Source organism: Rhineura floridana, chromosome 3, assembly GCF_030035675.1.
Source record: "Rhineura floridana isolate rRhiFlo1 chromosome 3, rRhiFlo1.hap2, whole genome shotgun sequence".
Classification (NCBI taxonomy): domain Eukaryota; kingdom Metazoa; phylum Chordata; class Lepidosauria; order Squamata; family Rhineuridae; genus Rhineura; species Rhineura floridana.
The window spans coordinates 45,656,597-45,800,775 of record NC_084482.1 but is presented as its reverse complement, the minus strand read 5'-3'; the positions used below and the strand labels follow the sequence as shown (position 1 = coordinate 45,800,775).

At 42.9% G+C, this 144,179-nt stretch overlaps 1 protein-coding gene and 1 pseudogene across 4 annotated transcripts; one reads left to right on the top strand and one right to left on the bottom strand.

Moving 5' to 3' along the window:
* Positions 1-26,934: 26,934 nt before the first annotated feature.
* LOC133382109 (kinetochore protein Nuf2-like) lies at positions 26,935-27,826 on the top strand (annotated as a pseudogene).
* A 1,658-nt stretch (positions 27,827-29,484) lies between these two features.
* On the bottom strand, positions 29,485-139,127 carry MAP2K6 (mitogen-activated protein kinase kinase 6). Of its 4 annotated transcripts, XR_009761257.1 has the most exons (13): positions 138,802-139,127; positions 78,143-78,209; positions 72,098-72,146; positions 66,104-66,217; positions 62,032-62,151; positions 60,541-60,657; positions 59,455-59,506; positions 56,108-56,235; positions 53,507-53,584; positions 50,667-50,806; positions 45,768-45,813; positions 44,772-44,855; positions 37,903-37,986 (listed from the first exon to the last, which is right to left on the bottom strand). XR_009761257.1 is itself a non-coding variant. In XM_061615661.1 (12 exons), exons 1-12 carry the CDS (start codon positions 138,815-138,817, stop codon positions 37,909-37,911), a joined length of 1,005 nt encoding a protein of 334 aa, XP_061471645.1. In that variant the 5' UTR covers positions 138,818-139,126; the 3' UTR covers positions 29,485-37,908. The 4 variants fall into 4 exon arrangements, 3 of the variants coding, with proteins under 3 accessions (XP_061471645.1, XP_061471647.1, XP_061471646.1); XM_061615661.1 differs by lacking the exon at positions 44,772-44,855 and having other exon boundaries at positions 29,485-37,986; positions 138,802-139,126; XM_061615663.1 differs by lacking the exons at positions 44,772-44,855; positions 138,802-139,127 and adding an exon at positions 83,642-83,776 and having other exon boundaries at positions 29,485-37,986.
* Positions 139,128-144,179: the final 5,052 nt, after the last annotated feature.

Genomic DNA, 144,179 nt, shown 5'->3' with positions numbered 1-144,179 from the left:
GAAAGACCTATCACAATACCATCACAATCAGGAAAGGCTATGAAGGTGTTGGACTGGTATCTTGAAGCAGCAGTGGACTGGATGGGGGCCAATAAACTGAGGCTGAATCCTGATAAGATGTAGGGTGGGTAGTTCCCAGGTCCAGGAATTAGGTGTACAACCTTTTCTTGGATGGGTTTACTCCCTCTGAAGGAACAGGTACAAAGTCTAGGAGTACTCTTAGATTCCAGCTTGTCACTGAGTCTCAAGTGGCTTCACTGCAGCTATGATTGTTCTTAAATCAGGATAACCTGGCCTCAGTTGTCCACTAGCTCCCACTTAGACTTCTGTAATACACTCTGCACGGGGCTGTGCTTGAATACAGTCCAGAGGCTGTAACTAGTAAGGGGGGCAGCCTGATAGGACCAGGGGTCACTGGACTGAGAGCACTGCACTGGCTACCAGTGAGCTACTGGGACCAACTCAAGGTACTAGTACTAGCATACAAAGCCCTAAATGGCTTTTGACTCGAACCTAAAAGAGCACCTTCCCCAGTAACAACCATCCCGGGCCCTACAATCAGCAGGAGAGGAACTTTTGGTCCTGCCATCACCGGGGGCTGCCTGCTTGGTTGTGGCCTGTAACAAGGCCTTCTCAGTGGTGGTCCCCCATTTGCAGAATCCCCTTCCTAGTAAGGTGCACTATTGCATCTTGCTATTAACTTTTAGAAAAAATTTAAAAACATTCCTTTTAATTCAGGCATTTGATGGCTGTCTTTCCCCTAGCAACCATTAAATTATTAGTTTGAGAATAGGTGATTGCTTTTAGTTTTTATTGTTTTATTTTATTTATTTATTTATTTATTGTACTTATATACCGCCCCATAGCCGAAGCTCTCTGGGCATTTTACAGTAACTAAAAACATTAAAACAAATATACAAATTTAAAAACACAATTTAAAAATTTAAAACAATTTAAAACACATGCTAAAATGCCTGGGAGAAGAAGAAAGTCTTGACCGGGCACTGAAAAGATAAGTGTTGGCACCAGGCGCACCTTGTCAGGGAGATTATTCCATAATTTGGGGGCCACCACTGAGAAGGCCCTCACCCTTGTTGCCAGACTCCCAGCTTCCCTCGGAGTAGGCACCCGGAGGAGGGCCTTCGATCTTGAATGTTGTGCATGGGTGGGTTTGTATCAGGAGAGGCGTTCCATCAGTTATTGTGGTCCCAAGCCGTGTAAGGCTTTATAGGTCAAAACCAGCACCTTGAATCGAGCTCGGAAACATACAGGCAGCCAATGCAAGCAGGCCAGAATCGGTTTTATATGTTCGCACCGTCTGGCCCCTGTTACCAATCTGGCCGCTGCATTTTGCACAAGCTGCAGTTTCCAAACCATCTTCAAAGGCAGCCCCACGTAGAGTGCATTGCAGTAATCTAATTTGGAGGTTACCAGAGCATGGACAACTGAAGCCAGGTTACCCCTGTCCAAATAGGGATGTAGTTGGGCCACCAACAGAAGTTGGTAGAAGGCACTCCATGCCACCGAGGCTACCTGAGCAGTAATCTAACTTGGAGGTTACCAGAGCATGGACAACTGAAGCCAGGTTATCCCTGTCCAGATAGGGGGTTAGCTGGGCCACCAACCGAAGTTGGTAGAAGGCACTCCGTGCCACCGAGGCTACCTGAGCCTCAAGTGAGAGATGGTTCTAGGAGAACCCCCAAACTACGAACCTGCTCCTTCAGGGGGAGTGCAACCCCATCCAGGGCAGGTTGGACATCCACCATCTGGTCAGAAGAACCACCCACCAGCAGCATCTCAGTCTTGTCTGGATTGAGCCTCAGTTTATTACCCCTCATCCAGTCCATTGTCGCAGCCAGGCACCAGTTCAGCACATTGACAGCCTCACCTGAAGAAGATGAAAAGGAGAAATAGAGCTGTGTGTCATCAGCATACTGATGGCAACACACTCCAAAGCTCTGGATGACCGCACCCAACAGTTTCATGTAGATGTTGAACAGCATGGGGGACAGAACTGACCCCTGTGGAACCCCATACTGGAGAGTCCAGGGTGCCGAGCAATGTTCCCCAAGCACCACCTTCTGGAGGGTTTTTAGTATTTATATGCTTGCTGCCCTGGACTCCTTTGCAGGAAGGTGGGGATATGAATGTGAGCCAGAATATGAACCTATATCACATTGATCCATTTTCACCATACTTATGAGTGGACCACACTGGTTGTCTCTTTCAATTGGCAAACAGGAACGAAGAATACTGCCATCTGCAAGTTAAAGGTAGCCAATGATATGCAAGGTGCTTCTCTCCCTGAGACTCAGGACAGTCACTTCCAGTCAGAGTAGACAGTTCAGAACTGGGCAAGAGGGACAAAGGGTCTGATGTGATATAAGGCAGCATCCTGCATAAAACAAATAGGACTACAGCCTCTCCACAGGTGAGCCTTTGGAGTCTTTTTGCTCTCCCAGAAGCTCGGATCAGCAAGTCTTCATGTTCAAAGGCTTCGACCAACCTTTTTTTCCAGCTCGTTGAGATGTTATTCTGTTGCTCCAGAATAAGGGGAATGTTTGGGTTGGGATGGTGCATCATCCTTTCATCCACTGTATGATATTATCTCTCTCTCATATATTCTGGTGGTGGTTTAACAAAAAATAAGAAGTGTGGGAGGGCAGTTATGAATGATGGAAAAAGAGAACACTTGGTGTAATTGCAGTTTCTCAACTGTCTAGCAAAGAAATCACAGGTGTGTATCCCCACTCACAAACTTTTCCATGTGCAGGTTGGTTCATGTTATTCAACTAACCTGGGGAAAATACTGGAAGGATATATCAGTCTCCCCAACAGGTCAATTTTTTCCAGACCTCCCCCATCTTTAACAGCAGCACAAGCGTTTGACTTGAAGCCAATAACTAGCCAGTTCCAAAAGATTTTACTTTCCTCTGCTAGTAAAAGACTGCTTGAATCAGACTCTGAAGTAATCCCTCTTGCCTGATTACCTCTCCATAAAATGTGGAAATGTGTGTTTTGCTGCCTCCATGCGGTTGGTTTTGGAAATGGGCTGATTATTGGAAACCTGGTTCCTCTTTTTCCTATTACCTTTAGTAACACTTGGGAAACTTTTGTGGGCAGCCATCTTCTTAACATTCTGGATCAGTCATGTCTACTGAACTCTTCTTTCACTGTACTCAAATCAGTGCCAGTAATTTCAGCTATAATGCAGCTATATGATCTAAAGCTGGTTGGTTCAAAGCAATGTGAAAATCAACCACCCTCACCTCCACTTTTTCCTCAGGGCATCCTTACCTCCATGACTCACCCTAAGCCAGAATAGCTCCATCCACGTCATTAAAATGTTCATGAACATTCTATGGCATCACAACAGCTTTGCCAATGGCAAAAAGCAAAAGGGTTCAGAAGGGACAAATTGATGAGGGGACAAGTTGATGATCTGCACTGCAAGTGGCACACTGCATAATTCTATCCAGTTTGCACTTATGCACTTGGTGATGCAATGGCAGCTTTTTTCAAGCACTCATAGGACTTGGCTGTAAATTTGAGAAGGCTATGTTCCTGCACAATAAACATGTGGTGTTATGATGTGACAAACAGAGAGGTCCGACACTCAGTGTAGTTAACACACAAAGTGTTAATATATACACAGACTAATTATGCAGAAAAATAGCAGCTGAAAACCTGTGATAGGTGACACCATATGTAAGGGGTAGCTTATTTTAGGGCCATTTGCCCTACAGATGGGCAATGGCAAAACAAAGTAGCATCACTGTTTCACCAGCACTAGTTCAACTCTTAAGAATAAATACGTTTCTGGTGAGCTGACTAGCACATTGGGTGACCTTGGGCCAGTCATTGCCTCTCAGACTAACCTACCTCACAGAGTAGTTGTGGGGATTAAATTAGGAGGGGGAGAACCATGTATGCCACCTTGAGCTCATTGGAGGACAAGTGGGATATAAATGCAATAAGATAAATAAATAAATGACAAACATGCAAAAATAGTATGAATTGATGGGGAGCAGGAGAGACTTGGGGGAGAAAAGAGAGGTCCACGGGATATCTGGAGCTGTCCATTCAGCACCAGAATAACAACTGTGAAAAAAGATGACTGAATGGAGTAACGGGAGGAGCAGTAACATTATCTATTATTCTTATTTATTTGAAACATTTGCATCCTGTTTTTCCACTCATACAGGTCTCCATGATGGTTTACAGGAAATGGTTAAACACCCAACAATATGAGTGACCCTTCCATCTCATGGAAACGCAGCTGCCTCCACCAGGCTTTCTTAGCACTCCTGCTGAAGTGGCCACCAGGAAAACCTGTTGACAGATGACAGTTACAGAGTCACCTTAGCACCAGCTATTGGCAGAAAAGGGTAGCAAGCCAAGCTTAAGAGCTGCTGGGTTTTACGGGGGCAGTCCCACTGTAAATAGCCCCATCACTGGAAAAGGTCACCTGGCAGCAATGACAGTTACAGGGAACAGGGATTCTCCATTGCCAGGCCAGAAATCAATGTACAGTCCCCAAACCCTATCTTCTCTGTAGAAGCTCCAAGCAAAGGCCACGGAGACAATATTCCAGTGGATAAGGCAGTCTGTAGTGATACAAATGTTCGCTTTTCTTGGGTGTAGTTCTAGCGCATGGAACTTATTATAGTGGGCCAGCTAATATGTAGCATGTGTATCAGTGCCATAGTGGGCAGTGAGATGTTGTTAGAGAGGATCACAGATGTCTGGCTTTTTTATTGCACCACATGCCTTTGACCACAAACGGAGTATTGGTACAGATGGTGATAGGCTGAGTAGTGTCTGCTGCTAACTCTGCATGTGTCCCTAAGCATGTGTTACAGTAACCATTACACTAATGTGTCTACACATGTAACCTGAAAACAGACGCCAATGTATTGAGGCATAGGGATGTATATTTGTATCAGCCCAGTTACATATCACAATATGTGTGCATAGATCACATATGGGAATCATGTCCTGCATGTCCACTTGTGGGCACTTGGGGGAGGATGGCTCACCCAACAACCTCCTATGGCAGCAAAGACTGGTGTGAAAATGGATGGGCTAAAGTGAATGGGCAAAAAGTGAAAGGGCTTGGCTAAATAGCAGAAGATGAGTTTGGTAGAAATAGTGGGTTGTATCCAATGTTAGTCATACTCAGAGTAGAACCATTGAAATTAATGGAGAAGGCTGACTTGGGCTAACCTGAATAAAACTTAGTTGAATAAAACACAGGATTTCCACTTGACAGCTTCAGTAACTAGCAGCACTTCATTCCATTCCTCAAGACTAGCAGAGCCATCACAAATTATGCAAAACCAAAATAGACATATTGATTCGCTTGTCACAGAACTCAGCTGTCCTTGGTGAAGGGTTTGGGTTACTGTGGCACAGCATTTTGATAATAATCATTTTCAAACAGGGTTCACATAGCCCTGTGCGTAGTCAAGCATAGGCCTTGACTTTCTTGATGAATGGTAAAAAACACAACAAATGACTCAGCCTCAGAGGAAGGCACTGGTAAACCCCCTCTGAATACTGCTTACCATGAAAACCCTATTCATAGTGTTGCCATAAGTCGGGATTGACTTGAAGGCAGTCCATTTCATTTTCATTGTTTCAAACTGATCTTTATAAATTAATAGAGACTGTGGTCTTTGTCTTGTTCCCCAGCTATGAGCAAACACTTGCACAGTTTAGCCTTGCTTTAGAAGTAGATCAGTTTGACAGACAGATGACATCAGGTAACCAAATGGGAGGCATCTACAGGAAACTGTGGTGTGTCATTTCCCCAAGTATCTAACCATTTTTAAAAGCCATAAAGGCAGTATAAAATCAGTCTTCTCTTCTGCTAGGAAAATGAAGTAGCTGTTGCAAACTCATACAACTCAAAATATTAACATCTGCTTCTGAAATTTCCATTGGGGCTGCCAAAAACTTTGCCTAACAGTAATGTGTGAGGCTCAGCTTACAACACATTTGGATGATTCTCTTCTTGGCCCCAAACAAAAACTTCAATAATGTTTAATATCAAATTGTCATCTTGATTAATCAAAGGTTTAACACTTAATCCTTGCATCAGGTGTCTAGTGCAAGATGGAATAAATGGGGAACCATTCCATATTGCCATATTAGGAAATGAAGTTATTGCTACATGCACAATTCCTATACAGTCTTTATCATGCTTACATCCACTACAACTGGTAGAAAACTAAGCCTCTTTTTTGTACATAATGATGGGCATGAGAGAGACGCAAGGACACATATACGCACCTTGTCAAGACATCTATTCCTAATCTAAGATGTCCCATTTCCACATTCATCATTCCTAACACTAAAATCAGCACTACATACTCTATTAGTTCAATACTGCACGGTTCAGCCTTACCTTATGAACATATATCCAGCTGCCTCCTGTTGAGGCAAACTGTTCATTTAGCCCAGTACTGTTTTCTCCAACTAACAATGACTCCCCACTGGTCTGAAGCAAAGATTTTCCCCAGCTCATATGCCCAAGATCCTTTTAACAAGAGATGCAATGAATCAAATGTGGAAACTTCTACATGCATGTGTTCTTCCATTTATCTACATCAGGAGTTCTCAAACTGCGGTCTATTGACTACCACTGGTCCACAAGCTTCATTCAGGTGGTCCATGACATGTTTGCATTATTCATATTTATTTTCAGTTGTATTTTTAATGTTTCTTTTATTTTTACATTCTATTTTATTGTATTATAATTGTATTACAATTCCATAGAATACAAATTGTAATACTTATTATAAGTATTATTAAATTATTAAAATTGTAATACTTATAAAAAATAAAAGCAGCAATAAAAACACAATTAAAAACATACAGCATCTAGCATGGCACATTGCAATTGCTACAACAGGCAGAAAAATCATTAAGCAGTCCACCAAGATCATCAGCAATTTTGCTACATCACTTCTCACTATTAAAGCAACCCCTTTTCTTCTTACTTTCTCATTTCCTGCATAAAATGTTTTGTTGTTGCCTGACTGAAAATGTCCCATTCCTGTCCGTTTTAATTCACTCAGGTCAAGTATTGTAATGTTGATGCGTTCCATTTCTTGCTTGACAATTTCTAACTTTCCCTGGTTCGTGCTTCTCACATTCCATGTTCCTATTGTGTACATCGTACAACTCCGGACTCTCTTTTCACATCTGTGTGCATCAGCCTCCAGGCTTCCTTTCGGCTTTGACCTGGTTGCGTCATTAGTCACAATGCTACTCGTGTTTGTCTGTTGTTCTTCCCCAGTAGCTCATTGAGTGCCTTCTGACCTGGGGGTCTCATCTTCCAGCACTATCTCGTGTTGCATTTTGTATACTCTGTTCATAGGGTTTTCGTGGTAAGAGATATTCAGAGGTGGTTTACCATTGCCTTCCTCTGAGTTTGGATGCATCTTAGTCTGGTGTCTCAGCTTTGACCATTCCACCTTGGGTGCCCCTGCTAGGAGTCCAGCCTCTTGGTCAGCTGTCAGCTTCGACACTCTCAAACCCCCTTACCACATTAAAGTGTGCATCCTAGAGGAGGATTTGGGATTATAGGGTTTGCTATTTTTGTTTTTAATATGGGGAAGCTTTTTTTTACTTATAGTATAATGGCAAAGGTGGGTTACTTATTTATTTTATAAGAGGTATTATTGCATTTGTGTATTTTAAATGGTATTTTTTTTTGTATGTTATAAATCGCCTAGCTTTGGTGTTCACACACCAATATAATAATAACTGATAAATGCTGCAAACTCAGATCTCTATCATCATATACAAATGTCTAGGGGAAAACAAAACCCAGAGGGTATTGCCAATTGATGATGAAATAAGTATGTTTGTGTGTGTGTGCGTGCATGTAAGATCTACAGAATTCCATACTCTTGGACTTGATCCCTCCAATTGAAGCCATCCACATTTTCCATCTGAATTTCATCGGGGTATCTTGGCCTCCTCAGCAGACAATCAGAGTGATAAAACCTGAAGTAATCATTATTTGAAACGCTTTAAGTAATGAATCTTCTGAGGTGTTTTGTCATTTAATGTGCACTTAATATTTTGGGACAAAATGTTTTATGGAAGTGTTGGTTTTTAATACAAACTAGACATATTTCAAGAGCTGGCAATTCAAGAGCTGGCAAAAAATATTTTCCAGAAACAAATATCATTTCTCTATTAATGATGTTATTTTACATTAAATGACTTTGTGTGCATTGAAATGTCCTCTTTATAAAATAATTTATGACAGATTATGGATCCCTCACCCACACACTTTTATATAGTAACTGAGAGCTCTGCACCATCTTCAAACAATGAGGATACCATGATCATGAAATTAAGAAGTCATTCCACCTATGTGAAACACATTTCTACCTTGGATACAAGTGAGCACTACCATGTCTTTTCTGTGTTTTACGCTGCAGTCAGCCGGGAGCTTCCCCTGAATTTCATTTAATGCTATGATACTATCCTGGAAGCAGTGATGATGGATTATCAATAAATAGCTAGCAGTTACAGTAGGAATGATGTATAATAATACCTGATTGGATGCTACCACCCACTAGGGATGTGTGAATCCCTACTTTGCCATCCCACATATAGCCAACAACATGGCTAATGTAGCGTTAACAACTATGCTGTCTTGGCCTATACATACAGAATTTTATACAACTGGGAAGCATTTGAACAGGCCATCCTCAAGTGGACAATGCACAGTGTAGGGTGGATCAGACCTTCAGATATCATCTGAAACTGCTCAATATGGACCTTGCTCAAGGAATCTCACACTGTGGAAACAGGTTAGGTTTTCCTATGCAGTTCAGAATCTGACACAGAAATGCCTTTTTTGGCAACAGTCATTTTTTTATTATAATGTACAGTTTTGCTCTTTATTTTTTATTTCATTCAAAATAGGTTCCAAGATGGCACCACCTCATCAGACAGACCCAAGACAGTGGGCCCCAGCTTTCTCTTCCCCTCTCACCATGCTTCTACAGTATAATAACACCTTTCTTTTTAGCCTTTAAAAATAGTATGCTAAGTAGAAATTTCTGCATCCAGTTTTACTTCAGCCAAATATGGTGCACAGCCATAGCATTTTCTGAATTTTATTAATAAGGTCCATTTGAGTTGCACTAGTATTTGGCTTGTCATGCTGGATATATGTGCTTTGTAAATCCTACAGGAGGAGGCTATACAAGTGATTGACAAGACTCTGAATAAAAGGGAAGTATTGCCCCCATCACTTTTAAGTTCTAATTAGAATAATTTTTTTCAGGATGAAGAGAGGATTAGCAAAGCTATGGCATAGCTCTGGGCCGCAGATTTGCATACTGGCATACAGTTCTTTCCCACCATTGTCATATGGGAATCAAGGGGGAACAGAAGTGTGCATGTGCAGAAAGGGAGGGGGAGTAGTGACATGTCCATTGACACTCATGGTTGTGTCACACCACAACCACTGGTGTGAATGAAATTTAGCATGACATGGCACTATATGGGTCAAAAAGCCACAGTTCCATAATGCAACAGGTACTACAGTATGAGTTTCAAGTTTCAAGTTTATTAATTACAAGGCCGGAGGCCTATAACATTACAAAGACCGGTACAAACAAGACAATAATTATAAAAAAACACTGAAATATAATATGAGATTAATTATAAGCAGACTCAGTTATTATTTGGGGATAAAGCATTGAGCATTTGTAATTTTTTAAAAATTAACCCTTAAGTTACGAGCAGCTATAGTAAACAACGATACGTTATAAGTTACCTCAGGGTTAGAATCAGACATTAAAATTTTTATTTTTTCCTCAGTTGTACTCATCCAATGATTATTAATCCAATTCCTGAGGAATCTATATCGAGGATTATTATAAATTGGGCAAGAAAGCAGTATATGAGAGAGGTCTTCCGGCACAAGAGATCCACAAATACATAGCCTTTGGTCTTTAGGAACTTCTGAGAACCTGCCCTCTCTGTCAGCATTAGGCAGGGAGAAAAAGCGTAACGCTGTAAAAGCGTGTCGCAAGGCCAATGGAAGAGGAGATATAAGATAAAGTGAACATTGAGAGTCTAACTTAAATCTCCAATACCAGGGGGCTAGCTTTGAGTTGATAAGGGATAATCTATCAACTTTTAGGGAATGAAGAACAATAGTTTCTCGGAGACGATTATTATTATTAGAGTTAGAAAGCAAGTTGAATCCCCTAAGTTGCTTTTCCACAATTTAGAGGCCAAAGGATGGTCAGAACATAATTTTAAGTGTTTTCTATCCTGAAGTACCTCTAAAGATTTCAGAAACTTCATAAGTACTAAGTGTATACGAGCAGAGAGCGGGGGAAGTCCAGTCTCTGAACGTAACATAGCAGCAGATGTTCCTTTTGGCAAGAACAAAATACGCCTGAGAAAATCATTTTGTGTAGATTCTAATAGCTTTATATTATTATTGTCCCAACCCCATACTGAAGCCCCAAATAAAATCTGTGGTACCACTTTAGCCTTAAAATTTTTTAGGGCAGGTAGGATCTGATTACCTCCAGAGGTACGGTAAAATTTTAAAATGGCTCCAATTGTTTTAGTGGCTAAGGATTTAATGTATTGTAAGTGAGTCTTCCAAGACAGTGTCCAAGAATAATATTCCCAGATATTTGTAAGCTCAGATCTGGGCTAGCTGTTTACCTGCCATCTGCCAACGGTGTCCGTTATATCTCTTGCCGAAAACTAAAATGTTTGTTTTATCATAATTTATTTTTAAATTTTCTTTAGTACAATAAGATTGTAAATTGCTTAATAGCCTCTGAAGGCCAAGAGGGACTAGGGAAAGAAGGACCATGTCGTCTGCATAAAGTAAAATTGATACTTTCCTGGAGCCAATTGACGGAGAATAAAATTGCGGGCCAGAGAGGGTAGGAATAACATTATTCAAAAACAAATTGAAAAGAAGGGGGGCTAATAGACAGTCTTGTTTAACTCCCTTCTCCACCTTTATTGGTTCTGATAGGACTCCAGAGCGGCCGTCTTTTACATAAGCAAAAGTGTTGGTATGGAGAGCTCTAATAAGATGAAGCAAACGCGGGTCAATGTTCAGATCATACAGCTTAGACCACAGAAGGGTCCGGTCAACCAAATCAAATGCAGCAGCAAGATCTACAAAAGGCCGCATATAAATGTTTTGTAGGACCGGCAATACTCTGTCTCGCTAGAAAATAGAGAGTCAGACAGTGGTCCATGGGTGAGGACCCTTTTCGAAAGCCAATTTGTTCAGGGTAAATTATTTGATGAAAATCAGTCCAGTCATTTAATTTATTAAGGAAAAATTTACTGTATAGTTTAGAAACTACATTTAATAAACTAATTGGGCGGTGGGTTGTGGGAGCCGATGGATCACCCTTCTTGTAAATAGGGATAATAATATTATTCCTCCAACCTTCTGGGATAACCCCCGAATCATTGATTTTAGTAAATAGGCGCACTAGGAGTGGGACCCACCAATCTGAGAAGTGTTTAAAAATTTCTGGCGGGAGGAAATCTTCACCAGGGGCTTTTCCATGTTTCAACGAGTCTATCAGAATTTTGATTTCTGTCACAGTTACAGGTAACCAAGATGACAGGTTCGAATTGTTCAGATTATTATAAATTCTGAATATGTGGATAAAGAATAAAGTTTTGTAAAGTGAGTGTGCCAAACAGCTAACGGAATCTGCACAACATGGGAATGGTTGGAAGAAGAGAACCCGGATTTAACTAACTGCCATGTTAGAAATTGGGACAGAAGCACTGCCATTATAATCAGTAAAACTGAAGCAATAAACCCCATGCCTGAATGCAGCCTTTATACTTATACACTTATACACAGTAGGACCCTGCTTTACGGCGCTTTGCTTTACGGCACTTCGCTAATGCGGCGGTCTCAATTAGACACAATTAGACTAAAGCCCCACTCATACGGCACTTGTTTGACTTTTACAGCAGGTTTCGGGCATTGCACGCCATTCTATTCAATGAGTCCCACTTTTCAGTGGGGTCCGGAACGTAACCCGCCGTATGAGTCGGGTCCTATTGTACTTTGCACCTTATATGCTTATATTTTAACAATATTTGACATATGGTTACTTCTTGTCTTTTTTTTTTTAGTTTATCAAAAATGTTTTTACATACCAGTATCTTCTGGATAGTTAAGTTGTTTTATGTGATATTTACTAAGCCATTTCTGGACCAAAACTGGTGAGCAAAAGATGCTTTTGAGATATTGAAGCATCTTTGGTGTTTTAGTGCTTTGACATGTTTTTCCAAAATTATTTCTAATTGTGTCAGATGAATTCATGCTCAACAGATACTATAATTAAACAAGCCACTAAGAAGTCAAAACCTGTCTGGCATTATCCATCTAGAAAATCCACTGAAGAATAACCTATGTAGTCACATCAGCTGTGCAAATAACATCAACCATTTATTTGGCCATATGCACAAATATTAGAACTTTTTTGGTGCTACATCCTGACCGAAGAGGAAAAGCAGCTGAGGAACTGTCACTATCCAGCTGCCATAGTGTCCCCTCCCTCCCTCCGTCACCACAGGGGCAACTGCAGAACCATCCTGACCCGAGGGGTGAGGAGAAGCAGCAGTAACAGATTCTTTTTAAACAAGCTGTCTTTTCCATTTTATTGTAACTTTAAAAAGTCATTACTTATTTTTGTAATAATCTTATGCAAACTGCTTTGTGAGATCCACCTGAAAAGTGGTATATAAATGCTTTAAATAAATAATAAATAAATAATATGTCTTTTCCACATTTGATCTATGCACAATTCTGGCCTAGGTATCAGTTTGTCATGTTTTAATTTTTTTCTGCTCAGCTTTGTATTACATTGTATTGCATGTTTATGTTCATGTTTTGTCATTTGTGGATTTTTGTATTATATGCTTTTAACTGTTAGGTTTTACTTCTTTTTTCTATAATAAATATTCACATCTTTGTATTTTGGCCATTTTTGTTGATTTTACATAGTATAAGTTTGAATACATTTTAGCACACTTGATTTTTTTTCTTTTGTATGGGAATTGTAGTGCAACATCATCTGGAGGGAAGGCACCATGTTGGCTAAACCTGTCATAGCACATGCCAAGGTCAGTTTCATACACACTTTGACTGCAGCAACCTGTTCTAATGTCAGGTATTTCTAAAGACCTAACCGCAATTAAACTACTGCTTTTAGATAAGTGTGGTCTGCTTTCTGTCTGACAATAGACCAAAATATGATCATGTTCAAAAGGCAGATTCTAGCACTCAAGGATCTTTGACTGGTCTGTAACCGCTCGTTGCATTTCACACCATGAACAACACTTTCTCAGATAAAGATTTCAGTTGTGCTTCACATGAATTTGAAGGCTAGGGCTCTCTAAAGTCACACATAAGCCCAAAGAATTTTAAATTAATCATAAATCAAATACTTCATTTTTAAAGTGAAACTACAGGTTTTACAAAAAAGTTTCCCAAACATCTTTTCTAATAATCAGCTGCACATCTGGTGATTAAGTGGCAATTCAAGATATTGTAGAATATTGTAGATATTGTAGAATTTCATTCAAACCTCAACAATCAATGTGTCCTTTCTTATAACAATTACTTATAACTTAACTGTAACTTACCCTCATGCCAAGGCTGTAGTATATGTCATTATTCAGGTTTAAGAACAGAATTCCGCATCCTTTCATTTTTCCTGCGGCAGGGAGGGAAAGGATGGGAATGAACACACCAAAAGGATAAAGCAGGCCACAAACGTCATTATTACAGCTTCCAAGCAAATTGGGCCCAGCAGATTCAGGGGCCTCAATAATACTGGCAGACTGTCCGCTGTCAGAAGTACCCCTTAGTATGTAAAGAAAACACTTGCCCGAGTCCAGGTTGGGCCCTGATTTTTACATTTAGAGCAGGAAGGAGTTCCTCAGTCTGGTCTTCCCTGAGGCCCCATCCCTCAAATGGTGCAGAAGCAGGTGGGGGTTAAGAGCAGCGTCGAAGCAGGCACTCTGTCAGCCATGTCCAGCATTCTCATCTTCCTGCTTGTTGTTCCTTCCTGTGACAGGTGCAAATGGGAGGCCTCCAGGTAGAGCAGAGATGAAGGCTATTCCAAAGACTAGGTTATAGGTATAATAGCAGCAATAGAGACTTTGAAGTGTGTGGACAATGCCTAATGGATTCTCAGAAGCCAAAGTGAGACTGAATATACATTTCCAAAAGTAGTGACTCCAGGGCTCTGCAGAACTTCTTGACCCTAACGATACCAACAGTAGGAAAAGATATGCACATGAGTTTAACTTGCTCTAATTTTTACAGATTGAACAATGCAGCTGTTTTCTACACATAAGTTGGATGACTCAGGTGCAAGAATGTGCTTCAGCGTACATTGTTACTTGATTGGATAACTGACCATATCTTCAAAACAAGGAAACAGGTTGTATTCCATCCATGTGTAAATCCTACCATTTAAAGTAAACAATCCACCACATGTAATATCTGTAAAGTTGAAGTAAACAAAATTAACCTGGAAATTTCTTGAATGCAAAACTGGTTTAGTGATTACTTTTTCAGCTAGTTATCTTGCTTAATATATTGCTTAATATATGGGGGGAGTGTGATAAATAAAAAGATAGTAGTCCAACTGCTTGGCCAAATTGAGGATCATGAGTCACCTTTGGCTCCCCAAAACATCAAGTTTCTCCCTTAGGTAATCCAAGATAATACGAAGACATCGTTTCCTAAAATCTCAGCCACAAATTGAGATGAAGGACATTGAAGAGGAGAAAGAAGCAAAACATGGTAAGTGGTAGTTCAACCTAACGCCCCTGCCTGTGATGGAGGGGGTGAAGTGCTATTAGATAGAGCTGCTGTGGGGAACCTCCAAATGTTGCTTGGCTCTTAACTCCCATTCCTGGCCATTGGCCATGCTGGCTGCTGTTGATGGGAGTTGGGAGTCCAACAGCATCTGGAGGGCACCACGTTGGCTATCCCAGAGCTGCAGACTGTGCATCTACAGCAGCAGCAAAAGGATGGTGGCTTGCAGCCATAGGAAAGCTTTTCTGCATAGTTCTTAAGCGAGGAAATGAAAACCAGAGCCATAAATCAAGTGATCAGTTCAGCCAGTGCAGACTAGTGTACTGCAGGCCTCCCCACCCCAGTGTTGTGTGAGTGTTGGATGAATCCAACTATCAGACATTATCAGCTGCATTTAAATGGCTTGGAATGGGGTCTCAGCAAGTGAAACAGCTACTGTGAAACAATAGGCAGCATCACACCCTACACTGTTTAAAACAAAGCATTTCATTTTTCATGAAGTGGCCGTGTTCCTAGGCTTCTATACTGAGCACCACCACATTTGCAATCATTGTTTTAGAATGCAAACCCCAGTTATCCTTAGCCAGAAAGGGGAATCCATGTGTGATCCCTTTATGTACAGAAAGAGCTGAAAGAGAAATACTGAAATGCTCAACAACCTGGTATATTGGTGCTTTTAGTGACAGGGGTGGGGTGGGGAAAAATCCAGGCATGCTCCTGTCCCTGTAACACCTGATCATTTTTTCAGCAGGAGATTCTTTCCTTTCATAAGAGTAGGTGCACATCTCACTTCTAAGAAATAAGATAACTGGAAAAGGGCCTTAATCTTTAAACAAACTGGGTTTTAAAACAATAGTTATGCACAGAAAAAAAAAACCACTTGGTTTTCTGTTCATAATAAGGTAGGTGGAAAAAAGTGAGGATGTCTATAGTTTTTCAAATTATCAAATAAAAGAATAAGAGTCGGATAGGAGCACATCCACTAGATATTCAGTACGAAATGAGGAATTAGTTAAATGCTGGGCAAGCACAAACAGTTCAAAATCACAGCATCTCCTTTCGGTGGAGTTCCACCTTCATCAGTAACAGCAGTGATAGGAGTTTCCAATAGATCCTGGGAGCCAAAGTGATCCTTTTCAGAACACTGAGGATGGAAACAATGGAAGAGAGAAAATGACAGCCATATGAAAGGTTCAGGACTGCAAGAAAGGTTTAAGATAATTTTTTATCATTTTCAAATTCTATTTATATTTAAGAGAAGACCATGAGGTGGGAAGAGTGTTCAGTCTTAAGGGCAAATGCACCACTTATTACAATATATACTGTTTCAAAGGTCTGGTTGAGTCTTAAAATAAATTGGAATTAGTCACTACAGTATGTTGATTTTGAGAATATTCTGTAAACAAGAGTCCTTCCCATAGATTCCCGCCTCCCCAACCAAAAGAAAAAATAAAGATAAAACTATGTTGAAAGGTACTTTCACCTAAAGTCTATTTCTCAATGGGAATTACATCCAATGTTTCCTGTGAAGACTTCTGAGGTCCTATGAACTATGTAAAGATGGCTTCTGCCATTACTTCAGCTTCAGGTCTGTAATCTCTTTTTTCCAGATCTCAGTGCACTTTTATTATTATTATTATTAGAAATTTTACAAGTATTTAAGTGGATTTATTTAAGAGGATTTACATTGCCTTGCAAAAGTAAGCAGACCTTACTGAATTACAAATGATACACTGGGCCTACAGTGGCCCAGTCAAAGTCCTGATGTCAATCCCATTGAGAATCTGAGGCTCTCTTTGAAATTTGTGGTCCACAAGCGACGTCTAACCAACTTGAACGACCTGGAGCGAATCTCCCAAGAAGAATGGGCCAAAATCCCTCCGACACTGTGTGCAAAGCTGGTACATACCTACCCCAAAAGACTTAAAGCTGTTACTGCAGCGAAAGGTGGCTCTACCAAATATTAATGTGGGGGGGGGGCTGAATACTTATGCAAGCAACATGTTTCAGTTTTTTATGTTTCTTACAAACATTTCCCGATATAAAACCAATGGCACCTTACTATAACTGATTCTGAGTTTCAGCGTTTCAAAATAAAACATCATACAGAATGAAATTACAATGTACTATTTGTAATTCAGTAATATGAGAGCCCCCCTCTAGGATGCACACCTTAACGGACGTGAAAGTTGGACAGTGAAAAAAGCAGGTAAGAGAAAAATCAACTCATTTGAAATGTGGTGTTGGAAGAGCGCTTTGCACATAGCATGGACTGCAAAAAAGAAAAAATAATTGGGTGTTAGAACAAATTAAACCAGAACTATCACCAGGAGCTAAAATGATGAAACTGAGGTTATCATACTTTGGTCACATAATGATTCACTAGAAAAGACAATAATGCAGGGAAAAACAAGGGGGTACAAAAAGAGGAAGGCCAAAGAAGAGATGGATTGATTCCATAAAGGAAGCCACAGCCCTGAACTTACAAGATCTGAACAGGGTGGTTTATAACAGACGCTCTGGAAGTCGCTGATTCATAGGGTTGCCGTAAGTCGTAATCAACTTGAAGGCATATAAAAACAACAATATGAGAGCATTGGTCAGGGGTCTGAGTACTTTTGCAAGGCACTGTATATTCTGCTCTTTGACTGTAGGCATGAACTCAGTGCAGCTTACAACATTTGGATAAGACACAGCATCTGCCCTAAGGGTCCATGCTGCTTCTGTGCAACCTGCAGTGGTGACTGAAGAAGGGCTGACCATCTTCTCTGGATCCAAGACAGGCCAGTACCTCCATGAAGAGCTACATCACACAGGAGCTGCAGAAAAAAACATGTCAAGCACCAATGTTTTTGGCTGTTCAAATTAGATTCTCTCCAATCCCCCCCCCAATCCTTTCGCAAAAAATCAAGAGTGAAGCAACAGCAATGGAAATTGGAAAGAACTCAGGGCTCCTGTAGTTGCTAACCATAATGAAACATTTAGCCAAGTTCCAAAAAGAACTTGGTTAATATTACATATATTTAAAAGTGCAGCTTCCCCTTGACCCAGAAACATAAGCAAATGTAACCAAAAATACCATGGGGGGGACATAATTAATGGTATCCATGGCCCAGCCAAGGCCACAGGAATACTGGAAATCTCCAATCAGTGCCTGATGGCATGCAATATTTCCATGCCTACATCCAGAGACTCTGTAAAGTTGAGAGATGCATCCGAATACTTGTGGAACTTTGTGAGCCCTCATGTTTGGTCTTGCTGAATCTCAAAAATAAACCTAGTATCTTTCTAGGAAGTAGATCTTGGTGGTGCCTGCTCAAACCGAGGTGAGTTCAGAACCTTGCTGTGATAGTGGGTATCTATGTTTAGATAGGGTTGTCTTGACTTGAACTCCAAAATCAAGACACAATACCAAAATGCTGATGTTTCCCTTCTTTTATGGAAAGTCTTCACACACACTGCGATAAGTGGCTATACTCCCATACTGGGCACTGTTTGAAACACGTTGCCCCCACTGCTGATTAGGAATTAACCAATTAATGCCAACTGTAATTCCTGGTTAAACAGTACACCAGAGAACACAATGGGATAGGGCTTTCAAATCAGCACTAGCCACTGAACCATGAATTCACTACATCTACACTGGGGGAGGGGAAACTGTGGCCCTCCAGATGTTGCTGAACTACAGCTTCCATCACCCTGCCCATTGGACATTCTGTGGCTGATAAAAGCTAGGAGTTCCACAACATCTGGAAGACCACAGGGTCACCAACACACCTATACTAGTATGCATATCTCCTATTCTGCACTCCTCCACCCCTATATATAACGGTAGAAGGATTGTAAAAATAAGACAAGTGAGAGTGTTATTAGTGTCACCTGTTACCTCATATATATGTGTGTGTACATGGTGTGGTTTAATGCATCCACCTTTTGGTCATCATTTGAACAGGATTTCTGGTTGTCTAGCTGTGCAAACCACATCCTAGTAAGTATTTCCTGAGGCTCAAGTCAAGCTACACATTATGCTTTATTTGTAGCATGAAACTACACTACTTGTTTTTAATTAATGAAAGCCATGATGCGGAGCATTTGTTATTGGGATCACAAACTGTGTGCAGGGAAGCTTCTCCTGTGAGAAAGCTGCAGCTAGGGAGAGAAGGGATAAACCAAATTGGTTATAAGGCTTAGCAAAAAAATTCCAATTAACACCAGTGGGATAACAAATCGACACCCCCTGACAACTGTAATTAATTTAAGAAAAACAAGCACTATAACAATATGCTGTGCATTAAGCATAATGCATCATTTGACCCTTGGAAAGGCCAGCAGAACAGCAAATTCCAATCTTCCTTTCAAGACTGCCAGATTCAGTCAGACTTACTCTTGTGTATGATCTTACACTACCAGCACCAAATTGTACAATGTTGTTATCAAATTACATAAAAGTCCCAGAAGCCTTTTTTTCTCTCAGACGAACACAACACAATGGCAACTCCACAAAAGGTGGATGTTCAGCGCTCTGTGATGATCAGTCACAAGCAAGAATCCCAACATGCTTCAAATCAATATGGCTGAAGTACAACAATTAAATCAGAGATTAACCAAAGGACCAACCTAACATCTTAAATAAGGTACTAGGCTCTCTCTCTACACTTGTAAAAAAGGCGTCCAAGATTAGACTGGATTTGTTAGGCCTTCCAACAGTGAAACAGTGATCTGGTTTTAAGAACAAAAGGGAAATGCAGGTGTCCTAACCCCTCCCCATGCCCTGAAGTCTACTTCCCAATTTCAGTTTATTCCCCCTCCCCACCCCACCACAATATTAGGAGGAAGCAATCTGGGAGGAAAGGAGCTGTGGGGAGAAACACAGGGGCAACAGAAAGGTTCTGCACTCTTACCTGCCTCTTAAAACCACCCCCCTTCCCACGTTATGGAATGATTTGCATGCCATGATAAGCCAAACTATGGCTTAGCGAGATGGTGTGAATGTACAGGCAGGGCTGGCTCCAGGAATGCGGGGGCCCTTGGGCACTAGCCTGCCCCGGGCCCCTCTGCTTCCCTTCCACGATCCCGCGGATCGCAAGACGAGCTTCCGAACCGCCTGCCATCCCCCACCATCCCCAGCGCTTCACCTACCTTTCTCTGCTGTTCGCGCAGGTTGCCATCAATAAAGATGGAGGCCCAGGTTTCCATAAGGGACTGAAGTCTTTGCCGCCATCTTGGTTGATGGCATGCAGCGCGCACATTGCTGCCATCAACCAAGATGGCGGCAGAGGCTTCAGTCCCTTACGGAAACCTCGGCCTCCATCTTGAAGCGCGGGGGATGGCAGGCGGCTCGGAAGCTCGTCTTGCGATCCACAGGATTGCAGAAGGGGAGCGGAGGGCCCCTCAGGGGTCCCCCAGGGGCTCCTAGAGCTGCGGGGCCCTCGGGCCGGTGCCCAACCTGGCCGCCCTTTGGAACCGGCCCTGTGTACAGGCTCCTGGAATGGAACTCACAGCTGCTTCACTCCTCCTGGTCCTTACTACTGTTGCACCATGCCAAACGATGCCAAGGTCTGGCTTAGCTTATCATCCAAACCAAGACTCGTCGTTAACCTCACTAGCCTCCTCTCTGGTAACTCGCGCAGTATTGTTAAACCATACTTTAGCTAATTATGTTGTGCAACCCAGGTCACTATGTGAATAGGGCAGACCTGGCTTAAGCACATGGGCCTGCGGCCACCCATACATAGGTTGAAGCTGAGCTCTATGGAAAGGAGCAGCATACAGGTGAATAATTAAGTATTGTTTAATTGTATAATGACACTTATGCACTCAGTAGACCAATGTTTATGATCACTAACTCTCCAAGTGAAATACTGTTTACATTGTTTAATGAGCTGGGGGTGGGGAAAGAGAAAATGATACTCCATTGACTCTTGATGCAAAACCTTTATACAGGAAGATCAGCATAAAACTTTAGGAGCAGTGGCAAAAGTTCTCAGGAAACAATTATAAAGTGTTACTTCCAGGGCTGTGGAGTCGGTCCACCAAACCTTCGACTCTGACTCCTCTATTTTTCTACTGTCCAACTCCGACTCCAACGCCACCCAAAATTGCTTCCAACTCCACAGCCCTGGAAAGGGCTGTAAATGTCTTTTTAAATTGGAAGCTCTCATAGAAGCATTTTTATTGCTGCCTGAATATGCGCTGATCTTGGCATCACAGCACTTGTCTTCATCTGGGTCCTGTGTCATACACTGACACACAAAATGTTTTCCATCTTGAGTTATGGTGAAATGCTCAACTACAGCTGACTTCATGGGAAGCTTCTTTGACATTTTGATATTATATTTTAAAAAAATTGTCAATCAAAATTTATTTTGAAGCAGGAGTCGGTACATTTCTACCAACTTCGACTCCACCCAAAATTGCTTCCGACTCCACGACTCCGACTCCACAGCCCTGGTTACTTCCCACATATTCCAGTTTGGTCTTGGCAGAAATTGGATGCAATAAAAGGTTCTGGCTGGAAAGTGTCTAGGATCACTTCAGTATATAAAGTCATTTTAACATCAGTTATATCAATCTAATTCATAATGTGGATTATTAGTGGAGTTCCACTAATAATACAAAATATGTCACCTACATGAGGTAATAGGGAGGACTTGCTAATATTTGAATTGATGGTTAAATATAGAGTAAGAAATATACTTTTGTGATTGTGTGTGAGAGAGGGGGGGGGAGGCTCAGAACGCAAGCACAGCAATTAAACCAGGGTTGCATATCTTTCTTTCAGGTATCTTCAGTTATTGCGATTATATATCTGTTAAACATGGTATTGTAAGTCTTTTTAAAAAGGTATTCCAGAATAGGCTATTCATGAAGGTTTAGTTGAACTTGAAATATCTAAGGCAGTTACATAGTATGTGTTTTAGCAGAAGTTATGTCTCTCTTGGAAGGATACTGACACTTGTGAGCCATATATTCTTCCATTATATGACAGCAAATCTACCCTAGAAAATTATATTTCTCTCATTATCATCCTAGAAATTTGTCAAATTTATTTTTATTCATTTCAAAGCCTTTTTATTGGTCAACGTCATATGATGGTGAAGACAGCCATTTGGGTTTCAAACTGGAGGTTATGCTCTATGCTCTATTTTGAGCGCATTAGCAGTTGAATCTGAAACTGCAGTTTGATGTAAAATCAGACTGATTACAATATGTTGCTACTTAAGCAATGACTCTAGCTGTTGGAAAAATAAACTTGGCCTGCCCAAGATGCAGGTTTTCAGCCTGCTATGCTTAAGATACTCCCCTTAAGGAAATGTGGTCATGGTCAATTAAAAACATAGAGCACACCTACAATTTTGCTAGAATATATTTCACCTTCCACTGTTTTATCTTATGTAAACTGAGACACTCCTCATGTTCATTGGAAACTATTCTGCAGAACAATCAGTACCATTATTTTAAGTTGTTTAATATATATTTTAATTGTATATTGGATGTTTATGTTGTGAACCGCCCAGAGAGCTTCGGCTATGGGGCGGTATATAAATCTAACAAATAAATAAATAAATAAATAAATAAAAATTATCCCACAATTGTTTTCGGAGTTTTTTTTCTGTGTTGCAAAATGTTGCTGTACTTCACATTTTCACAGAAACAGAAGCAAAAGAAAATAATTAACTACAGGAAACTTCACTAAAATTGCAAATAAATTAAACATATTTAAAGTGACTATCTGAACTATATCAACTGTCTTAATATTATTGCTTCCCTCCTGCTAAAACCAGATCAGCACAACACATGTCTTGTTTCCGTTATTTGGGCTGATTGCAGGTGTTGTCACCACTCACCATATGCTCAGAGGCATGTTACCAAATTCTTCCAAGCTACACAGGAAGTGGATTGGACTGTGAAAGACCAACCCAAATCGTGTTTGCATTTTTACACATTTGTAGCACAGTACAGTATCTCAGAGAGGTCAGGTCTCCTGCTCCCCTGGTGCATTCACTGTAGCTGCCCAATTTCCCTGCTTTTTAAAGTTTGATAGAAGTATCTGTTGGCTATAGGTACATTCTTAAACCGCAAGGTGTTTTTTTTTTTACCTATTAGTGAATTTCTCTGCTTTTTAATCCAGGAGGCAAGAATTGGGATCCTGTGCAAGTTTGCTGAGCACGGATTGATCATTTGCATGCTTATTGATTTTCGTGGGATTTACTCCCCTGCAATCATGCTTAGGATAGGTGAAACTGACTACAGAGGATGGGGAGGGGAGGAGGGGAGAGCAGGCAGGAGAGGGAGGGCAGGTTTGATCATTTGTACGTTTGAGTTCAGTGGGATTTACTCCTGTGCAATCATGCTTAGGATAGGTAAAATTGACCATGGGGAGTAGTCAGGGGAGGAGGAGGAAGTACCAGGAGAGGAGAGGAAGGGAGAGGGGAAGGAGAGGAAAGGCAGGTCTAATCATTTGCATGCTCATTGAGTTCAATGGGATTTACTCCCATGCAATCATGCTTCGCATATGTAAAACTGACTGGGGGGAGGAGGAGAAGAGGGAGAAAGGGAGGACTGAAGCAGGCAGGGGAGGTGTTAGAAGGAAGGGGAGGAAGAAGAAGATAGGGAGAGAGGAGAAGGAGGGGAAAGGCAGGTCTGATCATTTGTATGCTTATTGAGTTTGGTGGGATTTACTCTCATGCAATCATGCTTCACATATGTAATACTAACTGGGGGGAGGGAGAGGAGAAAAGGGAGGACTGGAGGAGGAGAAGAGGGAGGAAGGGAGGACTGGAACAGGCAGGGGAGATGGAAGAAGGAAGGGGAGGAAGGAGAAGGAAGGGAGAGGGGGGAAGGAGGGGAAAGGCAGGTCTGATCATTTGCATGCTTATTGAGTTCGGTGGGATTTATTCTCATGCAGTCATGGCTAGGATAGGTAAAACAGACCATGGGAGAGGAAGAGAGGGGAGAGCAGATGGAAGGAGGAATGGGGGGGAGAGGGGAGCAGAAGGATGGGGTGGGGGAAGGAGGATATATTGGGAGGGGGAGGGAAGGGGCAAAAGGGAGGTGATGGGAGGAAGTAGTGGTTAATCATTTGCATGCTTATTGAGTTCAATGGGATTTACTCCCATGAAATCATGCTTGAGAATGAAATGGACTGCCTTCAAGTTGATTCCGACTTATGGCGACCCTATGAACAGGGTTTTCATGGTAAGCGATATTCAGAGGTGGTTTACCATTGCATTCCACTGAGGCCGAGATGCAGTGACTGGCCCAAGGTCACCCAGTGAGCTTCATAGCTGTGTGGGGATTCGAACCCTGGTCTCCCAGGACGTAGTCTGAGGATAGGTAAACTTACCATGGGGGAGGAGGAGGGAGGAAATTGGAAGAGGATGAGGGAGGGGTGAAGGGAGGGGGGAGGGGCAAGAGGGAGCGGATAGGAGGGAGAAGGAGGGGAGGGCAGGTTTGATTATTTGCATGCTTTTTGAGTTCAGTGGGATTTACTCCTGTACAATGATGCTTAGGATAGGTGAAACTGACCTGGGGGAGGGGCAAGGAGGGGAGGAGATTGGATGGGTGAGCACTGGGCAGAGGGGAAGCCCCTTTTCTTTCCAAAAGGAAAACATTGTGAACAGTATCATTGTTTTTCAGTGTTTCCCCACCTTTTTATTCTACAGCAGGCACATGCAGCCTCCCACCCAAATTTAAACCAAAGCTGTCCCTGGCCACATCCACACCAGGCCAGGCCTTTATTTCACTTTGGAGAGTCATGGCTTCCCCCAAAGAATCCTGGAAATTGTAGTTTGTGAAGGTGCTGAGAGTTGGTAGGAGATGCCTTGTTTCCCTCACAGAGCTTCAGTGAGAGCAGCTGACTATTAAACCACTCTGGCCACTGTCTGTCTGTCAGGGGAATAGGAGTCTCCTCTCAGCACTGTTCAGAAGCTACATCTCCCAGGATTCTGTGGGGGAAGCCATGACTGTCTCAAGTGAAATAAAGGTCTGTTGTGGATGTGGTCCCTATTAGGCAAGCCGAGCAGCTGGGAGTCCAGCTTTTAGAACACTGCCAGTTGGTTCTTACTGAGCATGCCTGGCTTATCATTGAGTCCAATACTAAAATTCTTAAATTAATTAAAAATCAGCCAGGCATTTTTTTAACTTTTAAACTGCAGAAGATGAAGGTCAGAGTATTGGGCAAGGTCAGTAATAGGATTACAGTTATTCTGTGAACATGGCTGATTTTTAATGAATTTCAACAAATTATGAGAACTCTGACAGAAAAAAGTCCAAAAGGGGTCTGGTTTTTCCCTTTTTCCACTTTGAACTCTCAATTCTCTGTTTTGAAAACTTAGAGGGTTGTTAAGCAAGCATTTCTGAGTTCAGGACTATATATTTTGTAAGGTTTTGTTTTGATATGAGTTTATGGGAAGCATCAGAATGGCATGGGGGTATTTTCGATTTAACATTGCGGAATGCAAAAAATCCATGCTGACTACAGTATACAGCCACTCTTGCGGCTGTATGATTTCATATAAAATTATGTGTTTCTGTTATTTTATACTAGAAATTTATTGGACTGTTTAGTTTAAACATGCATGTTTTAAATACAACTAACGTAACCTGAAGAGTTAACGGTTATTTTTAGAAATATGAATAGATTGTTAGAGGATTTTAAAACCATGTACTTTAATACAATCGATGAAAATATGAACAAATGTTTTATTGGTTTATTGCTGTACGTTAAATAAAAGTAGGAATATCGCTTCAAAATGCACTGGGATTATTAGTTTCCAAATGATCATCATGTAACAAGCCCTGCATCTTCTGTGGGCTTCCATTCTTCACTCAATATATTCTAGGGCAGCCTCTTCTTGAGGGCTCTCCTTTGATCTTGCCTTTCAATTCCACATCATCAAACAGGATTGTTAGTAATCTCACAAGAGTAAACTCACAAGGAGTAAATCTCACATATGAGAATGAACAAGATTAAGAACTGTCCAAATAAAAATGGATGATGCACAAACGGTGAATGGCAGCAGCAGTTGTTTATGTCATTGCAGCTCCTTATTAGTTTCACCTGTATACAACATCCTTCCCAGGATTTGACATGGTCTGAGGGAATGTGGATCATCGCTCAACTGGATATGTTAGACTACAATAAAAGCTAGTCTACTCATTAATGGAAGACTCCACTCAGTCAGGTGTGTCTTTGATTTGGGGCTAATTGGCACATGAAAATGTATATCACTTGATGACTGGCAGTTTCTGCAACTATTGAAATGTATTGTGCTTGAGATGAAACCAGGAGATGTGAAAGCCCCATCTGTGATGGCTGTTGAATGTATTAATTTTACACACATTGAATGAGGACCATGTATGTGTGAACATACCCGAGATATGGAAATAATTAAAGAAAAGAATGGCACCAGGCGTTGAGGTCAGTGATTACACATGCACACTTAAGAACAGAAAATATTTGTAAAGTTTCTAAGATACCTCACATGAAAATGGTGTTCACTTCAGTGGAGTACTACTCTGTGTATGTGCAAGAACTGCACATGCAATTGACCCCCCACACCCACTCCAGCATTGAAGTAAATACAGGATTCCTTTGTGCATAATGGCACTCCTGGGCTCCCAAGTACTTTCAGAACTGCAATCTTGCTCTTTCCAAAGGCCTCTAATATGCCTGTGTACGCTTCTGATAAACTTGTCCTAGTCAATCCTGAGAATTCAATAAACCCCAAATGCCTCTTCAGAAGGAAAATGAGACAGATAAGTCTATGGAAAAAAATAAAGATGAGATGAGAAAGCACTGGGAACTATAATGCTGTCTTAATCTAGAAACATATCTGTCTATCATTTTAACTACTGAAGATATTGTTTCTTCCCACCTGAAGGTGTATGACTGTAAGCTTGATTGCCTGTATTCCCCTACAGGGGGTATAAGCCACTAGAACATGTGTTACACCTTAGATCTGTCCAACTGCTCCTAGTCCAGGTCCAGCTGAAAAATTAATTAGGAAATGCAATGCTTCTTACAAGAAAAATATATGGGATTTTATGGCCAAGTGTACAGGATGTCAGTGATGACTGAAACCGCATATTCCCATGTTTTGAAAGGCTTCCTACCTATAGGGAGTGCATGTATTAATATGGAGCAATTTTGCCAAATCTGCTGTGTCAATGACTTCCAGATTGCTGATGTCCTAAGTCCACATTTAGAGAAGACAGCTCTTTGTTTCTGAGTGCCATTCTTAACTTTATTTTATTCAGTACCTCACACTGTCAGGTCTACCTACAAATCCAAAACACACATTAAATCACCTATAGAGAAAGTGCAGCAAAATGGCAATCTGGGAGGCAGAATTGAATAATATCCCTGCAAGTCAACAGAGTTCATGGTGCTCTCTCAAGATGTTCAAGTACTGGAGCAAACAATCAAGAATCTTGACAGAAAAAGTGTGTTTTGCAAGAAGTAATACACCAAAAGAGAAAGAAAATTGGTGGCAGCATAGGGGAGGGCAGAATCTGAACAAGCTAAAACTGGCCATATGTATTCTAGAAGAGGAGACAAGAGCACCTGAAGTCTAAGATTAGACAGTCTCCCAAACGGCTAATTGCACAAAACCTCTGAAAGAGAAACTGCAGAAAGTCAAGAGAGACAAGGAAAAAGCAGCTAAGCAGTACATTACAGAGATCTGGTAGAGATCCTTCCGTTGTGCCAGCTGGAAGGGCAGTTGTACCAGATGAAAATCCAAACACAACAAGCAGAGGTGTATAGGTTGCTGAATAGATTGGCAAAGATTCAAACTCTAGAAAACAACATAAAGAGTACCAAAAGTGGATTCAGGAATGAGTTGATGGAGGAAACATCCTTGAAGAAATGTGTCACTGTTAAACAGAGAGAAACTCACTACTGAAATCAAAATAATAATAATAAAAGATATGTGGGAAGAGGAAATAACTTGAGTATTGCAAGACATCTCAGGAGAAGTGAGGGGCTGTCTGTGGAAAGCCAACGGCAGCTCACGGAGAAATTAATCGGTTGAATAGGTGCTATTCAGCTGCTAACTGACAACAATGACAGAAACAGGCATTGGAAGCTGGTAAGATCTACCTGAGCCTGAAATCTGACAAAAGCAGTGGGTGACTACACAACTGCAATAAAAGACAACTCCAGTGAATTATTAAAAACAACCAAGAGTCTTGTGGCACCTTAAAGAGTAACAAATTTATTATGGCACAAGCTTTCATGGACTAGATTCCATCAGATGGATCTTAGTCGCAGGTATGTATGCACATAGGAGAAAGGGATTCCAAGAGGGTGGTCAATTGGGAAATGAAATGCACTAGATCTGTGTTACCGCCTCTCATTGCTGTTGTGAAGGGGCACCATGCTTATTTTCATACATTCAAGCTCTAATTGAATTGACACCGTCTGTACCTTTTTGCATTTCATCATTTCATTACAATTCCCACCCTGACCATGTGCTTATATATTTCCAACTGTGGATAACACTTCACATCTGATAAAGCATACTTTAGTCTACAAAAGTTTATTCCATAATCAAATTGTTCATCTTTAAGGTGCCAAAAGATTTTTTGTTGGTTTTGCTACTACAAAGGCTAACACATCTATCTCTCTGGGAAGGGTATGATTTCATAATTCTGCGACCAATTTCATATTTTTGTCTTGCTCATCTTCAGACTGGATTTCTTTTGCAGGAAACAATTTAAAGCATCCTTTTCCAACCTTTGGGTCCTTAGATGTTGATGGCCAATGGTCAGGAATGATGAGAGCTGCAGTCTACCAATATGTGAGGACCTAAAGATTGGGAAAGGCTGATTTAAAGGAAACTTACTTTTGGCCAAGATCAAAGGGAATTAGGCCTCATTTATTGTTGAAGATCTAGACCAGCCTTTCCCAACCGGTGTGCCTCCAGATGTTGTTGGACCACAACTCTCATCAGCCTCAGCCATTGGCAATGCTGGCTGAGGCTGATGGGAGTTGTGGTCCAACAACATCTGGAGACACGCCAGTTGGGAAAGGCTGATCTAGACTGACAAACTAATTTGGAAACCCAGTGTTTTTTGGTAAAAAAGAAGAGGTGCCAGTACTCATACCTTGATAAAAGAGCTGTGTGTGCCAACGCAAAATGGTTGCCATGGACAGCAAAAAAAGAGCTGACCATACACCGTACCAGTTAGCACTTCCACAAAAAAACAAGCCCGTCTCTTACCAAAAGGCTGCAGTAACCAATGTGGTGTCCTCCAGTTGTTGTTGAACTACAATTTCCATCATCTGCAGCCATGGCCATGCTGGCTGGGGCTGATGCGAGGTGGCATCCAATGCCTTCTAGAGAGCACCACATTGGCTACCCCTACCATAATGGATTTTCACTACTCCATCTATTTTTAATTGCATTACAAGGTGCTATTATTCACTAACAGATCTTTATATCTGTGTAAGTTTTTCCGCATTGATAACAGCTAGAAATATCTTTTTTTAAAAAAAAAAAAATGACAAAATCCATAAACAACAATGATCTTCCAAACAGGCTTATTATTCCTAGCATATGTAAGCAAATTTTCATTCTGTCTTTGGATATTATTAACTAAATTCCATATACCTCACTACTGAAAAGCTGAAATTATTGAAGATTAAGAGTAGCATATACACATGACAGCATTCTGTGTATTTTCCAAAGTTCAGTGCTTTATCACATTACAGTAGGGACCCATTCATACGGCAGGTTACGTTCCGGACCCCCGCTGAAAAGCGAAAACCGCTGAAAAGCAGAACTGATTGAATAGAATGGCGAGCAACGCCTGAAAACCGCCATAAAAGCGGAAAAAGCGCCGTATGAGTGGGGCTTTAGTCTAATTGCGTCTAATTGAGACCACTGCATTAGAGAAGGACCGTACAGCGGGCCCCTACTGTATTCTCATGGTTAGTGCTTTTTTTGTGTGTAAAAAATAAAGAAGATGAGGTACCAATACTCTTACCTTGATAAATGGTAAAATGCCTCTCCCACCCCTCCTCCCTTCTCTGTTGAATTTCTGAACGTTTAATTAAAAACTTAATAAAAAACAGAAATACATAGTAAAAGGAAAAAATGTTTAACATTTTATAGATGCCGTTTATTACTTTGAGTTTAAAAGAATTTGAAAAATGAACACATACAAAAATTAGGGTTTTATTTTGGTAAAGCATTGTAGGTACCAGTCACAAAATGGCTGCCATGGGGGGGGGGATGGCATAGCACAAAATTAGATGCTTCCCACTCCCTCCTTTCAGGCAGCCTCCTGCTTATCATGGGAAGTCAGCTATGTCCTAATTGTGTAGATTGCACTATTGATTTCCCCACACACACTACAATGCTGTTGGTGTCTAACAAGTATTCCCTAGAGTTCTAGGAAAAATATGCACACACGCACTCAACATACGCACACAGACCCACGCGCATCTCTCTCACACATACCATAAACAACCCTCTCCCCTCTGCCCAAGTGCATCTCTTACAGACCACATATACCTACCTAACTCCCTCTCGATAATTCTCTTTCCGCCCGAGTCCGACACAGACCTACCTACTCCTCTTTCTATCTTTCACACACAGACCTATCTAGTCTCTTTGTCTCTCTCACACACTTGCCACACAGATCTACCTCACCTTCTCTCTCACACACAAATATACATCGTTCTGTTTCTTTCGCTTGCACGTACAGATGCAAAGACACCATACTGAGGAAACCTCTGCCCCCCAATCAAGAAACAAGTGCTGCCCGCAAAGTGCAGCTGGTGGGCAACTAACATTCAAGCACAGGGGTGACCCCTGCCATTCCTTCCTCCTCTCCTCCCCCCCTCCGCACCAATCGGATAAGCCCCTTCACAGGGAGAAGCAAGCGCCCGCTACCAGCTTCACATGGCTGGTGGGTAATGACTGCTCAAGCAAACAGGACAATCCCCATCGCTGCTGCTTCCTCTTCTGACTTCCCTACTTGACAAACATGTCAAGCAGACACACACGCACACACTCTACAAAGACATACCTCCCTGTCTCTTTCTCTCCCACACACAGAAAATACATACATCCTTCAATTTCTCACTCTCTTGCATGCACAAACACAGGCACCATATTGAGTGAAACACACATACACACAGACATACACACCCCTGACAATAAAACTGCAGGTGTCTGCCACCAGCTGCATAAGGCCGGTAGGCAACCGTGGAGCAAATGGGGCAGATCTCAACTGTTCCTTCCTCCTCCACCACCCCTCAACGATCAGGACAGTCAAGCAAACCCACGCAGACCACACATACATACCTTTCCCACCTACCCCTCTCACACACATACACACTGCCCTCCATTTCTCTCTCTCTGGTTCACATGCACACACAGAAACCATACTGACGACCCTGCGCTCCCCAGAAGGTGCCAGTCCTCCATCCTGAGGCATACCATCAGAAAAACAAAAAACCCTGCTCATGGCCTTCTTGAAAACAGTTCTTATGGAAATCTTACCCTAAATATATTTTCCTAGACTTCTGATGTATTTAATAACTTTTACAAGTTAAATCAAACGCAAACACCACCTCTGCATGAGCACTGCTTAGTGGCAAGCCGAACAGCACCATCAGACGCTCCAGAAGGTGCTCATGTAGGGATCACCATCAAGTGTGAATTACCCCAGGGTGTCGCTACATTCTCCAAAGCTGCCTTGTTACTCAAAGGGGGCGGGGCTTTTTATATCATACTTCCCAGAATGCACCCTTTACGAAGGGAATCCTTACTTGAAGCTGGTGTCTGCTTCCAATCAGTCCCTCCCATTCTGGTGCAAATTAAAAAAACAAAACCTAGAAAGCTACAAAAAAACTTTGGAATGTAGCACAGTATCAGGACTGGATTATTGCAATGGATATATCAAATATTTAGCTGCAGTTACTAAAGCAAAGATGCTTCAGGCATTACCTTGTTGTTGTTGTTGCTTATGCAAGCAACATTCATTAACTGAGCCTCACCAAAAGAAAAGGTTATCAGGGCACAAGCCTGCCCCTTCCAGTATCTCTACATTTCAGAAACTAAACTAACATCTTTGTACCCAACCAGGGGCCCTCCAGACGTTGTTGGACAACAATTCCTATTGGCCCTGACCACTGGCCATGCTGCCCACATCTGATAGGAACTGGGCGTCCAACAACATCTGGAAGACACCACATTGGCTACCCCAGTCGTAACCCAATGCAGGAGCTACAATTTAAATGGAGGTCTGAAAACAGCCCACCTTCCCAAGCAAGGAGGAGAAGATTCCAAGGCAGTAAAGAGGGGCAGGTGGGACTGCTGAGTTACCTAATGGTCTAAGAATTTATTTTGATTTGCAATTAGCATAGGAAAGGGTTTATTTAGTATTAAGGCAAAAGTATCACTAGATACTTTTCAATAATTATTTGTACATTTTTATAAAATGAGATTTGGCCCCTTCTGTGTCTCTGGAGTATAATCATCATTCCTTCTATTTCTCGTGTTCAGGCATGAGTGACGTTAATTATGTGGCCAAAATGGCACCATCCATGTATTAAAGGGAGGTATTACCAGGCTCGGTGGAACCTTCTACTCCTGGAATGTTTTTATTGTCTCAGCTACTGGCAGGTTATAACAACCTTCTTTTAACCCTGTTTGTTGTTTTGGGTGGAGGTAAACAACCTAATGGGCCCTTTAGAGGGCTGAAAGGTGGGATATATATAATTTTATCAATAAAATAAATTGTACTGCAATAATATGCAATAACTGTAATGAATGGAACTGGTCCACATACCATAATAATCCAGAAATGCCAGCATTTTCCATTCAGAGTCCTTTATTCCTCTCCTATGCATAGGAAGAATTATCTGATGGTAAAAAAATGGCACTCTCAGCACCAAAAAATAGATTAAGATAAGGACTGTACTGTAGCGAAGATGAATTAGGTATTTACTGTGAAGAACACTGCCTACTAAAAATTCAAGTGTGCATGCAGTTCTCTTCATCAGGTTATAAGAATGACCATGCACAACTTTGCCTGAGTTCAAAGGTTCAATACAGGATTACCAGCATGGAACACTTCTACCCTTGGACAAGCCCCTTGCAGTGTCAATTACTGGGAGAGGAGAGGAGCTCACGGTAATAGTCCACCAATTCAGAAGGCTGCACAGCTACTCAAGACATGCTTCCAACTTGCTGCCCTGTTCATCATCACATCACCAGTGTCAGGCTGGGTGGGGTCTGCCCATGTAGCATTTAAAAGACAACAGCGATGGATGCATCTCAGAAGTTTCAAGCAACCAGGCTACTGCACAGTATTTGCAATTATGGTGTAGAAACACCAAAGTTTCTGGGACTTCACTACATGACTATCGGAGTCTGTGAAACTACTTCCCTCATTCTCTAATAAATGCAGAACAAGTTGTTTCACTGATAGCTTTCCCCTCCATTTCCAATTTGATGCAATGCTAGTAAGAGATCTGTGACCAGGAACCTCAGTGGCACAATTCAGAGAAAAGGAACCTCAAAATAATTAAGAAGCTAGAAAGCAGGGTTGCAATTTGTTTTGTTTTGTTTTTTTAATGGAGAAAAGAGTCATGCTATCATGGTCTACATTTGAAAACAAGAAATCAGCAAATAGAGTGGCATGAGATGACTGAAGCAACATCCTGTAGGGAAGAATGCAATAAATACCTCTTGGTTCAGAGAACTAGAGGGCAAAACAAAGCATATGCACAGGCCTCAAAGTTACCCCTTTTCCTTCACAGTTCCACAGAACAGACATTAAGGGACAATGTTAATGGTTCACAAGCTTCAAGAATATGAAACACTAAGCGGGACAGTTAGCAATAATGTGAATGCTCAGTCCACTTAAGATGCGGTGTTTGTTAGTTTATCATGCACAGCCAAATGCACTGGTGTCAGTAACAGGATTCTGACCTATGCATAGGTTCCAACTACTCTTTCTTGCTGATATTATCACTGTTCATACAATTATATACTCATCTCTATTTGTCAATGGTGGCAAAAAGCTGAGCAGCGTTGAACAGATGAGAAAGCAGATGCAAGAAATCACAGGAAATCTTCATAGCTTAAAAACGATCCAAAAACACCTAAGTAGTTTAGGTTAGGCATTTTGAAATTAAAGGTACGTTGGAACAGCAATGAATTTAACCTCCACAAAACCTACTAGAAGTGCTGAATCTCACAAAACCAACCCCAGATGTGCTCCCAAATTGAGCATGCTTAGAACCAATACCTTTAAGAACCTGCAGTGTTAATTCCTTAATTCCTTTCAACCTCCACTTTGTTTACATGATCAAGGGATGTACTGGAGACTAAAGGCAACCAGGATGACCCTCTGGAAAACCAGAAGCCACTGACTTGCCATTGTATCAATCCTGGTAAGTGGGTGCATAAACTATTGCTTCTTTATAACATTATAAAAATATGGAAAGGAGATTATTCTGAGTTCAGAATTCTAACCTGAGTGATCTGAAAGTGACTCAGGGCCACAATGTCCCTGGAAAAATTTCCAACATGGATCTCATCTCCGTGTCCAATCTGTCGTATCTAGCAATGCATGCACAAACACTTGGATCTCTAGTCACACATGATGGGTAGCTGGCATCAGTTGGGCTCCCTGTTGCACGCTTGAGTAGACAGAGGAGTGTTTGTCACTTGTGATGGCATGTATAGAAGGTATCTGCAACTTTCTCACTTGGAACAGTGTCACTTGTCATATGTGAAGCTAAGACAGTGAGCAAAGGAAGCCTCAAAACCCTGGGAGCTTCTGGCCAAGAAAAGAAGATTTGTTGGTTTCCAACAAACAAGTCTGGGGTATTTATTAACATTCTCAACAGTGTAATCAAACACCACAGTATCTCCCATAAATACGATTGTGGTCCCTAATTAAGTTTTGTTGCCATCCTAATTAAAAATCACAGAACCATGTACATGGAACAAAGCTAATGAGTAATCTCATCCAGTGTCCCACCAAACCTAGAGATCATCTCTCTCCAAAAACATCTCAAATGGATGCCTGTCCAGACTTTTCTGGACAACCTCCAAGAATGAAGTTTCTACAACTTCTCCAGGCAGCATGTTCCATTGTGGAACAACATATGAGTCAAGAGGTTTCTTCTAATGCTTACATTTGAATTTGCTTTCCTGTAATTTAAAACCATTGCTTCTTGTTCTGTTATCAGTGGACTCTACGGTCAGCTATTTATTCTCACCCCCCCCATCCTTTAGGAAATGAATCATTTGGACTGCACATTAAAGCATCCTAGAAGTGATTTTCATTAACGTGGTATGTGAATAACCTGGGCGTGCTTTATTCTAAGACTCAGAAAGGGTCTATATACCTGCCAAGGGACAAATTATACAAAGACAGAGTTGACAAAATAACTCAAAAGCACCTAAATGATTAAGAAACTTAGACTCCATGTATTAATTCCTAACATAAAGCCTGAGGCATGTAGTGTTGATTCACAGTGCAATAATCTTTCTAGACTGACTTACTGTAGACAGCATTGGCATTCTACTATAGGAAACCAAAGGGAATATTAATATCTGCTATTAAAATTGATCCTATCTCATAAATCTAGCCTGCCTGTTACCACAGCACTCAAATAAAGGTGTTCCAAGGTCAAGAGGATGTGGTGTCCAAATGAGTCTTCTATTCCAAGAGAAAAGCAGCAAAAACAATCTCTACAGCAAGCATCAGATCCATATGTAGGAAACCCAAAAAGCTGGTTTTAAATGTCATGTTTTTCAAAGTGAGAATTGATGCTGGAACCAGTTCTAAACACTGGCTGGCTGAGCTGCAGCTGAAGACAATCCATCAAAGCAGCTTAGAATCAATGGAGAGGGGTGGGAATTGAAAGTGAAGGGGAACCATGCACATAAAATGGAAAATTAGGGGCAGGTTACAAGCCTTTCTAGGCCTTTAAGATTACAAAGAAATGTGAACCCACTTAGTGTTTTGTCTGCAGTTAAACATCTCCTAAATGGTTTCCAATGGACATATGCACAAATGACCGGTTACATGGTAAAATGTGGACTACAGAAGAACCAGGACAGCAAGTTCTGCGAACAGTCTACGTTGCAAACACTGGATGATCACCTGGTGCAATTACTGTTTGAATTCTGAACTGCTTCACACTGATGCCCCATGCCCACTACTTGGGCAGAAATAGCATTTCCTAAGTAAAAGGACAAAGTGCTAGCCGGACGCTAATGTTCTCCCTCAGCACCAAACCCTCTCAGCATTCCTCACCATTGTGAAGAACTTAAGACTGCCATGGTTCAGCTCAGGAAATGGAAATGCTTCACGAGCAAAAGCATTCTTAGCAGATCTGTAACAGCCTCTTGCTATATAATATACTGAACAAGGAATAGGTGTGTGCCATGAAGCACGATGCCCATGCAAACTGCCAGAACAACAGAGGTGTGGCTCAGGAGAGATCAAGCTGGAAGCATGTGCAGCTCCAGAAACAGTTACCAGACCATATGACACTCAAGCCAGTATTGCTTGGCCCTATGAGTGTTTTCAAAACAACAACAATAATGGTAACAATAATAAATTAAGGTGAAGGATCCAACACCTAATGTCTAACTCCTATTCATTTGGTTTTACTATGCTCTTCAGACAGAAAGACTGCATGGTATTCAATGCTAGTCCTCCTCAGAGCAAACCCATTGGAGTTAATAGACATGACTAACTTAGGTTCGTTAATTTCAGTGGGTCTATTCTGAGTAAGACTTAGTTGATGCAACCCACTGTTTTAGCCTGTGCTGGACATATACAGGTCTTGTTCAGGTAAGCATCCAGAAAAGTGAAAAGCTGTGGAGGGATGGTAGGAGAGGGGAAATGAGGCAAATATTGGTACATGTATGAAGTGTGAGTGTTCAAGGCAAAAAGTATACTCTTGCCAGTATAAAAACTAGCAGTGCAAAACCGATTCTCCCCTGCTACCTGATTTTGCCTCCTTATTGAAAGTCATAACTCTGGGTTCCATTTTCCTTCAGGGTATCTCCTTCTCTCTAGTCAAATACATTGGACCACCCATGACCTACACCCGACAGAGAGGGCACTTGCTTGATTGCAGGTCATGGGGTAATTATTCATCATTGCTTAGCCAACAGTAAAATGGCTAGTGCTGTTTTTGATTTACATGAATAAACCCCACCCTTCAGAATACCATTATTCATTGAAGATATAACCAAAGCAACAGGATAAGAAGTCACCACAACCAGGTTTTTACATCCTCTTGATGTTCTTGCAAGAACAATATTGCCTCTAGGCATCTCCTAAGGAATGATGCAGAGTTTCTCAGGCATTGGTGGGCTACCTAACATATATGTCAAACTCTTCACTGAATTTAAATTAGTCTTCCACCCAATACATATATCTATATATACTGTATCTATATGACCCATGCTTTCTCCTCCATTTCCCAGCAAAGCCCTATAAATACTCATCTTTATAGCTTTAGCTGTCATCACTCGTCATCACCCACCATTCAACTCTCACAGAAGAACAAAAAGGTTCTATTGAAACCAAGCACTTAACATAAATATTAAAATAATGGTAGGGACAAAATATAACTCTACATAGAACTTCATAACTACCGTAGCACCTATTACCATAAACAAAAGCAAATCTGGTTTGACAGGTAACAAGGTAAGGGAACTGAGGAGATGCTTAAGAGAACTCGTGTCTGTCATCATTTCAATCACTCTTTTAAATTTCTCTTTGTTTACAGTTGACAACCTTATTAAAATTCATTTCACTAACCAGTCCATCCTAAGTCACTATGGATACCAAAGAACCCTTTAAAAAACCTTCAAGAGGAGGGTGATGATAGCATTTTACCAAAAATAATAATTAAAAAAACACAAAAATTGGCCAGTAGCACGTTCTCCTACTGGATCTCTTGTGATGAAGGCTGTCCTGTCATGTGCCCTCCTCCTAAAACCCACCAGTCCACAGAAGGGTAAAATCATGTACAAGTCCATTTCTCAGTTTCCCAGGATGAGTTTGACAAAAGAAGCCACGTCTGTCTCTTTGGATTCGTGCAGGGTGAAGAAACTGTGTTGCTAAAAAAAAGAGAGAGAGAGGGGCAGTGAGAAGAGGGAGGGAGCAAGAGATAGGAGAGAAATCATGTTAAAAATGTTCCATTACAACTCTTATAGTAACTGTAGTATTTTCTACATCTGAAAAATACCGCCATAATTCCCAAGCATGGTGGTAATTGCAGCTGCCCTCAACCTGCTTTACATTTCAAGTGGGACAACTAATGGAACGTTTAAACAATAGTCACATGTGCAGTGGCGTCACTAGGGTTGTTGTCACCCAGTGCGGTAACTCATGGTGTCACCCCCATGGACCTCCTCCCGTACCAGACCATACAGAATCCTTAGTATTTTTTTTATACTAATGTTACTCGTAAATCGTAATTCCCGTATATCACTGAATGTAATGGCAACAGTAGTGACATAAACAACTAGCAAAATTAAAATTACACCTTTAAATTACAATATCATACTCACAGCCTAAATGTATTTACATTTATACATAGTTTCATGTGGTTAAAGTGAAAATTCGGTAAGAAAACAATAGAATTCGAAGTAAAAACGTTTAAGAACTACATCAAAATTATGAAGATAGAGGAAAAAAACCCACCGCACCCCAGCTTTTCTATATCGCCAAGCACGGGGCCCTCCAAAGCTCCATAGGATGGAGAAGTTGGTAGAAATCTATTAAGCATAGCCAGGAAAGAGAACTGAAGGAGGAAGTTTCCTACTTCCTCTCTTACCTCTATGTGCTTTTCAAGGCTCAGGTTGATTATTTGATCCTTGGAAAAGCGACGCATGAGTGTGTGTGTGCATGCACTTTTTCTCTTTCTGTCACTTGTGTGTGTGTGTGTCATTCAGGGGAGGGGGGGAGAAGAAATGAGAGGGGAGGCAGGGAAAGAATGCCCACGGCACTTGCTCAAACATCCATATGTGTCCACTGGTCTAAAAAACTTGGTGACCCCTGCAGTGGAATAAAGTTAGAGAAATGTCATCTTTGAAAGAGTGTCTTGGTGACGACAAAGTACGCTAACAGTCAACTGTTGTCTGCCTCTTGCCTACAGGGCACCTGCCCCATTGGTTGAGCAGTTGTGACATCATAGAATGTTCTCAAAGGATTCTAAATGGGTCAGGGAAAAGGAGTCAGCAATAGAATCTTGACAATCCAGGGACCCACTGCATGGTCTGGGAGAACCTGTTACTGCAACATAACGGACAGAGCAGGAAAGATGGGTGAGAGGTATCAAGTGGTGGGATGGTATGTGAGAATCCCCTCTAACAGAAATGAGAATACAAAACCCTTGATAGCTTACAAATGAGAATACAAAACCCTTGTTTTATGCCAGGGTGGCTAAGCTGTGGTTCTCTAGATGTGGATGGACTCCAAATCCCATCAGCCTCAACTTGCATGGCTAGGTATGATGGTAGCTGTAATCTGAGAGCCACCCCTATGTGCAGGGGTGTAGTCGTCCATGGTCTTGGTGGGTCTTAGACCCCTTACTGAACAGGGTCCCAGAAGGGTCTCTGTTTCCAGGATCCTGTGAGGCAATCTGCATAAAAACCATTGAGAAGAGGCTTCTGACATGCTTCCTTGTCCTTTCCTGCAGATTGGAGCCAATCAAGAGTGAAAGAAGGTGAGTCAGCCACCGAGAAGACTCTTCTCAATATCTAACACACTCCTCTTTCATGCAGATTGGCCCCTAGGGATGTCTGCTGTTGTGGGAGAAGGCATTAACAAGGATCTCATTCTGAACCCAGCAGCGAAAAGCAGGGGAGGGGAGTGGCTGTGACTATCAAGAAAGAACCCTACACTTCTGAATTTGCCACTACGCTATTGCCCATGTGCCTTTCTCAATAGTGTCTTCTCACTGTGCAACACTAGAAAAAGACAGCTACACTTCCTAGCTCCAACCTGCCTTTAATATTCAGAATTTTATGAAAGGCCCTCCACCCAATTTTTTTCCTTGAACTCATTTATGCTCCTGCTTAGCTTCAGAAAAGCGACTGTAACGAGCATCCTGAGACCAGTTGTGCCTGTCCCAATTTCTGCCACTGAAACACACATGGGCCCGCAGGAAACCCAGAGGTACCTTTTTAGCTTTTTTTTTTAATGCACAGATAACATTTCAGTGAGAAAAAGAGTTTTAGCTTTTTTTTTAATGCACAGATAACATTTCAGTGAGAAAAAGAGAGGTGATTTCATCATCCTCATAATCATTTTTTTAAAAGAACATATTAGCAAAAGCACTTTTGCTTTTAAGGGTCTGCCCTGCTTCTGAGAGATCAAAGACAGGAAGCACAGCCGATTAAAGCGAAAAGTGTGTGGCGTATGTGTTTGGCATCGGGAGCACACGTGACTTGCACCCGCACCGAAGCCAGCTTGGTGCAAGCAGCTGCTGCCCTTGCAAAGGGAAGCAAGCAAAGCGACAAAGGCACCGTGCAAAAGGTGGCCTTGGGAGCAGCGCATGCAGCCCTGGGCCTGCTGCGCGCACCAGAGCAGAGCTGCATGCAGCTGGCCAGGATCTGTTTGCTGCTGCTGCTGCTGCTCTCGCTCTTTCTCCTGCCCGCTTTGCATCTTATTGCACATTCTCTCCTGGTGGCGGCACTCTACTTTGCAGCTGCACAGCCGGCTAAGCAAGGAACATGGCGCCAGGCCCTGGGTGTCACCCCCTCTGATGGTGTCACCCGGTACAGTTCGCACCACTTGCACCCCCCTAGTGACGCCGCTGCACATGTGGAAGCACTGGTATGCCATCAGCCATGGTTAAGTAAGTTAGTCTGTGCATAAGCCTCTCTTCCTATAGTGGAAAACAAAACACGGAGTGGTCAGCTTAGCGTTTCACTCAAACTGTTGTTCCTGGTTTGATTTGCTCGAAACAAACCACAACCTGAAGCCAAGGTTCCCAATTTTGGTATCTTTGGGAGAAACATTAGGTGAGCTGGTTTGAACATAATGTTAAGCTAACCACTCCATGGTTTGCTTGTCCCCTGGAGAAAAGGAGAAAAGTGGGGAGCTCGAGCTGTGCATACCAGTATGCAGCTCATGCATAGACTGATTTCCTTAACCATGGTTTATGGCTTAGTGATGCATCCAAATGTAGCTAATATCTTCACAGCAAAATACTGACATCTTCCTCACTCATGGCTATATGCAGATAAACTGAATACAATATTATTGCAAAAATGGTAATCAAAGCTCTACCAGGGCTGTCATTAAAAAAAAGCTTACCATAAAAAGCAATTGAGTGCTATTTATACAATACACAGATACCACTAAATTGGATACAATTGACCAACAAAAACTTGCAAAAAGATTTAGAGGAAAAGAAAGACTCAGTGTCTTTCTAGACTAGAAAGTCCTTTTCAACTCTTTCTCCTTAATTATCACAATAGGTCTATGAAGCAATCTTCAATACAATTTTTACAGAAAAGGGAAGCCAAGACTAAGGAAGCAAGTCAAAACTGCAACTTCATAGTTCAGGAAGGCCTGGAAGGTGTTCCTCCCCAACAATGACAGTGTACTGAAGTCAGGGAGAATGTCTTTTGTGAGGAAAGACTCACAAAAGCCCTCAAAGCAGAAAGCAGACCTACCCAATTTCTTAAAAGCGGTATCCAAATGAAATTTCAGTCAATAAGCAAGTGGGTTTTTAACATGAGCTGTTCGTGTGTGTTTGCATGTGCGTGTGCGAGAGTTTGAGTTTCTAGGTGGTAAAAGGTGGAGCTCTCAGGTGTGATCTACTGGATTGTTCATGCATTGAAGCTGCAGTCAGAACAGGGTTGAGATGAGGGAAAAATCTATTCATCTGAATCCTGCCCCAGAATTACTCGGGGCTGGTTCAAACACAATCCTGGGAATATATGCATTATGCACAGTGGGGCAAATGACACCTCCTAAATTGACCGTGTGCAAGTAACATCCACTCATGCAATCTATGTGCCACAAGAAAGAAGTGTATCAACTCACACAAGTGGGCGCCTACTTGCATACAACAGTACCCTTGAAGCACTTGAAAATGGAAATGGACTGCCTTCAAGTCGATTCCGACTTATGGCGACCCTACGAATAGGGTTTTTATGGTAAGCAGTATTCAGAGGGGGTTTGCCATTGCCTTCCTTTGAGAGGCAGTGACTGGCCCAAGGTCACCCAGGGAGCTTCATGGCTGTGTGGGGATTCGAACCCTGGTTCCCAGGTTGTAGTCCAACACCTTAGCCACTATGCCACACTGGCTCTCCTTGAAGCCCTTCATGCTAAATGTTCTAAGTGTTGAAGCATGTGTATGCAGGAATAGTCTCATGCTACACTGTATATGCTGCAGCAATGTGTAAGCCAGCCCTGTGAGAATGGGACAGTGCTCCCATGCTGAGAAGAGCTGTCCAGGAAGCAAGTTCCCCTGAACCCAGGCAATGAGGAGAAGCAGGTGTAACTACCATTGTTTCTCCTCCCATGATAATAGGACATCATGTGCAAGTAGCACTGAGGCAGTGGGGAGGGGCAATTTGAGAACACTACCTTATTCTCTCTGGCTGGGGCTTTGAGTCAAGAAAGAGGCGGCAAAATATATGGGAGATTGGCACCACTATTAACAACTTAATAGTAACCAACCGGGTGAAAACGGATGTCAGCTTAGCTGAAAAGTTACCCAGATTCATCCTTGGACAAAAGTGACAGGCATCATTTCCTCAGGAACCATCCTTGTCCCACACGGCCATTCAGTGTTACAAGAAATGAGATGCTGTAGCGAGTGTCCCATGATGCCCTTTTATGTTCTTTTGACACTGTGCAGGTAAGTAATTACTCTTCCTTTAGTAGATCCATGTGCAGTGGGAATATTCCACCAGCTGCTCTGGACCAGTAAATATTGTATGTCTAAGCACCATATTGAAAATGGGGATCAATTTCCAGCTTGGACTCAAACAGCAACTATCCACCAGTGCACCTCAGTCTGGCCTCCATGGCTTTGTTAGCAGCTAGACTGCATTAGCAAAATCCATCTACCAAACCCAACAGACCCACTGAATTTGGTGCATTTCCATATTACCCTTTCCCAAAGCATCTGCCTCTTGTTACAGCAAGTTTTATAGCCTCTTGTTACAGCAAGCCCCATCTGCACTATTCACCTGAAGCAGTATCATACAATTTAAAATAGTGACAGCTTCCCCCAAAGAATCCTGGGAACTATAATTTGTTAAGGGTGCTGAGAGTTGTTAGGGGACCCCATCCCTTCACAGAACTACAATTTCCAGAGTGGTTTAACAATCAGTCCCTCTCCCGAGACCCTTGGGATGAAAAAGGTTCCCTATACCTGCTCTACAGCGATGTCACTCCAGGCAGGAAACATCTTTGGCAAACTTTCAGATTTTGAATACCTTGTTTTGCATTGCATCTGTTGCCCATTTTATAACCGTAATGTGCAAATTTGCATGAAAGCTTTTATCCCTATCAAAGAAAATTATAAACGTGCATACAAATGGTTCTGTAAATCTGTTAACATCATATACAAGCAAATAAATAAAAAATGGTTTCCTCCAAACTTATACTTTTAAGTAATTGAAACATACTAATATCTAGAAGCCAAACAATGCACCAACACTGCCAGTATTAAGCAGTGCTGCCCTTAAAAATCTGGCCCTTATCCTGACTGACATGGAACTGATCTGTTGCAAAGGATTCTGGGGTGTGGTCTAGGGTGCCCAGTCAGTTCATGCTGGTTACAAGCTTGGACTCCTGTTGCCCAACACAACCAACACCCTTTTGGACAATCTGTCTTTCAAGGAAACTCGTCTGCCATTAATGATATTCTCATAGGGGGAACTCCAACAAGCTTCCAAGAAACCCCAGGGTTCCCCAGAACACATTTTGAAAACTGCTTCCAATAGTAGAAAGCAGAGTTTAAATAAGAAAATTATCTCTCTCCACGCCCGAGTCGTCTTCTCATTTTCCATTTGAAACCTCAACTACACAGGAAAGCAAAGAGCAGCCTCAGCCTAAAAAGGCAAGCCCATTCCAGTACCGCAACATCGACTGCCATGGGAAAGTGAAAAGGGCAAGAAAAAAAATCCAAACCACAGGACCTTACAACATTAATGTCAGCCGTAAAATACCACAATACTGAGATACATTTCAAAGGTGATCCAACATCCTAAATTCAATAGAAACGTGCAGGGCTGCCAACCAGAGTTTGGCTGGAGCTCATGCCTTTTCTCACTTCTACCCTGGTGAACCCTATGTGCGCTAAAAAGCCACGTGGTAAAATACTGCTAAATGATTTGGAAGGAGAAGGAGGGGAGAGAGGAAGAGAGAGAGGCATTCTATATATGCACACATAGTAGTTTTTAAATGAAAGTGAATAAAATGGGGACTTTCTCCATCTAAAAAGCTCATGAAAGAGTTGGAAGGGGCCTTTAAGGCCATCGAGTCCAACCCACTGCTCAATGCAGAAATCCAAATTAAAGCATTCCTGACAGGTGGCTGTCCAGCTGCCTCTTGAAGGCCTCCAGTGTTGGAGAGCCCACCACCTCCCTAGGTCATTGGTTCCACTGTCCTACCGTTAGAAAGTTTTTCCTGATGTTCAGTTAAAATCTGGCTTATGGCAACTTGAGCCCATGATTCCGTGTCCTGCACTCTGAGGCGATCAGGAAGAGATCCTGGTCCATCTCTGTGTGGCAACCTTTAAAGAACAGTGCCATCATAATCTATCATACATAGTCCATTATAACTGCATTATAGAGTCCCTTTTCAGAAATGTCTTGGGAATTACTTATTATTTTATAAATTTGTTTTATAAAAAGATAGTGGTTAGGAAACTTACATGTGGTATCAAAACCACCCTTCAGTAAGAGCCAAAATGAAGTGTCTGACTTGGGAGTGTCTCAGAATAATTTCACCAGCATTACTACGAAGGAAATGAATTTATTTTATTATACACACAGTGAATGGGAGGGGTGAGTTACTCACTGCTGGAAGTCCCCCCCCCCTTTTGCAGGAACTTCACAGAGGTGAGTAGGATATGGTGGTTGTTGCCACACAGGTTTTCTGCAAATAACCATGAGGGGCATTTTTAAGTATTCAGCCTGGGTATTTTATTATCATCATCATCATCATCATCACTTGCACAAATTGTAGAAAAGAGAGCAGGCGTGTGGACAGCAGAGTCACAAGTGGTCTCATAAGAACCATAAACAGTTGCCTTTGACATTCACACAGTTGCATGCATTCTATGCTACAGTTAATATTGCAGTTCATGAGTTCAGGAAGTAGCAGCAAGAGAGAAGAGAACTGCAACTTCCCTACAGTAAAAATGGATCCCCTGCAGTAACAGCTGTTTTTATAATATTTGTATGAAAGCCCCTTCAGATACTAGATAAGCTTATCCATTTCCAAACTGCACAACAAGCCATTCATTAGAAATCTATTGCCATGATTACCCAACTGAGGGCAAAGGGGGAATCAGAATGCGTTGTTTGTGGAACTTCTATCAGGCAAAAATAGCAGTACTGATTAGGAATGCTTGGTGAATTTGATCTTTGTGAATTCCCGTATGGATTTACCTATTCCACATTTCCCAGAGTAATGTGCGGATTAAAACTTATCAACTGGATTTTCCACTTCCCAGCGTAGCTATTAGCTCAAAACACGATTCAAACGCGATTCAGAAAACAAAGCAAAGCAAACCCTAACATGTGTGGGGTTTCGTTCACCTGGGGGGAAAAGTCTCAGAACGAGCATCCACAATGAAAATTCTCAGACCCATAGCTTGGGGTTTGTGCCTGTGGTGCACTTGAATGCACTGCAACAGCAAACTTACCATTAGCTCAGGATATGTTGGCCTCTCTTTGGAATTCTTCTTCAAGCTTTAAATGGGAAAAGAGGAAAGAGAATTATACATGTATTTCATTCAATATAAGCAAACAGCTGAAGAGTTCACGAAAACGCAACGAATTATCTGTCCCTGTAAAGATGAGCGGAGGACTTGCTTGAACATCAACAATGGAATCAAAGCTCTGCCACGGATCCTCTTAAGTATGTAGATGTTTACAGCTCCCAGGGATGCCAATGCACATAGAGATCTATGCATATAGAATTTCTCCCTGTAGTTGCCCATACTTAAACTTGCTCTGGTAATCATGCGAGGACCCCTTCATGCATGCCATGCACTATGGGGGCTTAAGTGTGATTAGGATTCCAGTCTCTATTATGGAAGACAAAGCTACAGAAACTGTAATTTTGTGCCGGAGGTGGCAGATCTTTCACCAAACTGCAATTCCCAGGATTCTTTGCAGGACACCAGTACAGTTAAAGTGGCACAACACTGATACCTGCTTATATGTGTAGATACCCCATCATGCACTTGTTCATGGAATGAGCATATCTAGCAGTAATCGACTGGATGTACAGAACACTGTGGGCTGTTACCTTCCCTTCACCTTTGACCTGCTTCACCCACTGCCAGGATATACAGCTTGGCATTATTAATCCTTTTTAAGGATCATCATCCTTTCTGCAAATAACTATATTACAATGGGTGGCTGGAAAAGTTCGTCTGTGATGGGAGGGCAAGATGAATGGGTAAAAAGGATCATTTATTTCGGTCTCCTTCCAGCAAAAAATAACTTTGAAGACAGGATGTAATACCAACTCACTTCCTGGCAGTGTATTTATGGGGAAGATGCTTGGAGTAACTTGAAAAAGATCTTGACACGTACACATGCTTTGGCAGAGAGGGGAAGGAGGTGTAAAGCGTCACACTGAGAGAAACAAAAGTGTGATCATCAGCTATAGTAAACACACCCTCTTCTGGGATTTGCCAAGCCCGGGGGAAGCGAAGGATGCTTACTGAAGGGATATTTCCTGCCCATCTCTCGCTGCATCATCTCAGAACTCAGGTTTACGGAAACTCTTATGCTGTGTAATAACAAAGTCCAATGATTCTCTGTCACACACAGTTTGCCTTTGCTTATCAAAACTGACAGGAGAGAGAATTCATGTCCAAAATGGCTGGGTTTTTTAAACCCTGCACTGAAATACCCATCCAAGTTTGCCACAGAGAAATGTCATATTCTTCTACTAATGCATTTATTTGTTTTCCATATGCTCGTTCAATATGTACATTTTATCATGGACCCAGACAGAATTTTTGTAGAACATAAATATATTTCACACACATAGGAGTTGGGTGAAAGCAGCAATAAGAAGGCAGGAGAAAAAACAGGGGTAAGTTGAAGATGTATAGGGGAAGTTTAGCTGGACAATAGGAGGGCAAGGTAGGCAGTCTGTAAGAAGAGAAACTTTATCCCTAAATCAGTGATCCACAGGACCGTGGAGTCCATAGAACCAGAAGGAAGGGCCGTGGCTCAGTGACAAGAACATCTGCCTTACAGGCAGAAGGTTCCAGGTTCAGCCCTCAGCATCTCCAGCACGGGCCAGGAGAGGACCCTGCCTAAAGTCTTAGAGAGCTGCTGCCAATCAGTGTAGCTAGATGGACCAACAATCTTGACTCGGTATAAGACAGCTTCCTGTCATTCCATTTGTAGGCAGTGTCTGTGCAGCTGCTTACTTTCAATAAGGGTGAGATGTTTTCCTTTTTAAAACAAACAAACAAACTCATTTATGAACCTTTTCTTGCTTACGGCTAGAAGGCCTTTCAGCAACTTAGCCAAGAGCGCTTACTTATGACTTTTCTCCTTGGATAGGATTTGGCTTCAGATTTCCAGGCTGTGGTAGCGAACCCAAGAGAGGGCTGCATTTGAAGAGGGTATCAAAACTGTTTGGGAAAGGGGGAAAAGTTTCAGAGAGCATACAGCCTACTACCATGCCTTAACTGCACTGGTTGCCTGTCAGCTTCCAAGTCCAAGTTCAAAGCAAAAACAGGAATACCACAAGGTATTAGCTCTATCTGGCATTATATCCTCGGGCAATTACCATCCCATGAGGGGAAGAGTGGAGCCATATCCACTGGTTGGCACCCAGCATTCCCTAACAGTCCTGCTGCCCAGGCATTAAGGGGAGGTCTGAAGCAGGTAGCCTGCTAGGTGAGCCTACATCTTACCCTCATGCAGTGTGAGGATTCAAATGCTCAAATAGGGTTAATGTGGAAGAAAGAAGTGAAACAACGTTCATTGTAATGTCAAAAAGGAGGCCAAGCTTTTAGGCAGCCCTCAGGAACCCAAGAGCTACACTGTTTTATTTCCACAAGTCTTTTTGCTTTTCCTCATACTCCTCACTACTTTGCAGAACAGCTCCATGTCGAATTTGCCTCCTTCACTGCTCGAGTACAATGTTATTTAGTATCTTGTCCAAGAGAAGTTAAGGTCTAGAACTCTGGCACACTGTGTTACTTCCCACACTGACCACTTGGAGGTCAACATGATATTTCCTGAAAGCCACAGGAAACAGTCCTTGAGGAAAGTTCACTCAGACACACGTGTCTTAGCTCAGGAAGAAGACAGTGGAAGTAGAGCCGGTTGACGTAAAGGCCAGGCTCACATATGTGCCTTGTCCAGTTCCCTTGAGGGCTTCTGCCTGTTTTCAAAACAATGGAGTTAAAGGCAACCACCTAATGAGTAATTAAAAGCTTTAATAAAAAAAAAATAAGCAGACTGCAATAATTCCCTTTTCCTCACCTTGCCTCCTCTAGAGTATTTTATGAACACTTGAGCTAAACTCACAAGGGGAGATGGGCTTATCCTCCCTGTCAGTCTGGGACCCATCAATGCAACTGTGCAAAGATTTTAACTGATGAACTGAATTCTGGGACCAAAGAAGGGGTATATATAGCACCATGAGCATGCATGCTGCTTTACAAAGTATTAAGATGAGCAGTCCCTGCCCTTAAAAGCTTACAGTTTAAAATTCTGCACAGAGGTAATCACAGAAGGAAGCGCAGGGCAAGGGGGAAATGATGACAACAACAGCAGGTTCAGTTAGGCTACACCAGAGACTGGGCAACTTGTGCTCCCCAGATGTCTATGGACTTGGAACTCCCACCAGCCCCAAAAACCATGGGCGATTGTCGTTGTGTGGCCCTCCAAATATTGCTAGTTTGAATCCCCACCCTTGAGCTACACATATGAAGTTTAGCTTCACTACTGAGAGGAAAGCACTCTGTTTGTGCCTAGACTCACTGTTCTTTTTATTTCCAAGGATAAGCCCTGCGTCATTGAAACCAAGTTCTAGGGCAGAGTCCTGATGACACAGTTAGCCACCATCATGCATTATAACCTTGTGCAACCTTCCTACAAAGTGCGGTTGGTGCCCTATCCCATCATGCCTAGCGAGGTGCTTATGGAGGAGTGGGGAGGGAGCAGCTCACAGGCAGCCAGTCTCTTCTTGAAAAAACAGTCATCCACATTAGGAGTGACCCGTTTATGCAATCCTGTAGATGTGGCATGTTGGGAAAGGAGACCTTTTAGAATGCATGTGCTGCTGTCAATATATCTGGTCTAAGATAGGCCCTTTTGGTGGCAGCATCTCAAATGTGGAATTCCCTCCCGGGGGGGGGGGGGAGATAGTACACTGGACCCTTCTCCAATTGTCCTTTTGGTGAGCAGTGAAGCCATTTTGTTGTTGGCAGTGTCGCAACAGGCTTTTAATGTTCTTTTAATGTTATTTTAAGTTATGGCTTTGTTTTATCTTCTCACCATCATCATCTTTATTGTTACGGTCATAGACCAGAACATTCACATATAACGCTATGAACAATTATACAAAAGTACGAAGATACAATCATAAAATAACGGTAGAACAGTTACACAGCGTGGCGAAAACACTCATAATAAAAACGGTAAAAACAATGGAGCAATAAAACAGTTATAAGACTATGGAGAAATGGGAACATCTGGAGGGGTGAATACCCCCCGAGCTGATTGGGCCGCAAAAATGTATTTAGCTACTAGCAAGGTAGTATGCCTGCTAGCCGCAGACAGAAGATAAAAAAGTAAGCGGTCAAGTGGTTTGTAAGGAAATTTATTTATAATAGGAGTTATAAATTTAGAACGAATATCATCATATAAAAAACATTCAAAGACGACGTGAAATAAGGTTTCTATGCTGTTAACAGCACATGGACATAAGCGATTTGCATAAGGAATGTTTGCGAGTTTTATCTTTTTTATTGTGGCTTGAATGCTTCCCCCAGTGTTTTTGATGTGTAGAGTTATACACTGACTTTTTATACGAAAAAAAGCCAAAAAGGCAGTATAGACTTTCTTTTTTAAAATAAACTCATAAAATATGTTTTAGCTTTTGTTTTATTCATTTCTTAAAATAGTTCTGTATTACTTTTCTTGAATAATATCGAGGTGTTTACAACAGTGAAATAGATCTCTCTCATTCTCTCTCGCTATACTCCCCCCCCCCAAAAATACAGGAAATCACAGAAAAACCAGCCGAATTCCACTAAAAGCTCAGTATTAAAGCCAAGCAAATGCCTCGGTGAACAGGAAGGTCTTTAACTCCATTCACTGCACACCAGCAATAATACACTTCATCAGGGGTGGGGACCTTATAGCCCTCCAGATGTTGTTGGACTCCTACACTTCTATCATCCTTGGCCACTGGCTGGGACCAATGGGAGTTGTAGCCCAACAACGTCTAGAGGGCCACAGGTTTCCCCACCCCTGCACCACGTGTATATGGGAGCAGGCTCCAAACGTTAGGCTAGGGAAAACTGTAGAGTTCTCCAATGGCTCGAGGTGACCATGCTTACCACTGTGAGGTAAACTCAACGAAATCTGCTGAGAACTTGTCCGCTGGGAGTTGCGGTGATGGCTCTTCCACCACCTGTTTGAGCTGCTGGAATGGCGTCCCCCAGGAGTCATATGGAAACCGCAAGATTGCCAGTTCAATCTGGGCATGGGGAGAAGGCAGCAAGACAACTTACTTAAGACTTTTTTTTTTTTAAGGTATCTACCAAAAACACTGTCAGCAGCAAAACACAAGACACACCATCCATGTTTTGTTTTGTTTTTTTAACAATTATAGCTTTTGCTGCCATCTGCAGGCAAGTCCCTGAAATTTCACTGGGCATCAGTTTGCGATCTCCAAGCTCAACTGCGTGCTCCGCTCCCCACTCTTTCCATTCCTCCTTGGAAACCCTGGTCTCATTTGGTGCCTCTTGAGGCACAGCCTGTGCAAATCCCTGGAGACAGCATGTCTCTGGGAATATTTAAAAGAAGCAGCATGTGAGGCCAGTTCTACTGGTTTATGCCATGTACCCACAGCCTCCTTGGAGAATGCAGAATACCAGGCGAAGGCATGCTCTCTCTCTCTCCCACACACCCCACCCACCAGGTCTGTTGCAACAAGAGGGGACTGATCATTCCCAAGAGCATTATTCTGGCTTGCCAACAGAGGCCATAGGTTTTGTTCTGAATGCGTATTCCCTACCACAGGCATGGCGCCAGATGAGCAAGTACTGAGATAGATTATGACTGCAGGGCACCAGGTTTATTTCAGACAAACATCTCTCTCACACACACACAAAGCTGCCGCCTAGTTTTGTTAGCATTTATCGGAAGCATTATTAAAAAGGACACTTCAACATTTCCTCAGAATGCTTGTACGTGCTGAAATTCACCTGCCTACCCAACTGGTTGGTTGGTTTTTTTAAGTAAAGGTACAGGGAGCCTGTCCTGATGGATAAATCCCTAGGACAACCAAACCTGCCAACTCTATAACTTTAGGAAACAGGCTACCACTGTTACAGCTGACATACATGTGAAATTTAGGTGTCTCCTAGCAATTTGCTTTCCTTCTGACCAGTTTCCTTCTTAACACAGTTTATCTGATGTCTCTTGAACAAGAGCAGCTGGACTGCTACTCAAAGGTAAAATGCTCCTTGTACAAAAATCAGGACCTCTGAAAATAAAATGAGAAGATGCAGCTTAAGCCCTGCGAGCAATCAGATGCAAAAAAAAATCAAGAGAAAGAAGAGAAAGCCAAGCAGGAAAAGAAAGCAAAACCCACTTGTTCAGCCTGAATGTGTGCTGGCTTTAAAACGCCAGAGTGTTTTCTGGGTTTAAGCCACCAACAGACCCAGAAAGGGAAAAAAGCAAAGTACTCCTTTGAAGTGTTTGTTCATGCCAGTGACTTTCAAACTGCATTATTAAGAGGTGGGGGGGGGAGATCCCAAGCTTCCGAGAAGCTTATCAGGAGCTCCTCAATGAGAAGATCAGTAACAGTGAGCAGCTTTTCCCCTGAAAAGCTGCTTGCTTACAACTGTTGGTCCTCCCTGGCAATGGGTAACAACAGGGGAACATTATCTATGTGCCATGGCACACTCTCAAATCACCTGAGGTGGTGATGAGGGTCAACAGGGCAGTGCTTGGAGTGCATGCCCTATAGCAATCTTCCCTAACGTGGAGCCCTCCAGATGTTTTGGACTATAGCTCCCATCAGCCCCAGCCATCATGGCCAAAGGCCAGGGGTAACGGGAGTTGTAGTCCAGCAACATCTGGAGGGCCACAAGTTCCCCACACCTGCCCTGCAGGATGGAGGACTGGTATCTCTCCAAATCATGTTGGACCCCCCAATCTTGACCATTAGCCATGATGGCTGGAGCTGACAGAAGTTGCAGTCCAACATATGGAAGGCCACAAGCTTCCAATCCCTGTTCTAGAGCCTAAGAAAGGAGAATATTTTCTGAGAGTCATAACCCAGCAACATCTAAAAGGCACTAGGTTGGGGAAGGATGCCTTACAGAATGGCTCATATTCCCCCAAATCCTCTGCAACACATGTTCCTCAGCAAACAGTTGATGTGGAAAGTGTTCCCTGAAGGGAAAAAGATTGAAAACCTAATCTTCTTTGTACTTCTTGCACACATACATACACATGTAAAAATGATACCACTCTATCAGATGACTGGTTCTCTAACTGTTAGGACATGTTCCACTGACTACTGGGTTGTGGCTGGGCACAAGGTGGGTCGCACCAGCAGCACTATCACCATACAAATATATGACAAAAAATGAAGTCCCAAAATGTACACCTGGACTAAAGTGGGCCTCAAGTCCGAACAAGGTTGAAGACTATTATCGTTCTGGATTCCTCCATGCAAACCCTGCCCCTCTAACAGCCAATATTAGTCCAATGTTAACACAGCCTTCAAAGAGTTATTCATACCTTCTTCTGGCCTCAGCAAAATGTGGAGAAGCAGAGACTCTCCCTCCCCCAGCCCCCAATACAGAAAGGGTGACATCAAGAAGCAACTCCTCCTTTGACCTAAGCTCTGTGGCCATTTCTGGCTGCCTGTAATTTTGTAATCCAAGGGGCTCAATAAGGACAGTGAAGGCAGTGAAACTGTTGTCCTTCCTTTTACAGAATGTTTTGCATTTAAGAATACATTTTGAACTCAGGATGTCTTTACTATGTTAAAGTCTAAAGGCCTGAACTGTATTCAAACATTTCATCAAACTTAACCAGCTGCAGACTGCAAACTATTTCACATTACAGGAACAGGACAGAACAGAACGGCCACAGCCCCGGTCAATCTCTCTTCAAATAGACAGTCTTCAGGCTTTCACATTCAAAATACTGTCAGTCTTACCATTGTGATTCCCAGACTCCAAATATCAGATTTGACACTGTATCCCTTTTGGTTCAGTTCTGGGTTGATTCTTTCAGGCTACAGGGGAGACAGAAGATCAACAGATTGATATGCAATTCTAAATCCCCCACTTGACAGGGGAAGGTGGCCCTCTCCACTTTCTGCAAGCACGCAAAGGAATTAAGGTATATGCAATATGACTCCAATCATGCCCTTTCAGGTTCTGAAGAGGCGGCCTTGCCCCTGCTGTCTTAATCTGATTTTGTTAAGAGCAACCTGATGCCCGCCACATTTTTGGACCATAGCTCCCATCAGCTCTAGCCAGCATGGTGATGCTGGCAAGGGCTGATGGGAGCTATGGTCCAAAACATCTGGAGAGTGCCAGGTTGGGGAAGGCTGGTTTAAGAGCATATGTCTGGTTAATCATTATCATCATAATGCTTTTGAGAGCCAGTAAACTAAAAATGCACAACCAGTGATTAAGGCTTTCTGGATGGCAGAAGGGTCAAGATACCATCACTGCCATAACCACTTGAACCTTCATCATGCTATGCCATCTTGTATCTCTCCTATGCCAACTTGCTTGTATAAAATGTTATTCCGTGACAAGCAAATGTAATTATGTTAAAAAAAAAGTTAAATTAAGTTTTCAAGATATTTTTAGTGTTTTGTCCTTTGTTTACTGCCCTGGACTCCTTCTGGGAGGAAGGGCAGGACAGAAGTTAAATAAATATTTTTTAAAAAATGAACACACAAACAAACCAAAGGTGTAAACTGACTAACAAAAGCTGGATTAAATGCTCTTTGGAATGCTGCTGCCACACTGGCCACAGGAGGAGGAGCCCAGTTTTAAGTAAATGTGCAAGCAAAGCTCAGAGAAGACCAACCTCAAAACTCACCAACGTCAAACAACACAAGATATTTCCCTTATTTCAATCTTGATGAGCAACACTTGAAAGGCCAGTGGTAAACAGTACAGCTAAATGGTCTGAGTACGGTGATCCAAAGGACAGGAACTGAGTGCCTTGTTTCTCAGTGGAATACAGGATCTTGCAGTATTCAAAGTCGGCAGTGTAAATGGACTCCGCAAGAGGGATGAAATCACAAATGGGAACTAAAGCATGAGCCCTGCTACTCTAAAACCGCTGAGATGAGGGAGTTTCTTAAAACAGCAGCCTCAAAACAGTGTTATTCCTTTAGCTAATTTGTTACAGAGGACCATTCCTCTGAATTTACAGGCAATTGTGTTTATTGTATTGATAGGGAAACATTACCACCTGATGCGTGAGGTGCAAGGTGGGGCTGGACAAATTACCCTGTGCACAATTCAGAGATGGCTCAGTATGATCAAGTTGAGAGAGGGAAAGCCCCTTCACACTCACTCACTCTCTCTCTCTCTCTCTCTCTCTCACACACACACACACACACACACACACACGCACGCACGCACGCACGCACAAGTCCAAAGAGTGATTCATTAAAGATCCAGCATCTATGGACAAGCCTTAGGGACACTCCAGAGCACTCCTTGTTACATGAATATTAGATGCTTATGCTTCAGTAGCAAGAGTAAAAGCATCAACATTTGCATTTAATATCAAGGCTTTGGGGAGGGAAATTTTTGGCATGTCCAGAAGATTTTAAAAAATAAAGTCAAGAAAACAGACGTCTGTGGGGTTTAAACAGGGTGTAAAGAACTTTAGGAACAGCTGCAGTTCATTCAGATCAGGTTGCTTCCCTATGTTTCATCAGACAAACTGAGGGATTGTACAACTTTCCCGTTACCAAGGCCCAGGATGTTCCCTGAGTTTTGACCAGAGTTCCCTGGAGCCTTTAGAAACAAAAGCTCACCCTTCGGGCACATTTGCTCAGCCACTTCTAAGCTATGATTGGGGTCTGAGTCTCAGGCCATGGTACTAAGCATATTTACTCAGAAGTAAATCCCACTATGTTCACTGAGGTTTACTCCCAGAATTCCAGACAAAGGAAAAGCACACTCTCCACTAGTACAGAGTTTTACATTCCATGTGATAGAAGAACTGCTTGGGGATGGTGTTCCCTCTGTAATACATCTGAGCATTATCACTGGGCAAATTTGTACTCCAAACAAGGTAATTATGAACTTTGGCAACATCATTGGCTGGAAATAGATGCTAAGAATTCAGATCCTCTAGATCATCCTGCTTGACAAATTTGTTCCTGCTGTTGAGATCCTGCTTCAGGCCTCCTAACTGTCAGAAATTTGGTGTGTGGTTACATGAGGCGGTGTCTTTTCATTTATGGCACCCAAGAGCTGGAATATCCCCCCAAAGGAGGTTCACCTTAGCTCAACTCCTGCATGCATTCAGACAGTCAGCAGTCAAATTCATTCCAATGAGATATTAGAGTACCATCTTTAGGCTGTCTTTTACACTGCTACTGTCTTTTAGTATTTATACAAATATATTTTTGCCATCTTATTTCGCACTGATTTATATTGATGGCTGCCTGAACTATATGTTACAAAGGAAAAGCAGAAAAACAGAATTCTGCTCCTATACACATAAAGAGTCAAACACAGCTATAGGCACTTTTGAAGTTTTCCCAGTATTTTGCACTTACTGCCATGTAAGGTTTGCAGCCAGCATCCATCGTCTTGGCCACAGAGTCAACGAGGTAACCACTAATTCCAAAATCGCACATTTTCACCTGTCCCAGTGTATTGATCAGTACATTGGAGGGCTTGACATCTGCAAGGTTGAATACACAGAAATTGACATTCCTTGAAAACAGATTTTTCCCCTCAGTGGGTTACAGTAGAAATAGAAGCTGACAAAAGTTGGTTGTTTACCACCAGAGGGCACCAGAAGAAGTGTACATTTTGCTTGTTAACTCAAAAATCATAGGAGATAAGAAAACAATGTATTTCCCCAGATTCTAGGTCAGGGCTAGGGAACCTGTGGCCATCCGGATGGTGGACTCCAGTTTCCATCAGCTCCAGCCAGCATGGTCAATGGTCAGGATTAGGAGTCCAACAACATCTGGAGGGACACAGGCCCCCCCATCCCCACGTTCAGTTTGAGGAAAAATCACAGAGGCCAACGAGAGGTGTCATTCCAGCTCCCTATTAAACACTTTCTCCCTCCCCTCCCTGGAGCACAACTGCTCCCTTTTCTTTCACCCATGGTTAAGAAGTGAATGTTGGACTTACCACAATAGGCTCCTTTTCTGCAGGGGAGGAGGGGAGTCTTGCATGGATTGTCACCGCCCACTCACTCCACTGGCAGAAAGAAGGATTTTTCGGAAGGCCTCACCCGAGGGGGTTGGACAACCTCTTCCAGATTCACTTCCTGCCAGCTCCACTGCAGGTCCCTAGATTATGAGCTCTCCATTGAGAGCACGTGGGATTGTATCCTCTCAATTTCACTAAAAAGATTTTTCTAGACTTGGCTACAAACCCTTCCTACTTTTGAAAGGAGAAGAGAAAGAGGCCAGGAATAATAAGCTCTCCTCCTGTTCCTTCTTTGAATTCAGCTAATGAGACTGGTGGGGCGAAGCTTCCCCACAGATCTCTGCAGCCTCTGTCCCCATGGACACCACGAGACAGCTGGGGGGGGGGTCCACGAGATGGTGCTCAGGGTACAAGCCTCTATGCTGGAAAGACCGGTAAAGGGGGTCCTGATGAGCCGGAGGTTCTTCTGGGGGCGACATGGCCTTCGCTTAGAATGAGAGAAGTGCTAAAGGACATCAAGGGAACTGGGCTCTGGAGCACACCTGCCTCTTCTCTTTTAACCACGGTTAAAAAACAACATTTTCATCATGGCGGTGAAGGCTGGTCAGAGATTCCTAGGCTGGCAGGAACCCTGGTTTGCAATGAGAGAGGGAAGGAGACCGAGAGAGGTAGAGGCCACGTTTGTGCTTAATGCAAAACCATGTTTTAGAGCTATGTGCACAACATAGGATGATCTTGAGCAAAGCCTTGAGCTTGGGAGCTAACTCCTCCCACCTCACAGCCAGAAGGACTTTGCCAGTAAGTTCCCCCTAATCTTGGCTTGCCATTTTGTACAAGTCAGGGATCATGATTTATCACAAACTCTGGTTGGTTAAACAAGTCAGCTTTATAAGCCATGGTTTGGCCTGGTTTGTACATATCATTAAATTGAAGTTGAAAAACTATGATCTAATGTGAACAAGCTTCACTGCCTTTGAAGAATGTTCAGAAACTTCAGCTGGTCCAAAGAGCTGCGGCCAAGTTGTTGACTGGGGCTGATTACAGGGAGCACACGCCTCTCGTGTTACAACAGCTCCACTGGCTACCGCTCTGTTTCCAAGCACAATTCATAGTGCTGGTTATGACCTATAAAGCCCTATATGGTTTGGCTTCAGGCTATTTGAAGGACCATATCTTCTCATGTGATGTTGTTCGAGCTCTGAGATCTTTGGGGAAGGCCCTTCTCTCCATCCCACCACCTCCACAGGTGGGAACAAGTGGAAAGGGCCTGCCCCAAGGTCCTAGAACTCCCTTCTTAGGGAAGTTACGACCAGCTTCCTCCTTGCTGTCCTTCCGCCGACAGGGGAAAACTTCTCCATCCTGACAGGGAACCGATTGCAAGGGCTTTTAATAATGTGCTGTTCTACTGATCTTTGACTTTTGTAAGGATATGCTTTATATGGTTTTAATTCTATAGATAGCTTAATTACCTTTTATCAATAACTTTTTGTATGTTTTTATCTGTATTTGTTTTAATTTTTGTAAGCCACCTCGAGTCTCTGTTCTGGGGAACAGTCAGGATATCAATGAATTTAGTAATAGTAATAATAATCACTGAAATTCCTGCAGCATTCCTCCCCTACTTCTGCCGCATTGCTGATGAAACAAGTCAGAGTCTGGCTCGTCTGTCATCCAAGCCTGAGCTGGTGGAAGTATAGCACCACCACCATAAAAATGAATGGAAATAAAAATTAATAAATGGGTCCCCAAATGTATGTCTGAATTGGTGAGTCCTGCGTCTGAAAAGTTGCAGACTATGGGTTTCGAGTTATAAATATGATTGCAGCCAGCATGCATTTTCAAAGTTAGCTCTTTGCTTTATTAAATGTGGATTAGCAAGTACCTAGCATGGCAATTTCAGTGGAATTATCTCTACTCTGGATAGCCAGTAATTGGCAATGACCATTTTTAACTGCAGCAGAAGATGCTGAGATTACCTCCAAATATCTTCCTATGACATTTAATGAGGGAAAATTCCTAGTGGGGAAGTTACAGAATAAGAATATGTAAGTGTTTATATGCTTTTCCTAAGTGGTCAAGGCACATACATTATTTGGACCCAAAGTTGCGTAAGTAGAAGGTGCCTCTGCCTTATTTAGATGATCTCCCACTACCAAAGCCCCTATAAGCCAGCACTGACCATTCAGGGAGACTCCTGACTCTCCAAGTGAAGCTGTTTGTGGGATGCAGGAGACTGGAGGGAGGGAAAAGAAGATAGAAATGCGGTCCTCCATTTTACAGAGCTTTGGGTCCAGTCCATTATATCTCAGTGATCCTTACAACCACAGTGTACAAGTAGATCTATGCCATTACATAGATGGGTGGGCTGCAAATGCTGAGGGACTGAAGTACCAAAACAGTGTTTGCAAAAGGCAAAATGAGAATTCTAATATCTAAGCAATGCTTGCTGTTGTTATGTGCCTCCAAGCTGACTACGAGTTATGGCTACCCTATGAATCAGTGACCTCCAAGAGCAAGAGCAATGCTATCCAGGTGAAAATCAGCATCTTGAATTGTGCCTGGAAAGCAACATGCATGCCAGAGCATGGATGCTAGGTGCTCTTTGCAGTCATGGAGAAAAAAGTGTCATTCACTTATGTAGTTTTAAACTGACCTAAAGCCTGGCTCTTTACACACTGCTATTCAACTGCTTTCAGAATTGAGAATTGTTACAGCATACAACTTTGGTCACACTTACCTCGGTGAATTACAGAGAGCTTACTGTGTAGGTGCTCTAATGCTTTTACAATCTGAAAGACAACATCAACAGACAAGAATGAGCTGCAGCTGCCTGAAGCAGAACTATTGCACTTGTTCCTTCAGAGTCTGGGCCACAAGTTCACCCTCCTTTCAACACATAAACTCGGGTGGAGACAGACTAGGTTGGGCGTTTTGGCAATTAACAGGCAGGAGAGTGCTGAGCCTGCAGTCTGGCACCAGGGTGATAAAACATGATTCATGGCATTCATTGCTCTTTCAACCACCCTTAGCCATGTGCTAAGACTGATGCAATGACCTTCCAAGGATCACAGTGTGCTCAACCTTTGTGTATCACTATTTAGGAAGTTTTGATGGCTAAATTCCAGTGGAATTCTAAATCTCAAGGCATTCTGGAATTCCACACTCCACCCAGTCCAAGATGTTTTTAGTGCTTTTGTTTGCCGCCCTGGGTCCTGCTGGGAGGAAGGGCAGGATCTAAATCAAATAATAAATAAATAAATGTTTCCATAATACATCCTCTCCCTTGTGGTCAAGGGAGAAACTATGTAAAAGTTAACGATCCCTGTGGTTATTTCCCACCTGCAGATGAAAAATATTTTTCTTCCACAGGTAGGGAAGGAGCTACAGGGGGAAGGATTCTGACCAAAAAATCTCAGGGAACAGGTTAAGCACCTCCTCTCCAATGCCACTCTGGGGTCAAATCTGCAGCCCCTTATCCTCAGCTAAATGTCAGGTTTTAAAAACAAAGTCAAAGAAATAAGAAGAGATCTTCATCACATGTACTTTGGCCCTCAGTTCACCTTTCTCTTAACATTTCCCCCACCACCTTTGTCAAAAAAATCTGCCTCTTCTCCCATCAATGGTTTCCAGGCTACATTTAGGAGGATGTGGCTAATAAAGAAGAAGGGCAAGCTGCAAAAGAGAAGCAGCTGCTATTCTTTCCCCAGTCTTCTTTGGGCAACTTCATACATTAACAGCTGACTGGCAGATGTGGGCTGCGAAGATGGAAAGGAGGCCGAATCCCTTTCAGAAAAGGATTAAAACAAAAGCCAGAAGCACTCACTGATACAGCTATTTTTCCTAAGATGTCCTCAGGAATCGTCAAGCCTTTGTCAATGACTTGCTTGTAGAACTTGTCCAGTGAGGTGTCCATCAATTCCATACAAATCCATACATCTCCCTAGGCAAATGGGGGAGGGGGTAAATAGTGGAACCAGCTGTAAACGAATACTACTTGCCCTCTTCCAACCAAGAATAATTGCCTTCCATCCTTCCTTATTCATATGCCCTAACTGCTCAATATCTCTCCCATCACACACTGTAACATGAAATATAACCTGAATAAATGCAGGTGCCAAGATCTCAGGACAATGCAGGATTCGGGGAGACCAGGAACAGAGTTTTAGTCACTGTAGCCTCCCATTCTATTGTCTAAATTCCAGCCTCGACCACAGGTTGTCTCTGCCATTTCACAAACAACATTAAGTTGCATGGCTTTTTCATTTTCTAAAACAGCTACATCACACTTCAAAGTTGGCTCCCCTCTGACCACAGAAACATCAGGGCCTCAAAAACTAGCTTCCTTGACGAAGGGAACATGTCTGCTAAGCACAGTGATTGCCAAGAAGGGCTATTTAAGGGTTTATTTGGCCCATGTGAATTCCATCCTCCAAAACAAATTTCAATTTGTGCAATACGGAAACAGAAGCAGGATTTCAATTTCTGCAGTATCATTTCATGCCAAACAAAATATCTATTTAAAAAGAAATCCAGAATTCAGGCACTAAAAGGTGCTCTCCTGTTGCATGGAATTTGGGTTTTTGATTTTTTTTTAGGAAGGCCTGGGCAACAGAGGTGATGGAGACAAAGAAGGGAACTGGCACTGAAGGAAGGAAAAAAGGAAACTGCACACTGTTCCACAGGTTAGAATCCCATTTCATCACTAAAGTTACACTGAAGGAAGAGGGGGGAAACAGACCTTATTAATCAATCTCCCTTTAGCCATTTAGCTGTGCATCAAATTTAAGTTTCTAAAGACTCAGTCAGAAATAATTTGTGATCTTAAAAATATGCACTGCTGTACTTTTCAGTATTTGGAATTATCAAGAAAGCAGATCTTCCTGTTAGTGCTCCGGGGACACCCCATTCTGCTTTTCTATGGTCTAACAAACTTGGGAGTAAACTAACATTACTACACAATGTTGCCCAGCAAAAGTGTTGAAGATATAACAACCCGTGTTCAGTGTGGATATGCATGAAGAAGGACCATAGCTCAGTGGTGGAGCATGTGCTTTGCATGCAAAAGGTCCTAGGTTCAATCCCGGTATCTCCAGTTTTAAAAAAGGGGGTGGGTGGGAATCAGGTAGCAAGTGATGCAGAATTCCTTTCTCTCTGCCCAAGACACTAGATAGCCACTGCCAGTCAGAGTAGGTAGTACTAGGCTAGAAGAACAAAGAGTCTGACCTGTTAAAAAAGTGTTTGTTTCCTATATATTAAAAGCAAGGCTGCAGCCGAAATTTGATGGAGGACATAAGCTGAGACCATAAAGCCATACCTCTCGAAACAGCGCACCGTAGAAAGTGACAGTAAAGTGACAGTCTACTGTCCGCATGGAAATATCTAGGTCCATCAGCAGCCTCTTCTGCTCCTGGCTGTTCACAGTTGCTCGGATTCGCTGGAAGAAAGACCTGGTTTTAATTTTCACTCTTCTTATACCCTCCAGCCACATGTGTTTCATCCAAGAACAACTGATCACCAAAAAGGTACAAAAGAGTAACATTGCTTAGCTCATATTTACCAAGCAAACATCAATAGCACCATCTCCACCTTTTTAAGGCAGTTTCACCACTTCACTGCCCTTCTTAAGCAACAAGGAAAAAAACAAATTGCTGTGGCCTAGCAGTAAAGCAGGAAGCCTCAAACCTAGGTAAATTTCATGACCTAAAGATGGATCGCAGGAGCAGCCACATAACTTCAAGCTAACAGAGGTATTGACTTGGGAAACCCTAATACCCGAGTTTTAATCCCTAATGACAGAAGTAGTGATATTGTGGCAATGGGTAATAAGGTTGCAGTCCTATGCACTCTTACCTGCGGGTAATTCCCATTCAAACCATGGGGACTTGCTTGTGAGTAGACATACATAGGCTTAAGCTGCAAGTGTCTCATAACAGGCAACCAAAATTAGAGGCCACATTTGACTTTTTTTATTAAAAAAAAGCCTCTTTGTGCCTCTGTGAAATGGGGATAATAATGCTTACCTACCTCACAGGCGTAATTTATGTCTGGGAAGCACTGTGAGATCCTCGGATGTGAGGTGCTATAGAAGGGCAAAGGATTATTGTTATTACAGAAGTGCTTTATCTTCTCTCTCTCTCTTTTTCTTTCTCTCTCTCTCTCTCCCTTTTCAAGGTTTGTCCATCATTACCAAGGCTATGATGGGAGAACATTTAGAGGAGGCCCAGGTCACACAAACCTCACCTAACCCAATCCAGTGGTCCTTCATATGTGTAGCACCTCTGATGCACTCAACAAGGGCTTTGCATCCGCTTTTGTGTCAGGAATTGAAGTGTGTGCGTTTATACACCCCTACTACATATATATATATATATATATATATATATAAAATATTCTTCCGGGTAACCAGGGACTTCCTATTTACTTTAATATTGGGAGACATATATATATATGTCTCCCAATATTAAAGTAAATATTAAATATTAAAGTAAATAAAGTAAATAAATATTAAAATATTATATATATATATATATATATATATATATATATATATATATATATATATATATGTCTCCCAATATTAAAGTAAATAGGAAGTCCCTGGTTACCTGGAAGAATATACACTAGAACTCCTGTGGAGCTTCAGATCAGACTGACTGGCCCTACACAGGCATAATGCTTAACCATGGTTAAATGCTACATCTGAATATTTCAACCATTAAAGATTGGCTGCAAAAAGGATTACCAGGGCATGGTTTGCATGAACCATAGTTAACCATCACATCTGTGTCAAGCAAATCATGGTTAAGGTTGTTTCCATGCTTTTCCAGTCTCCTTGCTTGAAAGGCAACAGGCATGTCTTGCTGGGTTCTCCCTATTCACATCCTCCTATAGCAGCTTAAACTATGATTTTACTGTACAGTTGAGATTTTAACAAGGACTAAGGGACTAAATTGTAGTCAGCTCTAACCAAGATAAACTGATGTGTTTGCAATTAGCCATGTGTCAAAATCACTAAAAGCTAGTACCCTGTGTTGGAATTTAAAACATCTTGGCACCATGGACCAGATGGCGAGAATTTGGTTGCAACTGCTTGTTCCTTAGATTAACAGTGAACAAACCATGTTTGCTTCCTTCTTCCAAAGGGCTGTAACTGTGTATTAGACATCAGTACCAGAACCCGACCTTGCCCCCAAAGGCCCATATTACTTTTCTTACAGCTTCTAGAAAGGAAATGAGCCAATCAATGATCATTTGTATTTTGTAAGATAACCAGCTTCAGTGGGGCATGCCAGTATAAAGAGGAAGCAAACTTTTCCCCAATTCACTGGAAATGTGAAAATGTTTTTAATAATGTTATTTTTTTTTCTGTTTCTGATCTGAAGATTTCAAAATCAAAATATTCAGTTAAAGGTGAAATCCAATTTGAAAAAAATTATATGACATCTTTTACTAGGACATTTTAAAAAGACATAATGTAACATGGCTCTCTATGGAATTATAAGAAATACATGCTTGCCAGTACTTGACTTAATAGTCAACACTACAGTAAAACAAAACTTGTTGTAAGTCTATGAGCTATGAGTGTAACTATCTAACATGAAAATAGATTTGGCTCTACTGTTTTACAACATTCTAAGTGAGATTATAGCAGTTTACACTTCTGACCAGTTCTTTTGTCAGGAATATAAAGGGAAAGGGTTGGATCCCACCTTAGCCCGTTTCCACTGAAATAAATGGGATAAAGAAAAGTCCACCAAATTCAACTAACTTAGGCTGCAATCTAATGTGCATGTATCAAGGAACAAGTCTCGCTGAACTCAGCTGGACTTGCTTCTAAGTAGACATGCACAGGATTGTGCTGCCAATCTGGATCCAGCCCAAAGATTATGCTGACTGATAATAAATATCCAAAGGCCATGATATCATAACCAAACCACAGTGTTAGTGAATAGGAGTAAATATACAGAAATGGTTTACTGTCAGAGTGCATCTGGAGTTCATGCCTAAAGGCAGATTACAAAGATTAAGAAAACACGCCTTACTAACAAGATGCTAAAGGCCAAGTTCGGACTATCATCTCTCATCTTAATAAGCTGAGATACAAATGAACTTTTTGCCAGTGCACACAACCCCTTCTTTCCTCTCTTTTTGGCACACTCGACTGAAATGCGGCTGCATCCGATTAAACCACAGTTTCTCAGTTCAAATGAAGTGGGAAACTGTCATTACCAGCTGCAGAACAAGCTGGGAAACCAACTTTAAAATGTGGTTTAAGATCCTGGCTTGTTCAGAGTTTCCCACTTCATCTGAGCTGGGATACTATGGTTAACTGAAGATCTGTTTCATTCAGGTGCACTGGAAAGGAACAGCAAAGTCACTGCATACACAGACACACAGAGGCTCCTCTTTCATACCTCGGTTCATTAAGCCAATATACAATTACCTAAACATGGTCAAAGTTGTATATTAACACAATATATTGATATGCACACCTGTATATCCCATATTTTACATCCCTAGTAGAAAGCAGATGCAAACAGCCTATTCACATGGTGAGGAGGTTGCGACATACAGGTTCCCCTCAACATTGAAGGGTACTGCTCCCACATTTTGAAAGCGCTATCGTGGAGACATTCAATACATTTCAGAAAAAGTCAAAAGGACCAAGTTACGTATTTATTTGTTTTATATTGCACCCTTTCTCCCAGTAGGAGCCTAGAGCAGCATTCTAGTTAGGATTCAAGAGGCCTTGAATCAGACTAACTGTTCATCTAGTCAAGCACTCCACTTCTAACAAAAGCCAGACAAATGCTTCCAAGAAGCCCACAAGGCAGCAGGTGTTATGTGATAACTGGGAGAAAAATATGGCCATGTACTGGAATCCTTAAATCCAAATCCTAAGTGGGGGGAGGAGGTTCAATGAAACAGTGAAAGGCTTAACGCTTAAATATGAAAATGTAACTGGAGGAATGCCAGGCAATTTTGTGCTTTGGTGCAAGTAGCTGGTATCTAGGATATAAATGACCATATTACTGACGTTCTGTTGAATTAAGCATGGTCCTCCAGTTCATTGAAAGAAACCCAGAACAATAAAACAGACTGATCATGTGGGCTTCTTTACATTTAATGAATGATGAAAGTTCAAGCTTTCTGCACACGAGTCTTCCATCTGGCTCAAATCTTCCCCCAGGTGAACACTCCTGTACATACTGCTTTGAGCATTGATTTTTAATGGGAAACACATTCTAGTATTTGTGTGTGGATACACACAGGCGTGCGTGTGCACACGCACATGAGTGTTGAAAAAGATCAATAGCTGCAGGGAGTGTGTGTATTTGGAGAGTTATTGAATTCAAAGAGGGAATAACCGCAGAGTCTCGCTCTACCTTCACAGCCATAATTTGCCCACTGGGCATATGTCGCATCATCTCTACCACCCCATATGCACCACGTCCCAGTTCGGATATTGGATCCAGGTCATCAGCTTTGACTTCAAAATTCTGTGAAGAAATAAAGCCAAGAGAATGTCATCAGAAGCCAACGTGAACAGCTTTGCAATTGATCACTTAGCTCTGAATTTCCCTCACTGGTGTGTACGCAGCAGCCTTGTAAACAGGCTTCCACGCTGGCCACACGGGAGGAGAGCTCCCTCCTTTCCCAAGAGAGAAGTGCTGTCTGCTTTCTTTCTGCTCCGTGGCACAGCATCCACTTTGCATGCAGAAGGTTCCCGGTTCAATACTCGCCATCTACGGGTAGGGCTGCGAGAGACCTCTGCCTGGAACTCTGGAGAGCTGTTGCTAGTCTGTACAGATAATACTGAGCCAGATAGATCAGTGGGCTGACTCAGTACAAGGCAGCTCCCTATATAGGGAGCATGGACATTGCCTTCTACCCAACAGGCTGGAGTGAGGATGGCTTCTCTTCCTCTGCAGATGGGCAACACAGAAACCAAGAACAGCAGAGGAGGAAGAGCAAGGCCTGTCCCTCCTCTACCAATCCACTCTCATCGGTATGCCATCTCTGGCTGCCCATTGCTACCAGGCAAGTACTTTTCCATGTAAGACTGATTGGGAGTATGAACACTGACTTCTCCAAAAGGGATTTCATTATGCCCTTCGTGTTTTGAAATCACCACAGGGGCAACCTCTCTTACCTGCATAGGTAAAGATTCCTTAAAAACGGGACAGTGTTTTAAAAGTATACACTTATACCACTCAAGAGCATCTTCAGTGCATCTTTCCATGTCCTGTCAGCTAGAACGTTTTGTCAAAAGGTAATTCAGTCGAAGGATTCAACGTGCTTCCCCCTTTTGAGTTAATTCACTTGCTTTTTCCTGCGCAGGTGTTCATCAGGGGTTGGATAAAATGTGTACACCTGCTGCAACTTTTGCACATGTGAAGTCAAGGCAAAAGTATGATTTACCACATGCTGAGTCATATGTGGGTGCATATTACTTTTCTTACCCATATTCTTTTATTTCCTGGGCCAGACTACAGAAGGTTAAGTGTAAGGAGAGGTGTAATCTCCCCTTTACTTGCAAAGGTGACCTGTTCCAATCCTTCCTCTCTACCCATTCCGGTTCAGATGTCAAGCTTGGCCTTGGCTTTCCACACACTCGCCTCCCTCACTTTCTAGTTTGAGATAAACCATGATGGGTTTTCACATGTCAAGTCCTGAAGGGAGAAACAGATTTTTTTCTTATGTGCTTTTCACTGCTAACAAAAGCCATGGACCAAATTCCAGCTCTCTCCTCTTACAGAAAACTAAAACAAAACAAAAACAAAAAAACAGAGCTGGGGATTGCAAAGACAAGCGCCTGCATACCTTCCAGATCAAAATTTGCCATAAACAGTGCCTTTCAGAAAATTTTTCTCTTTCCCTGTCTTGGGATGGAAGAGAAACTGCTTTTCTTGGAACAAAGGCACACTACATCAGACATCTCTTTGATCCAGTAGTGGGTCACAGTGTTCCAGATGGCTCTCTCACCCTCCCATCTTAAAACACTGGGGGGGGGGTGGACTCTGAAAGACAGACCCATAAGATGCTAATGAATTTACAACACTGCCAATAAATTAGCAGACTGAAGCTTAGGTGTTGAGACTGGACAAGAAAAGTCTCTGAGTTACTGCCCAGCTGTACTGGTCTTTCCATTAATCCTGCTGCATTTCCCCCCTCTAACCAGGAGAAATGTTACAGGTTTCCTATGGCTCTGATAAAGAAGTGGCCTCCAAGCAATGCAATGCCTGAAAAGCAGATCGTATAATCCCCAATCACAAAGGATGGGAGAAACATGGAAGATCATCCAATCCAACTAACCTGCCACAATGCAAGTAAATGCACACAAGACTTCCAATGGGAACCCCTCCTTGAAATGCAAATAGCAACTTCAAAGAAGAGACTTAAAACTTCCCCCTCCCCTTGCCAAGTCTTGAGGCTGCTCAGGCTCCCTTTCCCTCCGCTGCTTTGTATAGAACCGAAAAACATGCATGTTAATTGCATTTGCGCAATAAGAGCAATGTCTAGTTTGGCTCTGGACCTCTTTACAGATTGTGGCACAGGTTACAGATGATAGCATGGCCCAAGTAGAAAGCCGGAGAAAAGAAGGGACATCCCTGGAAGCAAGAAATAATTCAGTAACCTAATCCCAGTAGCTGAAGTTAACAAACTGCATAGAAAAGACAAAACTATGTAAGCCCCACTAATCTTCCAGGCCCCTTGAGTGTAAGACAAACTCCCATTGGGCATCTCCAGGGGGAAAATTCTTGATCACCTAGCACACATTCACTTCCCTTCTCTTCCAGTCCCCCATGTCTCAGAGCAACACCACACATTATGATTCCTGTGGAAAATATCCAGGGTGACCTACAGCAGTCACATCAAGCATGGAAGTAATACATGCAAATACACATGTGCTTGGGAAATCTCCAAGGCCCCATCTGCACTGTAAGTTTAAAGCAGTATTATACAACTTTAACAGTCATGGCTTCCCCCAAAGAATCCTGGGAAGTGTAGTTTGTTAAGGGTTCTGAGAGTTAGGAAACTCCTATTCCCCTCGCAGAGCTACAATTTCCAGAATGGTTTAACAATCAATCCCTCTTCCCAGAGAACTCTGAACTGTAAATCTATCAACAAGTCATGATAGCTATCTACAGTCATACCTCGGTTAATAAAGAAGATGAGTTGATGGACATCACTTCTTTAACAGAAACTTTGGTACCAGATGTAGGAAAAACATGAAAAGAGTAGGAATAGGTTCCTACACCCGCTCATAGATGGTGGGGGCAGATTCAATAGGGGCTTTAGAGGGTGCCTACCCAGCACCCATCCAGTCCCCTGCCTTCCCCTCCCTTCCTTCTCCTCCTCTGAATGGTATTGGATCCTTCCCTCCCCAGCCCTGAGAGAAAACAGAGTGCAGGACATGGAATAATGGGCTCAAGTTACAGGAAGCCAGATGTCAACTGGCCATCAGGAAAAACTTCCTAACTGTTAGAGCCATACGACAATGGAACCAATTACCTAGGGAGGTGGTGAGCTTTCCAACACTGGCGGCCTTCTAGAGGCAGCTGGCCACCTGTTTGGTATGCTTTAATTTGGATTCCTGCATTGAGCAGGGGGTTGGACTTGATGGCCTTATAGACCCCTTCCAACTCTCTGATTCTATGGTTTCTTTAACGCAAACACACAGGTTTATCAGTTTCACCCTAGCAAAGCAAGGGCACAGGCTTGAAAGTTCATCCACAGCAAAGCAAAGACACAGCCTAGTCAGTTTCACCTTAAAGCAAAGGGATAGGCTTGGAAGTTTATCCATAGCAAAGCAAAGTTGGTTCGTTAGTTTCACCTTTAAAAAGCCTTCATTAACAGGACCTTGTTCCTGGAGGATTCCTTATTGAGGTTTTACTGTACTACTTTCAGTATGAGAGGCAGTATCTCTGAATACCAGTTGCTGGAAGCCACAAGTGGGGAACGCTGATGTTGCACACAGGTCCTGCTTGTGGGCTTCTCATTACTGCATCTGCAGCAACTGCTGAAAGGCTGCTTGGCATGCAGACTCCTGATATTTCTGACAAACTCATAGAATTCCCCTAATGCCTCTTGGCACATCTTGATGTGTGTTTTACTAGCAGCTAGTTCTCCTCCCGTGGCCAACTGGGTTCATACCGAGACTGCTGAAAAGTAAGGCTCTGAGAACAATGCCTTGAAGCTTTATTGGTTACAGCAGTGGGAGCAACAGTGTTTGTAGATAGCTGCTAATGCTAGCCAAAGCTTAGCAATAAGCATTTGGCATTGAGCAACTGTTGCTATTAATATCAGTAAGCAGGTGCCGCTGTAGAGATGTTACATAAAAAGCTGGAGAGGGGGTGAAGAGTGCTGCCACTGTCTTCCAGGGAAATGAAACCTAGCCTATTGATCTGGGTCATTCCTTGGGGGAGCAGTAAGAGTCACCACAGAACAAGGCAATCTGCTGCATACAAGGGATTTGTGTACAAGGGCCCATCCGTATCTAACCACAAAATCCATGTTTCCCATATTCGGTTAGTGGCCTTGAGATCTGTTCATGCCCTCTTTGTGGTTGGATTATTGTGAAAACCTGATTATCAAGCATCCATACCTGTGGGTTTTTGTTTGTTTGTTTTGCTTTAGCATTGGCCGCTCCCCTACGTCCACCCCTTTTCAGTGATTGGTCTGTAATGGTTGTTTGCTTTTCGCATGCTTTTTTGGAAGAGCACAGAAACATTTTTTTTTTAATTCCCATGCATGCACAGGTTTGTGGATGTGCTATTGGGTGGGAAGGAGACAAGGGGCTTGGCATATGATGGAGGAACACCCATGGACCGCCTATTGCAGGAAAGTCCGCGGCATTGTGTCTGAGCGCACGGCCATTAATGCAATCGGTTTAGGAAAGCGTATCAGTTTTTCGGTGGTATTTCTAATACCAATTTGTTAACGCAAAAATCCGTGCTACCTTGCAACATCATATGGATGGTGGTGAATTAATGAGGACACAAAGCTATAACACTGCAGAATATACAGTTGTATGGACAGGCCCCAAGTCTCTATCTTAACTGCTTCTGTAGTCAGATCTATTCATTCTTTGGACCACAAAACCCTCAACTAAGTTCAAATCCTGTAATCAAATGATGCTCATACATTTTGATTAAATGGTACACACGCATTTCAGTATTTCACACACACACACACACACACACACACACACACACGCCTGAGGACTAGAAACATTATTTCAAAAATAATGAAATCAGGTTTGAATCAGAGCTCTAGGTCACCAGCTGTTATATCCCATATGCCATAAGCCAGGCATTTACATGAAACAGACTTTTCATTAATCAGTTTGGATTTCTCTGTGCCAGTGCACAAACAGTCAGCTTCAGTTTGTTTTTGCCATCACCTCACATGTGTCTTGGATCTAAGCTACTAAAACTACAAAAGACTGACAATTCAGCTGGCATCTACTGCTGTTACGCGAGGGGATACCTATGACAAGGGTGCATGTAGTCTCGGACTTCACTGATAGAGGTGCATTTTACGGAAGTGAAGAGTATTTCCAAACTAGTTAGGATTACCCAGTGGCTCTCAACCATTAGCATAATAAGCATCACTAACTCAAGCCTCTCCAGAGCAAAGACAGATGGTTGCCTGGCACAGTGTCTTGTTAACACAATTTGGGTATCATTTGCATCTCATTTTCCAAACCTTAGTGGATGCCAGGCAACAATCGAAGGACTTCCACAATATTTTTATTCAGAAACAGGGGCTCTCATACATGAAAATCTTAAGTCGCCCATCAGTTTAATCTGAGGACTAAGGGATGCTCCAAAACACATTTGTATGAAGAACGTGATGTGTGATTCAAATCTGTCCTTGAGGCACAGCAACCAAGAAGCAATTCCGTAAGTGAAGCCGCTTGAAAAAGTGCAGCCTTGTGGCTGCAGAAATCACTGCAAAAACTCAGGGTCAACACATCTGCGGATGGACCAGGGAAGCGATTGCGGGCACATGCAGAATGTAGGATGGATAGCATTTAACAACCAGACACTCCCTGGTAGAGTCCCCATACTTCTTACCATTTCTCCTGGGTTCAGATGGAGCTACTATCTTGATTCGGCAAGTATGGGTGAAAACATATCGCTTTATTTCAAGAGTGTTCGAACACAAAGAGACTCTACACTAAGGTATTAAAGTCAAACCCTTTTGTTGGTTTTAATAGATACGAATGCTTTAATAAAGTGAACAGGTGACTAAAGAGGGACAAGAAGTTAAATGAAGGAATGGGATTACTCAAAATTTCACTGTTTTAATTCACTTCCTTCCCAGCCTCACAAATAGAATTTTTCAAAAGTTGTATTTTATCATCACCCTACCTTGTCGCCAATGGAGATGCAGGCTTTGGAGTCCAAATCTCTAGGTGGCCTACAAAATAGAAAAACCCAGGCTAAGAAAACAAATTAAGGAAAGTATTTCAGGACTTGTACAGATACAATAACTTCATTCCATAGTATTTCATTCATAATCACTCCTTTCCTCCATCAAGGAAATCAAGATGCCTTAGAGAAGGGTTCCCTGTCAATCTTCAATCCAGGAATGGGCCAGACCCAGACCAACTTAGCTTCAGGAAAGTTGGTGTGTCATGTGCTTCCTCTGGACTACGTACTGGGACCAAACTTGCCACGGGTCATCCAGAAGGACAAGTCTTTCAAAATTTTCATCCAGCTCCTGGGTGAGAAATATGATCACTTCTTTTAGATTGTAATTGCAACCAATAAAGGGAGAGGAGGATAATTTTCACAAACTATCTTCCAAGAATAGTTCGAGTTTTCATTCTCATGAGCAACATTACTATAGCTTTCCAAAGAGAAAGCTGGACCTCTCCATATCAAACTGATACCTCACAAGTACCCCAAACACTCAAATGTTTCCTTCTTGCCTATGGACAACCACTTATGCAGAGTTCTCAAGACACCCTCCCTCCCATCCCATTTCTTGCTCATAATGGAGGGACCCCCAGTAGCGATTAAGGCCAAGACAAACACATTTGGGACTGGGCTGGATCCTGAATGGTCCAAGAGCTGATCTGAAACGGGCTTGTGGAGGTGATGGACTCCAAATATTGGGTGTCCACATTCCAGCCCCCATTTCAGAATTAGCCATTTTCTTCCTCTCTTCCTTCACCCAGCACAATATCAGTATTTTATTGCCCCCTCCACCTGAGAAATCTCTGGTTCAGGGTAGTGTACTTTTATTTATTTCACCAGAGCTTTCTGTGGTATTGTGGTTAAAGAACTCCTCTGAGTGCATGGTCAGAGTACAGTTCTGCTGCCGACGCAACCACTCCACACCAGAGGTTCACAAATTTTGGGCTAACCTTGGTAGCCAGCCAGATTTGTAGTCGTCACTGAATCTGCCCCCTTCTCCTGGCGTTGAGGGCAAAAGGTTCCTCAGGCCTGTTGTTGCAATAAGCTTTAGAGGCAGGCAGGCAGTCAAAGCAGCCAGGGAGGCACTCACTGCTTCGGAAAGACTCTGCAGTCCAGCAGGACATCAAGAAGAGTTCCTGTTCTCCTTCAGGCTTGGGAGCTCTTCCGAATGTTCTGCTTGACTTCAGCGTTGCCTCAAAAGAGACATCCCCCTTACTTGCAGAAGGTCAGCGAAAAGTCCCCCATGCTGCTGGCCCCTGCCCATCGCAGAGTAACCACAGCCATCCAACCCATGCCTAGAACTATGGGGCATGGCTTTGAGGCAGACTTGAAGCACAGCAGCTCTTTTTAGACATAAAAATCATCCCGTCCAACTCAGTCCTCTGAGAACCTTACTCATCCAAGAGCAGCCTTAGGATCTGCAGCTTCAGCATATTAAAGCAAGCCTGATACTGGAGAGTGCTGAACGAGAAAACCAAAAGCAAACTCTGCCACATGTATAGCACAGCACACACTGGAGGGATGGGGAAGGACTTCCCGTTGTAGCCCCTCAAGCTGCCTGAAAAGCCCCTGCCCGCATTTATTTTTTAATCATTGCATTTATATCCTGCCTTTCCTCCAAGGGGCTCAAGGCGGCATACGTTTCTCCTGCCGCCGCCTCTCTATTTTATCCTCACAACAACCCTGTGAGAGGCAGTAACTGGCGCAAGGTCACCCAGTGAACTTCTGGCTGGGGATCCCGTGAATCAGGCTGTAATGTGGTGCAAGGAAGCGCTGCTGAAAAATCACCAACTTCTCCACCACCGATGTGCATAAGGAAGCCTTTCTGATCATAGCTTGCAGGGGTCCAGTTACCCTTCCCTATCTCTCACAATGTACAACTATCCAGAATCGAGAAGAGCAACCATCTCACTGTAACACTGCCCTGGGATAAATGTTCTCCTACCTCACAGAGTTGGTAGGAATTACTAGCAAATCTCTGTATCAGAGTTCTTGACAGCATTTTTTTTTTAAAAAGGTAGCCTCAAAATTTTGCACATTCCAACTTTATCATTATCTGACCTGCTGTACTACAGAAAGAAGTAAGCCTGCTACCAATTGTAATCAGCTGCTCTTTAACCTATAAAGGGACTAGTAGCTTGAGCCATCTACATGGATCGCAGCTTCGAGAGGGCAACTTTCTTTTAAACCTCAGAATATCTTACTTGATGGGACAGTGTTCCATTTTAATACCCTACAGCAGTTATTAGGTTCTGCAATCACACTTTCCAACAGGATAACCAATGAAATGGAACAAGTTTTTCCCCAGGGATCCAAAGACAGAAAACAAGGCTGCAAAAAATTATGTGATGCAGTAAAGAAACTAACGAATACAGGTAAGATCATATGTCTTTTCTATAAATAAGAAATACTCTTCTATTTATAGACAGCCTGGAAAACACTTTATTTATCTTGCATTAATAAGCAACAGAAATAGCTAAGACTAAAGTGAGCAATGCTGAGCTTTGCCATAAATCCCTTCTTTATGGTGGAACATAAAGGGTCAGTCATGCTGCTTCTATTTTGTTTTTTAAAGACTCCTAAATCAATACATAAGACAAGCTAGAATCTGGCACAGAAATACCAGGAGGTGCTCAGCTGAATTGCCCAGGTAAATCCAAAGTCTATGTAACTATAGCGTTTGATATGTATGTAAGTGTGCACAGCACCTCTTTTTAAAAGATACTATACAATACTCCTTCAGACAATATACTTCCAAAAATAAGTGGGCCATTGAATGTGATAACTGTCACTATTCCTGTGATTAAAGGATTTTTTTAAAAAAAGTGTTATTTATTGAATTTACATCCTGCCCTTCTTCCTGAAGCAGCTCAGGATGAATGTTTAAGCCTCTTTCTTTGATAGATTGAGTCAGAATGGCAAAAATTTCTATTTTTATTTAATTATTTATTTAATAGAATGTATGTATCACTTAATCATCAAAACCTCTAAGCAGTTAATGGAAAAAATAGCCTTCCCTTCTAACAATGAGTAACAGCTTCCATGTGTGTGAAGTTACCTTACAGTTCCTTTAATATGTCAGAGCTAGAGCTAGACATTATAGTAAACAAGTGGCAGCTACTGTAAGCAGTCTTTGTGCATCTATTTCAGCCAATGATGTGGAGCAGGAATGTAGAACTTTGTGACATCACAACACAAGGCACATTCTACAAGATATTACAGAGGGAGGGGGAGACAGAATAACTAGCCACGTGATAGCTATTCATGGTGCCAACCACACTTTTTACAATATTGTCAAGTATGGGCTTCGAGAACTTTGGTGATATAAACCCACCATTTAAACTGGGGAAAAGAAAGATGACTTAATCTACTGTCTGCACCATCTTTCATTGTTCTCCATGAGCTCTAGAAATCCCATCCAAGTTCAACAAGTCTACAGAACCTCCATTTCTGGTCCAGCATCATCCCCTTTCCACACCACTTCCTCAATTCTACATAGTCCCCTCTATTATGGGCATATTTCGTGTCCCCATTGAGGTGTCCAGAGCATGTGTCTTTCTAATGCTGCAGACTTAAGTAGCCCCTCGAGAGGTCAAAGGAAGGAAGGGGTGGTGGGAGAGAACAGAAATCGCTCTCCCTAAGATAATTAAAAGCCGTAAGAGAAACTTCAGTCTTAATACATCCTTTTATTGAGTGCAATGGCAGCATCAGGTTGCTTGTGGAGATCAAGCTTCACTTCATTGCTATGGGTGCTTCTGCTGTGGAGAGGGGGGAAGAGGGGAGAAATAGCAAATGCTTATCCGTGAGGACTGCATTCAAAGAGACACCATAAGCTAAAACAGACCCCCTTTTGAGAGAAAGGCATGTAGCAAACACAATACATGAAAGAGAAAATAACAGGGTATTGCCCTCTACCAGACAGGATGAATTAGAGAAAAAGGTCTGCTTGACATCTCATCTCTAGATTGGTACAGTGAGGAAAGCTGAAAGAGTCTGTGGTGCTACCTAATGAACTGTTAGGAGAACCTCAAGTAATAAGTAAGCCACCATATCTCAAGAATCAAGACACTCATCATAAGGCTGCAAGCCTTATGGCTGCAGTGTATTTATCTAGAAGCGATGGAACCGACTTCCAAGCAAATACGGTTAGGATAAAGGTGAACGTATTTTCCAGACCAAAAATAGACTGAGAAATTAGCTAATATTCAGCATAACCTCAGAAACAAGGGTTCGGTGGAAATAGAAAATCATTTTTTGCTCCTGATGAGTTGTACCGTTGACAAAACAACCAGCTTTCTACTAGTTTAGTGTCTTTACATAAGATGAAAGTTCTAACTGTGATGGGTCATTTGATAACTTAATGTACCAACCAAGAATTTGCAAAATACTATGTAAAAGCAATCTGAGAATCGCTACTGCAGTCTGGCAGTCTATGGCCACGATTCAAAGACCTACCTGAGATGTACACACAGCAAAGCATGGGTTATGAGTTGTATCCAATTCTGCAGTTCCATTTGTGTAACAGACCTCTGCATGTGCACTGGAACTGCTTTCTCCTTGTCCCTTTAGCCCCACCCCCACCCTCTAAATTTGCTGGAGCAGACCAGGGGAGCATGCAGGGAGAAAAGAGGAAAGGAAAATCCCACTGCATGGGCAGAACTCTATTTGCACAGCACTGGATACAAACCTAGGATTTTCCCCTCTCTATTGAAACACAGCCCCGTAAATATTATGTTGGATTGCTTTTAACATACCTGAGTTTGCCATTAAAAAATGTTTTATGTCAAAAGCCCACTGTGCATGCAGAGTTGGTTCTATGAACTACGGTCATTCATATCATCGTCCTTATTTCAAAATGAACTAAATCAATCTACAACAAACACCGCCTTTTATTATCATGCTAACCTGCTCAGGTTTGCATTGCTCATGGTTCGCATTCGTTTGGCTACTTAATTTTGACCCTCAACTCTCTTGTAAATAAAGTCAGTAACAGAAAAGTGGTAAAAAAGGTAGTTTCCCTTTCTCTCCTCCTCTGCTTCTACAACATGTTTGCACTGAACTCTTAGAATAAAGGCCTTAATTCCATATTCGCTAACTTGAGAGTGGTTGTAGAGTCACTTACTTCCATTATTTTGTCACTCCTGCACCATCCTGAATGGCGGCTCTGTTAACAATCCCCTCTGGTGAACAACTGCTTCAAGCCAAGCATCCACAAATCTATTCACCAGGGGCAAGCACATCCAACCTTCTGGCAAGCAGAACACCTAGGGCCACATAGGCCCCTACCATGGAGGCTTCACTTCCATTGTAGTTTTCAAGCAGGCAAATGTAAATGTAAATGTACTGCCTTCAAGTCGATTCTGACCTATGGTGACCCTATGAATAGGGTTTTCATGAGGCTGAGAGGCAGTGACTGGCCCAAGGTCACCCAGTGAGTTTCATGGCTGTGTGGGGATTCAAACCGTGGTCTCCCAGGTCGTAGTCCAATAGGAAGCAGCCACAAAATGGTGGTAAGAAACAGCAAAAGTCCTTTCAAGCAGTAGAAAGACTACCACCATTTCTTGTTCTATATATTCTGCACAAATGAGAGAAGACCCCCATCTCCTCTTCCATGCCACTGTGCATTTCTGAGGACTTAAGGGGGAGGGGGGAATCGGGATGACCAGAAATAATGGCTGGCAAGTAAGCTAAGCTAGGGTTTCCCGAACTGTGGTCTGCAGAACACCAGTGGCTCATGAACTTTGTCCAGGTAGTCTGTGCCAGGTCTGTAAACGATACAATTAAAAATCATACAGCATCTAGCACAGCATGTTATAATTGCTACAACCAGCAGAAAAATTATTAAATGGCCTGCCAAGATCCTCAGCAATTTTCAAGTGGTCCTTGAGGAATAAGTTTGGAAACCACTGAGCTAAGTTGACATTTAAGGACCCTTGCTTCAACCCTTCAGGCTTTCCCACCCCAAGGCTATGATACTGAGATTTTAAGACATACGTAGAGCTTGTCTGTGGTTGTTCAAATGCTTCTTTAGGAATTTTCAACCCTGGATTTTTCCTCCTGCCTGTGAAATGAAGAACAGAAAAAAATCAGAATCATTTTTCTTTGGGTTTCAGTCACATCTTGCAACATAGGGCTTGTTTGTAACACCTGATTTAAGTGCCTGATCTAATTTAACGTAGACACAGCCAGGTTTCTTGGTGAATGCTAACAGCACAGAGTTCAAAACAAAGTTTCTTTGTTGAGATTTAGATTATACACCTCAAGTTTTAATTGCAGCCAACAGTTTAGGTACACATCTGTGTATTCGCAATGCTGCATTCAACATGGCGGAGTAATATGGCCTCCTGACATGTCCCATACTTCTTTTACAAAAAACACTTTTCCAGCGTGGTAAGAAAAAAAAATTCAGGTGATCTCTGGGGAAAACTTAGTAAACCAAAATGCACACCTTAGCATGACTTCCAATTAAAAGCAGTTTTTGTGAAAGACCTTGCCATTTTTAACAGCTTGGTGCCCTCCGCCTTGGCTCTTCCTGATCTCCCCCCCCCCACTACCCCCAAGATATTTTGAAATCCATCAAAGTCAAAAATGAGCAACATGGAATAAGGGAGACAAATTCATCATTTTATTTTTTAAAAATGGCATGAATGAAGAATTTAGCCCAAGGGCAAAATTGAGGCTTTGTTAGTAAAGAAATTGAGTGGTTGGGTCTGAAGGAGTGAGCCTCTATTAAGTAGGTGCAGGGATCATGCAGCAAGAGTGATTAGTTCTACAATGACCTGCCAAACTCTTCTTTAAATCCATTTAACCTGAACCCTGTTAAAAGACTATTAACAGTGCAATCCAAACCCAAGATCCGCCAGGGCTGTCCTGGCTGAGCTAGGGCTATGCAGGCCCAGCCAGAGCTCAGCTAGTGGAATTTAAGCTGGTGGAACTTATGCCAGAGTAAGTCCCCAAAGGGGGGGCATTCCAGGGGCAGGGGGGGCAAGGAGAGACATAACCTATTTCAAACCTCTTTCAGTTCAGTCCTGTAACCTGGCAATTTGGTGGCTAGCAAAAAGGCTGGAGTACATCCAACTGTATTTTAAAGGCTTGCTTTCCCTCTGCCAGGCTCACGTTGACTCAGCTAGCAGTAGCCCAACCCCTGAAGGGAATTTGGAATGGGATAACTTACGCTGGCTTAACTTCAGTTACCCTTAAATTCAATGGCCTCCTATACTTAGGATTGCCATTTTAAGCTTGAACATAGATAAGGCATAAGCCAAAAGGACAAACAAGCCAGGCCAGACAAGTGTAATATACAAGTCTATTTTAGGATCAAGCCCCAGTTCTGGAGGGGAGGGAGAAACAAAAGCACAAAACCTCAGGGCAAGAAAGCTGGTGCACTTTGGATAGCCACGCCTTCCACCATTTCACAGGCAACAATAGGGGCACTCCTGTGAATGTGCGGGCAGAGCTAGGGCGGAGTATGACAGCTCAACAGAGTGGGAGTATGTACAATCCAGAGTCAGATGTGCCAAGAGCAGGGAGCAGGTGACAGAGGACAAAAGCAGCAAGGCACCTTGCACTCTGCACCACAAATCAAATACATATAAAAAGCATAGGTATGAAGAAGCTGTCTCAATTAGGGTTGGAATCTGCTTGTTGTTACCAGTTTGATTGCATTCCATTGAACTGGAAGGCAGTTGCATCCCATGTTTGTTTTCCCACTAACTTCTCCTTTTACTGTTTTTTGTCCCTCCTGAAAAATAACAATACTTGTATCATTTTTTCTAACAATATATTCCTTTCAGAAAGGAAAGCAGCTTTCTGTCTGCCTGCCCAGTGCCCACTCACCCAATCCTTCCCCCTTCGCCTGTTCCTCCTCCTCATCCTAAGTGGTACTGGATCCTTTCCCCCCTCCTCCCAACTTTGAAGAAAGCAAGAGAATCAGGTCAATTTCACATCAGCAAAACAAAGAGCAGGCTTGTCAATTTCACCTATGCTATGCTAGCTCCTTAAGCACTGCCGAAACCAAATTCAAAATTAATGAAATCCTCGCCCATTCCTAGCCTCAATGCTCTCAATGTTCTTTTTGAGGTTGCCAGGTACTAAACAAATTCTCTTTACTTGCTTTTAAAAAAAACAGGCAGCACTATGAAGTGTGGGGGGGGGGGGAGATGGATGTCTTTTCCTTTAGGAAGTAACCAAGGTGATTACACCAGGTATCACCCAGTAAGTGTTTTGTCGCATAATGATTAGCAGCATTGATATTACTCCAATCTCAAGGAAATCCCCCTGAATCTGGCAACTTACCTTGACACCTGCATACATGCTTGTGAACCAACCCAACGACCTCCACTTAACAGTCTCACACTGACTCAGCACCTCTTTCATTACTACAGCCACCACCAACCAATCTCCTCCCACCACAACACATACACACACAATCCAACTTGATCTTCTAATGGATTCCTCTAGTAATTGCAATAGTATGATTCCTAGCCAAGCTGTTAATGATAAGACAACTGGGCAAACAACAGCACAACAGCCAGCAAGAAGAAGCACATTCCTGAGGCCTTTTCAAGCTGACTGCAGCTAGGCAGAGCTTCCATTCATCACAGTGACCATTAAAAAAAGACGAGGAAAAAATCCAACCATTCATAGGTGTGAAAGATTCACAAGAGGAATGATGAAAGCTGCTTCAGGAGTTACCTTTTCCTACAGTCACTGATTTCCATTATTTCCCACTGCTCGCATCAGCTGCCCCATCCATGTAGCTGAAGTACTAAACATACTTGCATCACAATATGACTGTGATTTCCTGCATAGGCATTAGTTAATATATGAAGCAGCCCAAAGGAAACAGAAGCCTGGGTTAATACTAGCAAATTTTAAAATGTGTTTGTGGGACAGTTCCAGGAAAAACAAGAGCCAAGGCCAAGGGGTTGGTCTTCCAGCTGTTATTTTTAGCTTGTACACCTTAGCACTGGTATAGAGAACCTTCAGCCCTCAAGAAATGTTGCTGAATTACAATTCCCATCATCCCTGGCCACTGGCCATGCTTACTGAGGTGGATAGGAGTTGTGGCTCAGCAACATCTGGAGGACCAAAGGTTCCTTACACCTGCTGTAGGTGAATATGCAGTTTTCACGCTGAGCTGCTCTTGGTCCACCAAAATCTGCTGAGGGATTTGTGCTGGGCTAGACAGGTACCGAAATGTTTGAATCCAAGACTTGGCAGCCTTATAAACAAAGGCTACTAGCAGGAGGGAGGGAAGGAGTGTATTGAAAAAAAATTGAGGGATAATGTAAAGGGGACAAATGCCAGGCCTAACTGAACTTAGCTATCCAGCCTATCTGTACAAAGTTTAGAGTCGGTAGGAGACAGGATCAGAGAGACCTGCCATAACTGAGATACACTTAAGCAATGACTTTCTCCCCCACCCCTCTTCCACCTCCAAATTTCAACATTTGTCAACTTTTTAGAAAAACTAGTGGGGTTGTGCTGAAATTAAGTTTGGCCTTCTTCAAGGCCTTCAAGGAGTTCCAAGCCAGATGGCAAGCTATTCAGATTCTGATCTAGACAGTCAGGGTTTTTTTGTGCAGACTTAAAGACTCTGTATGCTTAATGGGTGATACAGCTAACACTATGTTCTAATAATGTATTTTCATAAAGAGATGGGCTAGAAAACAAGTGGGATACTTTCTACATTTCTACAAGAGGGCCTGAAGGCAGGAAAGTTACCTTCAAAAAAAGACCATAATTACGTATCATTTTCTAGGGCTGTTACTTAATGATTCCAGTGCAGCCAAGGCAGCTATTAACTAGCCCTAGATAATTATCTGTAATGATGGTCTTATTTGCTTAGGTATAGAAGAAAGAAGGGGGCTTATTTGGAAACTGCAGTATTTGTGAATCCTTGGTTTATCAACATATTGGTCATTCTTTTCCTGTAGCGCCATTTATTTTAAGAGCAGGCACAGGGAACATGGGTCAAATTAGGCCCACCAGGGGTCCTATTTAGTCTGAGGCAGTCCCTAAGCCACACTCACCTGCCCCAAACCTGATATCGTATGACATCAGCTGTAGAGCAGTTAAAGACATGGCTGCAAAGGAACAATCAGGAGCCTTAAAGTGCTCTCTCAATTGCTTCGTGACAAGCAGGGCTTGCACTCAGCGCCTTTTAACAGCAAACCCAACTGGGACTGATTCCACTTGGAAGCTCTCAAGCAGAGCCAATCCCTTCTAGAGGTGGGACTTCCAACCAGTGCTGATCAGCTGATGGGCACTGACTGCATGCCTCACTGGGATTGGCAGTACTTGCGAGATCCCATTTGGGAGCTCCTGAGTACAACCAAACCCTGCCAAAAGCAAGACCCACTTTCAGCAGGAATCTTCCTTTGCAGCCCAGCTTGAGTTAAAAAAGGTTGCTTTGCAGGGATTTATTTCTTGATTTTATTTATAACCCGCCCTTCCTCCCAAAGCAGCTCAGGGCTTCAAACCATGCCTGCAAAGGAAGAAAGAACTGGGAGTGTACTTAGAGCCATGGTATCATTGTGATGTCAGGCAAAAGAGAGGTGGGCAGCCCTACCCACCTGTCAAAGTGCCCCATGGGGTGTAGGGGAGTCTATCAATGGCTATTATCCACGACAGCTAAACAGAACCTCCATGTTCAGAAGCAGTGCACTTCTACATACCAGTTGCAGGCAGGGGAAGTGGGAGCAGGCAGGGGAAGGTTGTTGTCTTAATAACTCACTTGCACCCTTCCTCAAAGAAGCTGGCTAGCTGCTGTTTGGAACAGGATGCTGGACTGGATGGACCCTTCGTCTGATCCAGAAGGGCTCTTATGTTCACATTAGGCTTTTGTGCTTACATTAGCCGAGTCTACCTGTTGCATTCCCTCAGACTAAACAGCAATAACTGAGGAAAACTTATTTCTAGCCCAGTCTTCATATCCACAAACATACACAAAATAAACTTCAGAAACAGAACCATTTGTCTCTCAAGAGGAACCTGGCACTGTGGGGCTATAATTCTGGACTGCTGATTTTCCTTTCTCTAGTCTATGCCGTTCTTAAGGACCCAATACAACTTCTGCTATACTTCCAGAATATCGGCACAGGGAAATTCAGAGGGGTTCCATTTCATCAGATATTCGAGATCAATTCAAACACGGTGCAATACAGTCTTCCTTGTGCCTCTGTGCCACCTTGCTTTTGTGTAGCAACTAGCTTGTTTGAGCCTCCACTGCCCTTTGCACAGTTTAATACTGAGGCACTTTCAGAGAACAACATACCCACAATCAATGTTAAAATTTGAGATGGTTCATTTACATGAGAGGACTAAACTAGAGCTCTTCCTGAATATTTGAATCAGCCTTTATCTTTGGGTCCAGAAAGGGACACACCTCCCATTCTACTGACCACCACTGCTTTATATACCTTGCATAAAGATCCCCTCCATGAGGTCTCTAGAACTCAGAGGGAGAGGAATCCTTCACTCTATGCTGACCTTTGGCAGAAGCAACAGGTGTCTCCCATTCTGTGGCTAGCTTCTGTAGAAGTCCAGTATGAAGAGAGAGCAGAGCCAGCCTAAACGGTAAGCAGGGTGATTGATGCTCCCCTATATCAAGCGGCAAAGTCTGTGTTCATTGTGGCTCTAACAAGAAAAATTAGCCTGCAAAAGAGAAACTAGAATGAGATGGCTGATAGGGGAATTCTGGGGACGTACATTCAGTTATTCTGACCAGTTGCCAGAAAGGCTGGATGATGGGTTCAATTCCGATGATGACGTCCCCGCCCTTCTCTCCCAGCTGCACTTGCCAGATCAGTCATCACTGGGGACCTGGTGAGTGCATTTGTGGACTTCCGGGTACAAGCACAGAGTGTGATATGGAGTACAGACAGAAAGGGAGAAATGAGTAAAATATAAAAGACCAATGGTGACGTACAAAGATTTATGGAGCAGAGAAGGGAAAGGAGGAGTTAATAGAGTGGCTCACAAAGAGTGAGCCAGCACTGAAATAAAATGGCTTCTTCATAGTTAATGCAGCAATAACATCCTCTTAATTTCATAATAGTGCAAAAGTGGCCCTCAGAATTTTCTGAGTTGTAGAGCAGGATCCACGTAATCCTCCATTCTAGTTTATCATACAGCCAAAAGTGGCTATATACTGTAGCCAGCATGGATTTTTCACATTCCGTAATGTTAAATTGAAAATATCCCCCCATGCCATTCTGCTGCATCCCATAAGCTCATTTCAAAACAAAATCTTACAAAGCTTATAGTCCTGAACTCCGAAACGCTTGCTTAACAACCCTCTCAATTTTCATGGAGATACACAAAACAGTCAGAGAGAATCAAGACTTCAAAGTGTAAAGATAGAGAAAAACCAGACCACTTTTGGACTTTTTTCTGTCAGTGGTCTCATAATTTGCTGAAATTAATTAAAAATCAGCCATGTTCACAGAGTACATGTAATCCTATTACTGACCTTGCCCCATACTGACCTTCATCTTCTGCAGTTTAAAAGTTTTTAAAATGCATGGCTGATTTTTAATTAATCTAAGAAATTTAACATGGCTCCTGCTGGGAGAAAGGGCAGGATATAAATAAAATAATAAAATAAATAAATAAGCATTGGAGTCTATGATAGCGCAGGCATGCTCAGTAAGAACCAACTGTCAGTGTTCTAAAAGCCAGATTCACAGCTGTTTGACTTGGTTAAGCAGGGGGCCACACCAGAAATTTTTCCACTTTAAATAGTCAAGGCTTCCCCCAAAGAATCCTGGGAAGTGTAGTTAGTAAAGGGTGCTGAGGAGTTTTTAGGAGACTCCTATTCCCTTGACAGAGCTTCAGTGGCCAGAGTGGTTTAACAGTTAGTTCTCTTCACGGAGAATTCTGGGGATTGGATACATGCACTATAGTGTGCTTCCCTCTCCCTTCTTGGACATTTAAAGGGCAGACGCTGGAGTGGTACTGAGGGCAGACCATGCCAGATTAGGGGAACATGGGATAGATGCTTAGTACCCATCCCGTGTTCCGGGTCTGTCCAAAACCAGACGAGAACTGGGGGATGCAGGATTCCTACCGACCTTCGACTGTTGTTGTGTAATGCCAGGTCTGTAGTACAAAAAAATCACACATCCATGATATAATCTTGGATGGACAGGCAGGCCTGGCATGTATTACGGAGACCTGGTTGGATGAGGCCTCAGCTCCCATTCTTGAGGCCATGTGTCCACCGGGTTTCCGTTATGCACAACAGCAGAGGGTGGGAAGGCGGGGAGGGGGTGTGGCAGTCATCTATCGGGAGTCTTTAGTTTTTACCAGACCTCCTCTACATAGGACTAAGTTTGTTGATTGCATGTACTGGAGGTTGGGCCCAAAGGGCAGTTTAGGGATCCTGCTGGTGTACCGCCCACCCCGCTGCACGGCAGACTCCCTGGCCGAGGTGCTAGAGGTGGTCTTGGCTGTGCGGGCGTTGTCCCCAGAATTATTAGTGCTGGGTGACTTCAACATGCATGCCGAGACCACTCTCACTGGGGCCCCTCGGGATTTCCTGGAAACCATGGCTTCCTGGGAACTGCACCTTAGTAACACTGGGCCCACCCATGTAGCCGGTCATGCTCTCGACCTTATGTTTGTCCTGAGGGGGGAGGGGAGTGATCTGAAGATGGGGGCGGTTTCTTCCACCCCTGTGTCATGGTCAGATCACTACCTGGTAAACAGACTTCTCGATGCCTCACACCCTCCGCAGGGGTAAAGGACCTATTAGAATGGTTCGCCCCAGACGCCTGATGGATCCAGAAGGATTCCTGACTGCGCTTGGGGAATTGGAACCTGCTGAAGGCCGCTCGGTTGACACCCTGGTGCTGGAGTGGAATGAAGGGATCACCAGGGCCCTGGACCGGGTGGCACCGAAACGTCCTCTCCCCCTGAACAGAACTCAGTTAGCACCGTGGTATACACCACGGTTGCGTAATCTGAGACAGGAGGTGAGACGACTAGAGCGCCGGTGGCAGAAATCCCGTTCCGAAGATGTCCGGACACAGGTTAGAGCAGCAGTAACTGCCTACCAAGTGGCAATAAAGGCAGAAAAGAAGTTCTTTGCTGCCTCTATTGCGTCAGCAGAGTGCTGTCCCAGGAGGTTGTTCCAAGTGGTCTGAAGCCTGGTCGGTCCAGTTGCCCAGGAACCCTTGGAACAGTCTAAGGCCTCCTGTGACAAGTTAGCAAAGCACTTTGCTGACAAAATCGAACATTTGCGGAGCTCGATTCCGTACGCTGTGGATGCAGTGAATGAAACAGAGTTGGCCGGTTGCAAGCCAGTCGAATGGGATCGGTTTCGGCCTCTCCCTTTTGAGGATGTGGACAAGGTGCTCTCGACTGTGAAGCCTACCCCCTGTCTAAATGATCCTTGCCCATCATGGCTCCTTGTGAGCTGCAAAGAGAAACTGGGTGAGGGGTTTAAGGCGGTGGTCAATGCATCCTTGAAGGAGGGTGTAATGCCATTAGCCCTCAAGGAAGCAATTGTAAAGCCCATCTTAAAGAAGTCCTCCTTGGATCCCCAGGTTTTGAATAACTTTCGCCCAATTTCGAATTTACCATTTTTGGGCAAGGTCATTGAGCGAGTGGTGGCTAATCAGTTGTCGACACACTTGGATGAAACGGATTATTTGGATCCATACCAATCGGGTTTCAGGAATGGACATGGAACTGAAACAGCCTTGGTCGCTCTGGTGGATGATATGAGGAGGGCATTAGATAGGGGAGAATTCACCTTTCTTGTCCTCCTCAATCTCTCAGCGGCTTTTGATACTGTTGACCACAGTATCCTTCTACAGCGCCTGGAGGGATTGGGAATAGGAGGCACTGTATTACGGTGGTTCCATTCCTTTCCCTCCGATAGGCATCAACAAGTAGCATTGGGAGAGGAGGTTTCAGACCCTTGGCCTCTCAATTGTGGTGTGCCACAGGGCTCTATCCTCTCTCCCATGCTATTTAATATCTATATGAAGCCGCTGGGGACAATCATTAGGAGATTTGGGCTGCAGTGTCACTAATATGCGGATGACACTCAGCTCTATCTCTCGTTTAAAGCTTCGCTAGAGTTGGCTGTGGAGACCATGTCCAAGTGCCTGGAATCCGTGAGTGGATGGATGGGAAGGAACAGGTTGAAGCTGAATCCTGATAAGACTGAGGTACTACTTGTGGGAGACAAGGGTAGGTTGGGTGATGTTGACCTGATGTTCAATGGGGTGAGATTACCCCTAAAGGACCAGGTCCGCAGCCTTGGGGTTGTTCTTGATTCCAAGCTGTCCATGGAGGCTCAGATCTCAGCAGTGAGCCAGGCAGCTTGGTATCAATTACACCTCATTCGTAGGCTGCAACCCTACCTGCCTGTTCATCAGCTCCCACTAGTAGTACATGCCCTGGTCACCTCTCGTTTAGACTACTGTAATGCGCTCTACGTGGGGTTACCCTTGAAAACGGTCCGGAAATTGCAACTTATACAAAATGCTGCAGCTCGACTACCCACAAATTGTCGCCGCCGGGAACACATCACCCCAGTGTTGTTCGATCTGCACTGGCTTCCAGTTATTTTCCGGGCTCAATTCAAGGTGTTGGTATTAACCTTTAAATCCCTATACGGTTTCAGCCCAGTTTACCTGATGGAGTGCCTCCAGCGCCACCAATTATGCCGCCCGACAAGATCAGCCACTCAGGACCTTCTCTCAGTCCCACCAACTAAAACAGCTAGGTTGGTGGGGACTAGAGAGAGGGCATTTTCAGTGGCGGCCCCCACTCTCTGGAACTCCCTCCCATACGATCTTCGGCATGCCCCTTCCCTGAACGTATTCCGCAAAGCCTTGAAGACCTGGCTCTTCAGACAGGCCTTTGGGACTTCCGGGGAGGGTTAATTTTTAGCACAAATTGCCTATTACTCTGAACTGTTACTATTTTACTGTTATATTGTATTTTATTTGTATTTTATTGTGATGCATTTTGCAATTGAATTGTACGTCGCCTAGAGTGGCCATAGGCCAGATAGGCGACACACAAATTAAATTATTATTATTATTATTATTATTATTATCTTTTTTTTTTTTTCAATAATTTTTATTCAGATTTTCATAAAACATACAAGACAAAATCATAAAACATTCAAAGACAAAAAACAAAATCAAAAATAGTTAAACAAAAAGAAAAAAAGAAAAGAAGAAAAAAAAAAAAAAAACAAAAATAAAAAATAAAGAGTAAAATATTGACTTCCCATTTGTCAAAGATCAAATCAGTTATAAGTCTATAATATATAGCAATCCTGTCTCTTAAGTCATATTATAAAATCACTTTCCTCCAGTAGTTATCTTACTTAATCATCAAATCTCATAAACATTACTTTATTCTTTCCACAAAAAGTCAAAGAGAGGTTTCAATTCTTTAAGAAATATATCTATCAATTTTTTTTTCCAGATAAGCATATCGATTAATCCATCTCATTACTAATTATGATAATCTTATTGTCATAACCATAGTCAAAATAAACATTTCAATTAATCCATCACATCAGAATCTGTTAGGTTCAGTAATTTCAGTAGCCATTGTTCTATTATCTCTATTAGTTCCATTTTCCATCTTCCATCTTCAGTAGTCTTGTTAAGTCCAGTAATTTCAATATCCAATCTTCCATTATCAGTATTCCATAATAATCTTGCTGTCAAAGCCATAGTCATATAATAAGAGTCTGATGGGAATTACCTCTATCCCAAATATTTTCTTGCCATCCATTCTGAATAAGTTGCTGAAATACTGCTGTAAAATCATATCTCTGTTCTTTTTTTCAAAATACACTGGGTCATCTCTTAAAAGTTTTTCCATTGTCACATGGCTGCAGTTAATTCCATAGATTTTCTCTATATTGGGCTCCATCACATCATTCCAGTCCAGAAGATAATCCATGCCATTGATAACTTTATCTCTAGAATCTTCATTAATTTCTTCAGAGATAACATTGAGTTCCAAACAATAGATTTTATTTCTAAAGTCCATAGACTCCAAATCTTGTTCCTGTTCCACGTTTGTTCCAATCTCCGGGATCTCCTCTCTCACAGGGACCCCTATTCCAGTCTCCAGGGTCTCCTCTCTCACAGGGACCCCTATTCCAATCTCCGGGGTCTCCTCTCTCACAGGGACCCCTTCCAGGGTCACCTCTCTCACAGGGACCCTTATATCTTTAATCTCCTGCTTCATTTTACTCAATTCAATTTTCGTTATCTCAATCTCATTCATTATTCTCTGAAACATAGTTATTTCCAGATTCTCAGCCACTTTCTTAATTGCCATTTTAAAAGAAAAATATAGGAAAACCACTTCTTATTTCAGCAACAATTGGGTTAATACTCCAAACTTGGTGACATCACAGTATAAACAGAGCAGACAGCCTTATCTCTCCAATAGTTAAGTAAACAAAATGCAGTTCCCAGGATCGAAGCAATTAATGGCAATCGTCAAGAAACAGATTCGTCAAAATAAAATAGACCAAAAAGAGAGTAGTCTCCAAACAGTATAATATTTTTCAAAATAAAAATCTGGAATAGAAATCCCTCTTCTGTGTGTATCTTTAGAATGCAAATCCAGGACAGCTTTTTGCAACAAAAACAGAGATAAGCTATTAATTAGTGCGTAGCAGAGAGAAGTTACGGCTCCCCAGTGAGATGTCAAAAACCGATCAATCTGGCAAATCTCTTTTAAACAGCAACAATTTAAGTCAAGTAAAAGAAAAATATAGAAAGAAGGGTGCTTGCCTGTTAGTGCGTTCTCTCTTAAAAGATAAGATGAACGTTCGCTTTAACAGATAGAGCTTGCTGTTGAAAATCCGTCCCACCTTCGTCGGCTGGACCTCGTCCCATAAATTAATGAGATCTGGTCGTCCCAACAAAAATAGGCTTTGAGGTTAATCTCTTCGTTTCTCCCTACCCGGGAGAAGTTTAATCAGTCAAAAAAAAAAGAAAAAACTGACTGATATATCTGAATAAGCTTCTTTTGAGGCAGGAGCCCGTCTCAAAAGCAGGCACAGGCTAAGTCACCCTTCCCGGAAGTCCATTATTATTATTATTATCAAAGAAAGCTTCCAACAAACCAAAGCAACCGTCTTCAAGCCTCAGTGATTACAGAAATCATATCTGGAGTGAACCTGTGGAGTACAGGAGCACACAATGCCCGTGCAGCCCACAGAAATTTGAGAGGGATATGGTGGAGGCCTTTGCCTGCATGAACTTGCTCTAAGCATCTAGAAGAGGCAGAGGAAAGGTCTTTTAAATGCGGAGATGGCATCAATGTTTCAAGGTGAGAGTGCTGCCAAGGGTTTCAGCTTGCAGCTTCTAGGATCACTTTCTCTAATCCCAGTTGTTTATAGTCAGCTGTTAGGAGTTGAAGAAGTGTGGCCTGTTTTCAGTCCAGTTCTCCATGAACTCCACACCCCACAGTGGGTGGTATTGGCACTCTGAGTGACTTCCAGAATGTAGTGCTGCTGCTATAGAGAAACTGATTAATGTTACATTCATTCATACCAGCCCTCTTTGTTATGACAGATCTGCTGGGTGGAATACCCTAGTCGGCTGCTTCCAAGAGCTACCATATGCTGATTGTTAGGATATAAAGGGCTCCCTGCAAATGTCCATTAGCAACTGTTTGAGGCAGAAACTTTTCCCAGCTTCACTACCTACAACTGTAGATTCAGAGGACGGGGGGGAGTTGAGTCTGGGTCTTCATAAAGCAGAGGTCCAGCTCTTCCTGGCCTGTACCACCAAAATGAAGGCAAGAAGTTCCTGTGTTTTTATACACCAGGAAATTCTGTGCAAAAGAAAGTGAAGGAATTGAGAAGAGAACCAAGTTGAAACTCCCTCTCCCTGATCCATTATCTTTCTAAAGATCAGGTGACTTATGATATGGGAGAGCGTTCACACACGCAACCCTCTACCTGCAGGCCCAAAGGGCTGCACCATATGGACTTTTGGAACATTTCGTGTGAATCTCTGTAGAAATGTAGAACATTTGGGCCTTGATTAAAAAAAACTTGGAAAAACTAGCACTCAGTGCTCACTAGGAGTGTTGGGAGAAAACCAGGTGGCACGATTTTTTGTTTCCCTTTAACTCCAGACCAGACAGCCAAACCAGCCTCTGCTTTTTGTCAGGAAACACAGAAGCCAGAGTACATCGTGTGGGCAAACTATGTTTGCTCCTTTTCCCTGAGCCTGTCACGTTCCTTGCCTTAACCAAGAAATACTACAGTGCGTGGCTTTCTCTGGTTTTAAGCAAAAAAATTCTAACAGGCAGCTACTGCAAAAATCTTACCCGACAGATGCCCAAGCCAGAAAATATGTATATAACAGTGAACAATTACATCATAAACCATTTCAGTAAATTTTATATAGTTTCCAAAGACAGCAGAATCTAGTTTAGCAGTGCAAACAGCTGCCTGCAGGGCTTGCTCTGTGGCAATGTTCCAGGTTGGTACAGTAGGGCCCCGCTTACCGGCGTTCCGTTTTGCGGCATTCCGCTCATGCAGTGGCTTTCAATTCAGGGAAATTCCCCATTTTAAAGCCGATTTTGCGCTTTTACAGCGTTTTGCAACATTTTCACGCGACACAGCCCATTATACTCAATGGGTTCCGCTTTATGGCGATTTCCGCTTTACGGCAGGGGCCTGGTCCCTAACCCACCATATTAGCAGGGCCCTACTGTATACATTCAGGATTATATTATACAAAGTGTAGTGGGAGGGGCTGCTTGGGAGGGAGGCAAAACTAAAGTAACAAGGTTGTTGCTAGTAGAAGTGCACTAGATGAACTGTAGAAATTGCAGGGGTGTTTGTATAGTCTCAGTTCAGATCACGGCATGGTTACTTGCATCTCAAAACATTACCACACATGTGAGGAAGACCTCTTATTTCTAGCACCTGCAGAAGTGTCTAGAGTTGCAATTGTGTTCAGTGAGATTATAAGCAGCCCATTTATATGAAAGATTGTAATCAAAATCCCCCCCACCCCCAAAAAACTGGAGCTCAACTACACAAGTCTCTGTTCATCTCAATTGTTTTGGGGTTTTTTAAAAAAAGTTTATTCAATAAATTTACACTCTGCTCTTTCAGACAGACAAAAAAATACAAATAAAATATAATAGCTGAACATTTCCATGGATCCCCTGCTGTGATGCCAAATGATTTTTCTGACCACCCAAGACCCCACAAAATTTGTCCTTTAAGAATAGATCACAAGTTGACCATGCCCACATTTACACTTTGGCCACACTCATTTTGATATGCAGCCCCAATGCACCCCTTGGTTCAAAAAACAATTTTTTTTCCAGACCAGACCAAACTTTCATTGTATATGACCAAAGGGTTTTGTAAAGACTAAAACAAGCTCAGATATATGATACAACAGATAAAACTTGCAAATACAAATACCAATACTATTTATACTAATACTATAAAGTATAGTAAGTAAAAGCTAAAATCAAGGATTAAAAAACAAAGGACAAAAATTAAGGAAAAATCCCACAAGCAACACATTCATCATTGAATCACTGAAACCCAGTTCTTATAATTTCGTAATTTGATGTAACACAATTAAGATAGGCGTCTATCTAAAGAGTTTTCCAAGTTTTTTAGTAGTTAGGTATAGTATTATGGACCCCAAAATGTGACCTCACTCTCCATCTGCCAGCATCTTTGTGCATTTATTGGCTTCCATAGGCTGAGTACATGCATGCACACACTTGCCTTTTTTTATTCACTGTAGAGTACTCTGACTTGTGTAAACTCTAATGTCTAAAGTCTAATGACAAAGGACGCTCTGTAAAATTAACAGATGTCAATGTACACAATGTCAACGTACACATTTGTCAACAAGTATAGATCAATGGACCCTTCCCCAAAAGGACTGTAACTACAATTACTACTTCCTGACATCTCACTCCAACATATGTTGTAGTGTGGCTTCCAACAGCCAATTGTCTTTTAAAAACTCTGCAAACATGAGTTGGCTATATAAAAGCTCCTCCCCTCTAATGCAAGCCAGGAAATCCTGCAAAGATAACTTACTGTATCAGTCATTCAGCCCCAGAAGGGAATGGCTATCACCAAATAGCTCAAATAATAATAATAATAATAATAATAATAATAAACTTTATTTCTACCCCGCCCTTTTTCCAATAGGACTCAGAGCGGCTTACAACTAAAAACAACACACCATTAAAACATATGAAGTATATTATTAAAAAAGAATTAAACTATGAGAAAAATTAAAACCATAAAATATAGGTTGAAAACAGCGGACAATTTAAAATAATAAAATCATATAATGTAATCACCAAACCTATGACACTTAATCCTGGTTGTTCTCTATCCCAAATGCCCGTTGAAATAAAACAGTCTTTACTTGTCGCCGGAAAGACGGCAAGGAGGGAGCTGATCGCATCTCACTCGGAAGGGAGTTCCACAGCCTAGGGGTGGCCACCGAAAAGGCCCTATCTCGTGTCCGCATCATATGTACTTGCGAAGGTGTGGGGAACACAAGAAGGGCCTCACCTGAAGATCTCAAATCCCGGACAGGTTCATGTAGGGAGATACAATCAGTCAAATAGTCTGGACCTGAACCATATAGGGCTTTGTAGGTCAAAACCAGCACTTTGAATTGTGACCGGAAACAAATTGGCAGCCAGTGGAGCTGTTGTAACAGGGGAGTTGTATGGTCCCTGTAACCAGCCCCGGTTAGCACTCTGGCTGCAGCTCTTTGTACCAATTTAAGTTTCCGAACAGTCTTCAAAGGCAGCCCCACGTAAAGCGCGTTATAGTAGTCTAAGCGGGATGTAACCAAGGCATGCATCACCCTAGTCAGATCAGGTAGCTCCAGGAACAGGCGCAGCTGGCGCACCAGTTTTAATTGGGCAAATGCGCTCCTGGATACAGCAGCAATCTGGGCCTCCAAATTCAAAGCTGAGTCCAGGAGTACACCCAAACTGCGAAACTGAGACTTCAGGGGGAGTGCGACCCCATCCAGCACCGGTTGAATCCCTATTCCCTGATCTGCCCTCCGACTGACCAGGAGTACCTCTGTTTTGTCAGGATTTAATCTCAACTTGTTTGCCCTCATCCAGTCCATCACTGATGCCAGACACTGATTTAGGGCCTGTACGGCTTCCTTGGCTTCAGGTGGAAAAGAGAAATAGAGTTGAGTGTCATCAGCATACTGATGGCACCGAACCCCAAAACCCCGGACAACCTCTCCCAGCGGTTTCATGTAGATGTTAAATAACATGGGGGACAAAACTGAACCCTGAGGGACCCCATAGGTGAATGGCCAAGGGGTCGAGCAGGAGTCCCCCAGTACCACCTTCTGGGTTCGGTCCTCCAGGAAGGATTGGAGCCACTGTAACACAGTGCCCCCAAGTCCCATCTCAGCAAGGCGGCCCAGAAGGATACCATGATCGATGGTATCGAAAGCCGCTGAGAGGTCCAGTAGAACCAACAGATACACACTCCCCCTGTCCAGTTCTCTGCGAAGGTCATCCACCAAGGCGACCAAAGCCGTCTCTGTCCCATAGCCAGGCCTGAAACCAGATTGAAATGGATCCAGATAATCTGTATCATCCAGGAATCTCTGGAGATGGGCGACCACCACACGCTCTATTATCTTGCTTAAAAATGGAATATTGGAGACTGGCCGGTAGTTACCTAGTAAAGAGGGATCCAGGGAGGGCTTTTTCAGCAGTGGTCTTATAACTGCCTCCTTTAAGCATGATGGAATTCTGCCTTGTTGTAGAGAGGCATTAACTATTCCCCTGACTCAATCGACCACTCCCCCTCTGGTACTTTTAATGAGCCAGGAAGGGCAAGGGTCCAGTACACACGTGGTGGCACGCGCCGCTCCAAGGATCTTGTCCACATCCTCGGGTAGAACAAGTTGAAAAGAATCCATTTTAATTAGACAAACAGGCGCCGAAGTTATATCCTCAGAGACTGTATCAATTTTAGCGTCCAAGTCACAGCGAATCTGAGCGACTTTGTCCGCAAAGTGCCGTGCAAATTCTTGACAGCGGTCTGCTGAGTGGTCAGAATTACCCTCACGGGGGCTGGAACTTAAAAGCCCCCTAACCACTCGAAACAGTTCCGCTGGACGGCTCCCAGCAGACGCAATGGAGGCCGAGAAGAAAGATTTCTTCTTAGCCCGTACTGCCTCGGAGTAGGCCTTCAAATAGGCTCTAGCCCGAGATCGATCAGCTTCGCTCCGAGTCTTCCGCCAACGTCACTCTAGTCCCCGTCTGACACGCTTCAACACCACCAGCTCCTTGGAAAACCACGGAGCTGGTTTGGCTCCACTCCGAAAGAGGGGACGCTCGGGAGCGATCATGTCCACCACCCTGGTCATTTCTCTATTCCAGAGATCAACCAGGGCTTTGACAGGATCACCTGCCAAGGTGACAGGAAAATCTCCAAGAGCCATCAGGAAACCATCCGGATCCATGAGCCTCTTGGGACGGACCATTCTAATCGGTCCCCCACCCCTGCAGAGGCTCTGAGTCCCAGTGAGTCTAAACCCGACCAGGTAGTGATCTGTCCATGACAACGGAACCACCGCAAGTTCTTCCACACCAAGATCACCATCATCCCAACCAACACAGAAAACAAGGTCGAGGGTGTGACCAGCAACATGAGTGGGGCCAGATAATACTTGGGACAGACCCATGATTGTCATGGAGGCCATGAAGTCCTGAGCCACTCCCAACAGAGCAGTCTCAGCGTGGATGTTGAAGTCACCCAATACCACAAGCCGAGGGAACTCCAACACCAACCCCGAGACTACCCCGGCTAGCTCAGGTAGGGAGACTGTGGAGCAGCGGGGTGGGCGGTACACCAACAGAATCCCTATTCTGTCCTGGCCACCTAACTTCACGTACACACACTTGAACCCTGAGAACTGTGCGAGAGGGCACCTGGTCAGGGGAATGGTGTCACGATAGACCACTGCGACCCCACCTCCCTGTCCCCCAGGTCTCGGCTGCTGTTGTACTGAAAAACCAGGTGGACAAAGCTGGGAGAGATTAACCCCCCCAGGTTCATCTAACCAGGTTTCCGTAATACAGGCCAGGTCAGCATGCTCATCGAGGACCAAATCCTGGCACATGTTTTCTTCCCCCTTCAATAGGCCTCATATCCCAGTAATTCCACTCTTATTTCCTGAATCAATCAAGCTTCACTTAGAGCTGCTATATTATTCTTATGTTTAATACAACACTTGCCTGAGACCAGACATCTGATGCTCCTTGTATCTGAACAGAATCTACTATTGGCATATATTGTTGTAGTCCTCTTCCCCTTCTCCCTTGGTGGGGCACTTCACAAGCATTATGCATAAAATCTGCAGATCAACCATCCAGTTTTATTTTCTAGAAGTCTGGTAAAGCCTGGAGCCACTATAAATAGAAGCTGAAGGTGCAGCAAAGAAGGGAATATCTATTTATTTCACACATTTTTACAAATTTTATGTCTTCCAATGCTGTGTTTTATTTGCTTAGTCGTATAAATACCTAACATATGCAGGTATTTTGCAGAGCAGTACTGAGTGTTCTGCATACAGTTGTCATAAAAAACCCCAAAACTTTCACAGTTGAAGAGTTTGGAAACACATGGGAAGTGTTAGGGAGGGAAGGAAGACAGTGGGGGGATGTGAACAGGGTTTCTTTGATAAGATGTTCTGATGCACAAGTTCCTTGCCCTTATTGCCTTCTCCAGTTCTAAACACAAGGCTCCTCTCTCTTCTGGCCCTGTACCATTTCATAGTTTGGGAAAAGAATGATGCAATCTTGCAAAGATGCCAAGCAAGTAGCTCTTCAGGCTCTTAAACATGGAATGCCAGCACCTAAGAATCCAAACCATTCCTCCCCACTTGTCTACAGGACTAGCTACAAATATTTGGTCCTGGCTCCCAAAAAATGAATTTTTACCAGACCTACATGTTTGCAAACATTGAAAATGGATAAGGAGGAGGTATAATGAAACTTTCTTCTTCTAATGAAGAAAGTTTCCAACTTAGCAAAAGATGCACATGGCAAGAGAAGAAATTCAATTCAGTTTGCATTTAAAGCCGCATTTATCAAATTTGCACTTTCCAAAACAATATGAAAAGTGAAACACAGCCGTCCTTCCAAATTCACACTTATCTGAATTTTGTGATGCAGTTCTCCAACCCAGCAATGTTTACAAAAATACATTATATTAGGGGAAAGTGTGCACAAGACGAATAAATTGACGAAATTGATGAGAAATGGCTTGCAAAAATGTGTACATTTGTCAAAACTGCATACAAACATATATTTATTAGGAGTAATTCATACTAAAATGCTGAAGAATTTTCATGAGGATTTAAAAAAAATAACATTCACAAATTGCTGCAGAAATGTGGTAAACTGAATTTATGGTGAGAAAAATAAGAAAGGGAGAGAAGCGAAATTGACAGATCAATCCATCCCTACCTTGCAACTGTGTTAGACATTACTGGCCACAGAGAACTCACAGCACAGGCCATTCTCACCTTCCACTAAATCAACTGTGCTCGCATTCCCCGTTGGCACACAACTGGGTTCATACGTAACACTATTTTAGCACTGGACCACCAAGTCTGTGATCAGAGGGAATGATAAATGAACTTAAAAACAAAAAAAGGAATTGCGGAGATTATTGGTTTTAGTGTGTGTTTTATTGTTGTGTTCTGCAGCAGGCTTTATTTTGCATTTTATTTATGTTCTGGAATTAAAAAAGGATTCACCAGATTGTACTTCTTCACACTTACAAAAGAACTCATATTTTTCTCACCCCTGGGGAAAAAAACCCTTGTCATAATAAAAAGAACAAGATTTTGAGGAATCTTGGGATATAGAAGAGGATATAACTACCTCAAATATCTTGAAATTGTGTTAAATATAAAAATAAATAAAATTGTATTAACTAGTTATTTAGAATTGCCAATAAATCTCAAGTTGCATGTATTTGCCACTAGGAGAAAGTGTCTGCCATTGTTCAGGAATGCTAAGAAACCAAAAAAAATCTGGACAGATTTGAAATCAGGACAGTTTTGAAAGGTTCAGTCCACCATCATAATTCACATGACATCCAAGTGTGTCCAGACACAGACAACAAAAACCTGCCTCTTCATCTCAGAAACCATTATGCACGTTTGGGGTACAATAATTTACATTTGGTTAAAATTAGTCGTTTTGAAAGGTTCAGTATGCCATCTTGATTTAAATTGACATCCAACTATATTCAAATGTAGACAAAAGCCAACTCCTTGATCTCAGGAACCATTGTGCAAAATTTGGTTACGGTATCTTAAGAAGTGCACAGAGAACAGAGAAAGAGAACTTTCCAATATATATAGTAAATTCTAGACCTCTATTGATAGAGGATGGTGATGTGTGAATTCCTTCAAGCTGGACTAGGAATGGGACTGGCAATGATAAACAACATTAGAGAACTTCCCCCATCCGGGGCTTCAAACTTGCTCATAACTACTGGTCCCCTCACTCAGAGGCTGCAGCCTTCCTAGCTCCTCGAATGCTGCAAAGGCCACACTGCTGGCACTAGGAGCCCTGGAAAGAGAAAGACCAACCTCCCTTGCTGCCACCACAAGCACAGGAGCTGCCACTGAGGAAGTCAGGGACTCCAGTTCCCATCAGTCCCAGCCAATGGTCGGGGAACATTGGAGCTGTAATCCAACAATGTCTAGAGGGCCACAGGGTTCCCCATCCTTACAGCAAGTAGAAAAGGAGAGAAGAGTTTTAGTACGAGTGGCTAAGGTTAAAATCTGAGTTGGAGATAATGTTCATCTTTGCGCCAAAACTAAGATTCAATGATAACCAATAATTTCTGGAAGCTAGATTACTGTACAGCCCACTTTGGTGCAGGGAACTATTTCTAGACAGCCATTCTATGTATTCTACAGACAAATTATGTGGAACTCTAATAGCACTGAAAAATTTCAAAAAATGACAAAGAGAAAAGAAAACATCTCCATATACTGATATTATAAATTGCTGCAATGCTATGGCCATGTGGGAGTGGGGGGGGGAAAGACTGATTGTTCCGATAAAGAGTGTCTTCTGCGCTCGGAGAAGTTATCTGAACAGGCACAGTACAAGCCTGGTCCCGCCAGTCCCAGGGCAATACGGGAATAAACGGGAAAACAACGCAACAGCCAGGGAGAGGACTGGAGACAGAGAGCTCATACACAGAATGGTGATGGGTGAAACTATCATTCTGAGTCATGTTGTGCCAGGAATGAGCTGGTGCTCACAGATGTGGTGCAGTGACATTTTCAGAAGATAAATTTTACAGCCTTCAATCAACAACAAATGTAATGAAAGCTAAGAAATGGCATACTGCAACTCACAAAGATATAAGGATTACTTTAAAAGGTGCTCAAATACCAACCCAGTCTCATTCACTATGCCAAACTATGGAGCAGCCAGTGAATACAGTGCTATTGTTTCCAACATAAGCAATGCTTTTTAAGGCAGACAAAGGAAGTTTGCCACTATTGGGCATGTTCAGAAGGTTGAAAAAATTCACCCCACCCACCCAAAGCAATACATCTACATTGAGGTTAGATTACATCACAATTTACAATGTAATCCTAACTATATCTACTCAGATGTAAGTCTTATTGAATTCAATGGGGCTCATTCCCAAGTAAGTGGGGATAAGACTGTTGTCTTAATGTTGAAATGTCCAGGAGGGAGAGGACATCGTAAGCTTTCAAGTTCTGTTCTATTGAGGGCCAAGAAAAACTACAAAAGCAGGGTTGTATCCAACGCCTCTGTTCCACTCACTTAATACACTTCCACTTGTGCAACAAAACTTACCCCTCCTCGCCTCTAAAGCCCTTCATACACCCTCAATCCACAGTTGGGAGACCCTCTGGAGCAGATTTGGGGGAGGCGCTGGGAGAGGAAGGGGAAGTCCCATTGTGGGATTAGAACACCGCTCACGTAGTGTCGGATACAACCCACAGTTTAAAATTTAATTAAAGATTGCGACAGGAAGAAGGTGGGAGCTGAATAAATGAGTTATGAAAACAGAAAGAAGAGGATTCCAAACTGGGAGACCCTGAAGATGCAAAAATGCCTCTCAGTTTTATGTTCTCTCTACGCTGCAATCTTTGGAGACAGTCACTGCAGGTATCTCTGGTAACGTGACTGTGTGAAACTGCTATCAGCAGTTATCATGTAATCACAGGTCACCATCTCTTAAAGAATTAAGAGCTAACCTAAAAGAGCAGCAAAGCTATCACATAATTCCAACAGATGAACTCATCCATGGAACAGGGGCAAAGGTTAACTCTTTCACTCCTATCGAAAGGATGCACTGTAATAATATGAAACTTCACACATAAGAATACCAGGAAAAAATAAATAGGGAAAATAATTGACAAGTTTGGTACTACGGGAATGAAATGAGCGACATCTTTTCTGTTCTGTGGGACTACAATAGGTTAGAGTAAGAAACAGGTCCAACAAATTGGATCTCTTGCTACTGTGGGGAAAACCCATCTGCCTGTTCAGGCCTGAGACTGCCATTATCGTAACAGAAACACAGTGGTATTTCAAATGCAGCACTGTCACATAACTGATGCATACCCTGCCCTTTTTCCTAATGTTCAATGCTGCTGACACTTAGAGACTGTGGTAGGAGAGAAAGAGGCACCAAGAGAGAGACACACTCTTGGGCAGGTATTAACCCGGTTCAGCACCATGGTGGCTGATCACAACACTTTATTCCTATCCTGGAGGACACTTAGATGGTCACCATGGAGTAGAGATGGGATCCGCTGGCCAGTGCCAGTTCACAAGCATTCTGTCAACTTAACAGAATCAATTCAAGTTCATTCTGTATCCCCTGAAAATGGACTGCCTTCAAGTCGATCCCAACTTATGGCTACCCTATGAATAGGGTTTTCATGGTAAGCGGTATTCAAAGGAGGTTTACCATTGCCTCCCTCTGAGGCTAGTCCTCCCCAGCTGGCTAGGGCCTGCTCAGCTTGCCACAGTTACACAAGCCAGCCCCTTCCTTGTCTGACACTGCCAGCTGGGGGGCAACTGGGCTCCTTGGGACTATGCAGCTTGCCCACGGCTGCACAGGTGGCAGGGCACATAACCCGAGCCACTCCCTGTGGGGGTGATCTTTAGTTGGCCCTTGACACTCAGGAGACATGAGCGGGGATTTGAACTCACAGACTCTGGACTCCCAGCCAGGCTCTCCTCCCCACTGTGCTATACCCAGCTGTTCCTGTTTCCCCTAGCTGCTGCTTTTCCTGACTCGTTTTTTTTTCCTGCATGGAAAAATTATCAATACTGATATCAATATTTTTAAAGGAAATATGGGTATTTTGAAGGAGATATTGATAAATTATCATTCTTACAATCAACGTTTTAGAGGTGTTCTTTTTTAAAAAGTTCAAAAAAGAAACAGAAGTTTGTTGCGTTAAAATCCAATCCTCAGCGATTGAAAATAAGTGAATAAATGGAAATTTGGGATCAAATCCGAATTGGGCAGAACTCTAGCACATCTCTACTATGGAGCAGCAGTTTCACACTTCGTATGAGCAAGTGACTTTTGGCAAAGTGCATGGCCAACCTACAGACAAAACCATTCAAAATGAAGCACAACTGGTGACTTCATGTAAGGGGTACTGAGTTCAGCCAAAGACTAACCATGCCCACCCTAATTCCACACCCGCACACATCAAAAATAAGTCTTTCTTTTTCAGCTCAGGAGAGAAGCAGTGTGGCATTAGGCTAAACAAAAGAATTCACAAGCCCTCATGACCTCTGTTATAAGTTTTCTCTTACACAAACACCAATAAAAATCCAGTGACATGGGCAGCCAGGGGAGCACTGCTGTATTCTCCCACGGAGCATAAATCATGCTTGCGGTTCCATTCCACCAAAGTCCAGTGGCTACATTGCCTTTTCATCCCAAAAATAGTGTTTCCTTTTTGCTTATCTTAAACTAAAACACACACACAGAGGAATCTCAAGCTGTAAAAACCAGCTTTGAGAGGCTTGGAGTCCTTTCAGTTTCACTGGAAACCCTTTTTGTTTAGCAGTTGCTTAATTTTCTACTCCTTGTAACCAACCCTCTCAGGTCACTAGATTTCAAGGGATTTTTTTCCCCTTTGCATTTTATTGCTTTTTTCTTTTTAAAAACTTTTAACAAAACATTGTCAACCTTAAAATCAAATAAAATGGATGAGAATTATCACTGTTGTGTGCATGTGGACAAGCCTATTTTGATAAATAATACATGATCTGCAGTACATAATAAACTGCACAAAAGAAAAGGAACTGCAGACTTGAAAAACCTGTTGAGTTAAGTGAAGCCTTTGGTTTAAGGCATCTGTTTGGCTTTCTTTTTAACGCACATCTCCGTTCAATACCGAGATATCTGAATAAAATGCAGTACGCATTTTCAAGACACAATTATGTGTTTCAAGTTTAACACACTACTTCAATCACAATTTCAAGAGGGAAGATGAATCTCTACCTTCTACAATCAGTATGTGTTCACATTTGGCATTCTTTTGTCCACACACCTCTAGATCTACGGGGAGATATCAGGAAACCCTGATAAATCAAAGAATATCATGGCAAACTTCACATTACACTGAACTGTGTAGCATGCAGCTACACCTTCATTTTTTTTAATTACAGGTGTGGGGGAATGCAGTGCCTATCTTCCCCCCCCCCAACTACGACTGGAACAAAAGCCTTAGAAAAAAGGTTTCCAGTGGCATTAATGGGTTAATAGCCACAAAAGCTATCTTTGGTCAAAGGCTAATAGCCATAATGTGGTGGGATTTTTGTTCTGATCAGAGCTAGGGAGGAGAGAAGCTTCTTTTCCGCAAGCACTCCATTTTCAGTAACTATGCTACCCTCATGCCTCTAATTAAAGAGAAATGAGAAAAGACATAGCTACATAGCTATGTCAGTGTAATGTGTAGTTTGGCCCAGGGCCATGGAGTCGGTATGTCAAACCTTCGACTCCGACTCCTCTATTTTTCTACTGTCCGACTCTGACTCCAACTCCTTCATAAATGGCATGTATATTAATTTTTCTACTGACTCTGACTCCTTCATAAATGGCAAATGTATATTAATGTATTAATATTAATAAATTAATATTAATATTAATATATTAACTTTATTTTGAAGTCGGAGTCACATTTCTACTGACTCAAACTCCACCCAAAATTGCTTCCAACTCCGACTCCACAACTCCGACTCCACAGCCCTGGTTTGGCCCTCAATGCTGAGTTTTTGGGAGACAATCTGGACGAAACATGGCCACACAGTGTGAATTTGACTTTATACCATACTGCTCTATATGGCACAAATGTATAAATTGTATCTAACTGCACGAGGGCTTATAAACCAAAGGCAAACAGATTCATTCCCTGTTTGGTAAAGTGTAAATACAGGTTAAGCTTTTTTTAAAAAAATCTTGATTAAACGGAACTACGAAAACAATTTTGATTTCATTATTAATTTGCAACCTGGTTACATGTTGCAAAAAAAAAAAGCAATTTAGAGTTTCTCTATTATGTAGAGATGGGTAATTACAAAACAAACCTGAAAGCCAAAAAAAAAAAAAAAAAGCAAGAAATTGAAAGTTGGATGAAAATGATTATAATTAAATTGTTGATTGCTTTCTTTAAAGTTGATTTTGTTGACAGAGCAGCCAACACCACTAGTTAACATACTTCAAAAATGTGTTTGTAAAGCTTTCCAATAATAAGATAAAGTTACATATATGCCTAATGTTAGGAAGAAATGCAGCGGGTCTGGCATAGTTTCAGGGTTAGGGCAATGGCCTGGGGCACAGATCAAGATGCAGGGCCCACATCCTCATGATCTGTCTTTGAAGCTCTGTAGCAACAGGCATCTCCTTGCCTGCAACAGTGACTTTACATAAGTAATCTGGCCAGCCAGAAAAGTGACCTCTGTTTGTTGTTCCTCAGCAGGCAGGCATCAGTTTGCTTCTCTGCTCCCAGTTCACATGGCCTCTATTCCAAATTCCAATTCTAGGACAAACGTCACCAGAGAAAGAAAGGCACTTCACAGAGACGTGCCTAGCATTTCACTAAAGAAGGTTAAGCAGACTCTGCTGCTTTTGACAATTATCTAATTCTACCCTGATTTTTTATATGGATACAGGATGTAGTAATTTGCCCAGCAAATATTTAAAGGACACATATTAAAGCAACTGTTATTGTAACTCATTTTAGAAGGCCTGAATGAGCAATGTGACATTCTTGCAGAAAGATAATATACCACGCTAGCCCCCATCCCCTTTACGAGCTTCCCAACTTATTTTCTTTCCACCTCCTTGGGGTAACCCGAGTACATCAGTAACACTGTAAATGCAGACGTTGCTGTAAATGTACAGTCAATTGGAGGATTTAAGAACACAACATATCTGATAAAAAACAATGAATCAGGTACAAACTGTTTGCATTCTCTCGGTAGAATATGGATACTGCACAGTAAAGCCAGATGTGGGGAAAATTTGGTGTGCCGAAAACACCCTTCAGCTGTTGCTGAACTACAACTCTCATCATCCCTGGCTGTTGGCTATGCTTGCTAGGGCTGATGGGAGTTGTAGTTCAACAATATCTGCAGGGCCAAAGGTTCCCCACTCCTGTAGTGTGCTATAAAGTAAATACAGTAGGGCCCCGCTTTTCGGCGTTCTGCTTCTTGGCGTTACGCTAATACAGTGGTTTTCACCAGCAAGCAAACAAACACATTGAAAAGGAAAAAGACAGACACACACACACACCCCCAGAACAACTGAGGGAAGCTGTGTGCGAGTTACGGAAGGCGTCAATTTGCCTAATTATTCCCTCATAGAAGGTGGGGGGGTTGTTTTCTTAAACACCCAATTTCCAAACCACATGATCAATTCAGGCTGTACAGCAAAGGGGGCAGCCTCAAAATTGGGCTGCAAAACACAACAAGCCCTCCCCATCACCCGAGACACTTCAGGGCACAGCTGTCACAAGAAAGGAAGCCGCCTTGTGATGACGACGTGTTTCATCAACTGCTCAACTAGCCAGAGGTTTGCACTTTTAAATCTGCACCATCCAAAACCGGCCTCTCGTTCTCCTGCCCCAAACGAGAGGAGCATGTGCCTATCATTGTTTAGATGAGGTCTGGATGGAGCTCAACAGTAGAAACTGTGCTGAGGCCAGTCCTGATAACAAAGGGGAAGGCTCAGTTTCCCTGAGCACGTGCTGAGTTCAGCCTCATCCTCCGCCCCCTTCTTCTCCTCCAGGAGTGGCAGCGTGCAGCGGGAAGCACACTAGGACCTGCACGTACGGGCCGGTGGGCGGGGCGGAGGTGTGTCGCTTTGGGCTCTGCTCTGCCTCCTGCTCCATCCCTTCCCCTTTTCCTGGGGGGCCGATGCACGGACGCTTTCAGTTTGGGCTGCTACGCTGCTCCTTCCGACAAAGGTGAGGCGTGTGAAGCGCAGCTCTGGAGCGAGGCACGATGGCAACGGCAAGGCGTGTCTTCCACCTCCAGCCACGCGGTGAGCACTGCACTCGCAGTGGCAGGAAGGAGCTGGCGAGCTGATGAAGCCAGCAAAGGGGCACCACGGCAGGCAGGGTCACTGGGCAGCTGTTGGGATTGCTGCTGCTGGCTTGCTGCTGGCTTGCAACTGGCCCGGGCGCCTTTGGAGCTGGGCTCGCTTGCTCTCTTTCAGTTATTATTAGTGGGGGGGGAAGGCTATGTTACACTTTTCAGCGCTTTTCGCATTTCGGCGGGGGTCTGGAACCTAACCCACCATATGAGTGGGGTCCTACTGTACATGGATTGCTACCAAGTGTTGCTTTTTCTTTCCCAGATCTTTTTCATGTTTAGTTGCATGTTTTCTCTCTCTTCCTCTGCCCCCATTCTCTCTCACATGCAAATGTTTTCACGATTTCCAGCATGAAAATCACAATTTTAACACTTTGTAAATTGTTTCTATGTAATCTCAGGCTGCGGCATCAAAATGTAACAAAAAACAATTCCAACTGGTTGACATAATCTGCAGTCAGAGCTTGCTAACATACTCCTAACTATAATGCTGCATTGCCAGATTGCTGGTATAAATCCATAGCCTTAAGTGGCTTCTGCACAGATGAGGTCATTTACACAATCAGTTTCTTTTTTCTTTTCTTTTTTAAAGGCATGAATCAGAAGTTAAGAGAGCAAATAACCACTTCCACTGAATCATTTTCCTTTCATCCCAGGGCTTATCCAAACGGAGCGAGATAATCCACGGTTTCCATATTCGGTTTGTCATCTGATAATCCTCACTTTGCCTTTTAGTTTGCTCTTTCCCAATTAAAAAAAATGCTTTTTTGCACCCGCACAAGCAGTGGTAAGACCCCCTACATTCTTTTCGCTTTTTCCAAGCTCCACCTCTAAAACCTCCCCCTTTCAACCAATTGGTTAGCAAAAAAATGATGTATGCTCCTCTCCCCCTTTGCAACGAAGCACAATATGGCTGTAAAGGAGTTGTCGCAGGAGAAGGAGGCGGGTGGCGGTTTCAGCCTGCCTCCAGAAAGCTTTGTCAATTTCATTCTACTGGCTGGGGTTTTTGTTTCAAATCATTTCACCGAGGGAAGGAAAGGGAGAAGGTGGTGGTGTGTGACACATTTCTTGCTTTTTTGGAGAAATAAGTGCAATAGCCAGTGTGTGTATCTCCTTAAATATCCATAAAGGCAGAAAAGCATACATTCGTTTAAGCATAATATCGCAAATACAAACAAGAAACGGGCTGCTGGTCGGTTGCACACCTGCCTCCGCAAAGCTTTGTCAATTTCATTCTCTATGGTTCTCCAGTCTTAAGGAGATACACAGCAAGCAATTACACTTATTTCTCCAAAAAAGCAAGAAACACGTCACACACCCCTCCTTCTCCCTTTCCTTCCCACAGGGAAATGATTTGAAACAAAAACCCCAGTCAGTAGAATGAAATTGACAAAGCTTTCTGGAGGCAGGCGTGAAACCGACCAGCAGCTCCTTTCTCACTTGCTGTGCATTGCAGATCTCACCCAGAGCGGCCACCCAGTTTGCAGGCTGGCAAAAAATAAAATGCATCTGTGCAGTAGTTGCAGACCCCCCCCCAACACCCCACAATTGCGATGATTGGTTCAATTTTCCCAGGCTTATTCTCACACATGCGCAAAAGTGCAGATACGTGATTGGCTGGAATGAGGAGAAGGGGCAAGGGGAAACGCCCAAGAACCACCCATCAGCTGTAAAGTCCGCGGTATTGCATCCTACCTCCTGAAGGCACAGCGGATGATTCCCAATTTTAAACAGCAAATCGCATTTTTGCCGGTATTGCAAGGAGCGGATTTAACCCGTGAAAATGCGTAACAGCGCGAGACGTCATTTGGACGACCGAAAAATAATGAACACACATAGCGGGCGTGTCACACATTTTGCAGTCGTCTGGATGAGCCCCCAGTGTAAGCAATTATATACACCACCAGAGGTGAGCAGAAGGTAGACTGGGAAGGACTGGGTAATTTGCCATGGATCGGCAACTGTTTCCGACTCCCAAATATTTCACAATTGCAACTATAACATGAGTTTGCCACCTAAATTAGGCTGCTGAAATGAAGGAAACAAACCAGGGGAACTTTTGTGGAAAAGGAATGCCCACCAACCAGGAGAGAGACCTCGGGGTTGTAGTGGACAGCATGATGAAAATGTCGACCCAGTGTGCAGCAGCTGTGAAAAAGGCAAATTCCATGCTAGGAATAACTAGGAAAGGTATTGAAAATAAAACAGCCGATATCATAATGCCGTTGTATAAATCTATGGTGCAGCCGCATTTGGAATACTGTGTACAGTTCTGGTTGCCTCATCTCAAAAACAATATTGTAGAGTTGGAAAAGGTTCAGAAGAGGGCAACCAGAATGATCAAGGGAATGGAGCGACTCCCTTACGAGGAAAGGTTGCAGCATTTGGGGCTTTTTAGTTTAGAGAAAAGGCGGGTCAGAGGAGACATGATAGAAGTGTATAAAATTATGCATGGCATTGAGAAAATGGATAGAGAAAAGTTTTTCTTCTTCTCTCGTAATACTAGAACTCAAGGACATTCAAAGAAGCTGAATGTTGGAAGATTCAGGACAGACAAAAGGAAGTACTTCTTTACTCAGCGCATAGTTAAACTATGGAATTTGCTCGCAGTAATGGCCACCAGCTTGGATGGCTTTAAAAGAAGATTAGACAAATTCATGGAGGACAGGGCTATCAATGGCTACTAGCCATGATGGCTGTGCTCTGCCACCCTAGTCAGAGGCAGCATGCTTCTGAAAACCAGTTGCCGGAAGCCTCAGGAGGGGAGAGTGTTCTTGCACTCGGGTCCTGCTTGCGGGCTTCCCCCAGGCACCTGGTTGGCCACTGTGAGAACAGGATGCTGGACTAGATGGGCCACTGGCCTGATCCAGCAGGCTCTTCTTATGTTCTTATGTTCTTATGACACCTTTACATTTACCTTTAAAATCCTAACAAAAATCACAAACTAATGCAGAAATGGAGCAAACTGAACTTAATATTGGATAAATGAGAAAGTGGGAGAAACTGCACCTGGGGGTGGGGAGACAGTGGCAATTTGGAGTGGAGAAATAGACAGAAAAAAGGTGAAGTCCCTCCCTGCCTCCCCCTGCTATTTCTAGTCATGTTAATATGGGGGTGCAGCAGTGTCCGCATTCATAAATCCTTCACATGTAGAGCTAAATATAGACAGGGATCCAAATCACATGGAGTGTCTTTATATGTTCAGCTGAATGCAAAAGTGCCTCCTTGCAGACATCTGTGTTCAGTATCCAATACAGGGATGAGGCTAGGAGGCACAGTACCACATTTTCTCTCTCCTTGCATTTGGCCCTCCACATGGAAGAGAATTTCTGAGTGATTCTCCTTGAGGAATGCTCTAGTAAGTGTAAAAAAAGAAACCAAGACCTGTTTTGATGTTTTTTGCATACATCTCAATCTTCTGACTGATATCTTTGAACCTACCCGCTCACTACGTTCAACATCTAAGGCCCTCCTCCGAGCTCTGACTCACAGGGAAGCTCGGAGGGTAGTAACAAGATCTAGGGCCTTTTCAGTGGTTGCCCCCGAATTATGGAACAGTCTTTCTGATGAGGTGCGCCTGGCGCCTACACTTTTATCTTTTAGGCGCCAGGTTAAAACCTTTTTATTCTCCCAGGCATTTTAACCTATTTGTGTTTTTAATCTATCTTGGTTATTTACTTGTTTAATACTGTATATTTTACTGTTTTTGTGATTTTATTGTTTTTTATCCATGTTGTGCACCGCCCTGAGAGCCCTTGGGCTGTGGGCGGTATATAAATCGAACAAAATAAATAAATAAATAAATCTTTGCTTCTAATTCCCATCAGTGATATCAAGAAAGTTAATTACATGAAAGGGAGAGTCTTCACATTCACATCCTCATTATCAGAGCAGTCAAGCAAAACCCTAGATTAAAAAAATATCAGAAGTGGGAAACTACAGTTTAGAAAAATTCATGGAAGACAGGGCTATCAATGGCTACTAGCCATGATGGCTGTGCTCTGCCACCCTAGTCAGAGGCAGCATGCTTCTGATAACCAGTTGCCGGAAGCCTCAGGAGGGGAGAGTGTTCTTGCACTCGGTTCCTGCTTGCGGGCTCCCCCCAGGCACCTGGTTGGCCACTGTGAGAACAGGATGCTGGACTAGATGGGCCACTGGCCTGATCCAGCAGGCTCTTCTTATGTTCTTATGAGTTCAGTCCAGTTCTGGTACTGAAAACAAATTCTTAGGCTCAGAATATTCTGACGTACCATGTTCTTGTAATTCTCACCGTATGCGTTTTGTACCCGGATATGGTTGGTAAATCTTGGGGGTTGAGTCTACTTTTAGGGAAAGGACATGACAATCCTGAAGTCGGCCTACCCCTGAAGTACACACTAGCTATCAGGGTTGTTCTCATGAATGAGCAGTGTCCAGATCTCTACAGAAGAGCTTTACTTTATTTGGGGACAACTGGAGGGTGTCCTGTGCATATTTAAAACACGCTTGAAATGCTCATTTATAGAGAGAAGAGGAACCAGAGGATAAGTGTCTTGAGATGACTACCTCAGAAACCCAACTCTGTAAGCAAGTTCACATTTCAAGAGTGGTTTTCAGGAGTCACCACACGGCACCCATTGGCACCAGCACTTTCTATGGGACCCAGGAAAGGTCTCAGTAAAATCCCATCTAAAATCCACAGTGTTTGTTCTTCCTACTCAATTCCTATTTGCACTGGCTTAGCCTCTCCTATATTGAACATGCCCTGAAACATGCCCACATTTCATTGGATGTCAGGATTAGGCACCCTCCCTCCCTCCCATTCTGCTCAAAGGAGAAATGCAAATAGCTTCTCTCCATGAGCAGGCACGGCAGCGGTCAATGTTGGTGTCTCCCCCTCCCCAACTGATGGGGCGGCTGTTGGAGGAGCACACCACCATTTCGTGGCTGCTTCCTGTTGGACTACGACCTGGGAGATCAAGGTTCAAATCCCCACATACCCATGAAGCTCACCGGGTGACCTTGGGCCAGTCACTGCCTCTCAGCCTCATGAAAACCCTATTCATAGGGTCGCCATAAGTCAAAATCGACTTGAAGGCAGTACATTTACATTTACCATGTGCTTAGGTCCCATGCAACGCTAGTCAGCATTTCAAATGGGGAAGCATGTGGGACAGGCCAAACAGATGATGTGGTTCCTGCCGTCCAGACTGGCAGTCCTGTTGTGGGGAGGTATCATGCCTTCTGCCCTTTCTATGTCACCTTCTAGCTCTGTTGTTAGATGGAACATGGCTACACAAAAGCAGCATCTGTAAACAGCCACTAATTTCTCTCACCCCAGCTGAAGAGTCGCAGCCTTAAGCACTCACAGTAGAATGGACAACTTAGATGCTCAATGCCAACAGGTCTTCCTTGAAAGAATGCCAGCAGTTCTCACTTCAACCAGTTACGTGAGACTTGTGTGTGTGTGTATGCACTCTAGGCAAATTTTTCATCTGAAGTGGAGAGGAGGGGGGAAAGAGACATATCAAGGGGATGTTTTTCCCTAAATTCCCTTAAATGGCCAAGAAACGTTTTCAGGATCATGTCATAATGCTATTAGGTAATTTCTACCTTTGTAAAGAAAACTGTTAGATTAAAGGGGGAAGGGGATTAAGGTTAAATCAGATGAAGTTATGTTATTCAGCTTTTTCTAAAAGAAAAAGATGTCTCATAAAATTAGATTTCTCCATGTAACTCATTATTCTACTGCCTGGTCTTATCAATGATCAGTCTGGGTGGCAGAGATTGACATTTAACATCCACTCCCTCTGCTGGCAACGCAACAGAGTACCACAAAATGCATTACAAATCCTACTAAGAGAGAAAAGTAGCTTCATATGCCAGGCACAAACTAATGAGTAAGTTTCTCTTATCACACTCTCCATTTGGTACCAATGGAAGCTTCCCTTGAAATGCAAACAGCAGCTTTAGGGGATTTTTGTTGGAACCCATGCCAGGGAAACAGTTAAAAGCTGCTCAGGCTTCCCTTTGGCTGTTCTTTACATAATAAAAACAGTAAACGTTAATTGCATTCATGCAGTGAACTTCACATCTAAATCTGGTTCCTAGTTAGCAAGGAGAAAAACAAATACAACGAACTTTCATACACCGTGCACAGTGGATTGCAACCTAACACATGAAACTGGAGTCTCTGAGCACTGTTCTCCTCCTAGATTGTCACTGATGTCTGGGGGAAGGAAGGAGATTGAGGGACCCATCTTCTTTAGACACAATGTGACTGGCTCCAATAATTGGCTGATTATACCCAAACGTGATAGGCTGTGAATCATGGACCCCGGAACAGGGGGGCAGGGGGGCTCAAGCCCCCCCTAAGACTAAGGTTGGATGAGCTGAGCCCCCCCCCCTGGAATGACCAGGCAAAATTGATAGTGGTACAGCAGTGTTCTTAAGTTCTGGCAAAAAATGGTTTCTTGCACTGCCACTACAAAGAGGCCGTCAGAGCATGAGAATCCCTTCTGTAATCTATGGAGACCACACCAGGAATGCTAACAGATTACTGTGTTAATTTTGTTCCGTTTTCATAAAGATCTTTGCCTGGCAGCCATTTTAGAAACAGTTCCAGCCAGCAAACTGGAGCATGCTCAGTCTCAGTCTCCCTTTGCTATAGCAATACATCTGCCCTTTGGCCACTAGGTGGCAACATACTTAAACTACTCAGAACACTACACCTTCCCCCAGTTGCCTAGAAATCTGTTCTGAGATATTTGCTTTTCTTCCCCCCAGGTTTCTGTCCCATTATTTTGGGTGTATTTTGTTAATAAAAGGGGCTCTCACACCTTAGAAAGGAACACGTTCTCTTTAAAAGTACTTTAATTGAGCTAACAGAGGGACTGCTTCTTGGAGCTGGGAGAACTCAGGGAGGAGAGCTTTGTAGCAGCCATTTTTAATCTGTATGTTGGAGTCCTACTGAAGATTAAGAACAAAGGCCTTCAACACAGTGACTCAGAATCGTTCTTGAGCGAGTATAATGTTTTACAAACATCAGTTTGAACTAAATGCTGCTCATATACTACAGCTGAACTTGTGATAAAGAATCAAATACACAGGATTCTCAAATTTTCAAACAGTTTAACGTAAGCAGGTTCACTAACTTAATGCAATTAGTTTCATAAGTAGAGATTGTACTTTATATTCATTAATAGGCAAAAACCTTGCAGTTTAAGAACGTACCTATAGCCCACAGCTATTTCTATCAAACTTTAAAAAACACAGAAATTGGGCAGCTATAGTGAATGCACCAGGGGAGCAGGAGACCTGACCTCCTCTCCCAGATATTGGACTGCCCTACAAATCTGCAACAATGCAAACACATTTTGGGTTGGTCTTCCACAGTCCAATTCACTTCCTGTGTAGCTTGGAAGAATTTGGTACAAAATCCTTGGTAAATTTGAAACAGCATTTGGGCTAAATACATCTATAGCAGTGTTTAGGCCATGCGAAGAGCTTGCAAGAACCCTACAAGGCACCAAATACAGTGCAGCAGGGGCAAAGCAAGCAGCAGAAATGCTTATTTGTACCCTGTCAAACCTAAGATCAGAGAGTGCATTTGAAACAATTTGGCAAGACACAAAAATTGCCGCCGGGAAACTGGGCTTGAAGATGCCTGAAATTTCAAGAGGTAGAAAACCACCAGCACGTTTTGAGCATACAAAGACACCAACACCACCAGTGGTCCTGGATGCAAAGAAAATTCTCCAGAAGGATTTCTTTGATGTAATTGATCACATAACATCTGAAATCAAACGTCGGTTCAGCCAGCCTGGAATGGACCAACTAGTGAAACTGGAAAATCCTTTAGTAACTGCTGCATGTGGAAGGCATTTCAGCAGCACAGAAGAGCTCAGAGAGGCCCTTGGAGTTCACAGCTGTGACTTTGATTTGAACAGGCTTCTGGCACAACTGTTACTCCTCCCAACAGTCATTCCAACTGCTGAAGTAAGGACTATTGAAGGTATCTCATTGAGACAACAGCCTCAGACAGTCCAAAATCTCTTAGACCAAGTCGTCATGCTGGTACAGCTCTTACATACCATACCTGCATTAGCAGCATCAGGAGAACGTTCTTTCAGTGCTGAGGGTAAATACATACTTGTGTAATCACATGACACAGAAGCGCCTTACACATCTGCTCCTTCTTCATGTGCACAAGCAGAAAACTGGCCAAATTCCTTTGGAAAATATTATGAATTCATCACAAGAACTGCTGAACGCCAAGCCACCTTTGGCTTAAGTGTGCCACAGTAATGTTTATGGTTTATTCAAACACAAACAAGGCATCTATGGCACCTTAAAAACTCACATATTTATTTAAGATGCAACAGACTCATTTGTGTTTTCATATCTCAGACGAACATGACCACCCCTTCTGAAACTATCTTTAGGGTTTGTTATTAATTATAATACATGCCTGTTATGATATCCATGTTATAAATAATAGAATACAAGGAACACAGCTATACTATTTATTTTAAAATCTTTATTTTATGTATTACATATTTTAAGATCTTTTTATTTTATTCTTTAATTTAAAATTTATTCTAAGATCTTTTTATTTATTTATTTTAATTTATTGTACATTTATTTTAAGATCTTTATACATCTTTATTTTAAAGATGTTATGTGAAGTTCCAGTAATAAATGGAAAGTTCCTAATGTTGTACAAAAGATCTTGCTTTCTTCTTTTCCATCTCTGAAGCATAAACAGGTTAGCTAGAACTTACAAAGGGTATTCCATTATCCATAAGCATTCTGTAATTTTTACTTTGAGCAATTACTACTTACTATTACTTATTACTACTTATTACTTATTACAATTACTACTTATTAGCCCCCGTTCTTTGTTTTATGTTACGGCCATGTGATTTATTGTTCAGGACCTGGGATTTATGCCACGGCCGTGTGATTTATTATCTGGGACTGGGCTTGGTCGTGGAATTCTGATAACCCTTGAGAAGGAGTGTTTCATTATCTTTCCCTGCTGTGGCAACGTTGGAAGCTTTGTTTAAGAAGCCTTACCCACCAGCTACTAATAGCTAGCTGCTGTTTTCTTTTTAATTACCAGCTACTTCTTTCTTCTTAAAGCTATCTCCCCCATATCATGGTTTATACAAGGAGAATGTATAAAGACCAGGAGATACAGCTAGAAGGGTCTCCAGCAATGTTATTAACTGATGGGAAGCAATTAAAGATTACTCATTTCTTTTCCTCAAACACAATTGAGGTGCAACCTGATATGTTAACCTCCCCGGCTGCTGGCTCAAAAATAAAAGACAATGTTCATTTAGTTGACCCGTCTCATAATATCGAAGCTAGTGTTCCTACTAGGGCTATTTTGGACTAGTCTGTGGACTCAAAAACTTTGAGCAGACTCCTGGTCTCTCATTTTTCTCCTGTGCAAAATTTGGCCATGGAACTTAGAGCAGGCAGAAAATTTCTTACCTGCTTTCCCTTGCAACTCCTCGGCAGTTTTAGATCCTACTGGGTTTACTCATGAGGTTTTGAACTCCTCTGCCTTACTTGATTCTCCTCGGTCTTCGTGTTTTTCTGGTTCCCTTCTGGGAAAGACTGCCAAACCTCATAGCCATCTCTCTGATGGGCTACAATGGAATCAATCCCAGCTGGCGATAATCTCAGGAGAGATTGTTTTATTAAAAACTTTATTAGGGAGGCCAACAATCTTTTAACGACCCTCAATGATGAATTTAAAAAATTACTTATTTTTTAAGAAGGATGATCTTACAGATATTCAACCTACACACCTACATTTTAAGAAGGATGATTCTACAGATATTCAACCCATAATTCAACCACGTAAATGTCGTCCTAAACCTAAAGTGGCCTTAAAAGTGAAAAAATCCAAAAATATTAAGCAGTATAAACTACCGAGAACTAGAAAAATGAACTATTTTAAATTGTTTAAAATTTTGGAGATGCTATCCAAACCTAAGAGCTCTCCTAAAGTTCACAGACCTCTCTTGGAGAAGATTCGCAGACCCAGGAGCACTATGGCTCACCTTCTATGCCTTGTCCTGAGATAATTCCTTCTCCTGTGGATCCGTTAATATTAGCCCGTGAGAACCTATCGCATATGCAGCACTCGGAGCTGAGAATTTTCTTGGAGCACAGAAAGCGTTGGATTTTACAGTACAGCCAAAATAAAATAGTTCTGCTTAATTATCGTGGGATCAACTTCAGACTCTTATGCTATGCGGAAGTTACATATTTTTAAATTTTTGCAATCACTGGATCTGGTCCAGATAAAGACATCAGATATTGTTAAGGTAGAACATCTTCATAATACCTCTACAAGATCAGCGGTTTTACTTACCTTTAGGAATTCAGAGCCAGTTAGCCTTCTATGTATGAAACGGCATCTCTTATATAGACAGGGCATAGCTTTACAAAGACACTTCCGGAATATAGCGGACCCACAGCCTTTATTTCCACCTCAGAAGCCTTTTTCCCTAACGTTTATACTGTTGACTTTGGTGCAAAAGTCCTGGACGAAGGGTCATTTGCTACGCCCATTAAGCCCCCAGAAAAGACTAATACAGCTGCCTCTTCCTCTTTACCTCAGGTTTTGACACCCATTGGAAACATGAACTTGGTCTCTACTTCTTCTGTTAGTAGGAGCTCCGGCTCAACCCAAAGGACTGTATCTCATATTGATATCAGTGAAGAACAGATTCGCTCCTTTTGTGAGGAAGAGGAGTTCCTCCTTACTAATTTTGCTACTTTTCCAGTACGTGCCCAATGGGATGTTATTTCTAGACTGTATACTTTGTTCAACCGCTTACAAGCGTCGGTGACTTTAGCTGAACCTGTTCCGCATGTGAGGATGAAATCTCAAACTCCTTTAGATGGGAAGGATACCTCTTCTCTTCCATATGACCATTATATTGAGACTGTTCATTCCACTCCTACCCTGTCCAGTGCTTGTTCTCGCAGGGTATCTTTGAACACCAGTTTTGACTCATTTTGGTCTGACTTAGAGAATACAGGATCACCAGCTAGATGTCAAGGACGGATCCCGTTAACTTCACTAGCTCCTCTAAAGTGTTTTCCCGCTAATGTTTGTAGGTGGACACATACCTTTCCTTCTCCTTGACTGCCTCTGTCCCACTTCCCTAGTGTAGGATGGTCTTTCAAGTTTGTGGATAAGTGGGCAAAGGAGGGGATCCAAGGGGTAAAGGAGGGAATCCAAGGGGCTGCCATTAATGTTGTTGAAGGCAGAGGGAGATACGAAGTAGGGAGACAGCCATGCTATCGAGGGAGGGTAGAGTGTAACCGATTGTTGATAACCCCAAAGCTGTCTTCCCGCTCAAACAACCTGGATGATCTCGGTGACAGTGCCCCTGGGTTGAAACTGCTGCTGGCAAATGCCAGGTTGGTGAACGGAAAATCAATGCTCATTCTGGATTTGGTCCTCGACGAGAATGCTGACCTGGCCTGTATTACGGAGACCTGGTTGGATGAAGCTGGGCGGGTTAATCTCTCCCAGCTCTGTCCACCTGGTTTCTCAGTACAGCAGCAGCCGAGACCTGGGGGACAGGGAGGTGGGGTCGCAGTGGTCTATCGTGACACCATTCCCCTGACCAGGTGCCCTCTCCCACAGTTCTCAGGGTTCAAGTGTGTGTACTTGAAGTTAGGTGGCCAGGACAGAATAAGGATTCTGTTGGTGTACCGCCCACCCCGCTGCTCCACAGTCTCCCTACCTGAGCTAGCCAGGGTAGTCTCGGGGTTGGTGTTGGAGTCCCCTTGGCTTGTGGTACTGGGTGACTTCAACATCCACACTGAGACTGCTCTGTCGGGAGTGGCTCAGGACTTCATGGCTTCCATGACAACCATGGGTCTGCCCCAAGTATTATCTGGCCCCACTAACGTTGCTGGTCACACCCTTGACCTTGTTTTCTGTGTTGGTTGGGATGATGGTGATCTTGGTGTGGAAGAACTTGTGGTGGTTCCGTTGTCATGGACAGATCACTACCTGGTCGGGTTTAGACTCACTTGGACCCAGAACATCTGCAGGGGTGGGGGACCGATTAGAATGGTCCGTCCCAAGAGGCTGATGGATCCAGATGGTTTCCTGACAGCTCTTGGAGATTTTCCTGTCACCTTGGCAGGCGATCCTGTCGAAGCCCTGGTTGACCTCTGGAATAGAGAAATGGCCAGGGCGGTGGACACGATCGCTCCCGAGCGTCCCCTCTTTCAGAGTGGAGCCAAACCGGCTCCATGGTTTTCCAAGGAGCTGGTGGTGATGAAATGTGTCAGACGGGGACTAGAGCAACATTGGCGGAAGACTCGGACCGAAGCTGACCGATCTCGGGCTAGAACCTATCTGAAGGCCTACTCCGAGGCAGTGCAGGCTAACACGAAATCTTTCTTCTCGGCCTCCATTGCGTCTGCTGGGAGCCGTCCAGCGGAACTGTTTCGAGTGATTAGGGGGCTTTTAAGTTCTGGCCCCCGTGAGGGTAATTCTGACTACTCAGCAGACCGCTGTCAAGAATTTGCATGGCACTTTGCGGACAAAGTCACTCAGATTTGCTCAGACTTGGATGCTAAAATTGATAGTCTCCGAGGATGTAACTTTGGCTCCTATTTGTCCAATTAAAATGGATTCTTTTCAACTTGTTTTGCCCGAGGATGTGGGCAAGATCCTTGGAGCGGCACGTGCCACCACTTGTCCACTGGACCCTTGCCCTTCCTGGCTCATTAAAAGTACCAGAGGGGGACTAGTCAATTGGGTCAGGGGAGTGGTTAATGCCTCTCTACAACAAGGCAGAATTCCATCATGCTTAAAGGAGGCAGTTATAAGACCACTGCTGAAAAAGCCCTCCCTGGATCCCTCTTTACTAGGTAACTACCGGCCAGTCTCCAATATTCCATTTTTAAGCAAGATAATAGAGCGTGTGGTGGTCGCCCATCTCCAGAGATTCCTGGATGATACAGATTATCTGGATCCATTTCAATCTGGTTTCAGACCTGGCCATGGGACAGAGACGGCTTTGGTCGCCTTGGTGGATGACCTATGCAGAGAACTGGACAGGGGGAGTGTGTCCCTGTTGGTTCTACTAGACCTCTCAGTGGCTTTCGATACCATCGATCATGGTATCCTTCTGGGCCGCCTTGCTGAGATGGGACTTGGGGGCACTGTGTTACAGTGGCTTCAGTCCTTCCTGGAGGACCGAACCCAGAAGGTGGTACTGGGGGACTCCTGCTCGACCCCTTGGCCATTCACCTATGGGGTCCCTCAGGGTTCAGTTTTGTCCCCCATGTTATTTAACATCTACATGAAACCGCTGGGAGAGGTTGTCTGGGGTTTTGGGGTTCGGTGCTATCAGTATGCCGATGACACTCAACTCTATTTCTTTTTTCCACCTGAAGCCAAGGAAGCTGTACAGGTCCTAAATCAGTGTCTGGCATCAGTGATGGACTGGATGAGGGCAAACAAGTTGAGATTAAATCCTGATAAAACAGAGGTACTCCTGGTCAGTCGGAGGGCAGATCAGGGAATAGGGATTCAACCGGTGCTGGATGGGGTCGCACTCCCCCTGAAGTCTCAGTTTCGCAGTTTAGGTGTACTACTGGACTCAGCTTTGAATTTGGAGGCCCAGATTACTGCTGTATCCAGGAGTGCATTTGCACAATTAAAACTGGTGCACCAGCTGCGCCTGTTCCTGGATCTGCCTGATCTGACTAGGGTGATGCATGCCTTGGTTACATCCCACTTAGACTACTGTAACATGCTCTACGTGGGGCTGCCTTTGAAGACTGTTCGGAAACTTAAATTGGTACAAAGAGATGCAGCCAGAGTGCTAACCGGAGCTGGTTACAGGGATCATACAACCCCGTTACAACAGCTCCACTGGCTGCCAATTTGTTTCCGGTCACAATTCAAAGTGCTGGTTTTGACATACAAAGCCCTATACGACTCAGGTCCAGGCTATTTGGCAGATCGTATCTCCCTACATGAACCTGCCCGGAATTTGAGATCTTCAGGTGAGGCCCTTCTTGTGCTCCCCACACCTTCGCAAGTACATATGATGGGGACACAAGATAGGGCCTTTTCGGTGGCCGCCCCTAGGCTATGGAACTCCCTTCCAAGTGAGGTGCAATTAGCTCCCTCCTTGCCGTCTTTCCAGCAACAAGTAAAGACTGTTTTATTTCAACAGGCATTTGGGATAGAGAACGACTAGAATTAAGTGTCCTAGGATTGGTGACTACATTATATGGTCTTATTATTTTAAATTGTCTGCTGTTTTTAATGTATGTTTTATGGTTTTAATTTTTCTCAAAGTTTAATTCTATTTTTAATTGTATACTTTGTATGTTTTAATGGTGTGTTGTTTTCAGTTGTAAGCCGCTCTGAGTCCTATTGGAAAAAGGGCAGGGTAGAAATAAAGTTTATTTTAGTCATACATACATTTCTACATACATACATACATACATACATTTCTACGTACATACCTACATTTCTACATACATACATACCTACATTTCTACATACATACATACCTACATTTCTACATACATACATACCTACATACCTACATACATACCCCACCCTAGTTCAGAGAATTCAGGGCGGCGAACAAATAAGACAAGTCCAATACAATCCGATATAAAACTAAGAAAAATAAAACAATTCAAATATTAACTTTAAAAGCTTGACGAAACAAAAATGTTTTTAACTGGCGGCGAAAGTCCGTGAGTGAGGGAGAACGTCGGATCTCTGGTGGTAGATTATTCCATAAGATGAGAGCTATGGTCGAGAAGGCTTTGCTCCTAATATTGGCACGGCGAATTAAAAAAGTAGAAGGGATAATAAGAGAGTATTCGAAAATTTGTATCCCACCCTTCCTCCCAGCAGGAGCCCAAGGAGGCAAACAGAGCACTAAAAAAAATCATAAAACAGATCTTAAAATACATTAAAACAAAACAGCATTAAAAACAATTTTAAAAACAACTTTAAAAAGAGTTAAAAACATTAAAAAAAATTAAACTTATGTTTTTCTCTTTTTTATTCAAGTGTATGATTGTGACAGTGATAGAATATGACAGATTTATTGTTTACTTAACCCATTAAATAGGCAGATGTAAAATGCACCTGCAAGTAGGTCATTATGACATAATCTGCCTGCCAGTCTTGAGCCCCCCCACCTTGAAAACAGTTCCGGGGTCCCTGCTGTGAATCTTCAGAGGGGCCCCATTCAGAATTACCTTCAGAAATAGCAAGTGTATTTGTATACAGCTAGCACTGTTTGTTGATGCACAGCTGACTGCAGACCTGTAGGTACAACTTTGGGGAACCAGACATACTTGGACTGCATCTACTCATACCTTCTGCTTGTGCACTAAACATTAGTGCAGAACCAGTTTCCCATTTTCTGGAAGTGTCTGGGAGCAGGAGGCGCAAGAGAGAAAAATAACTGCTTTTCCACGAATAACTGTTGTGTTTCTTTACCTTTTAAAAAAAGAGGGAGGCGAACCTTAAGTGTTTCCTACCCTTCCTTTTATTTTTCTGTCCATGAGGAATTGGGGACAAGTGAATGTTTATTCCGCTTTCCAGCCAAAGGCTCCAGAAGCCATGAACAAGAATGACAAAGCCAGAATTAAAACACACATGCAGAAAACAAAATCAATTGAATCCAAAGATAAAACGCCAACATTACAAAAATAACAAGATAGGCAAACATACATCCAAAGCTGGAACAAGTCAATAATCATTTCCCAATTTGGTTGCTTTGCCTATCCATGCAAGCTATGAAATCAACAAGTATCAGGATTTTAAACAAAAGAAGCCAGTTGCTGGATAGCATGCCTGAACCTTGACATCACACCTAACCCTTTAAAAGGTACACAGCAGTGAGAAAACGCTGCTGCTAAGCTTCCCATCCTGTTCCTCCATCAATCCATGTCCAGGTTTCTTCTCCAATGGTCCTGCTTGTTCAAGACTCTTGAGTGGCGTCCAAACCTTTTTCATTAATGGCTGGGGTGAGGGGGAAGAGTTATTAACAGTTCCAGTTGTAATTTTACCATGCTTTTGTCCCCTAGAATTCTTTTTTCCTTCATTTATACCTGCATAGATCTACAGGCACTTTTGCGCATATTCAATTGCATTTACATTATGATCTCCAAATTTTAACAGATAGGTATACAAAGTGCAAATGATTTAGAGCAGGAGTAGCCAACACGGTACCCTCCATGGAAAACAGTGAAAGATAATGGGAGTTGTAGTCCCAACAAGATCAGGAGAGCACCATGTGGGTTACCCCTGATTCAGAGGATACAGAAGTAAGTGACATAAACCGGTTTGGAAGAACCAAACCAAACAAAAAGCTGCCATGGTCAGTCTTAAGATAAAGTTGTGGAAGAGGAAATGGCACTTTTGGGCTCTGTAAAAGACAATTTAGTTATCAGTCATTTATTCACCCGGGGGGGGGAAGGATGTTTATGGGGGGGGCACTAACTAGGATGAATAGCAAGCTTCCCAAAGCAATATATTGTTAGAATAATTCTGCTCTTCCTAAAAGAAGCAATGGTTTTATGATCAGTTCATGGGGAATGGCCACAGCTCAGTAGCAGAGCACATGATTTGCATGCAGAAGGTCCCAGGGTCAATGCCCCAGTACCTCCAGCACAACTGGGAAAGACTTCCGTCTGAAAACCTGGTAAGCCACCCTTCCATTGGAGAGATGTCTGTCCCCTTTGTCTTTTTGACATCAGGTGAAGACATACCTGTTCCTTCTGGCTTTTGGGGACCAATGAGTCTATAAGTTGCTTAGTCAACTGTTGGAAAATGTTCTGCTGAAAACTTTTTATGCTAGCCGTGGTTTAATAGTTTCTGTAGTTGACATTTTTATTATGGTGCATTTTACTGGAATGTTGAATACCACCCGGGGAACCTTCAGGTTGAAAATTTGAAGTTTAAAAATACAAATAATATTCAGCTAGATGGATCAAAGATCTGACTTGGTATAAGGCAGCTTCCCAAGTTTGCTATTCTATTTCTTGGAAGATACGCAGATTGTTCTCCTGAATGTTAGAATGCCCATTGCAGCCATACACTGGAGAAGCTGAAAAGCCTCCTCTAATAAGTCTGTGGGCTGGTCTTGCCCTGCAGAAGGAAACAAATCCAGGGAGTCAGTTCTTGCAGCCAGCAGCAGCACACAGATGCCTCACTCAGGATGGCCTAGGCAGACGCAAGAAGCGCCTCTCTCTCACTCTGCTTGACCAGCCCAACCACTGTCATAGCCTGTGAGGAGCAGCTGCATAGCCATGACTGCCCCCCTTGGAGGCTGCAGCAGAGGCAAGTGAGAGCCCAGCAACACAGGACACCACAGAAATCAGCAATTGGTCTCTGGGGTGTTGACTAAATGCAGTCAGGGAAGTAGAGCAAAGAGCAGCTGGGGGTCAGCGGATGGGATTTAGATTGGGAAAACAGCACAAGAAGAGAAGTGTTTTTTTTAAAAAGCATCCCCTACACCAATTTTCCTGATCAAATTAGCAGCTCCCTGGAGATGCACTTAATAAAAAAACTTTGCCCCCTCAGGCAACTCAATTTAAACAGGTTGTAAAGAGAAAAGCTCTCACCCATCCCCAACCAACTGCACTAAGCAGCTTCTTCCATGTGGCCTGTGTGAAGCTCAGTGTCACATTTCATACAGGCAGCCTGGAGACAGAAGCAGCTTGAGTTGTGGGAGAAAACATCTCCCTCCCTCTCCCCCCCTCCCTCTCTCTCTCTCTCTCTCTCTCCCCCTCCCTCTCCCCCTCTCCCTCACTCTCCAAATAATCAGAAGAGCTCTTAGGCAGGCTGTGTGGAAGCAACAGGGCAGCTCTTGCTGTGGTGTTAGGGACGGGTGGCTCTTCACTGCCCCAAGGGTCACACTGGCCCCTTCCACTGCGAATGCTATCCATACAAGAAATTCAGCACAAATTCAGTGATCAACAATCCATGTATGTTCACCAGCTCTTCAACTCCCAGTGCACAATATGTGACCCACCATTAAGCACCATTCAGCAATCACAGTTCTTGTTGAAAACTTTAATGTTGGGAAATGTCATGTTCCCAGATGATGCTGTAAGGAAAGTGACCACAAGTAACATGACTATTGATGACATAATTATACGATTTATGACAATATTCCCATTTTTAACATCATCATCCCTTTAGCCTCCAAAGAATGACTCAACACATTACCCAGGCCTGGGAAATAAAGAGCTTCACATTTATTGTGGGGATATCTGAGTGCTGCCATTTTCTAGACAGACAGCCAAGGAGCATGTATGAACATCAAACAAAATGGCCCATGGAAAAGATGGCCCATATGAATCAATTAGCAGAAGCAGCAAACTGACGGAATTTGTTTTTAGTAGCTTAATGCAACTGGCATCAGCTTCCTTTCCCTTAAGAAATCATTAGCATGTGTTCAATTTTGGAAAAGTGTCTTTTGCCAGCTGTCTTAATTCTCTGCAAGAACAGCTTGCTAGCTTCATTGTAAATTTGTTGTAAAAATTGTAAAAATTGCTGTTTTATCGGCTCCAGCAGCCCCTGTACCTACCCTAGTCATATTTATGCATTTGGTACCCACGGGCATGAAGGCACTCTCAAGGGTATGCTGACTAGCCCCACCTCTAGACACCAACACACACATCCGCCATGCCCTCCCAGCCAATGTATGACTGGAAACTGTCTGGGTGGTCTACCATGTGAAGACAACCATGCATAGGGCTCCCTCCACAGGGAAGAGAACGCTGAGCAATCATGGAGGGAGATAGAAACACGCAGGGGCTCCTTCAGATTGACCCCACTTGTGAACTGGCCAGGGAGTATGGCGTGCAAACGTATCAGAATCTAGGGAGCAGCCTAGCTCACTCATTCACAACAGCTCCTTCACAGGTTCATTACCAAATGCCTAAAGAAGACTCCATGGATGGCTCTTTCCACAGTATTGTACAAACATGGGGAAAAGTCTAGGATATTAACACATGATTTGGGGGGGGGGTATAAACTCCTTAAATATCTGAGCAGTACACTTTTCTTCATAACCCTGGAGAAGTACCCAGCAGTGTTTACTTATGTTTTAATGCATCTATGAAGTGGCTGTAAAGTACAAGTGAACATTCATTCTCTGCTCTCTGCCTCTTCAGGTTGGTACAGTACAAAGTTCTTTAACTGCTGACCACCTTGTCAATCTCCCTATGCATGGGTGCATGCGTGAAGTGTTCAATAATTGGCTTCACGGTATCTTTCCCCTGGGGTTTCTTGCAATGTGATTAATTGCCTTCAATTGGACTTCCCCCCCCCCGCAAGCTATTAAAAAAGTCCACCGAGATCTCAAACATGAGACATATTAAGCACAGACGCTGTCAGAAGGCAGAGCTGGGGTCCCAATCCCGGGGAGCTGGATCCCAGAGAGTTGGGAGAAGAGTATTCGGATGGATGGCAGAGGGAAGGGGGAGGAACTTCCCCCCTTTGGAGCGAAGACGAAACAGAGAAACTGCCAGTGATAAGGTCGCTTAGCAACGGGGAGCCTGAGCCCTCCCTGGACATTCTCACGCCTCCCCCTCTTTCAGGCTCAGAGCAAGAGGGGAAAGAGGGAGGGCTGCTCACAGCCGAAAAGCGGGGAGGCAGTTTACCATCAGCCCCTCCCCTATCCCCCATCCTGGAATCGGAAACTTCAGAAGAGGAGGGGGTGATGCTTCCCCCCTCACCGCGCACACGCAGACAGCTGAAAAGACAGGAGAGAAGGGGGGGAAGGCGGGCAGTACCTGAGGGGCAGTTAAGGAGGAGCGAAAGATTGCGCGCCCGTTTGGCCCCTTCTTAAAGAACAGGCGGGAAGAAGTCCCTTGCTCTGTCAACTTTCTCCCAATGCCGCAGGACCTGTATCCCTGTATTGCTTCATGAGAAAACGCAGTCTTTGTTTGGACATTACCCTAATAAAACACGAATTAACTACAGCCGTTGGTCTGGTTCCTGAGTCACATCCTGGGCCTGACAGACGCAGACTTGTGAAAATACTCAACACATTTCAAGATGTTTCAATTTCAACACAGATCTTCGAAAAGCACAATTTCAAAGCCTTCTTGATGGCTTACTCAAAACAAGGTAAATAGCCTGTCCTCAAAGCCTTGCTGCTGCCTCCACTGTCACTATTTAGTCATAGCTTCGCAGTGGGGAAGACTTCTCTAGACATGGAGGCTTCCCCTGCAATTTAGAACCTTGATCACATGGTGGGGACAGGTCTACACTAGGAGTGGAAGGATCTGTCAATTTTGGTTCTCTCAGTTTCTCATTTGTCCAATTTGACATTCAGTTGTCCACATTTCTGCAGTAATTTACAATTTTTTAAAAAAAATCCTTATGAAAATTCTTCAGCATTTTAGTGCTAATTTCTCCTAATAAATACATTTTTGTACGTAGTTTTTGCTAATGTACACATTTTTTAGCTAGACGTGAAATCCTGAAAAGACAGAGCTGTTATAGGTTCCAGGTCTTCAAGTTCAGAAGGTGAGCAGATGGCATGTTCTGGACAGGGCTGCATTTCCCTGGAAGGAGAGCAGGTCCATGAAGTGGGGGTACTCCTGGATTCAACATTGTCAGGCTCAGGTCGCCTTGGTGACTAGGAGTGCCTTTTCCCAACTACTGCTGGTTCACCAGCTGCGGTCCCTTTTGGATGATTTGGCCATGGTACGCCATGGTCTGGTAACTTCCTGATTGGATTACTGCAGTGAGGTCTATGTGGGGCTGTCCTTGGAGATAACTTAGAAACTTTAACTGTTCCAAATTATAGCAGCCAGATTAGTGGTCGAGGTTCAATTTAGAACTCATACAGCCCATTTTAAAACAGCTGAATTGGTTGCTAGTTAGTTCCGGGGCCCAATTAAAGGTGCTCACACTAGTGTTTAAAGCCCTAAAGAACTTAGGCCTCAAATATCTGAAAGACTGCTTCCTTCACTTCAGAACCTCTCAGGTGTTAAGGCTGGCAGATGGAGCCCTCTTGGTAGTTGCACCACTCTCAGATATTCAAGGGGGGTTTCAAGACTGCAAGAGGTCACTTTTTGTAGCAGCCCCTAGGTTGCGGAATTCTCTCGCCACAAAGGAGCATCTGGTACCTTCACTGTGTAGTTTCTGTCAGAAGTTGAAGATGCACATGTTTGCCCTGGCTTATGACACCCAAGAGAGATGTTTTGAGGACCCATCCTATTCTTGTGACTGTAATTTTTTAAAACTGATTTTAATATAGTATTTTAAATTGCTGCAACCTGCCCTGGGACCTTACAGTGAAGGGCAGGTAAGAAATCAAATTAATAATAATATATCTTTTCCACATCTGGTATGGCAACCTTTATCACAAGGGAAGATACTGGTGTTTCCTGCAGCAAAACATGTCAAGTGTGACTGACAGACTGCATCATTAATTAGGGATGCAGGCTAAAAGTGGACAACTAGCGCTGATGGTTAGAATACTGCAGCTTCTAAGGTTAACCTGGAGCAAGCCGTTTGCAGGTGTTTCCGAGGCTAGAATCAGGTAAATGTGTTACATGCTAGGGAAGGCGGTTAAATCAGGGATGGGAAATCTGTGACCTTCCAGATGTTGTTGGACTCCAATTCCCATCAGCTTGTCTGCATGACCAATAGTCAGGGATTATGGGAGTTGTAGTCCAACAACATCTCGGAGGTCAACAGGTTCCCCATTCCTGGGCTAAATAGAGATATTCACTTGCTGAAAAAGGATCACATAAAAACACTTTGAAATGTAATTGTACCCTCTGGAACCACAGTCTTACAAGAGGTACTACATGCAGCTTATATAAAAGATAAACAATTAAAATCACTAAAATCTCATGAATGGCCACTGTGGGAAAGCTGCAGTTCCCAAAGCATATTTGTGTACGTATCCTATGCAATCTGATATTCTGGGAAATCACAATACAGTTTCTTCTGAAAGACCTGTGGTTGTATGAAAAACAAGGTAATATCGCAAGCTTGTCAACAGTCACTAGTCAGGTTGCCTATAGAATCTCCTCCTAACAACCAAGCAACAAGCTGTAAAAAGAGATGGAGGTTCTTTTTTTTAGGTCACAAATTGCCCAATATATGTGGGGAGGGGAGGTGTACTAATAGAATATATTTGTACATTAATTTTATTTGCAAGATTTAGTATGTCCTAGAACATACACACACACAAGTCCCACTAATGGGCATAGCAAGGCTTTTAAAGTGCTTTCTTCCTGCTAACAGTGCACCTTCAAGCAGAACTGTGACACCTGCTAAGAAACACAGAGAGCATCACACATACAGAGCTACCTGCATGACTCTCTGGATCCCACTTACAGGACAGATCACAATCTTGCAAAAAGGAAATTTCCTCCATTCCAAAACTTCAAAATTTAATGTGAGCTTTAGCAATGGAATATATAATGGGGAATGAACTCAAAGCAATATCTATTTATGCAGCCAGGCTACTCTGCATTCAAAAGGTAGGAGACATTCTTCTATACTCTAAACTTCAGCTTAACGTTCTGGTTTTAAACTCTGGGCATTTTCCCCCTGCTGCCTGAACTCCTGTTCTTTAAACATGCAAAGTATTTAGCTCTGTTTCTTAGCACAAATTGTATACTATTCTGCTCTGTATTGGGAGGGGGATGAATCTCAGTATTTATGCTATACCAAAGTGGAAAGATTGTTCAATATCAGTGATGGAGGCCACGGAAAATAAATTATGAGATAAAAGCAATGCAAACAACCTTTTACACAACCCTTTACCTTTTATGTATACTTAACCTCATTTACACAAAAACATGTATGAACAAAAGAGCCACTAGTGTAGGGTGTCAGAAGCTTGCATCCCTTAACTTATAGCCTTTTGGCTATGCAGGCTTTTGTGGCTGAACAAACCAGCTACATCAGCCCTGCTTACATACATATCAGGAGAAACTCAAGACGTCTCCACAAAAACACCCTTTGCCCTGCTTTGCCAACATTCACCTACATGAAAGTCACCATGATGAACTCTGTGGCACTATATGCATTTAACATTCCCATCAAGCAGATTTCAGAAATATCACCAGAGTTGCACATACGCTAATTTTTATGTATTTTCAAAACTAACACACAGAATTTCATAATTAAAATCTAAAGCCACAGAAAACTCCAGCCTTGTTCCTTTATAAAAATATATTATTTGAACTTTCTTACTCTATACTCAGCATCATATTTGGAAAGCTTTCATTTGATCAGATATATTCAGTGAAGTCCATTAAAAATGTTAGGCATCCGTACTGTACTGTTTTGAGATCCAGTGGACATAGTGTACTTAGACTTTCAAAAAGCGTTTGACAAGGTACCTCACCAAAGGCTTCTGAGGAAGCTTAGCAGTCATGGAATAAGAGGAGAGGTCCTCTTGTGGATAAGGAATTGGTTAAGAAGCAGAAAGCAGAGAGTAGGAATAAACGGACAGTTCTCCCAATGGAGGGCTGTAGAAAGTGGAGTCCCTCAAGGATCGGTATTGGGACCTGTACTTTTCAACTTGTTCATTAATGACCTAGAATTAGGAGTGAGCAGCGAAGTGGCCAAGTTTGCTGATGACACTAAATTGTTCAGGGTTGTTAAAACAAAAGGGGATTGCGAAGAGCTCCAAAAAGACCTCTCCAAACTGAGTGAATGGGCGGAAAAATGGCAAATGCAATTCAATATAAACAAGTGTAAAATTATGCATATTGGAGCAAAAAATCTTAATTTCACATATACGCTCATGGGGTCTGAACTGGCGGTGACCGACCAGGAGAGAGACCTCGGGGTTGTAGTGGACAGCACAATGAAAATGTCGACCCAGTGTGCGGCAGCTGTGAAAAGGCAAATTCCATGCTAGCAATAATTAGGAAAGGTATTGAAAATAAAACAGCCGATATCATAATGCCATTGTATAAATCTATGGTGCAGCCGCATTTGGAATACTGTGTACAGTTCTGGTTGCCTCATCTCAAAAACAATATTGTAGAGTTGGAAAAGGTTCAGAAGAGGGCAACCAGAATGATCAAGGGCATGGAGCGACTCCCTTATGAGGAAAGGTTGCAGCATTTGGGGCTTTTTAGCTTAGAGAAAAGGCGGGTCAGAGGAGACATGATAGAAGTGTATAAAATTATGCATGGCATTGAGAAAGTGGATAGAGAAAAGTTTTTCTCCCTCTCTCATAATTCTAGAACTCGTGGACATTCAAAGAAGGTGAATGTTGGAAGATTCAAGACAGACAAAAGGAAGTACTTCTTTACTCAGCGCATAGTTAAACTGCGGAATTTGCTCCCACAAGACGCAGTAATGGCCACCAGCTTGGATGGCTTTAAAAGAAGATTAGACAAATTCATGGAGGACAGGGCTATCAATGGCTACTAGCTGTGATGGCTGTGCTCTGCCACCCTAGTCAGAGGCAGTATGCTTCTGAAAACCAGTTGCCGGAAGCCTCAGGAGGGGAGAGTGTTCTTGCACTCGGGTCCTGCTTGTGGGCTTCCCCCAGGCACCTGGTTGGCCACTGTGAGAACAGGATGCTGGACTAGATGGGCTACTGGCCTGATCCAGCAGGCTCTTCTTATGTTCTTATGAGAGAAAGAAGATTTAGGCAGTAAAGGAAAACTCCAATACTCATCTACAGTAAGCTCATAAAGGTGAAAGTCTGCTAAACATGAGCTCAGATTACCAAAAAAAAAAAAAATGAAAGTCTGAAGCTCTAAATTTAATAAGGAAGAAAGGGGATTTCCCCTTTTCTGTAAATCACCATTAGCGAGCAGGGTCATTTGGTGTTCAAGTGCTAGGTCTAATATGTTCCTCAAAGATAGTGTCTCCATCCGTTTTGCATATATCAACATAGAAATAAGAACAGCAACAACATGCAAACACCAAAGTGGAATACACATGATCTGTGCCCACATTAAGTTAGTGATTTAAAGCAATTTTTTTCACTCTTTAGTTCTCATGCCATCCTAATCCCATTAGTATACTACTGAAACATTTATTTCCTGCCAGTCCTAAAAGGTTCATAGCGGCTAACAAAAAAAGGACTACACAATACAAAAAGATAAAAATACAATAAATCTAGGTCTTCTGTGCATTCCATACACATGAAGGAATCTCATTGGCCTAATCTGCACACCATGGTAAGCCATCGTTTTATGGTAAGCAATTGTTTCAGCCACAGTGTCACAGTTTCTACTCTGCTTACTGCTTGTGGTCTGTTTAACAGAAACAAACCACAAGTACTGTTTTACACGTAATGCTGAACCAAGCCTTATGGTTTGTTTCTCCTGACTTCAGATAGGGCAAAGAGAAGTGGAAGCAACCGAGCACTGTGTACAAGCACAGTAAGCCACAGTTTATTGTTTGTAGTGATGTGTGAGCAGGGCCATTGTGTGTACCTACCCCCCAAGTGTCCACACAGTTCTCTTCAGAAAACCAGTTCATCTTCAGCCTGATGCAACTTGACCCACAGCAACAAGGAACCAGAACTAACAGCCTCTATCTCAGCAACCAGTACCCAAAGCTTTGATCATTTATGGACTATTACACACACACACACACACACACTGCAAATGAAACAGACAAAAGAAAGTACTTCTTCACACAGCACATAGTTAAACTGTGGAATTTGCTTTCACAAGAGGCAGTGATGGCCACCAACATGGATAGCTTTAAAAGAAGATTAGACAAATTCATGGAGGATAAGGCTATCAATGGCAACTAATCATGATGGGTGTGCTCTGCCACCTTAGTCAGAAGCAGCATGCTTCTTAAAACCAGTTGGAAACTGCAGGAGAGGAGAGTGCTCTTGCCCTCCAGTTCTGCTTGCAGGCTTCCCATAGGTATCTGGGCTAGCCACTGTGAGAACAGGATGCTGGGCTTAATGGGCCACTGGCCTGATCCAGCAGGCTTTTCTTATGTTAAAATTATCCTAGTGTTCCGTCTACCTCCCTCATACACACACACCTGTTTTTGTGAACAGCTCCTTCTATTTAAGAAAATGCATTTTCCCCTTACTACTACTACAATTCCCATTTGGGGCCTAAGTCGTTTATGGATTTAAACGCTAATGTGAACACCTTCAATTTGGACCACAAACAAACTGGCAACCAAGAAAGTATTATCATGAGAGACACGGCTGCAATGAAAATCTGAAATGCATGCAACAGCTACCATTTTCATACCACTTTTAAGCACAGCAGATGCTCTGCTACAGTTGGTGAACATCTTGCACTAAATTCCAAAACATTCCTGTTCTCAAGTTGTTAAATCCAAACATGATTCAGCTATGTAAAATCTTGACGCATAGTAGAAGCCACAAATCAGAAAATAATGAATTAGGAATTTTCCTACTTGCTCCCTTGTTTCTAAACTTTTGATGTGAGGGACCAGGATGAGTTGCTGCCCCTTATAAATTTAAACTACCTGTTCTTTCCCATCCCCTCCCCAAAAATATCAGGGCCTCCAAAGATTATTAAAGGTGTTGAACTGCATGCTAAAAATATTCTGAAGGTGCATCTATCACATGAATCTTTCTTCCTCATCCATATCATGTATGTATGGTATTTAGTAGTGATAATACAGTAAACAGTTTTTAAAAGTCATGAATACCATACTAGAAGCTGCCACCCCTGCTTGCTTTGCTCGCTCTCCCTGCCATCGAATCCCCTCACCCAAACCACCAGCCCTCCTCTTAGAGCTCATAAAAAAACCTTTTACAATCTTCCCCCTACTCCTCCCTCCACATGCAGGAGGTGCAAAGGAACACTAATCCCACCTTCCTCCTACTCCCATGACAAACCCCCACTGCCACCAGGTCTTCCAAACACCCCCTACACACATCACCAAGCCTCCTTTATCTTGCTTGCCCCCCACTGTACAGGTGCCAATCCTTCTTTCCCCCTTTTCAGACCTTCTTCCACAAGGATGGAGACAAGTCCCATAGGAATACTCAGGGCAGACTGAGGCAGCTCCTCAGCAAGCGCTCTGCTCTCCTGCGGCTTCCTTTCTCCTCCTCCTTCACGTTGAAACAGCATCATTGATGAGGTGGGTGGAAATGGGAAAGCAGGACTGTCACTGAGGAGCTATCCCCGCCTGTCATGACAGTTCCTCCAAAGCTTCCCTGGGCTACCTGCTGCTGTCTCTATCTCCCTCTGACATTGCTGCAATGGCCCGGCACCATTTAGAAGGCTGTGGTAACGCTGGAGTTCACAACATCTCTATCGGCAGATGGCTCTGCAAACTACAGTGTGCCGACATCCTTAGTTTTTATGTATATAGGCACATTATCTATTGTAAAAAACAAAACAGGTGGAACCATTCCACGTGACACAGAATGTGCACATTTCTAACAATGCAACAAAATTTAAGCTTGTATTCAATTTCCTTTCAGTTGTTGTTTGGTTTTTAACCTGAAATTAATATGAAGAGTGGAACCATGTAACAGTAATCCAATATGGGCATCGCTATGAATCAGCGACCTCCAATAACATCTGTCATGAACCATCCTGTTCAAATCAGGGCTGTGAAATAAAGAACACTTTTTAATTAGCAAAGGAACTTTATCTAGGAGTAGTTTCTACACTTTATATGCGACGGCCAGGATGCATGGGGAATACCCTGTGTGAAACAGAATTTTTCTAGCCCATGTTTACCACTACAAGTCCTTGCTATCTCCCTCCCCCCTGCAAAAGGCCACTCCTTAAGGGAACCTTCAAAGGGGGTTCAATGCACCATGGAGAGTTGGGAGTTAGAAAGGAGTGCAGCTCCTATTTTCTCATAATCACCATCCACCTCAGTCACCACCACCATTCCCATGAGCTGAAGCATTTTCCATTCCTGCACAGGGCATCTTAACCATTGCTGTTGAAAATAATTTTCAGTGATTAATTCCAGCTAAGTGCCAATTTGCAAACACCCAGAACTAATTATTTTTCTATTAAACAATACAAAGTATTACTTCAGTATTTATCCTCTTTTAACCAACTCTGTAAATAGTCATTCACATTACTATTCACACTAGCAACATGATCAAGCTCACACACAAAACCAAACAACTTTTCCAAGCAAAGTGCTGAGGTTAGCCAATCTCTAACCCCTTCAGAAGTTTATCTGTGAAATTATTAGACTTGGTACCTCAGAGTGGCCACCAAACATCGATTGAATTCCATTTTGGGGTACACCAGGTTCAATATGGCTTTAAGGAAATATTGAGGGCTCTTCCAGACTGCTGTTTTATTGTGGTAATATGAGGCAACATGTTGATGCATTAATCATGCATTTGAAGTGGATTTATACTGAACTGACCACCACACATCATCCCATTTTATCAGTTGTTCAGTGATGCTTCACCAATGTTACTGTATTACTGCATCCATGCTATAACTCCACCAATTCCATTGTCCATGTTTCCTCTTTTCCCAGCTGAACTTAAATTAGTTGCACTATGATAATCCCATGCCACCATAGTTTGATTTGTACACAAAGTTTTTATGTTCAGGCTGTGATTGCTATGCTAAAACATCACTCATTTCCACACAAAAATCCCATGGAAACGACATAACCAACATCAACAGGAAGTATGTGGAGGTGGCAACATCACCAAAAAAGTAGTGCCTTTCAACACACTGCCAACATGCTATGGCGCTCTAGCACATTAAAAGTGGGACAAAAAAGGAACTGAACATTTATAACATAAAATGTTACAGGAATTTAGCAGAAACTACAGGGCAGGGACCATTTGCAGCTAGAGCAGTATAACTGCCCTCAAACCTTTGCAGGCACAAATGAGACTGAAAGCAAAATCACATATAACGCATGACCACAAATCAGGTTAGCTTTCTTAATCTGAGTAGCTAATGTTGGTGGGAGAAGGTTATTTTGTTGTTGCTATTTTTAAACAACTTGGGAGTCAGAAGCCCTTGGTGATCTACTGCAAATAATCCAAAGATCTACCAGTAGAACCTGATCTATCTTCTGTACAGCCTTGCTCTAGGCAATCCCTTCCAGCTATCTCCAAATCAGGAATTGCATGGAGGATACTGGGAAGAAACATACTCATTGTTCTGCCGGTTTCAGTGTGTCTCCACTTGTCTCTCCTGAAAATGGGGGCACACAACGCTAGTCAAACCTCAACCTATTTTTCCTGCAAAACCTGGTAGGATCAGCTTGAGTGCATTTTTTTTTTTAAATCAACTTCAAAAAGATTTCACAACTGATCGGCAGATCAACATGTTCCCCCACCAGGTGTGGCTACTGGAAATGCTTCAGGGTAGGCGACTAGTGTATTCACAGCCGCTGTGTGAATAGTACCCTACAAATAAACTTCCCTTGCAATTTAAGTGACTCCAAAGCCTCCACAGGATGCCAGTATAGTGCAGTCATTTAAATCTTGTTCACATAAGCATATTTATTATTGCTGTTATTTAGTAATTACCTTCTACATATGTCTGATGGCAATGTACCAAATATAACAGCTAAAAACCAGTTACAAAACAGCATAAAAAAGAATGAGAGTTTTAAAACAATACAAAATTGACATCGATGGCAGAGTCTTTTCTCTGTGCAGCTCCTGTACCCAGTCCTAGTCTGGAGGAATCATACTGCGGCAGTTCTAGCCCCAAAACTACAATACAAAACACATTTAGGTCTCCCATCACTTGGTTAGGCAACATTGATGACTCTCCACCCATTCTATGAGAACTCTCTATCGCAAAACATTGTGATTGAACAGACAATGTGAAATTGGTATCTCTGGTAACAGTCATAATTTGATGCAGCACTCAATGCGTGATGGGCACACATGTGAACCACCCCTTCGCTGGGAGGTAAGTGCCACTGAAGTCAGTATACCAAGAGGTAGAGGGTATTTGGAAATGCCTCTGCATGCCAATAGCCATAAAATGGCTTGCCTTTTCACAAGAACCAGCTTGCCACATAGGTAAGTGCCCATTATTGAGTCTGCCTCCATAGCTGCTGCCAAGTCTCGTTAATCAAATGAGGTGGCACCTAGACAAACCACATGAAGGGTGACCAAAGGACTCACTGCATACAGCAGACACAGCAAGAGGGCAGATCTAAGCCTCACATTCTGGAAGTAAAAGAAGCTCTCGCAATAGAGGCATTTAGGATCAAGTAGTTAGTGTGAATAGAGTAAAGGTGAAGGGAGCCAGCACAAGGAGTGGAAAGGATGAAATAAGAGAAGATTAAAGTCAGGTTTCACATAATTAACCCTTCCCCATTGGGATCTGGAGCAACAGCTTGAGTTTATAAAAGAGAAGACCACGAACCAGAAATAAATGCCACAATTTGGGTCTAAAGGATATAAAGGTAATACAACCACAATCCAGTTTTGAGGCATATTTTGATAAGTACTACACCCAATGCAATAGATGCAACACCAACGTTGTATTTGGATAATTACTAGGGGGCAAACTGTCTCTTTTTATCAATCTCCTATGTTGAAAAACAAAGGAAAAACAACCCCCCTTAAGGTTTTCAAAATGTCTTGTTTCTAAAATGTTGCATCTCTTATAGCATTCCAAATGCATATAAATCCACAAAATCCTTTAGTCCTCATCCTCAGCCGACAGAAGCAAAGCCAAAGTAAATGTGATTGCATCTCATTTATATTCAAGCCTTATTACCCTTGCATCTTTTCTTCCTCCACTCCCTGTTGTTCAACCCACCAGCTAACTTTAGATTGTGAGCTCCTTGGGGCAGGGCTTGGTCTTTTGGTCACATTAGCGTTCCATGTACACAGATGGCACTAAGTAAACAACTGGAATGAGTTCACCCCACACAATCAACATCCGCCTTTTTATTTCTGTTTTAATGCAGCAGCACCCCTTTCTGCTGCACACACATTCTTCTGAAATAAAGGTATCTTAAGTGCTTTTTGAACTAATACTTGGCTATTTTGTGTTCCAGAGTCCCTAAATAATAACAAACTCCTCTATTTGAAAAAATGTATTTTGCATATCTAAATATATGAGAACGCTTGAAGCGAACTGGGCAAAAGAGTTAGAAAGAAAAGGAAAGAGACTAAGGCTGCAATCCAATACATGTCTACTCGTGTCAGTGGGCCTTACTCCCAGGTAAGTGTGTACAGTATTGGATCCAATACATACTTACCTCGGAGTAAGTCCCACTGAACTCAACGGAGATTACTTCTGAGTAGACATGTCTTACTGGGGAGTATTACGGACCATACTTCTGAGTTAACATGTATTGGATTGCAACCTAAAGTCCTAGGCTGGCTAAGACAATCGTTTCCCTGACATCCAGGCAAACAGATATTCGTTGTGCTTTGTGGTAAATGAAAAAAGATAAAAGCAAAAGCAAGATCTAACCTGAATAAATGGGCGCACTTTCCCTTTAATTTAGGCAAATCCAGTCCAAAGCAGGAACACTTTTTCCCTGTCTCCCTGCTCCAAGCTTAACCAGTTTTTCCAAGGAGTGGGGAGAGAGATTCAGGTCTTGCCCCGTTTTCCTTCTCCATGTATCAAATGATGGATTCCCCTCCTGGCTGCTAACTAAATCAACATGTTGCATTTTAAAAGAGAGAGAGGAGGAGGAGGAAAGAGTGCCACACTCCCTGAGAGGCATCCTTTTAAACTGGCAAAACCGACTGGGCTCTTTTCTACTCAGAGCACCCAATAAGCCTCCATTTGGCTGAGAGAGAGGACTGCAGCAAATAGGGAATAAATTATGCAATTCAACCGCCACAAAGTACGGGGGAGGAGGGAAAGAGGTTTGACATTAGCACTGTTATTAGCACTAACACTGATTGCCTATCGCCCCTTTTCCTATCCACCCTCGAAGGGGGGGGGAGGGAAAGTATCGCCTACTCGTCCATAAACAAACTCACACAAGTGGCTTCCCGAAATGCGTTCTGCACCTCTATGCACTGAATCCAAATCCACCCCAGCCGCCTCTAAACTGCATAATGCAAGGGTTTGCATTTCTAATGCAAAATATCTAAACTCAACACTGAATCCGTATGCAGAAATTTCACCCCGTAGAAGACAATTGGACGCCTCCCCGCCCGCCCCTCCGGCTTACAATAGTTCCCCCTCTAACCTTTCCTCCGCAAAGTTTGAATGGGACGCTGCATTTTATTTTATTCAGTTCCAAATATTATTCTTCCACTTTTCCCAGTCTTTTAAATATATTGCCATCTTTAAAATGACGCCAAACATTGTCCAGTACTGAACAAAAATCAAGGTCTACTCTGCCTCCACTCCACTTACACACACTATAAGCCAATAAATCCGCGTTCCAGTACGAGAAAACCTAAGACTTCCTTGCGTAACTTTCGCAAATCTAGTCCTAAAACTACACACAGCTTGCAACGAAGGGGTGTGTGTGTGGAAAATGAGCTCAGCACTGGCACCAGAACAATACTTTCCCATAGAAACAGAGACATATATTCAATTCTTTCTTAGTAACTCCACTCAAGTTTCACCTTCCATTTCCTCCAATTTTTTAAACAAAGTTTGGCTTAAATTAGCACGGTAAATTGTCTGCAGATTTGAATTTTGTCTTTTTTTAAAAAGAAAAATGTTCAACAGCTCATCCATAATTGCTCCAAAAGCTTTTATCTGTCCTGACTGTGCAAAAGGCAAAAAGAGCTCAGTAATCCCAGCAGAAGAATGCAAATAACGTCAACGCACAGGGAACTGCAAGCCCTGCCTTACAGGAACTGTGTGTGCCTGTGTGAATGTGCGTGCGTGCGTGCGAGGGCGCGCGCGCGCCTGTGTGTGTCTGCAAAAAAAGGTACATTCTAAACAAGAAATGCAACTGAGAGCTATTCAAAGCCTCAAACTTCAAAATGCAATTGCATCCACTAAATTGCATGCATGCAATTCCAAAATGCATGGAGGACTTTTTGCATATCTGCAAGAAACACAAGTCGGAGCCTTACCTCTCTGCTGAGACATTTTCCCCTCTGCTTTGATGGGGGAGGGGAACACAAAAGACTTTGCCTTCTCTCTTCAGTAGCTAGTTTTGCAACAAAGATGCAAACTGCAAGCGCTCAGTCTTCATGCAACTGGAGTTTTTCTCATTCCCTACAGAAGATCTCCTTGCAGAGCAAGGAGCTGCAATTGCACACCTTGCAAAACAGATTGCAAAGTGGATTTTTACCCCCTATTGCAATAGTAAGGAAGGCTCTGCTGCACCTACATGATGGGCCAGGACTGGCAGCTAAAAGCTCCAAACTTGGATCCGAGTGTCTTAGTGCGCAGACGTCCTTTCTACGAAGAGCGCGTGGATTTCTGGGTAATGTAGTTCCTCCGAATAGTCCATTGAGGGCTTTCTTAAGGAGACTCCGTTGTCTTGATTCTCGAGGAATGGAGTGGGTGGGATTAAGATACACGGAGCGATCTACCTGAAGGCAATTGCTGTGTGGTGGGGGCTTACAGATTGTACTGAAAATGTAAGCAGGAAATAGAAACGGCCGCTCGCAGTCTTCTGCTATGTAATCGAAAAGCTGCAGAGAAGCATGGGCTAGCAGAGGTAGTATGTAACCAACGTTCATGCCTACCTATTGGCAGTTTCATAACATGAATTGCCATGCTGGATGTGGCAATGGTCTCTAGTCTTATGCAGTCTAGCACTCTGCCTCCAACAGTGGCGGGCACTCCGCCTCGCCTGGCAATTTATACAAGTGAATTTATACACACACACATACACCGCCCGAAAGCCTCTGGTAGTCAGATGTATACTGTCACTCTGCAGAAAGGTTTGCATAACTAGTAGTTATTCGAATACTCTCCATTAATTTACTCTATTATTTTATTTGAAACACATACATGCAAAACACAGTCAACAATACAACAAATTACGTTTCTCATACTGTTTCTAGCAGCTAAACTGAGGCAATCCATAGGCTTTGTTCCAATATTTTGAAAAATCTGATGTACTTTCCAGTTGATACAAGTTAATTTTAAAAGACTAATGAATGTGCCAGGATTTGTTAATCCGGTGCTGAATCCAAGGAACGTATTTAGAATTCTGGTTCTTTGCTATTAAAGTTCTGACAGCTAATGAATTAAATATCAGTGCTGAAATACAGTGGAAATGGATCCATAAGAGCCTTTATTGCTCTCATTTAAAATATTACTCTACAACGCCATGTTTTTAAAATGCATTTAAAGCACATGGCTTTCCCTAAAGAATCCTGGGAACTGTAGTTTACTCCTCACAAAGCTACCATTCCCAGCATCCTTACCAAACTACAGTTCACAGAATTCTTTGAGGGCAGCTATCTGCTTTAAATGTATAGTGTAGATGTGAGCACAGTCACATGTCAGTGCCCAACAGTGAAATATAAAATTTTATTGCCTTGGTAGGCCCCAGGGGTAAGAGTCTGGGAGGAGGGTGAGAACTGGTATAGTTAGGGTCACAACAGGTGGGTCATGTATATGGGGCTGAGCACAGTGGTAAAGCAATGGAGTCTTACACCCAAGGATGGAATTTGTTTGCCCAGGGACAGAGCCTAATAGTAAAATAAAGAGCCCATGCATGGAGCCAAGTGCTAGAAGAGCAGAGCCTGCAGAAAGTGTTATTATACAGTCATGAGAGTGGCTGTACACTATAGTAGCCAGCATGGATTTTTCACATTCCGCAATGTTAAATTGAAAATACCCCCATGCCATTCTGATGCTTCCCATAAGCTCATTTCAAACCAAAACCTTACAAAACTTATAGTCCTGCACTCAGAAACGCTTGCTTAACAACCCTCTCAATTTTCATGGCGATACACAAAACAGTCAGAGAGAATCAAGACTTCAAAGTGTAAAGAGAGAGAGAGAGAGACCCCTTTTGGACTTTTTTCTGTCAGTGGTCCCATAATTTGTTGAAATTAATTAAAAATCAGCCATGTTCACATAATACCTGTAATCCTATTACTGACCTTGCCCCATACTCTGACCTTCATCTTCTGCAGTTTAAAAGTTAAAAAAAATGCCTAGCTGATTTTTAATCAATTTAAGAAATTTAACATTAAATTTAATGATAAAGCCAGACATGCTCAGAAAGAACCAACTGTCAGTGTTCTAAAAGTCAGACTCACAGCTGCTTGGCTAATAAGGGGGCCAAACCCACACCAGACCTTGATTTCACTTTACACAATCATGGCTTTCCCCAAAGAATTCTGGAAAGTGTAGCTTGTGAAGGGTGCTGAGAGGAAAGTCCTGTTCCCCTGACAGAGTTCCAGTGGCCAGAGTGGTTTAACAGTCAGCTACTCTGACTGAAGCTCTGTGAGGGGAACAGGGCATCTCCTAACAATTCTGAGCACCCTACACTAACTACACTTTCCAGGATTCTTTGGGGGGAGCCATGACTGTCTAAAGTGAAATTAAGGTCTGGTGTGGATGTGGCCAGGGACATCTTTGGTTTAAATTTGGGTGGGAGGCTGCATGTGCCTGCTAGAGAATAAAAAGGTGGGGGAAACGCTGAAAAACAATGATACCATTCACAGTGTTTTCCTTTTGGAAAGGAAAGGAGCTTCCCCTCTGCCTAGTGCGTACCCACCCAATCTCCTCCTCTCCCTCTTCCTCCCCCTTTCTGCCCTCCCTGCCCCCTCCCAGGTCAGTTTTACCTATCCTAAGCATGATTGCATGGGAGTCAATCCCACTGAACCCAATAAGCATGCAAATGATCAAACCTGCCCTCCTACTCCTCCTTGCTCCCATCCCCTCCCTTTTGCCCCTTTCCTCCCCTTCCTTTGCCCCTCCCCCATCCCCTCCCCCCCATCCCCTCCCCATCCCCTTCCCTCCCCATGGTCAGTTTTACCTATCTTAAACATGATTGCACGGGAATGAATCCCATTGAACTCTATAAGCATGCAAATGATCAGACCTACCTTTTCCCTCCTTCCCCTCTCCTCTCTCTTCCTCCTCCCTTCTTCCTCCCCTCCCCTCTTCCTTCTTCCTCCTCCCCTGCCCACTCCAGTTCTCTCTCCCTCCCTCTTTTCCTTCTCCCCCTCCATGGTCAGTTTTAACTAACCTAAGCATGATTGCATGTGGAAAATCCCATTGAACTCAATAAGCATGCAAATGATCAAACTTGCCCTCCTCCTCCCCCACCTGCCTGCTCCCTTCCCCCTCCTCCTCTCTGCACTTTCTCCTACTCCCCTCCCCATCCCCTGTGGTCAGTTTCACCTATCCTACTCCCCTGCAATCATGCTTAGGATAGGTGAAACTGACCACAGGGGATGGGGAGGGGAGGAGGAGGAGGGAGGGGATGAAGGGCAGAGGGAGGGAGGGGGATAGGAGCAGGAAGGAGGGGGTGAGGAGGAGAAGGAAAGACACCCTGCACTGATGGAGCTGTGGAACAGGCACTTGAGGATGAGACTAGAGGATAATCTGCAGGGGAAGAATTACAGGAGATCCCACATGGTAGCATGTGAGAGGCTGGAGCTCAGTCAATCAGAGGCAATGAAACCACGCCCCACGACTAGAAGAACAGAAGAGTAGTAGTGGTGGGAGATGCCCTCTGCATGGGATTGAAACCAAGCATGCAGAGAAGATCCATGGACTCACCAGGTATGCTGTCTCCCTGGAGGATGGATTAGAGATGTGACGGAGGAGTTGCCATCACCCATAAAGCCAACTAACACATATCCCCCACATGGGAACAAATGATGCTGCTAAGTGGAGCTACATCACACTTTGAAGCTCTGGGAAGGAAACTCAAGGACTTTGGGGCCATATAGTTTTCTCATCCATCCTTCCAGTACTTAGAAGAAGAGTAGAACGGGAAAGAAAAATATTCTGGGTGAATGAAGGTGGGGAGATTTGGTTTCTGGGACCACAGGCTACACTTCCTGGGATGATGGACTGCTGGCAAGTGATGGGTTGCACCTCACAAGGACTGGGAAGAAAGTGTTTAGCCACTGCATGGAAAACCTCATCAGGAGAGCTTTAAACTGAATCCTAATGGGGAGGGAGACATAAACTTGGTGGTAACAACTGACGAAGACTTATGCAGAGTAACAGGAACTGAAGGAACAACTCTAATGGAGCCCGATAATAGACTTCATATAAATGTTGGAAGGCAGCATGGTCTTCAGTGTCTGTATACTAATGCCCAGAGTATGGGAAACAAACAGGACAAACTCAAACTCATAATACAGGAGGGTAAAGAAAAGTGATAAGTATAATTTGGTGGGATGACTCCCATGACTGTCAAAGGGTATAACTTGTTCAAAAAGAACGGAAGGAATAGAAAGGGAAGGGAAGTCATGCTATATGTTAAAAATACACATTGCTGCACAGAAATACAAGAGGATGGCCTTGGTAGCTCCACCAAGACTATCTGGATTAAAATAAATGGGGCAAGGAATACATTTTAATAAACTGAGAACAATGATAAGATTCCATGACAAGTGAACCTAATGAGAAAAGGAGTCCAAGATGGGTGGGAGTGTTTTAAAAAATGAAATTCTAAAAACACAATGGCAAACAATGCCAACAAGGAAAAAGAGGGGAAGACAACAGAAGAAGCCAATGCGGCTTCAGAAAAGCTTAGAGATGACCTGAAAACAAAAAAGGACACATATAGGAAGTGGAAGGAAGAGTACAGATAAGTATCACGGAATTGCAGGGATGGCATCAGGAAGGCTAAAGCTGAGAATGAGCTGAAGTTAGCAACGGATGCTAAAAGCAACAAGAAAAAAACTTTCTTCAGATACATCAATAGTAAAAGACAGCTACTCATGGCAAAATGATAAAAAATGACAAAGAAAAGGCAGAAGTGCTCAATTCCTACTTTGGCTCAGTCTTCTCCCAAAAAAGGGTCTATGACTCTCCTGGGAAATGTAAAGTTGAAGGGGCAGAATTGCAACGTGAAATTGGTAGACAAATGGTCAAGGAATACCTAATCACTTTGAACAAGTTCAAATCTGCAGGGACCGATCAACTGTATCCTAAAGTATTGAAGGAAATGACTGAAGAACTCTTGGAACTACTGTTTATTATGTTTGTGAAATGGTGGAGGATGGATGAAGCGCCAGATGACTGGAGGAGAGCTAATGTTGTCCCTATCTTCAAAAAGGGCAAAAAGGAAGAACTTGGGAACTACAGACCAGTCAGCCTGACATCAATCCCTGGGAAAATTTTGGAGCAGATTATACAGTGGTTAATCTGTAAGCACCTTGAAAACAATGCAGTGATTACTAGAAGCCAACATGGATTTGTCAAGAACAAATCCTGTCCATCTAATCTTATCTCATTTTATGATCGGGTAACCTCCCTGATAGACTGTGGAAATGCTGTGGATGTAATATATCTCGACTTC

Coding starts and splice junctions, on each gene's coding strand:
- MAP2K6 (XM_061615661.1), bottom strand. Junction 50,807..53,506: donor GGAGTCTGGGAATCACAATG/GTAAGACTGACA, acceptor CCCCATGCCCAG/ATTGAACTGGCAATCTTGCG. Junction 37,987..45,767: donor CAACATATCCTGAGCTAATG/GTAAGTTTGCTG, acceptor TCTTTTTTTTAG/CAACACAGTTTCTTCACCCT.